Source organism: Lampris incognitus, chromosome 12 (assembly GCF_029633865.1).
Source record: "Lampris incognitus isolate fLamInc1 chromosome 12, fLamInc1.hap2, whole genome shotgun sequence".
NCBI classification, from domain to species: domain Eukaryota; kingdom Metazoa; phylum Chordata; class Actinopteri; order Lampriformes; family Lampridae; genus Lampris; species Lampris incognitus.
The window spans coordinates 15,426,671-15,567,856 of record NC_079222.1 but is presented as its reverse complement, the minus strand read 5'-3'; the positions used below and the strand labels follow the sequence as shown (position 1 = coordinate 15,567,856).

The 141,186-nt window shown below is 43.4% G+C and overlaps 7 protein-coding genes and 3 non-coding genes across 10 annotated transcripts; 3 read left to right on the top strand and 7 right to left on the bottom strand.

Moving 5' to 3' along the window:
* Positions 1–3,863: 3,863 nt before the first annotated feature.
* Positions 3,864–24,184, bottom strand: miga2 (mitoguardin 2). The gene is made up of 16 exons (XM_056291113.1): positions 24,140–24,184; positions 22,950–23,302; positions 22,527–22,743; positions 22,294–22,406; positions 22,050–22,170; positions 20,622–20,749; positions 19,210–19,327; positions 12,962–13,071; positions 12,727–12,839; positions 12,549–12,621; positions 5,612–5,698; positions 5,410–5,508; positions 4,898–5,032; positions 4,737–4,790; positions 4,495–4,611; positions 3,864–4,203 (listed from the first exon to the last, which is right to left on the bottom strand). Exons 2-16 carry the CDS (start codon positions 23,043–23,045, stop codon positions 4,003–4,005), a joined length of 1,782 nt encoding a protein of 593 aa, XP_056147088.1. The 5' UTR covers positions 23,046–23,302; positions 24,140–24,184; the 3' UTR covers positions 3,864–4,002.
* Positions 24,185–33,011: 8,827 nt separating this feature from the next.
* On the top strand, positions 33,012–40,813 carry st6galnac6 (ST6 (alpha-N-acetyl-neuraminyl-2,3-beta-galactosyl-1,3)-N-acetylgalactosaminide alpha-2,6-sialyltransferase 6). Its single transcript, XM_056290678.1, has 5 exons — positions 33,012–33,068; positions 33,779–33,979; positions 36,129–36,541; positions 36,666–36,773; positions 38,653–40,813. The coding sequence occupies exons 1-5, from the start codon at positions 33,066–33,068 to the stop codon at positions 38,837–38,839; spliced, it is 912 nt and encodes a 303-aa protein (XP_056146653.1). The 5' UTR covers positions 33,012–33,065; the 3' UTR covers positions 38,840–40,813.
* A 427-nt stretch (positions 40,814–41,240) lies between these two features.
* On the bottom strand, positions 41,241–63,242 carry kyat1 (kynurenine aminotransferase 1). Its single transcript, XM_056291216.1, has 25 exons — positions 62,961–63,242; positions 62,803–62,861; positions 59,647–59,794; positions 59,236–59,385; positions 58,450–58,536; positions 58,199–58,324; positions 57,466–57,586; positions 57,302–57,378; positions 57,130–57,219; positions 55,874–56,060; positions 53,150–53,226; positions 52,833–52,919; positions 52,630–52,685; positions 47,879–47,978; positions 47,751–47,790; positions 44,581–44,697; positions 44,338–44,497; positions 44,123–44,212; positions 43,993–44,042; positions 43,751–43,881; positions 43,557–43,629; positions 43,311–43,409; positions 42,171–42,273; positions 41,896–42,043; positions 41,241–41,795 (listed from the first exon to the last, which is right to left on the bottom strand). Exons 1-25 carry the CDS (start codon positions 63,018–63,020, stop codon positions 41,706–41,708), a joined length of 2,526 nt encoding a protein of 841 aa, XP_056147191.1. The 5' UTR covers positions 63,021–63,242; the 3' UTR covers positions 41,241–41,705.
* A 404-nt stretch (positions 63,243–63,646) lies between these two features.
* Positions 63,647–67,265, bottom strand: surf6 (surfeit 6). The gene is made up of 4 exons (XM_056291055.1): positions 67,077–67,265; positions 66,261–66,482; positions 65,989–66,071; positions 63,647–64,723 (listed from the first exon to the last, which is right to left on the bottom strand). The coding sequence occupies exons 1-4, from the start codon at positions 67,153–67,155 to the stop codon at positions 64,025–64,027; spliced, it is 1,083 nt and encodes a 360-aa protein (XP_056147030.1). The 5' UTR covers positions 67,156–67,265; the 3' UTR covers positions 63,647–64,024.
* A 72-nt stretch (positions 67,266–67,337) lies between these two features.
* LOC130122037 (surfeit locus protein 1) lies at positions 67,338–69,923 on the top strand. Its single transcript, XM_056291056.1, has 9 exons — positions 67,338–67,471; positions 67,937–68,003; positions 68,109–68,236; positions 68,353–68,435; positions 68,526–68,717; positions 68,888–68,960; positions 69,151–69,313; positions 69,537–69,618; positions 69,817–69,923. Exons 1-9 carry the CDS (start codon positions 67,406–67,408, stop codon positions 69,881–69,883), a joined length of 921 nt encoding a protein of 306 aa, XP_056147031.1. The 5' UTR covers positions 67,338–67,405; the 3' UTR covers positions 69,884–69,923.
* Positions 69,924–70,575: 652 nt separating this feature from the next.
* rpl7a (ribosomal protein L7a) lies at positions 70,576–82,836 on the bottom strand. Its single transcript, XM_056291215.1, has 8 exons — positions 82,777–82,836; positions 74,866–74,986; positions 74,314–74,463; positions 73,365–73,505; positions 73,065–73,144; positions 72,653–72,783; positions 70,844–70,913; positions 70,576–70,712 (listed from the first exon to the last, which is right to left on the bottom strand). The coding sequence occupies exons 1-8, from the start codon at positions 82,834–82,836 to the stop codon at positions 70,608–70,610; spliced, it is 858 nt and encodes a 285-aa protein (XP_056147190.1). The 3' UTR covers positions 70,576–70,607.
* Positions 72,929–73,005, bottom strand: LOC130122284 (small nucleolar RNA SNORD36). The gene has a single exon (XR_008811196.1). It is a non-coding gene; the product is annotated as a small nucleolar RNA SNORD36 (small nucleolar RNA).
* On the bottom strand, positions 73,224–73,296 carry LOC130122283 (small nucleolar RNA SNORD36). The gene has a single exon (XR_008811195.1). It is a non-coding gene; the product is annotated as a small nucleolar RNA SNORD36 (small nucleolar RNA).
* LOC130122285 (small nucleolar RNA SNORD24) lies at positions 74,539–74,611 on the bottom strand. Its single transcript, XR_008811197.1, has one exon. It is a non-coding gene; the product is annotated as a small nucleolar RNA SNORD24 (small nucleolar RNA).
* Positions 82,419–133,242, top strand: usp20 (ubiquitin specific peptidase 20). Its single transcript, XM_056290248.1, has 25 exons — positions 82,419–82,519; positions 83,276–83,376; positions 83,748–83,801; positions 84,753–84,815; positions 85,023–85,163; positions 87,699–87,801; positions 94,758–94,827; positions 95,916–96,029; positions 96,207–96,285; positions 96,904–97,405; positions 104,325–104,474; positions 105,063–105,175; positions 107,753–107,925; positions 108,718–108,812; positions 112,775–112,808; positions 113,219–113,264; positions 113,372–113,552; positions 114,767–114,893; positions 115,019–115,188; positions 115,733–115,814; positions 117,961–118,069; positions 118,169–118,271; positions 118,754–118,822; positions 126,828–127,028; positions 128,699–133,242. Exons 2-24 carry the CDS (start codon positions 83,293–83,295, stop codon positions 126,983–126,985), a joined length of 2,820 nt encoding a protein of 939 aa, XP_056146223.1. The 5' UTR covers positions 82,419–82,519; positions 83,276–83,292; the 3' UTR covers positions 126,986–127,028; positions 128,699–133,242.
* Positions 133,243–141,186: the final 7,944 nt, after the last annotated feature.

The following is a 141,186-nucleotide window of genomic DNA, read 5'->3' as shown; positions in this document are numbered from 1 at the left end:
AACGTTTCATCACTCATCTTAGTGACCTTTTCAATCTAAACTGACTGCAGGTATCCCCACCACTTATAAACAATACAGTGGCATAACGACCGAAACCAAAGATCAGTTTCATATGCAAATAAGCATGACGATTAAGTAGAGTTTCAATGGCAATGTGTACTATTCACTGAGGATTTGGGAATGGTTGCAATCACAGCATTTTGAGATTGCGACAGATGTACTCTTGGGCCCCCATCGGTTCAGGGATGGCCGTTCCCTCTTCACATAGCTGGCCTTTTTCACTCCCCATTCATACCAGCCGTCCTCACTATCCAGGATGTGCAGATCCTCATCCTTGAAAGAGTGGCCACTGGTCTGTAGATGGGTGTAGACTGCGTTGTCCTGGTCTGACACATTAGCTCTTCTGTGTTGTGACATCTTCTTGGCCAGCGTCTGTTTGGTTTCCCCAATGTACAAGTCACAGCAATCCTCCTGGCACTTAAGAGCGTATACTATATTGCTCTGTTTGTGCCGGGGGACTGGATCCTTGGGGTGGACCAATATCTGGTGCAGTGTGTTTTAGGGTTTGAAAGCAACTGAGACACAGTGTCTGGAAAATACATGTCTCAACTTTTCCGACACTCCTGCCACATATGGAATCACCACTGGTTTATGCTTAGACAGCTGTTGTCCTTCTCCTCTCTTCCGATAGGCTGGTGCACTGCTTGGGCATCTTCCTGGCTTTGACAAACGCTCAGTTAGGATAACCACACTTAACCAGGACCTGTTTAATGTGGGATTTCTCCCCTTCCCCGGCCACTGTGTCGCTAGGGACATTGTCAGCTTGGTGGTATGAGAGTCAAACCTTATGTATTAATCAGTATGTGTTGGTTTACAGCACATATCAACAATCAAATGTCACCCATCGCCAATTCCAATTTCACAGTCTAAGAATGCTAAACTGTCATTTTTCACGTCCTCCCCGGTGAACTTGATGTGGTTTTCCATAGAGTTAATGTGGTCGATGAAATGTGGTACATCCTGAGATATAGTTATAACCCAGGCGTCATCCACAAATCTGAACCAATGGCTAGGTGGTGCCCCAGGATAGGACATCAGAGCCCTCTTTTCCACTTCCTCCATATACAAGTTGGCCACTATAGGTGAGACTGGGGAAACCCATAGCACACCCACGCTTCTGCTTATAGTACTGCCCCCCGTATGTTAAATATGTACTGTGAAGTAAGTGCTGTATTGTTTATATGGGTGGGGACACCTGCAGTCAGTTTAGACTGAAGAGGTAATGAAACATTTCTGTCAATAAACATGTCCAGATGAACAGATTCAACTTTCTTTGATTTTCTTACCTAGATTATTAAGCATGCATAAAGATGTGTCCAGATTAACTGATTCATCTTTCTGTGATGTGTCATGGATGTTGCTATTTGAGATCACTTTTCCATATTATTTGATGTGTCTGCTTTTCATGTATAACAGAAGAGTACTTGAACAATCCAAAAATGTATCATTGACAACGATACAATTGAAACCTTTGAAGAAAACTGTAAATCAGTTACCGTCATTCGTGCCATTACTGACTGAGGATCTTATTAACAACGTCAACTCAAAAATACAAAACACCATTGACAACACTGCACCTGTTAAAACTAAAAACATTAAAAAAAAAAAAAAACAAGAAAGATGTTCATGCTGTCATCTCAAAACCTGGGCGAGCAACCTCACACTACTCTTGAGTTGAGCAGCCAAGACTGGGCAAAGTTCAGAAATGTTTGCATTTAACACCACGTGCCCCACTTTCACGCAGACATTCCAAATACCCATCAGCAGCATGATGATTGTCAATTTTAATGACATGTTTGTTCACAAGGCCACGAATGTGCGCTTCACTTAAAACTGTGATTAGGCATGATTACATGATTAGATAATACATGGTTCTGATCAAAGTGATTTGATAATCAAAATTGATTTATTCCCTTGTCAAGTTAAATTAAATGTTTATTCAAAACCAATAAAATCTGTTTTTTTTCCCCCCCAAACTACTAGCAGTAGTAGTAGTTTGGGGGGGAAAAAACATTTTATTTTTAGATCAAATCACCCAGCCCTACTCATAAATATGAAGTCCAAGTTTGAGGCCCCATAACAGCCAATATTTCGTCATCAACCATCCAAGTCCACGTGTCTTGTCAAAGTGTACTTTAGCAAAAGAATGAACCCAAACCAGTCAGTAAAGTCTCTCTGGATAACAGCCACTAAATGCCTATACTGTAAATTGCAGTGATGAAATCATATTTATTCTCCAACTTGTCTCTCATTCATCCAAGTTCCAGTGAAAGTTGGGGTTGATGAAAAGATTTCTTCTTACAGCAGGTTTATTTGATGAACACATATGAACAAGGTGCAAGATGACCTCACGAACTACTGGCCGAGCTCCAACCTTCCATTTCTCAGTAAAATCCTGGAAAGAACAGTTGCTGCCCAACTCCATCAGCACATGTCCAACCATGAGCTCTATGAACCCCTCCAATCTGGCTTCAGAGCACACCACAGCACTGAGACTGACCTTATCAAAATCACTAATGACCGCCTCATTGCTGCAGATTCCGGCCACATTGGTATTCTCATTCTGCTGGACCTCTCTGCAGCCTTTGACACTGTTTCCCACACCATTCTCCTCAACCGCTTATCTGAATACCTAGGCCTCATTGGTGCAGCTCTCTCCTAGTCCCAGTCATATCTTGCCAACAGGAAACAGTTTGTCACCATCAGAGACTCCAGTTCCACCCTAGCCCCAGTCAACCAAGGCATGCCACAAGGCTCCATTCTTGGATCTCTCCTCTTTACCATTTACATGCTCTCCCTTGGTCAGATCATCCACCACCACGGTTTAAGTTTCCATTGCTATGCTAATGACACACAGCTTTATCTCAGCAACAGACCAACCTCTCAGCTACCCCCGCAATCCTTTGTCAACTGCCTCCACCAAATAAAAATCTGGATGTCATCAAATCTACTCAAGCTAAATAGCAATAAGACTGAGCTCATGGTTGTGGCTCCCAAGGCACTGCTCCGGAAGGCTGGAGATCTTCTCCTTGACGTGGATAGCTGCTCCATCTGCCAATCCCCAGAAGTTCGCAACCTTGGTGTCATTCTGGACTCCACCCTCTCATTCCAGTCACACATCAAATCTGTCACCAAATCTGCTTTCTTCCACCTCAAAAACATCTCCAGACTCTGGCCACTACTCTCAGACTCCGTGGCAGAGACCCTCATCCATGCCTTCATCACCTCCCGTCTGGATTATTGCAATGGAGTCCTGTCTGGGGTACCTAGCAAAGTCCTAGACAGGCTTCAGTATGTGCAGATTTCAGCTGCCAGGGTGCTCACCCACATCAAGCCCTGGCAACACATCATTCCCACCCTTGTCCACCTTCACTGGCTCCCGGTCAAATCCTGCATTTCTTATAAAATCCTCCTCCTTACCTATAAATCCCTCGATGCCCTATCAGACCTCTTCAACCCCTATATTCCATCCCGGAATCTGCGGTCTGCAGACACAAGCTTGCTTTCCATCCCCCACACCAGCCTGCGGACTTTTGGGGATAGATCCTTTAGTGTGGCAGCCCCCAACCTTTGGAACTCTATTCCAGTAGAGATCCGCAATGCTTCTTCTTTGGACAATTTTAAAAGACTACTGAAAACCTACCTTTTTACTAAGGCCTATGGTCTGTAGTCTTTTGATCTTTGTTTTAATCTTTTTTTTAATCTAGTGTAAAGCGTCCTTGGGTTCCTTGAAAGGCGCTATACAAAACTAAGTTTTTGTTGTTGTTGTTGTTGTTGTTGTTGTTGTTGTAATAATGCTGGTCTTCATCTTAGAACAAAAGCTTGTTCCAGTCTTAAGCTATAGAACAAAAGTCAGCTCCAAGTGCTTGTCTGTCTCTAACAGCCAGTCCAATTGGATTTGATCTGGCCGGTAAGCCAATAAAACTCACAGAGAATCTGCTTTCAGTTGGGCCCCACAGGGTCTCCTGTGTCTCTCGGCAAGCTTCCATTAAGCTCAAGAAGGCTATCGATTCCCAAATAGCCCAGCAAAATCTCACTACGGCGGTGGGAGAGATTTGAGATGTCCTCAGCCAAGCAGTGGGCAGAGGTGAAGCGCACCTTCTCGTGGTCAAACATATCCTTCAGGTACTGCATTATTTGTTGCTGTGAAGGAAAGAAGAGGAGGTTGGTGCTATGTCTTTTGGTCATTACATTGACTGGTTTGTAATCCTGAACATTGGTTTTGGAAAATTGAGAATTTAGGGACTAGAATTCATTGCCAGGCAAGTTTCAGGCATTACAGACTTCTAAATAATAACAAAACATAATCTGTTCCAAAACTGTAGTCAGAGCAAAACACTTTAGGAGAACCATTATGGGGCACACTAATGCAATTACTCATGCTCTGTCACATGTTAACAAGTATAACAAAATAAATGTCCTAAAACCTCTCACCTTAAAGAAACTACACACTTCATTTAGTTGTTGTCTTGGTCCCAAGAACCCAAAAGCTAAAACTGGGCTCACATGTTCTGATATTGAGTAGAAGTGGGAGATAAAACCATCTTGAACCTGTAGACAGCAGAGAAGCAACAAGAAAAATATCTTTAGTAATGGAAAGATAGTCAAAAGGAACTTTTTTGAGAAGCAAGAAGGCATCAAAATCAGACTCATTGCTGAAACTTGTTAAGACCCACCATAAGGAGACGTCTTTTGGCTTTCAGAACAGACCAGCAAGCAGTACTCAGGGCCTAATAACACACAAAGAGGAGTCCGTTACTAAATTATTAATTTTCCCCATTTACTAATATATTTACTGGAATCAAAAGAGTTTGCATGTGTGTTTTTGTAAGCTGACCGTCTCTTTAAAGCTGTCTGACAGCCAGCGGTTTCCTAACACAGCCATCACAGATGGGGGAGGGCTCTCTAGGTCTTCAAATGCATCCATCAGAATGAAGTCCAACACAATGTCAAAAAAGTTCATACATACCACCTGTGGGTATAGGGATAGGGACATGTTAAACAAAACACAAATAAGCCTTTAGATTCCCTTACACTTCCATTTGTGTTAGCATGCCTCTGGTAAGACGAGGGTTCAGTGCATGACTTAGGTAAAGAGGTTCAGACATGAAAATAATTTTGTGTGTGGTATTTTGTGTGTGTGTGTGATTCAGATATGTGTGTGATTCAGATAACAAAGTCATAAACTGATCAATCACCATAGTGTGAATGTATAAAATCTCTTCATATATAATAAAAATACAAATGCAAATGTAAAATAAATTTGTATTTGACAGTATTAGCAGCAAACACAACCAGCAGGTCAACTAATTGTCAATGTGTATGCTTATAATAATCATAATTTCTCACCCCTCGGTTCTTTAGCTCCATCTCGATGATGGGCCATGAGTCCTCTCTCTGGGTAAAATGCATCATGTCCTCATAACTCTCCAGGAAGGCCTTGGGACTCTGAGATAGACGGGAAAATCCATCAATAATTGCCCACAATAAAGAGTGCCAATTTATCTACAATGGAATAAGTTATTGAGGAACCAATTAAAATGGGTTCTACCTTGTTAGATTTAACCATTAACCCTGTGATAATTTGCTTCCCTGTCTCCATAAAAAATGTGCGGTGAGTCTCATCCAACAACAGAACCTGGAACATATAAAGAGCCATTCAACCACTGTCATGTTTATTCCATATCCATTGCACAGCCTATTATCCAAAACCTATTGCCCAGAGACAGTCTCTGAGCAGTTACTTATTTGTGTGTTCAAGGAATTAACGAACTTGATAAGCTAACATTGATAATTTTTGAAAATGCCACAGCTGTACACTGGCCCATGCATGTACTATATAATGGACATATCTCTGTGGAATTATTCCAATGGATATAGACCCTGGTGAAGCGCATTGTCTGTGGCTTGAGAGAATAAATCAAAAACGTCCCAATTTAAGACAGAGAGTAAGAATCAGAATCATATTTATTGGCCATGTAGGTTTGCACATACATGGAATCTGACTCCGGTTTCGTTGCTCTCTCAGTGTACTTAACATAGGATAACAACACTACTACGACAACAATCTTCAGATATATACACAAGGATTGACTATATACAGGCGAAATAAGAGGTGCTAAAGTGCAATGGTGCAGAGACTATATCAGAGATGCTGAAATAGATGTTAGCAGGTTACTTACATACATGCCTGAGGTAGATGGACATGACAGAACATACCAGTATATGTACAATGTACAGTACAGTATATACAAAATGGTTGGATTTATTTGACAGTGTTAAGTGTTCCTCTGAATGAAAGCCCATGGAAAGAAACTTTTTATATCTGGTTGTTTTGGGGTACAGTGACTACCAGAGGGTGTGTGATGGGTCTGCAGTGATGTTGCCTGTCCGTTTCCTGAGTCTGGAGGTGTATAAGTCCTGAATGGAGGGCAGGTTGGCACCAATGATTTTCCCTGCAGACCTAACTGTCCATTGTAGTCTGTTCCTGTCCTGTTTAGTGGCCGAACCAAACCAAACAGTGATGGATGTGCAGAGGACAGACTGCATTATTGCCGTGTAGAACTGAATCAACAGTTCCTGAGACAGGTTGAATTTCTTGAGCTGGCAAAGAAAGTACATCCTCTGCTGGGCCTTTTTGATGATTGTGTCTATGTTGGATGCCCACCTTAGGTTCCAGGAGATTGTGGAACCCAGAAATCTGTAGATTTTCACTGTAGACATCGTGCTGTTGAGTATGGTGAGGGGAGCTGTGTTGGGGGACTCCTCCTGAAGTCCACTGTCATCTCCACTGTTTTGAGTGTGTTCAGCTCCAGGTTGTTATGGCTGCACCAGAGAGCCAGCTGATCAACCTCCTATCTATAGAAACTCATCACCATCCCAATTAAGGCCAATGATGGTTGTGTCCTCTGTAAACTTCAAGAGTTTAAAAGACAGGTCACCTGAGGTGCAGTCATTTGTGTAGAGGGAGAAGAGTACAGGGGAGAGCACACATTCCTGGGGGGTGCCTGTGCTGATTATCCGGGTGCTGGATGTGATTTTCATCGGCTGCCTCCTGTGAGCCAGGAAGTTTTTAATACACTGGCAGTTGGGGGCTGCTACAGTGAGCCGGGTGAGTTTGGAGTGGAGGATATCTGGGACGATAGTGTTGAACACTGAGCTGAAGTCCACAAACAGGACCTTTGCGTATGTCCCTGGGGAGTCGAGGTGTTGGAAGATGTCACGCAATCCCATGTTGACTGCATCACCCACTGACTTGTTTGCTCGGTAGGCAAACTGCAGGGGGTCGAGCAGGGGGCCTGTGATTTCCGTCAGGTGGGCCAACACCAGTCTCTCAAAGGAATTTATCACCACAGACGTTAGTTCAATGTGCCTGTAGTCATTTAATCTTGTGATACGGGGTTTCTTGGGGACCGGGCTGATAGTGGAGCTCTTGAAGCAGGAGGGGACTTCACACAGCTCCACTGATCTGCTGAACATCAGTGTGAAAATGGGAGCTAGCTAGTCAGCACAGACTTTAAGACAGGAGGGTGACAAGCCATCCGGGCCCACTGTCTTACTCGTCTTCTGTCTCTAGAAGAGCTGGCGCATGTCCTCAGCACAGATCCTGAGAGTGGGGGGGGGGGGTTTGGTGGGGAGGGGAGAGTGGCTGGCAGGGAGTGCAGTTGGTTGTGTATTGTGGCTGGAGAGGGTGCGGGGTGTGAAAGTTTGCTTTTCAAACCTGCAGTCAAACCCATTTAGGTTGTCAGCCAGTTGATCATTCCCTGCAGTGTGGGGGGATTGTCTCCTGTAGTTGGTAATGTCTTTCAAACCACTCCAGACTGATCATGGGTCGTTGGCAGAAAACCTGTTTTTCAACTTTTCAGAGTGGCACCGTTTTGCCTTTCTGATCTCCTTTGTGGGTGTATTTCTGGCTTTGTTATACCAAATCCTATCTCCACCCCTGTAGGCTTCCTCTTTGGCCTGATGAAGCCGCCTGAGTTTAGCTGTGAACCAGGGCTTATTGTTATTAAAGGTACAGAAGGTTTTGGTGGGCACACACATCCTCACAAAAGCTGATGTAAGATGTTAGTGTCAGTAAGTTCATCCAGGTCTGTAGCTGCAGTGCAGTAGAGGCAGGCCTGGAGCTCCAGTTTTAACTTATTGGTCCATTTCCTCACAGTTTTAAACACAGGCTTTGCAGATTTTGTCTTGATGCATGCTCAATAATCCAGGTAAGAGAATCAAAGAAGGCTGAATCAGTTAATCTTGATACAACGTTTATTGACAGATAGGTTTCATCACTCAACTAAGTAACCTCTTCAGTCTTGACTTTGCAGATTTTAGTTTCTGCCTGTAAGTTGGGGTAAGATGACTCAAGACAGTGATCAGAGGCCCAGGGCTGCACGGGGGGCCAGAGCAATAGGTGTCCTTTAATATGGTGTAATGTGGAAGTTGGGAGAAAACAGAGACGAACAACTTCTGTCTTTGACCACAACTACACGTGTGTCGTTTATTTCCTTATATCACCCCCTGCCTTCCACAAACATGGCGCTGCATAACCATGACTACCCACTGAACTCTTTAAGTGAGCACGTCAACTTAATACGATAATAAGCTATGGTGAGCAATGTCCGTAAGTCCATTAAGTGTCCACTAAATACTTTCCCCATAACAGGAAGAGTTAACGTGGCGGAGTCCGGATGACCCAACCAGAACAGCTCCGCCGAATGGAAGCGGGGGCTGGGGCTCCCGCGGGAGGGGCCTTAAGGACCCTGCAGCAGCATGGGGGTAGGGTGGGGACAGGGTAGGAGTGTGCCCCCGCTACGGGGGCTGAGCCCATCCAACAGGTTGGTCCAAGTCCAGGTGAGCCGGTTTGAGATGATCCATGGAAATGTGCTCCGGTTTGCAACAAACGTCCATGATAAAGTGCTTGTTCCCGGTCTCCAAGATGTGGAACGGGCCATCGTAGGGATGCTGCAGGGGTCCACAGCAGGCGTTGTAGCAGATGAAAACTTATTCTGCCAACTGCAGACTAGCAGGGATCATAAACTGTGGGAGGCCGTGTTGCAAAGTAGGAACCGGTGTGAAAACCTTGGCATTATCCAGAAGCATGGTCCGTTGGTGGGCTGCAGAACAGGGCGCCGTGGTGTTGGGAATGAACTTCCCTGTGATCTGCAGTGGCTGGCCGTAAACCATTTCAGCGGATGAGGGCTGGAGGTCCTCCTAAGGGGCGGTCCTGAGGCCCAGCATGACCCACGGGAGCCTTTCGACTCAGCTGCTGTCCTGAGGCTGGCCCGAAGAGCATTCTTAATAGAGCAATGAAACGGTGTGGGATATAGACACCAACCAGAATAAATTATGAAAATTCCTGTGATGAATAGAATGGTTTACAGTCAATGAAAAAGGTCTATAAGTGAGGGCTGCGTGATTTCATCAACACTGTGACATCCATACACCAACCTTTGTTTATGTAGAAGCATATACCAACATGATAGCTCCGTTTCACGGTCTGCCCAAAGGAGTTGGAACTGTGGCAGATGAAGTGTACTGTCCATGATATGCTCACTAAGCCAGGTTTCAGAGACACAGGGTGCCAGATCTGGAAAAGTCCGAGTTTTTTCCGTTTAGGAGTAGCAGTTCGTCTATCTTGTTGGCCAGAGAGTGGAAATTTGCTGGGTGGATTGACGGGAGCGTGGTTCTAAATCCCCGCTGTCACAGTTTAACGAACACTCCGGCTCGCTTACCCCTTCAGCGTCTTTGGCATAGTCCGCACAGGGCTGTGCTGATCAAGACCTTGGCAAGACTTTCATTAAAATGTTCAATTAAAGTTGGTAAAAAAGTCTGTTTAGTTTGTCCAGTGGACAGCTGGAGACTTAAAAGTTCTTCCCTGCTATATGTGATCAGTGAGTGGGCGCTGGAAACTAAACAAATAAACAAAAACAGAAAAAGTACAAGAGAACGCAAAACTGAGGCTACCGTCCACAGCACCATCTTGATTAACAAAGATTATTAAGATAGTAAAGAGTCAGAAGATAATCCCCCATTAAGTGTGAACCAAGGAGCTTGTCTTCAGATACCTCTCTGCAGTGCTGTGAAGATTCTGACACTGGCAAGGGCAAAAATCTCTAAAAGGACACTTCAACAAGAAATGATAGTGTCCAGGGTCAAACTCCCATAGGGATGCAACATTTTGCAAATATCATTTCAACCACTAATTTCTGTTGAGTCTGTCAGTGGTATGAACATACACTTTTCAAAGACAAGTAAATACAAAATGTGTGATGTTTAACTTCTAACTGGGATTAGAGAACATTACACAATATCAATATGTTTTTAACTGTTTATTGGGCAGTGTAGCAGCATTAATTCTAGAGTTGTGGAGTAATGGTGTTAAACAAATGTAACCTTAGGTATGAAATTGCGATTATAAGACAGCCCAAAAGGTTGCTTCTCAGGGCAACATGGCATTTCTCTGACTATGGCAATATTTGCATCTGCTGATGTAATATATTTCTCTTTACACAATGGATGGGTTCATCGAGGATACAGAAAAAAAAATCCTTAAAACACAAAAAACCCACATCCTTAAATGCTCATTACTGACCAATGTAAGGTGTTGACGAGCAGTAGGGGCGGACCTCTTTGAAATGCATGATTTCTGATGTAGATTGAAATGATTTTGCTTGAGGTCTATATAATAGTGTGACAGCAACATTGTTGTTTTTCAAGTTTTATTGATGTTAAGGGGGAAAACTTTGGGGTGCTGTCAGGGTTGAGTAACCTGCTGTTGGAAGAGCCATTTTCTAAAACAGGCTTATCTTCCCTCAATCATTTTGGTTATGTGAAAAATAATTAATCACATCCTACAGACCCCATCATATAGTTTCATTAGATACTATCAGACTACATGCTCTCAATTAGGGGCCTGAGGTGGCTGTCACTCAAGACAGTCTTCCTGTTGAAAGTCTCACTAGCAAAGGAAAGAGGAAATAATGGTGGGTTTGCCCCCCCCCAAAAAAAACCCTCACAAGATGGCCCTGCATTTACACAATTTTTCACCCTAAAATGCTTAGTTTAATTTCCTATGCTATTTTAAGACTGATGACTGATGTAGATTTAATTTAAGTGTCTGGCTGGGCCTGCAAAGACTAGGCTTATGTGCATATAGCATTCGAAGAGTAGAGAGTCATCAAATGACAAAAACGGAGGGTTAGTGATCAACTTTTGTTACAGCAGAACAAGGTCACTCTGACATACCTATATTCATTACATTACATTACATTACAGTCGTTTAGCCGACGCTTTTATCCAAAGCGACTTACAATAATTGCATTTCATGTAGGAAATCAGGAGAACTACTAGTCATCAGAGGTCATAAGTTATCTTCTCTCTAAACAAGCATCTAAGAGCAAAACCAGTGCTAAAGTAAAAGTGTAAGAAAGAGATGAATACAATAAGTGCTAAGAGCAAGTAACAGGGTAGTAGTTCTTGAAGAGGTGAATTTTCAACCTGCGCCGAAAGATGGGCAGCGACTCCGCTGTCCTGACATCAGTGGGGAGTTCATTCCACCACTGTGGGGCCAGGACAGAAAAGAGCCGTGACCGGGTCAATCGGCAGCAAGGGCCTCTGAGCGACGGGGCAACCAGGCGTTCCGAGGCAGCAGAGTGAAGTGGTTGGGCGGGGATGTAGGGCTTGACCATGGCCTGGAGATAGGAAGGAGCTGTTCCTTTCACTGCCCTGTAGGCTAGCACCAGTGTCTTAAACTGGATGCGAGATGCTACTGGGACCCAGTGTACGGACATATTCCAATCAAATTAATGATTCCACACCAGCAAACAATCAGAATCAGAATACTTTATTAATCCCCGAGGGGAAATTGGGAACAAGTGGTGTGTTGTGAAAAATTATCCATGTCATAGCCAGGTGGGTCAATCCATATTTTTTTTTCTTTACATTTTTCCCCTTTTTCTCCCCAGTTGTACCTGGCCAATCCCACGCTCTCCAAGCCGTCCCAGTCGCTGCTCCACCCCCTCTGCCGATCCGGGGAGGGCTGCAGACTAGCACATGCCTCCTTCAATACATGTGGAGTCACAAGCCGCTTCTTTTTACCTGACAGTGAGGTGTTTTGCCAGGGGGACATAGTGCGTGGGAGGATCACGCTATTCCCCCCCAGTTCCCCCTCCCCCCTGAACAGGTGCCCCCGACCAACCAGAGTAGGCACTAGTGCAGCGACAAGGACACATACCCACATCCGGCTTCCCACCCACAGACACGGCCAATTGTGTCTGTAGGGATGCCCAACCAAGCCGGAGGTAACACGGGGATTCGACGTCCAGGTAGTGTAGCGGCATAGACCGCTACACTACCCGGACGTGGAAACCCACATTGTTTTAAGTGAAGAGACTTGCTAGCCCTCCAACCCCAATGAATGCATTATAGGTTTTTGTGCAACAGCCAATGTCTCCATGAATCTCTATATACTGTGAGAAGCAGATAGTACAACAAACCTGGAATGCTTGTCTCACACAATGAAGTTTGGCAACGAAGTCTTGGTCACCATAACATTCTAGTAATTCAGTCCTGGAGATGAGAGAGGGAATTAGAGTTAGAATAACTAGATGAGCATTTATGTCTTCTGTCAAATTCTGTTAATTAGAAAATTAGCTACAACTTTGAATTCTTCACCTGAGGGACCGATAGATCACTTTTTCTTCCTGGACTAGACTGAGGGCTTCTACATATAAAGCAGCTGGATTAAGGGGCTGGTACAGTTCCTCTTGAGGAGTGGCATCCAACAGCTGCACAGAGAAGATACACAAAGAAGCAGTTGTGAATGAGTCTGTCAGCTAGTATGTGAACAAAATTAAGACTAGATCGGTGACTGTCATAAGCATGTGTCTTTCAGTGAGAAGGAACCAACCTCTGCAGCTGAGAAGAAGGAGTCCTCAGAGGTAATAGTTGTTGCATCATCATCGTGCGCTCTGTGCAAGCTTATGCTCTCCACTTGGTGCAAGATTGTTCCTTCACTCTCTGTCAGAGGGAGAGCACAAACTCTTAAGCCTTGTTTCCTTAAAAGTACTACTTGTGAAAACTATTGACATTATAGATTAAAAAAAATTCTAGAAGCCATCATTTTAATCACAGAAACAGAATGGATATAAGGGGGTCTCCATGGTGGTTATCTCCTTTCTATCCAATGACTCAAGTGTTTTGGTCATAATGTCACAAATATTAGCACTGTTCAGTGAGGATCAGCATGTTTTTTCAGTGCTATCAAATGATTCAAGTGATACCACTGGAGGTACCAAAGCCGAGACATGGCAACCTGTCATGTCAACCTAATTGATGCAGCCACCATATTGGATTTTATCGAAATCTACTACTACTACTACTTTCGGCTGCTCCTGTTAAGGGTCGCCACAGCGGATCATCCGTTTCCATCTCTTCCAGTCCTCTGCATCTTCCTTTGTCACACCAGCCACCTGCATGTCATCCCTCACCATATCCATAAACCTCCTCTTTGGCCCAACTCTGCCTCTTGCCTGGCAGCTCGATATTCAGCATCCCTTTCACAGTATACCCAGCATCTCTCACCCGCACATGTCCAGACCATCTCAATCTTGCCTCTCTTGCTTTGTCTCCAAACCGTCCGACCTGAGCTGTCCCTGAAATATACTCGTTCCTAATCCAGTCCTTCTTTGTCACTCTCAATGAAAATCTTAGCATCTCCAACTCTGCCACCTCCACCTCCTGTCTGTGTCTGTGCCACCATCTCCAAACCATACAACATAGCTGGTCTCACTACCATCTTGTAAACCTTCCCTTTCACTCTTGCTGGTACCCTTCTGTCACAAATCACTCCTGACACTCTTCTCCACCCACTCCACCCTGCCTGCACTTCACCTCTCTTCTGCACTCCCCATTACTTTGGACAGTTGACCCCAAGTATTTAAACTCTTACGCCTTCGTCACCTCTACTCCTTGCATCCTCACCATTCCACTGTCCTCCCGCTCATTCACGTATATGTATTCCATCTTGCTCCTACTGACTTTCATTTCTCTTCTCTCCAGTGCTTACCTCCACCTCTCCTCAATCTGCTCCCTACTCTCATTACAGATAACAATGTCATCCACAAAACATCATAGTCCACAGGAACTCCTGCCTGATCTCATCCGTCAACCTGTCTATCACCATTGCAAACAAGGGCTCAGAGCTGATCCTAAATAATCGCACCTCCACCTTAAACCCATCCATCAGTCCTACCGCATACCTCACCACTGTCATGCTGCCCTCATTTTTTTTTAAAAACTACTTTATTAATCCCTGTTGGGGGAAATTCTTTCTCTGCATTTAACCCATCCTACACTGAAAAAAGGGGAGAGGTAGGGTTGTACAATTTACAAAAATGCATTTCGTTTAAATGACATGATTCATAAGTAAACATAAATAAATTCATTCATAAACATAAACAAATTATTTTTAGAAAATATAACTTTAATATGTGCAACCGATTTACATCATTTTTTTATGTACATCCAACAGACTTTTTTTTCAGTGTCGCTGTATAGCTAGGAGCAGTGGATAGCCGCCATGCAGTTCGTCTTGCCATGCCTTGGTCAGGGGCACAGACAATTAACCCTAACATGCATGTTTTTTTTGCACCAATTTTATATACTTCTCTGCCACTCCAGACTTCCTCATCCAGTACCACACCTCCTCTCTCAGCACCCTGTCATATGCTTTCTCAGAGATTTCTCTTTAAACACTGTAGCTAAATTACTAAAAATAGCCATGTTCTGTCCTTGTCAAAGAATCCCCTTCCTTAACTAGATGGACAGATAATTCCTTCAACACACTGTAGTCAATGGGTTTATTGCGCACCACCACTTCGTTTTGAAAGAAAGAGCAAAACAATGGAGCAAAACTAAAATTATGAAATAAAGAAACCAGTATAATAAGCCTCATTAATATGCATTTCCATCATGTATTACAGGGCTCATAAGCCTATCACACACACACACACACACACACACACACACACACGCACATATACATACAGTGCATCCGGAAAGTATTCACACCCCTTCACTTTCCCCACATTTTGTTATGTTACAGCCTTATTCCCAAATGGATTAAATTCCCTTTTTTCTCATCAATCTACACACAATACCCCATAATGACAAAGTGAAAAAGGTTTTGTAGAAATTTTTGCAAATTTATTAAAAATAAAAAAACTGAAACATTGCATGTACATAAGTATTCACACCCTTTGCTATGACACTCAAAATTGAGCTCAGGTTCATCCTGTTTCCACTGATCATCCTTGATTGGAGTCCACCTGTAGTAAATTCAATTGATTGGACATGATTTGGAAAGACACACACCTGTCTATATAAGGTCCCACTGTTGACAGTGCATGTCAAAGCAAAAACTGAGCCATGAAGTCAAAAGAATTGTCTGTGGACCTCCGAGACAGGATTGTATTGAGGCACAGATCTGAGAAGGGTACAAAAACATTTCTACAGCTTTGAAGGTCCCGAAGAGCACAGTGGTCTCCATCATTCGTAAATGGAAGAAGTTTGGATCCACCAGGACTCTTCCTAGAGCTGGCCGCCCGGACAAACTGAGCAATCGGGGGAGAAGGGCCCTAGTCAGGGGGGTGACCAAGAACCCGATGGTCACTCTGACAGAGCTCCAGCATTCCTCTGTGGAGATGGGAGAACCTTCCAGAAGGACAACCATCTCTGCAGCACTCCACCAGTCAGGCCTTTATGGTAGAGTGGCCAGACGGAAGCCTCTGCTCAGTAAAAGGCACATGACAGCCCGCTTGGAGTTTACCAGAAAGTACCTAAAGGACTCTCAGACCATGAGAAATAAGATTCTCTGGTCTGATGAAACCAAGATTGAACTCTTTGGCCTGAATGCCAAACGTCACGTCTGGAGGAAACCAGGCACCTCTCATCACCTTGCTAATACCATCCATACAGTGAAGCATGGTGGTGGCAGCATCATACTGTGGGGATGTTTTTTAGCGGCAGGAACTGGGAGACTAGTCAGGATCGAGGGAAAGATGAATGGAATGAAGTACAGAGAGATCCTTGATGAAAACCTGCTCCAGAGTGCTCAGGACCTCAGACTGGGGCGAAGGTTTACCTTTCAACACGACAACAACCCCAAGCACACAGCCAAGACAATGAAGGAGTGGCTTCGGGACAAGTCTGTGAATGTCCTTGAGTGGCCCGGCCAGAGCCCAGACTTGAACCCCATTGAACATCTCTGGAAAGACCTGGAAATAGCTGTGCAGCGACGCTCCCCATCTAACCTTACAGAGCTCGAGAGGATCTGCAGAGAAGAATGGGAGAAATACCCCAAATATAGGTGTGCCAAGCTTGTAGCTTCATACCCAAGAAGACTTTAGGCTGTAATCGCTGCCAAGGGTGCCTCAACCAAGTACTGAGTAAAGGGTGTGAATACTTATGTACATGCAATATTTCAGTTTTTTATTTTTAAGAAATTTGCAAAAAATTCTACAAAACCTTTTTCACTTTGTCATTATGGGGTATTGTATGTAGATTGATGAGGAAAAAAAAGGAATTTAATCCATTTGGGAATAAGGCTGTAACATAACAAAATGTGGGGAAAGTGAAGGGGTGTGACTACTTTCCGGATGCACTGTATATCCATCCATTATCCAAACCTCTTATCCTGCTTAAATAAGCACAGAAAATAGTGATATCAGTAGGACAAATGAAGATTATAGTAGAATATAGAGAAGAGAGCATAAGAGAATAAACAGCAGTTATCGATCTCATGAAGCTTAATCTCATGAAGGCAGAAGCCTGAAGGTGGAAGCCGGAAGCGGAGTTGTTGTGATCTGCTATAAAGCACAGCAGTCTTTTAAGTTTTTAGTTAATAGGCTGGCGATATGTAAATCACTAAGCAATTTTAAACTGAAACCATTCAAACTACACATTTCATAATAGGTGGCATTCCCCCAAGACTCCCCTCTTTTTTTCTCCCCAGTAATATCCAGCCAATTACCCCACTCTTCCGAGTCTTCCCGGTTACCGCTCCACCCCCTCTGCCCATCCAGGGAGGGCTGCAGACTACCACATGCTTCCTCCGATTCATGTAGAGCCGCCATTTGCTTCTTTTCACCTGACAGTGAGGAGTTTTGCCAGGGGGACGTAGCACGTGGTAGGATCACGCTATTCCCCTCAGTTCCCCCTCCCCCTTGAACAGGCGCCCAGACCGATCAGAAGAGGCACTAGTGTAGCGACCAGGACACATACCCACATCCGGCTTCCAACCTGCAGACACGGCCAATTGTGTCTGTAGGGATGCTCGACCAAGCCGGAGGCAACACGGGGATTCGAACCGAGATCCCCATGTTGGTAGGCAACGGAATAGACCACTACGCTACCCCCCCCAAGACATTTTTGACCCACTGTTCAACCCAATGGGCTTTTTTTTTTAAGTCAAAGATATATGTTTAGCAGAAGATCTCAATATATTACTTTTTTTTTCTGATTTTCCCCCCTTTTCTCCCCAATTGTATTTGGCCAATTATGCCATTCTTCCGAGCCATCTTGGTCGCTGCTCCACCCCCTCTGCCGATCCGAGGGGGACTGTAGACTACCACATGCTTCCTCCGATACATGTGGAGTCCCCAGCCGCTTCTTTTCACCTGACAGTGAAGAGTTTGGCCGGGGGGACATGGCGCATGGGAGGATCACACTATTCCCCCCAGTTCCCCCCCCCCCGAACAGGCGCCCAGACCGATCAGAGGAGGCGTTAGTGTAGCGATCAGGACACATACCTAATCCAACTTCCCACCCACAGACATGGCCAATTGTGTCTGTAGCGACGCTCGATCAAGCCGGAGGCAACACGGGGATTCGAACCGCGATCCCTATGTTGGTAGGTAATGGAATAGACGGCTACACTACCACCCCCCCAAGACATTTTTTGACCCACTGTTCAACCCAATGTTTTTTTTAAGTCCAAGATATATGTTTAGCAGAAGATCTGAATATATTACTTTTAATGCTTGAGGTGTCACACTGGTTAGACATGAGAAAAAAAATGATATCACTTGTTTCAAATATTTCTTTTTTTACTCTAGCTTTGTTCCTGGTGCATACAAAGTTTCAGCTATCAAGCCATGACAGAAACCAAACCTCAACCCTGGAATTATGAAAAATTACTATCTGATTTAAAAGCACTTGGGAAACTTAAAGCCCAACAGCTCACTCACTTTGCTAAAAAAATAAACAATTATGACTTCCTTCAGTCCAACCCCCTCAGACGTACATCTCTGAGCCTTTGACCATTTTGACAGTCATTCTCTTGTTGTGCCTATCTCACTGTTGTGCACCAACCTTTTTTCCTTCAAACAGTAACACCGACACCTTCAAGAACATCTCCTACCTAAACAAGAATGCCCAATGAGGATGTTCTTTGTGTAGATGATGTGGAAGCTGTCTAGCATTGTATCAGCTCTAATTCTAGAGATCAATAATCAAAAATCAGCACATGTATCAAGGGTCAAGTCATGCTTGAAGCACTGTTAAGGTTAGTAAATACCTGCCAGCTGTTCTCTATAGGAACTGCATCAAGAAAGTGGACAGCATCAAGTTGCATCAAGCAAGTGGAAAAAAATAGATGGGAGTGCGACCAACCCTGCCAAAACGTCCCAAAGTTTGCTCTAAAGACATACTCATTTGTCAGATTACTTAGCTCGCCAAAGACTCACAACCTGCAAAGGACCACAGTTGTTTTCTGTAGCTCACTACTGCCCCCTTTCATCACTGCTTTGAAATATTACCCTAGCAGTCATAGCAATACCTGCACAACCACATACATGTCACTACATCAAATCTCATTTTAATCAGTATCACTTGTATAAATATAATGCAGCTGTTTGTCAACTGAAATAATGTGACAGAAGTCATGTTACTCATACACACACAGAATGTTGCATGTACTGTACAACCTGTACAAACAGGTCTCTTATCCTTTTGTCATGTCAGAAATCACAAAACACCCATAAGAAGTTGTATTCTGTGCCAGTGTCACCGAGACAAAACCCAACACTTTTATTTACTTAATGAGAGAGCTTATCCTGGTCTGAAAATTGATCTGAATAGGAATGCCATCTCTCTCACCAAAGTCTGCCAGCAGGCTATCTGGTGGGATAGTGCTGCCGAAGTCCTCCTGGAGGTGGTAAGCTCGGTGTAGTAGGGACTCCAACTTCTCAGCAAATGCTTTGTTGTGGGTTTCAATCTACATCCAAGCGGAAAGTAAACATCAGTGATTAAAATCAGTGCAATTTTCTATAGAAACAAGTTTAGATTGTACAGTCAAATGTAATTTTTCGTGTTTTTACTGTGATTACTACTGGAGCACTCAACATAAATGAATAGTTGGTAGACAATTGCTGAGTATCACTGGGTAGTCTTACTGATCCACACACAAGCAATATACTATGCTTAATATGAAAATCCCAAATGCTTTGCACCTAAATGCCCAGTGACAGATGACCAACTTAGCCCCAACTTTAGACCCAGACGTACACTCCCATTGGTATAGAATAGAAAAACAGGTGGTGAACTACATATAACTACCTAAATCATACATCCCATATTAAAACCCAATGCACTTAAAGTGATACCCTTGTTCTGGCAATTACCTTCACCTTATGTTATCGTACTAAGCTTTGCTTCTCATTAGGTTTAACATTCCCTGTTAATGCTACCTCTTAAAGTCTTGTTCACCATGTGCTCCATTTCCAAAATTAAAGTCACAAACATCAACCATCCAAATTTCATCATTGGTGATTTTAAATCTCTTAAAGCCTTTTTGCTTGATCACCATTCACCTTTTTTTCTTTCTTTTTTTTTTTTGGGGGGGGGGGGCTTTCTCCCCAGTTGTACTTGGCCAATTACCCCCTTCTGAGCCATTCTGGTCACTGCTCGATCCCCTCTGCCGAGCCGGGGAGGGCTGCAGACTATCACATGCCTCCTCCAATACATGAGGAGTCGCCAGCCACTTCTTTTCACCCGACAGTGAGGAGTTTTGCCACGGGGACATAGCACCTGGGAGGATCACACTATTCCCCGCAGTTCCCCCTCCTCCCTGAACAGGCGCCCCGAACGACCACAGGAGGCGCTAGTGCAGCGACCAGGACACATACCCACATCCGGCTTCCCACCCGCAGACATGGCCAATTGTGTCTGTAGGGACGCCCGACCAAGCCAGAGGTAACACTGGGATTCGAACCGGCGATCCCAGTGTTGGTAGGCAACAGAATAGACCGCTACGCTACCCCAATGCCCTCACCATTCACTTTTATCACTGAAAGCAAAATCGTAGTAAAGGAAGGACATACAATGAAAGCTGTGCACTGGACTCGAACCACCATCATTCCAAGTACACAGTATGCCCAAAGCTAATCTATTGCATTAAACCAAAACATAATTAAAACTAGATTCTAAAAAGGTATTTCAACAATGCGCAAAACTGGACAAGACTTGCTTAAAATATGTTTCTATTTTACTAAGCAGTTATTGATATGTACAATAGGAACTTCTCTATATGCTGCCCCCTGAAGAGCAATGCTGTTATTGCTGGAGGTGGAAGGGGCATGATGGCGAATGTTCAGAGCCTGTTCCCACTTCTCCAAAGCTTCCTCAAACAGCTCCATCCCTAGTGGGAAGAGTAACAGAAAAGCGAGATGCAGACAGAATGTCAGGGATATTAAAAATGCCCCAATTTGGTAGCTGTCTTCCATGAAAAAAGAGGAAAATCACTTTCTTAAGGAGAACCAATTTTTACATCACATTACACCCTAAGAATTATTTGCATTCTAATCCTATGATGAAGGATGGCTTATAGGATCAACATACTGTTTTAACATGCAAGGTTAAACATTTGTAAATCAAAATAACTGATGGATGGGGAGACCTACCAGGGAAAATTTTAAATTGAATGAGCATTAATTTTCTACTATTTCAACAAATGAGAAATGATTAACAAAGATACTACACACATGCCGATGTTCAGAATTGTATGAATCCTCATTGTTAGTTGGATACTGGGCACCCCCCACCCCCCAGCTAAAGAACTTGCATCTTTAACCTAGGCACTAAAGACTAACCCTGTAGTGTTTCCCCTACCACGGGACCCCCTGCCCCCCCCACCCCCGAAAGAAACAAAATATTTTATTTATGTTATTTACTAATTATGTACACTCATTTTATTTCAGCTCAGTGTGAGAGTCTCTACTGTGTTTTGCTGTCATTTACAGTTGCACTAATTTCTCTCCTCTCCTGTGTTTCACCGAGGGCGGGTCTTAGCCCCTCCACACACACGGAGCAGAGCAGAGGTGAGACAGGTGAAGATAACGTTACTCGAGTTGGCGAAAACTCGTTACATTACTGTAAGTTTAATAAAAGCTTCCCAACAACAGTAATTTATTAATGTAAGCCATCTAAAACCAAAGATGGGCGAGATGTCAACCCCAAACGTCTGAAAATCAGGTCAAAATATCTGTGTTTTTTTTTAAACGTATCCAACCTGAATCTGACAGCAGTTGCAAAGTTGCTAGAAATTCTGCTGTTGATGGGAGGGAAGCTAGTCCTGGACATAGCATTAGCAGCTCTCCTGCTGATACAGCTGCCCCCCTCCCCCTCCCAACAAGTACAGAAGGGCAGGCTTGGCTCCATCTTGGCTTTGTTTATAAAAAAAAAATGTTCTGAGTGGATCACTGGGAAATAATGGGAAGACTTGTAAAACATGACTCCTTTAACTGTTTGTTTGTTCAGGTCCAAATGTTCTGTAATATTGTTATAATTGGGTTAGCATCACCCCACACACAAAAAAGGCAGTCAACCTAGGGGAAACACTGCTTTAATTCAACTATTGTGGAGTAAGATGGACTTTCCATAATATGCTTGACCCATGTCTTTATACATGATCTTTTTTATGAGTCACATGCATTACCTACCCATTATGTAGAGATTTTCTACATTTGCATCCTCTGCACTAGCTGGCTCTTCCACTACAGGTTCTGCCTCCCGTCGTATGGACGAATGGGCTGACTGGTTTGGCGAAACTGGGACCCGCACCTGACACACACACACACACACACACACACACACTTTATATTACAAAAAAGTCAAGACAAGTAGGAATAGTGGCAGAGAGATGACAAAGTAACAAAAATAAATATTGTCAAAGATGTAGAGTACCGATGTGAGGCTGTGTGAGGAACTTGAATGTTTACTAGGGGTTAGAGAGGAAATCCCACTCATGGTGTCGTTACTCCGTAATGGACTCATCATCTGTCGGCCAGGTAAAGAACCTGCAACAGAAGTATTCTCTCATTTGCAAATTTCTCAGTAGAATTCTGAAACATTCAACAGTTTCAGCAAACCAAGAATTAAACTCTATATCCTCTTTTAAGCCTGACTGAGACGCTCACCTCTCTTCAGAAATAAAGGTCTATCCATTCTCATCAACACCTCAGGTGTTCCCATTGTCTTCTGGCTATCTTTCCCCTGTGTTACCTGCTTCTTCATCCTCTTCCTCCCCCTCCTTTTCAGTTGATGGGCAGTGAGAGCAAGCGCTACAGTACCAAGTGCTGTGGCAAATAGCACCTTCTTCAGGCTTGGTGTCAGTTTTAGCTGAGAGAATATAGACTGAAAGGAGGGGAGACAGTGATGACACAAGACTACCTAACAAAGCAAAGTCATTGACAATATTTAGCAGCATAAAGGTCCCTCTAAAATAATTTTACATGTGGTAGAGCACAATTACAGTTTTACTTCATATTTTTTGTACTGTGCGTTGTGTTCTAGAGTCACAAACATGGGCAAAACTTAATTGTGTGTGTTCTGTATTTTACCTGCCCAAATGTAGAATAAAGAAACATTGGTATCTCAGCTACGGTCATGGCCAAAGCCTGTGCAATGGACATCCCGTCTGCTCGTGTGACTGACATATCAGTGAGGTAAATGCCCGCAGGCCACAGCTCTTCTAGGCGCTTTCACATTCACTTTCAAGAGGGCTTCCTCTCTGTTCTGGGATCAGCCAGCAGTCTACTGTAAAGCTGTGTGTTGTCATCAACTTCTGAACAGGTATCCCACACTGGTCCAGTTTCTGCTACTTTATATCCCACAGAACTGTGTCTGGGAAATTGGAAATAAACCTTGCAAGGTTTGAAAGTGTCCTTTAATGATGCATCATTTTTCGCAATTCCTGTAAACAAATGGAAAGGACATTAATAAACATGATTTTTAGGGGCATGTTAAAAAGTCATCTTGTTTACTACTCTTATCACTACTACAGTGACAAGCCTCTAGATAAGAAAAAATAATGAATTCACAACCAACGGTGGTTGAGTTATCATGCCTGCACACATTCTACCTATCACCAAAAAAGAAAGAAAAAAAAGTTTATTCACTCGTAGTTATGGCCACTCACCTTGTCACCCAGTCTGGTATGCAGATAAGAGTATCCGCCTGCGTGCCCCACGCCCACCACCCTGAGCAGGTGCGGGTGTTCCGCGTGCTGGGCTGGCTGATATCAGATATATGATCTGATTCTCATTTATGAAAATTGGTAATTTTTGTGACTAGGCAACCTCCATTTAGAAACTGTAATTTTTATGAGTTTTTATCATGACAGATTTCAAATACTGACGGCTAAGGGGACAGTGAAAGTAAAGTGATTAGGACACTCGCAAGTTCACGTTAGCTTGTCCACTCTGGCAGCTGCTGCCAAGTTGCAACGCTGCGTCCACTCTTGTAGGTCCTTGTCAACCAGAGGGAATACGGGTTTCGTCAAAGATTTAATTTTGTTTTGTTACGTTGAGCAACCTAAGGACCTCTCTGCAGAGGCTAAATAGTTAGCTAGCAAACTAGCTAACGTTAGCTCAGCCTGGTCAGGCATCACACTGCAGTCTAACATCAGCGTCCCACGGTCGACAAGACACCGGCCTAAATAGCTTTGAACTGACTGTATTTACATAAAAAGCGTTGAGTTTCTCTATGTTCTACCACGTTAGATACAACGAATAACACACAAAACACTTACCATCCAAAGTGAAAGAGAAGGACATTCTCCACAACCGAGAACCGCATCTCACTTCTTGTTGGTTTTTAGTGCGGTTTGAAAACAACGATACAGTGCATTACCGCCACCTACTGGATTGAAAATGGGACTAAATTCTTCTCCCGATTCAGGGTCTGCATCCCTTTGCAGGACAAGGTCAATAAAAGGCGTGTCCTCCCTAGACCGCGAAGGACGGAACCGAGCGTTGTTGCTTTTAACTTGTGTGTAACTTTTAATTTATCTATGTCTTTTAACATCTTTATGTAATGGGATATAACGTACCCCAAGCTCCTTTGTTATGTATGTTCGTTCTTTATACTGTCCTCTGTACGCTAAATCGTTGTATTAATAAAGATTTGTTAAAAAAAAGCCCGTCTGTCTATGGAGGATTTCCAGCTGCGTCACTACCTGTTCCCCCCTTTCCTCTGCGTCACGAAACGCCACTCCTGTCGCCTAGCAACCTTGACAGCTGCAGTTGACAAATAGTGGAAATCGAGCCGATTTTTTTAATTTTTTAATTTTTATTTTTTTATCATTTACTGGAGAAAATTGAGACGTTTCAACGCCGGTGCGTGATGTATCTCAGGCTGAGAGAGGACCATCCATCCATCCATTATCCAAGCCGCTTATCCCTATTGGGGTAGCAGGATGCTGGATCATTGGGCGGCAGGAGGGGACCATGTCCAGGTAAATTAAAATTGGTTAAACTGTTTACTTTTAGCCAAAAGTAATCTTAACATTAGTTAGTTAACAACCGTTAGTTAATGTAGTTTATAGTATATGATTTAACGTTGACATATAATTTCAGATTTAAAATGGCACTAAACTTACTTTAATAGCCTTTAAGCCTTATCTTAATATCTAGCTATTGTTTGTTTAACAGTTTTTCTTCTCCTTCTCTCCCTAAACCAGCCCAGACCCCTGTATTGCAGAATAAACCTAAATGTTCCTGTGCTGGACAGGTTTTTCAACAAGTAGGACACATGGCCTGATTTTTGACTGAGCAGGGAGGCCCTGGCAGTGCTGCTCGACCTTTTCAACCAGGAACAGCTACACGGATGGGGTGCCACAATCGAGACCCTGGTGCTTCTTTTCTGGCTGGCAAGTGCAGCATCATAAAGGGTGGTCTCCAGAGTGTTTGGGATGCCTCGTTCCATTGTCCACCGCATCGTCCAGAGTCACTGACGAGGTGGAGGCCATTCGCCACAAGGTCATCCAGATTGTGAAGTTGTATTTTGTGTGCACTGTCTTTTACTCTTGCTTCTTTCTAAAAACATCTTAGTGACATGGCAGCCACCGTGCAACACCCGGGGACCAGCTATAGTTATCTCGTCTTATGCCTTGGTCAGGGCACAGAGAGGAGTATTGACCCTAACATGTATGTATTTTTGATGGTGGGAGGAAACCGGAGTGCCTGGAGGAAACCCGTGCAGACAGGGGGAGAAAATGCAAACTCCACACAGAAAGGACCTGGGACGGCCTTGGGTTCGAACCCAGGACCTTCTTGCTGTGAGGCAACAGCGCTAACCACTGGGCCACTGTGCCGCCCTGGCTGGCTTTCCTCATCCTCCTCCTGGTCATCCACTGATGTACTTTGCCCTGGTGTGTCACCAGGGATGGAAGCAATTGAGACAAGGGGTATGGTGGAATGCCTCTGTCCCAGCACCTCATCCATGAAGACAAACCATGGCCAAGTAGCAGCAATGGGTTTCCCACTTACACCATCTCCTCTCCCTGGACACTTGCAACCTTAAGGCAGAGGAAATCAATCATGGCAGAAAAACAACAACAACAGAAGCAAAACAAATTTCAGCAAAAGTGTGTTTAACTTGCATGCTTAAAACAATATAATTTCAATTTAAGATCACATGTTCACATGTTTGTCTTTTTTTTTTTGCTTGCAGGGGAGTAACCTTGTGCAGCAGGCTCATTTTATCCAGAATTGTCCTAATCACAGAGACAAAAGAGCAAAGGGAAACACTTATCAATCATGTTAACACAGGGATGCAAACTTAGAAAGACTGGAAAAGGGGCCACAGCAAACAGACACAAAATCCCCCAGAAATCATTTACTCGGATGCCCTATTTTAGGTTAGGAAAAAAAGAAAAAGAAAAGGGTGACAGTCACAGCGTGCATCCCTGTGACAGTGTATACAGATAAGTATTCCTGTTAAACAGGATAAAATGAAATAATTAGGCAATGCAGTGTTTCCTGGTTCAGCGTTCCTCAGCTTTGTAAGGAAATCGCGAAGGTCCGTCAGTCCTTGGGGGGGGGGGGGACAAAAGCACCACACTGACACCTCCTGGCGAGGCTGAAACCTTACCAGTCCCTGTATCACAGCAAAGAGAGTATTATTGCCATAATGGCTCACAGTGGAATAAGAAGCATGTTATTAACATAATAATGATATAACCAAAAAAAATAAATAAACAACATAACAACATACATTACATGTGACCACACATAGTGTGGGCGTCACAACAGCACTACAAAACACAAAGAGAGGGTATTACCTCATCTACTGGTTGTCTTAATTATTATGGGCTTTGTATAGAATGAGGGCTAATGTAACTAACCTCAGTAGAAAATGGTAAAATGGGAACATTACAAACGGGCTATTTGTTGTCTTAACTCCAAACTACGCTAGCTGAATTTTCGGCCCCGGTGAAGAGAGGTGATCACCCCCCCCCCAGTTTAATAAACTGACCATTATGCTCCTTGCTCCCTAAAACAAAACAAACTGTAAGTAAGTTTTGCTATCAAAATAACTAACCTCGGGTTAGCTATGTAATCAATTCCAATGTTTGTACTGGACTTTGAACGTGATATCCAACTGTCCAAAAGCCAAGCAGGGTACACAACCTGTCTAAGCCGGAGGTAACACGGGGATTCGAACTAGTGACCCCCGTGTTGGTAGGCAACTGAACAGACTGCTACGCTACCCGGACGCCCGGTGCTGCTTTTTTTTTGCTTCCGTTTTTTGTATAGATTAGATGCTGATGCTGACGTCTACTTTGCAGCATTACCGTCATTAGGTACCCCCAGGTACCACTAACTTGGCCATCATGGCTGATAGATTGTGGATTTTTCCTGCAGAGTTCAATGTTTTACTTGCCAAATATTTTTTTCCAACAGGAAAAGACTCTATTTGATACTGTTTATATTTTCTGCAGACAAAGTTACCAGCCACAGTCAGCGAGTAATTTTCAAACCTCAGTGTTAATGTATATTTCTATTGTCACTGATGGTGTTCAATTCCCAAGTGTACTTTAATGAAGCAAAACATATTATCAATGTATACTGAATTGGAAATTTAAGTATACTTTGAAAAATTAATAATGGGGATTAAGAGTCATTGTTTTATTGGTATTAACAATGTGTATATTGTTGATCAGTCTATGACTGTAGCATATTGACTTGTATGCTGCTAAAATCAGATTACTTCCTTTAGTACTAAAGCTGCCAAAGCAATTTCAATTCATCATGGCTGTGCCTTCATTTTAATTCATTCTTTTCTTTTCCTTGCATTGTATTATTTATACAATCTTACTGCACAGTTTAAATGTGGAGCAAATGATGCAACTTTCCTTTCGTCAACCTGCTAAGACAGTCGGTGGCTTGAAGTAGCAGTAACTTTTGAAACTGAGAAGATCTGAAAATTCTTTGAGAACAAGGACATAACAAGGACAGTTCTAATAGAACTGAGTGTCCCTTCACCTTAGTTCTGATAGCAAATATTAGAAGGATGTTTTTCTTATGATGTGATACCTAATACAATGAACATCAGATTATCGCATCATCATCATCATCATCATCATCATCATTATTATTATTATGCTGGAAGCAGTCATGTGTGAAACACATTTTGCTAGATTTGAACATAATTTAGCTTAAAATTAAGCCATGTGTAACATTTCTAGTTTATCATGATAGTGTAGAGCCGAAGGAACGGAGAAGACCGTAGGTTCACACTTTAGCCGGGTAGGCAACTTTCTTTAATCCACGGTAAATCAGAGAGACAACAAAACCACAGCTCGACTGAGCGGAGGCGGCAAGAAGAACCAGAAAACTGGCTGGACAACCATAACTTAACCCTGCGTTAACCTGCCAGGGCAACCCTGACTTAACCCTTAGTTCCTGGGTTGAATTCTGTCCCCAATACGTGTCCACCACATGAGCCCCCCCAGAATTCGCCCTAGTAATCGAAGTCAGGCAGGCGCGGGGGTCGACGGGGGGAGGAGGCGGAGCCGGGGGACGACCGCGACGAGGAGGTTGGGCTAACTCCAACGGCTGCGTCAAGTCCAGGTGTGCGGGTTTAACTCGGTCCACTGAAACATGCTCGGCCGTGCCCCCAAAATCCACCACCAGGTGCTTAGTTCCCCGTTCCAGGACGCGGAAGGGGCCGTCATAAGGGGGTTGCAGAGGGGGGCGGTGTGCGTGGTGACGGATGAACACATAGTCCGCTGACTGCAGACCTGGGGGCACCTGGGACACCGGAGCGCCATGTTGGGCGGTAGGGACGGGTGTGAAAGCTCTGACCCCGTCCATCAAGGAGGCTCGTTGGTCCACAGCTGACCAGGGACGCATTGCGTTGGGCATGAAATCGCCTGGGACTCGCAGCGGCGTGCCGTACACCAGCTCCGCAGAGGAGGCTTGTAGGTCTTCCTTCGGGGCGGTCCGCAGGCCCAGCATGACCCATGGGAGCTTGTCGACCCAGTTGCAGTCCTTGAGAGTAGCCCGAAGCGCAGCCTTCATGGACTGGTGGAAGCGCTCACATAGGCCGTTCGCCTGAGGGTGGTAGGCGGTAGTGCGATGAAGCTTGACGCCCAGAGCCTCACCCACAGCACTCCATAGCTCTGAGGTAAACTGTGTCCCGCGGTCAGATGAAAGGTCAGAAGGCGTACCGAAACGTGAGACCCACGATCCAATAAAAGCCCGGGCCACATCAGCAGACGTCGTGGATGCCAGGGGAACAGCTTCAGGCCAGCGCGTAGTCCTGTCCACCACAGTGAAGAGGTAGGTGAACCCATGGGAGGGGGGTAAGGGACCAACCAGGTCGACGTGGACATGGTCAAATCGTCTCTCCGGCACTGCGAAGCGTTCCAGGGGCGCCTTAATGTGGCAGTGTATCTTAGCCCGCTGACAGGCAACACACGAGTCGGCCCACGCTTTCACGTCTCTCTTAAGTCCCTCCCACACAAACTTAGCAGAGGTCAGGCGGATGGATGGCTTACCGCCTGGATGAGAGAGGCCGTGCACAGCTTCAAATACAGGGCGTCTCCAGCTGTGCGGGACGATGGGCCTGGGCTGTCCTGTGGAGACGTCACACAGGAGGGTGACACCTGTGTCGCTGAAAGGAACGTCCTGCAGGCGGAGCCCCGTGTTGGAGGTCCGGAGACGGAGGATGCTCGGGTCCGTGGCCTGGTCAGCGGCCATCTGTGCACAGTCCAGGCCTAGGTGGACCGCTCCAATCACTGCCCTAGAGAGGCAGTCAGCTACCTGGTTAGACTTACCAGCGACGTGCTGGATGTCGGTAGTGAATTCCGAAATGTAGGAGAGTTGTCGCTGCTGGCGAGCGGACCATGGCTCGGCCGTGTTGGACATGGCAAACGTGAGGGGCTTGTGGTCCACGTACGCAGTAAACTCGCGGCCCTCTAGCAAGAAACGGAAATGCCGGACGGCGAGCCAGAGACCGAGGAGTTCCCTGTCAAAAGTACTATACTTGCGCTCTCGGGGTGTAAGCTGGCGACTGAAAAAGGCCAAAGGCTGCCAAGCCCCCCCCACCCACTGTTCGTGAACCGCACCAACAGCATAGTCCGATGCATCCGTGGTTATGGAAATAGGCGCTGTAGGTGAAGGATGCGCTAGCAGGGTAGCCTGGGAGAGCGCAGCTTTAGTCTCGGTGAACGCACGTTCCCGCTCTGCTGTCCAGTCGACCGCCTGGTTGGGGGACATGCCTTTCAGCGCCTCGTACAGTGGCCGGATGATAAAGGCGGCTCGGGGAATGAAGCAGTGGTAGAATGTCACCATCCCGATGAACTCCCTGAGCGCACGAGCTGTTTGGGGGCGGGAAAGGCCGCCACCGCTTCCACCTTTGAGGGCAGGGGGACTGCCCCGTCCCCAGTGATGCGGTGCCCGAGGAAATCAATGGCCGTCAGCCCGAACCGGCACTTCGCCGGGTTGACGATCAGCCCATGCTGGCTGAGGCGTGTGAAGAGGGCGTGAAGATGGGACAGGTGTTCTTCCTCGGAGGCACTGGCGATGAGTATGTCGTCCAAATAGACGAAGATGAAAGGAAGGCCACGGAGCACTGAATCCATCAGCCGCTGAAAGGACTGGGCCGCGTTTTTGAGTCCAAATGGCATTCGTAGGAATTCAAATAGGCCGAATGGGGTAGTCACCGCTGTCTTGGGGATGTCCGAGGGGTGCACGGGAACTTGATGATAACCACGGACCAGGTCGACTTTTGAGAAGACGCGTTTGCCAGACAGGTTTGCAGAAAAGTCCTGGATATGTGGGACAGGATAGCGGTCGGGCGTGGTGGCGTCATTTAGTCGGCGGTAGTCCCCGCATGAGCGCCAACCTCCATCAGGCTTAGTGACGATGTGGAGTGGGGACGCCCATGGGCTGTCAGAGCGGCGGATGATCCCCATGCGTTCCAGGTGCTCGAACTCAGACTTGGCAATGGCGAGTTTGGCGGGGTCGAGACGCCTGGCTCTGGCGTAGACCGGGGGCCCCTTCGTAGCAATGTGATGCTCCACCCCATGCTTAGCGGTGGGTGCAGAGAAGGTAGGCTGGGTGAGGTCAGGGAACTCAGCGAGGAGGCGGTTGAACTTGTCTGCCTCTGAGAGAGAGTTGGCTAGACCTGCATAGGCCGCTTCCCTCCGCGTACATGCAAAGGAGGAGAAGGTTAAGGCATCGACCAGACGGCTGTTCTGAATGTCCACTAGCAAACCGTAAGTGCACAAAAAATCAGCTCCGAGGAGGGGAAGCGTTACATTGGCCATGACGAACTCCCACGTGAAACGTTGTCCACCAAAACACAGTTCTACAGACCGCACGCCGTAGGTGTGGATAGGGCTGCCGTCAGCCGTCGCCAACTGGGGGCCCCGCTCCCCGCCCATGATGTCGACGTCAGTAGTAGGGAGCACGCTTCTCTGTGCGCCCGTGTCACAAAGAAATCGCCGACCGGAGATGGTGTCGAGGATGAAGAGTAGCCTGCTCGTATCGCCAACACTCATGGCCACTACTGAGTGTTGGCCCTCTCGTTTCCCGTCGGCCTGTAGTTGCAGGGGGAACGGCACCGTTTAGCTTTCGCACCAAATCGAGCGTGGTACATACAGAGTCCAGAGGGCTTGTAGCGGTCTGATGCTGTGGCGCCACCGTCGGGCCACGCCCGCGATGTCGGCGGGGGGCCAGTGAAGGTAGGAGCCAGCACCCCGGCATGGGAGGAACGTTGTGTAGAGACGAAGAATTGGTCAGCCTCCTTTGCCAGCTCACGGGGATCAGTGATGGTGGAGTTAGCGAGCGCAGTCTGGACGTGGGGCGGCATGTTGCGCAGAAACAGCTCCATAAACAGGAAACATGGCTTTTCTTGACCCAGTAGGTTTAACATTCTGCTCATTAGCTCCGATGGTTTGCCATCTCCCAAGCCCTGAACTGCGAAGAGGCGACGTGCTCTCTCCGTTGTTGACAGTTCAAAAGTATCAAGGAGGAGATGTTTAAGTGCGGCGTATTTACCATCGGCCGGTGGGTCGGTTATGAAACCGCTTATCCTGGAAGCCGTAGCGCACCCCAGCGCTGCCACTACGTAGTAGTACCTGGTCTCGTCTGCTGTTATGTCTCTGAGCACGAACTGTGCCTCGGCCTGTGTGAACCACTTAGCCGCGGAAGACTCCCAAAACTCCGGCAGTTTAACTGCAACGGCGTTCGTAGCCATAATGTGTGTGGTTTCAGAAAACTTATCCGAAAACCGACGTCGGGGTCACCAGTGTAGAGCCGAAGTAACGGAGAAGACCGTAGGTTCACACTTTAGCCGTGTAGGCAACTTTCTTTAATCCACGGTAAATCAGAGAGACAACAAAACCACAGCTCGACTGAGCGGAGGCGGCAAGAAGAACCAGAAAACTGGCTGGACAACCATAACTTAACCCTGCGTTAACCTGCCAGGGCAACCATGACTTAACCCTTAGTTCCTGGGTTGAATTCTGTCCCCAATACGTGTCCACCACAATAGTGTCCCCCAGAGAAATTTAATACAATTGATTTAAGGTAGTTCTGAGGTCTGTTTGTGTAAACTTGAGATTATTTTTGTTTCAAAAACTGTTTACTCGTATGCAAAGTATGGCTGCAGCCTGCATACTATGAATTATATAGCACTGCCGTTTGAATTGTTATGATATAATGTTTACCTTGTGACTAATTCTCAAGACTCAAACTATGTTTGCACTACACTGATCTTTTTTTCTTACATATTACTGCAAATATTACAAATATTTTACTGCAATTTTATTTTATATTCGAATTTTATTAACCATTTCCTGAAAATGTATTATCATAAAAAAAAATCAAACATGAGCACTTAACTGAATGTGTGTACTATACTTGACCTGTAAAACTCGAATATTTGAGCAACGGGATAATTTGGATACCCTGTCAAGGTGGTAGGTTTCCGAATGGGAATCCTTAAGCCAATATTTCTGTTTACTAATGTTAGATTTGGAGGGATATGCGCGCGGATTAATTATATATTGCGGATCAATTATAGACGCAGGACTTCTTTGGCAGCTGTGCTGCAGTGGGGGAGGGAGGGGGGCTGTGATGACGTAAGCACGTCCCCTCCTACAGCGGTGCGAGAAAATGGACGGGACCAAAAATAGCGGAAACATGATCAGCTAGGACGTTGAAATGGTAAGTCGTATTTGGATACGCAGTCATTAAATGAACCGTATTTGTCGCCGGGCAAAGCTTTCGTCGTTAAAGTTTGACGTTTACGTTATTATTCGAGACTAAAGCTGTGAGCAAGTGACCGAGGCTGCGCAGGAAAATACCGTTGTGTAGCGCTACCTCGCAAATGTGTCCGTGAGTCAAATGAAAGGGGGGGGGGCAAAGGGGGGGGGCAAAACAAATGAAATGTGAAAACTCATTTATTCATGTGTCACGACCCAGTAAAGTTTTCGATATCTGAAAGATGATTAATCCAGTAGAAATCTGTAGTACATGGAACACGTTCATACCCATCAAATAGACATTTTAGTGCATCGTTCATTAACGTTTATCTTAAAAAAAAAATCAAAAATAGGCAGCTACAAAAAAACTGAGAATGAGAATTAATTAGGTCTAATAACCTGAAAATAGGCTCACTCCGGCTGACCTCTCTTCCAAGCCTTGGAAGCCAAGGTATGATGACAGCACATATGCTGTCACGCAGCTTGATGAGAAAGCGTGGGGCTCAGGCTCGTTATCAAGGTAGGGGAGACAACCAATTGAGGGTGTGGTAATTGGCATAGACCTACAAATGTCACTGCTGCGTTCATAATGATTGTAAATGTATTCATGTGGTGGTTAAATTATGTGTTAAAACTTATTATTATGATTTTTTTTTAATTATTATTACGAAGCAGGGACAACGGAGCCAGAGGATAGTGATCTTCGGGTCCGTCTTCCTCCTAACAACACTCCTCATCCTCTACAGTTCCAACAGTGGAAATGATATGCTGTCAGGGTCATTCCGTATTGCCAACAGCCATCATAAGATCAAGGCCACTGACCTGAAGAAATGGGCTGGCAAAGAGGGTTATGTAACCGTCTATGGAAACAAGGTACTGGATGCACGCATGCACACACACAAATAATCCATTGTTATTTAAACTGTCTTTCAGACACACGTCCTTAATGCTGCTACGGGGAGATTCTCACTGATCATTATCACTCTCACTTTAATTCCGATGCCTCTGTATGTTTTCAGGTCTGCCACATGCTAGTGCTCAGAGTACGCAAAGTCTGCAGATGGTTCAAAATGCTGCAGCTAGAATCTTAACTAAAGCTAGAAAAATTTGACCGTATTACACCAATTCTTGCCTGCCTTCGTTAGCTTCCTATCCATGTTAGATCAGACTTCAGGGTGCTTCTGCTGACTTATAAAATCCTAAATGGGCTTGCCCCATCTTTACCTGTCTGATCTCCTTAAACCGTACATTCCATCTCGAGCTCTCAAAATATAGGACTCCTGTGTGTACCCAAAGTTAAAAAGAAGTCAGCTGGTGGCAGGGCCTTTTCCTATCAGGCTTGTGGTCTTGTGGAATAACTGCCTGCTGCCATCAGACAATCAGAGTCTGTTGCGTCCTTTAAATCCAAACTTAAAACTCTTCGCCACAGCCTACGATTAGTTGCCTTTAAGTTGAGCGCTTCACAACCTGTACTGCATGGCGGGTCGGTTTCTGTCTCAGTGAATTTACCAACCGCTGTTCTGCCGACAAGATTATGGCATATTGACTATTGCAAACTGTTCTCTCCTCTCACGTCTTTTCTCTCTCTCTGAATGATGTCTTCTCCTTTCTGTTCTTTTGTGTGTGTGACTGGTGTGACGTGAGTCTCCCCTGTGTGCATATGTAATCTGTCCTCCTCCCAGGTCTCGATGGTGACAGTGGTTCCGGCCTGGACACTGCTTGGTATCCCTCTCATCAGATTTGTTTTTATTATCTTATAAATCCATATAATTTTGTTATCCTGTTTCAATTTTATATCCTCTCACGTCGATGTGTGAGTAATGTTTTTTGTTGTCTCGTTTCTCACGTATGTGAATGATGTGATGTGGGTCTCCCCTGTGTGCATGTGTTGTCTGTACTCCTGTCAGGTTTACATGGTAATGGTGGTCATGTGGCTCAGGTCCTGGGCTGTTCCAGTGGCATCTGGTCACTGCTTGGCATCCTCCTCATCATATTCTTCATATATTTTATAATTCCATTGTAATTCTGTTATCATCTTTCACCGTTGTATTCTGTAAGTTGTGTAAACACAACATCCATTGCACGTCTATCCATCTTGGGAGCGATCCCTCCTCCGTTGCTGTTCTTGAGGTTTCTTCCTATTTTTTCTCCCTGTTAAAGGTTTTTTTTTAGGGAGTTGTTCCTTATCAGATGTGAGGGTCTGAGGACAGGATGTTGTGTTGCTGTAAAGCCTACTGAGGCAAATTTGTGATAATGGGCTATACAAATAAAATTGACTTGACTTATATGACCGACATAATCAAATGAGATCATCAGCTGACGGTCTCGTCTGATGAGATTAGACATTGCTATGCAATTATCTCAAATGCTTGTCTCCAGATATGATTCCCCACGAAATCTCATTTCACAGTAAGTTGTACCGTGGACAAAACCCTACTGCTCTTGTCCAAATTGACATGCACAGTTAACAAAAAAAAATCCCCTACTCCTCTTAGCAGCTTTATGTCAGAAGTCATCATTGTCACTTGATCCCTGTCATTCTGTTTTATTGAAAAAATGATTCAAAGTCTGCCTTTGTCTTGTGTGTTTTTAATCAGTATCTGTAGTGTAATCAGGGTAGATGGCAGGTCTTTCACCCAGTAGGGCAGATACAAGTTTGACATTTGAGGCGGTTTACTCGTTGCTGAACAGTGGGTTTTATTTCAGCAGGAATACTGTATTGTTGTTCCCCCCCCCCTTTTCTCCCCAGTTGTACTTGGCCAATTACCCCACTCTTCCGAGCCTTACTTATACTTGTGTGCTTTGTTCTATATAATGCTTATATATAATACTTATGACACTATTACTATTTATTATTATATACTTGTTTATTTTTATTATAATTGTTCTATTGTAGTTATTTTATTACTTTATTATTATTAATTACAATTTACTTTTATAATACTTATGTGTTTTGATTTGTCTATAGGTTATTGTACATATAATATGTGCTTTAAGATTTTATTATTCATTTCTTCTTCAGAGTATGACCTTGCATTGCCATAACTGTGCACTGGTGACAAGCTCCAGTCACGTCCTGGGCACCCAAGCAGGAGAGGAAATCGACCACACAGAGTGTGTTATCCGTATGAACGATGCTCCCACCTTGGGATACGATGCTGATGTGGGGAATAGGACCTCCTTGAGGGTGGTTGCCCACTCCAGTGTGTTCAGGGTGGTCCGGAGGCCAGCCGAGTTCCTGAACCGCACAGACAACAGCCCTGTCATCGTCTTCTGGGGGCCCCCAACCAAGATTGGAAAAGATGCCAAAGGGACCCTTTACAGATTGATCCATAGAGTCAGCATGACCTACAGTAACCTGTCCTATTTCACCATCTCACCCAACAAGATGCGCAAATTTGACAGTCTGTTTCAGAAGGAGACAGGGCGAGATAGGTAAGGATCTAAAGATGGAGAGAATAAGCAAATTGATGTGGACATCTTTTAACATGTTCAGTTTTTTCAGAATATAAAAGTACTTTGATTCTATAAATGTATTTCTCTTTTCATTCATTTTTAGGCAAAAATCTCAGTCCTGGTTGAGCACAGGCTGGTTCACCATGGTTATAGCTATTGAAATTTGTGATAATATTAAAGTTTATGGAATGGTTCCACCTAGTCATTGCGGGTAAGTATGGCTCATGGATAATGATATACAAGCACATACAACCTCTTTAAAACTCAGTGCATGCCACATAATTACAAAATAGTTGTCCCTCACATGTCATTATGAAATAAATAGCCACATTTTTTTAAAAGGGTTACACCCTCTCAGTCTCAACTGGTCTTCAGTAGAATATCGAGAGCATCTGTCATGTATTTAACATTGCTGTGAAATCATTTCGGTTTGCAACAAGTTTCAGAAAAAGTCCTCGATATTTTTTTTTCAAAATGAGGGACATGGGCGTCCAGGTTGCATAGCGGTCTATTCCGTTGCCTACCAACAAAGGGATCGCCGGTTCGAATCCCCGTGTTACCTTCGGCTTGGTCGGGCGTCCCTACAGACACAATCGGCCGTGTCTGCGGGTGGGAAGCCAGATGTGGGTATGTGTCCTGGTCGCTGCACTAGCGCCTCCTGTGGTCAGGGCCCCTGTTCGGGGGAGAACTTGGGGGAATAGCGTGAACCTCTCACGTGCTACGTCCCCCTGGCGAAACTCCTCACTGTCAGGTGAAAACAAGCGGCTGGCGACTCCACATGTATCGGAGGAGACATGTGGTAGTCTGCAGCCCTCCCCAGATCAGCAGAGGGGGTGGAGCAACGACCAGGATGGCTCAGAAGAGTGGGGTACTTAGACAGGTACAATTGGGGGGCAAAAGAGGGGGAAAATACAAAAAGTAAAATACAACTAGAAAAATGCTTTTCCACAGAAAAAGCGTGTGAATGCTGAGCTGCTGAAAGAAATCACGAAAGCATTGCTGAAAATGGATAAATAGGAAAAGTCAGAAAGTCACTAGCCCACCTGAAATACCTGGAAACTGAAATGTGAAATGGCTGAATATTTTAAACGTTTTAAAGGTATAAAAAACTGAAAAATTTGCCATAATGTGCTAAATACATAAATAGTTTGATTGTTGCATGGTTTCTGTAGTTTAAAGTATGAAAAAGTGGAAGTGGTGCCACTAATAAAGAACTGCAAAGCAATAGTGTGAATACACTAATTAGGTTGGCAGTTGAGTTTCAAATTGATATGTGATGTCACAATAGGACTGAACATTCTAACAGGCAAAGTGTATGGCAGAATTGCTAAACTTTAGAGCTGAATTGTTCAAAAACTATAAAATATTTTTAACATCTGAACAGGATTCTGAAAGAGCTAAATGTCCTGAACTGTTTAAGCTTTAAATGGGGTTTCTAGCTCAAAAATACAGTTCAAAGGTGATGAGGATTTCAACCTTTCCCCATAGACTTCCATTGTTTTGAAAAAGTAGAAAAAGCTTAATATGTCTAAAAGTATAAACGATTTCAAAAAACCGAAATGTGAGCCTTAATGGGCTTAAAGAGATGAACATTTTGATACCTGAATGGTTTCAGTGGCTGAAAGTATGAAGGAGTAAAAGAGGTTGAAAGTTTGCAATAGTCCCCCATTGACTCCCATTCAAAAATTGGCTGAAAAAAGTTGAATATTTCAAAAAGTATGAAAAATCTGAAAGGGGAGCAATAATGTCCTTAATGAGTTGAACATTTTGATAGTTGAATGGTTTCAGTAGCTAAAAGTATGAAGGAGCTACAAAGTGTCAAAAAATGGGCGGAAGAAAAATATATAAATAAAGAACTGCAAAGTATTAGTGTGAATGCTGGGCATTCACACTAATGAGGGACATAATGTAAAACTTGGCAAGCCTGGTTTGACCCTGTTGTGGAAGTAATTTATTGTTCTTAGTAAAAAAAAAGAAGCTCTTACCTCATTACATGACACATTCCGAGTAAATAATTGTTTTTGCTGCTTATCTTTTAGTGTGCTATCAATGTCAAAACATTTTTATTATTATTATTTATTTATTTTTAGAAAAAAATTAGGGCCTAAGAAGATGCCCTATCACTACTACAAGCCCAGAGGGCCTGATGAATGTGTCACATATCTGCAGAATGAAAGAGGACGGAGAGGAAACCACCATCGTTTTATTACCGAGAAGCAAGTATTTGCACGTTGGGCAAAGCAGTACAACATTACTTTCATTCATCCTACCTGGTGAAAAGACACTGAATACCAGAGGAAATCTTATCCACACTCGCACAAGTCCGAACAAGCACAATAGACTGGATTGCACTGATCCGCAGTTGACCTAGCCTCTCCACATGAGCACACACGGGAATTTTCCTACGACCTTTCTATATTTGGCACATTTGAATTGCCACACGGAGGAAAAGAGTTTGTAAAGCATGTATGACTTGGATAACCAACCAAGGACATCTCTCAGAATGTTGTGGGATGTTGAATCTCTCTTTTGCGAGGTTCTGAAAATACTCATGGAAATATGGCTACCATACAAGCATCAATGTAAATAGGGGAAAAAAACAAATATAAAGATGTATTTTTTCATGTTTATAAGGTTTTTTGTTAAAAAAAAAGTCCCTAAAATACACTTATCCATGTGTCCCATGTGGAAGTGATATTATCTGTTGGGATATTTCTGAATCTACAAGACCTGCATAAACTCCTATGCAGGTCTTGAATTGTGCCAATTCAACTGAAACACACCATCGAAAACGACAGTGTCGCTCCCCAAATATGTGAACCTTAAAAAAAAAGTGTTTGTTTTGGGTCTGTTGTCCTTCAGGTTTCACAGTAAGGGTATTTTACTCCACATTTGATGAACAGGTGTGAGAAAGATCATACGGTCTGTATGTGATCTACCCCCAACGTGCCCACAGTGTTGGGACACGTGAAGATCATTAATAATAATGGAGCCGCAAGACAAAATATTATTTTTAAGGCGCACAAAATTGCATCACATTGAACATTTCACAATCTAAATTAACACAGGGATACAGACTAACACCTGTTTCATCATGTACAGAAAAATACCCTGAAAATAATGATGCTGTTACGCATTTTAAAGCACAACGTGTTGAGTTTTTATTATTTTTGGTCACTACAGACCATGGATACTGAGCTGTTGCCTCGTGAACAACTGTCTTTTTACCTCAGCGCCATTCTGAGCACACGTGGCTCGAGTTAAAATACAGAGAATGTATCAAATTAATGTCGTATTATTATTGGAACGCATGATTAGCCAAATTTAAAGTGGAGTTACAATTTGAATGGGGGATTAAGTGGTATAAACCTGCAGGTTTACTTCTTTTTTTTGGATTCCCAAACTATTTTCCTTTTTACAAGCCACCGGTTGATCTTCAACAAATGTGAATCTGCCAAGGAGGCATGTGCACGCACACACACACACGTACACACACACACTGCATAAGTCAATCAGCATGGATGACTTCATTACCTTAAGTGTTTTTTTTTTACTCCGTGATCTTGAGTTTCCTGTTAACTTATTGAAACATGACTTCACAAAAATAAATTACTCACAAAAAATGTTTATATATACAGATCTGCCCAGGGGGTTTACCTCTATCTTGAAGAGGTTTACATACTGAACTTTAAAACAAGCACATTGAGAACACTTTGGGGTTGTCCAGTATGTATTCATCCGTCTTGCTGTTATTCATTATTGATGCAAACCTCAACTCAAAGTCAGTCAACAGGCAGCGGACAGTAATGCGAGTGAAACGGCCCAGGGCAGCTTGAACTGAGGGCCTAATGGGAGTCTGTGTAAAAGCATGTGTGAGTCCTCGACTTTTAAGTCTTTTACAAGTTGTTTCAGGGCAGGAAGCTTGACGCTCATTCCTTCATAATGAAATAAAACTACTTCTCAAAATCACTGCCGTCTCCGCTGCATGATCTTCTTACCTCAATGTCTTTTTTTTTCTTTAAAAAGGTATAAACTAGGGCGTCCGGGTGGCATGGAGATCTATTCCATTGCCTACCAACACAGGGGTCGCCAGTTCGAATCCCTGTGTTACCTCCGGCTTGATCGGGCGTCCCTACAGGCACAATTGGCTGTGTCTGCAGGCGGGAAGCCGGATGAGGGTATCTGTCCTGGTCACTGCACTAGCGCCTCCTCTAGTCGGTTGGGGCGCCTGTTCAGGGGGGAGGGGGAATAGCGTGCTCTTCCCACGTGCTACGCTCCCCTGACGAAACTCCTCACTGTCAGGTGAAAAGAAGTGACTGGTGACTCCACATGTATTGGAGGAGGCACGTGGTAGTCTGCAGCCCTCCCCGGATCGGCAGAGGGGGTGAAGCGGCGATTGGGACGGCTCGGAAGAATGGGGTAATTGGCCAAGTACAATTGGGGAGAAAAGGGGTGGCCAAAAAAAAAAAAAAAGTATAAACTTTTTTTTTTTTTTAACAAAAACACCCAAGCCAACCAGTGACCTATCTAAAATGAGGTTTAAGTTTTCGGCTGCGCCTCACTTTGAGATTGAATTTAGCACCATCTCCCCTCTTCAAAGGTATTGGTTCTTCACCACTAATCACCGAACACACTTTTGGCCTCGTCATTCAGCAATATGAGGTTGCAAGTTGATGTTCACACCACAATTCAGACTGCAAGTTTAACATAGTTTATTTTGTCCATGTTGTGCAACCTACGTTGCTGTTATGTTTCATAAAGAACCGTAATGTCTGTCTGTTTAAAAAAGAGTTTTTGAAAACAAATACAAGGAATTTTAAATATGTGGAAATATACAATAATATCTAGACCAGGAGAATCATTAGGAAATCAATGTATACTGCAGGAATATTAACAAAAATGATCCTTTTCATGAATCAGAAATCGCAAAACTTAGCATCTAACTGAATTGTCATCACAAATCCACATACTGCTTGTGAAATTCAGGGTTAAAAATGGTACTACAAAAGACAAGTGTAATACATTCAGGTAATGGAAATTAGCTGCCTGCTGTACACAGATTCCTCTCAAAGTGTTGATGGTTAACACATTGACTGTCCTTAGCCTAAAGACCACTGAAGACTTTAACGTGCGGTTTCTCTGATCATAAATTCTGCAAGGACGCATTAGATGCATTTGCAAAAGCATCAGCAATCTTCTGTCTCAGCCCTGACATGGAAATCAAAATGGCTTCCTGTGGACCAAAAGAATTGAATTACTGCACAAGTTCTCCAAACAGGAGATAAGTATCTTTTCCCATGCCATTTGGTTCAATGAGCATTTGCCCTCCTCACCTCTGTGCGTATGGTCCTGCTGCCTTGGCAAGGGCAGGTGTTGAGGTAATGGTCAAATAAAACACTGATGTCTGACACACTCAGGTTCTGGTCAGCATCGACACTAGCCTCCAATCCCTGCAGACCACCAAAAACTACCAAGAGGTGCCTTAAAAGTGAAAAAGGTAAGAGCTTAGGAGTTGGGGTTTTTTTTTACGATAACACCATTAAATTATCTTCAATGTACAAAAACTTGCTTTCTGTTCCACTCTCCCCCTTTCTTGCACTTAACCTACTTGAAAGGCGACAGTGTTGTTTGGTCGATGTTGCTGCCTCTCTCCGAGGTGCCAATCGTCACATCGTACCCTTCTTCAAAAGGACCTTCTGTGAACACATCACCTTAACCGACATAAGGAAAGCAAAGACGGTCAAGAAATTATTGCAGGTCGTCCAGGTCCTACCGCAGGCCTGTTTCATTTTTAAAGGACCATTCCGGTGAAAAACAATTTTCCAGCTATCTGGGTGGCAAAGATGTGTGTAACTTGATAGACTCAGAACTTGGGTTTTATTCTTTAAATGTTGTAGTTATAATATCTACCAAACAGAAGCAGATGTCTTCAAAAAAGGTTAAATTATAGTTGTTTTTTGTTTGTTTTTGTTTTTTTTACATCACAAACTTTAATCCTTCCATCCATCCATTATCCAAGCCGCTGATCCCAAACGGGGTTGTGGGATGTTGGAGCCTATCTCAGCAGTCACTGTGCGGCAGGCGGGGAGACACCCTGGACAGGCCACCAGTACATCACAGGGCTGACACCTCCACACCTAGGGACAATTTAGTATGGCCAATTCACCTGACCTACATGTCTCTGGACTTTGGGGGGGGGGGGGGGGCAGAGCACCCGGAGGAAACCCACGCAGACACGGGGAGAACATGCAATCTCCACACAGAGGACGCCCCAGGATGACCCCCAAGGTTGGACAGCCCCGGGGTTCGAACCCAGGACCTTCTTGCTGTGAGGCATCTACACTAACCACTGCGCCATCATGCTGCCCATACAAACTTTAATATAAATTATATATTTTTATGTCCCACCTGTCATTGTTCACCCCAGCTTGTACCCCTCCATGCTCTCAGGTTGTTCTACACTTGCAGTCTGATGTACTACGCTAGCAAGATACGGCAAAATCATTGATTCATAAAATCTATTCAATGAAAACACATGTAAAAGTGTGTCTTATACCGTGTGTTTTCCCAACAATGTTTGGATGCAAGTTACTAGAATGGGTGTTCAATATGTGACAAAGAAAACAGCTACTTCCCTCCAGTCTTTGATTAGGCACATTCCTAAAACTGTACAGGAGACTGTGTATATTGGGCGGACACTGAATTCAGAGCAGCACGATATTAGCATATTTGTATGCAGTCAACTTACTGAGACAGGATGCCAGGCGGACATTATAGCCCCAGTAAAGACCTCCTTCTGCCCTGGGTACATGAGGAGCCACCACCACACCTTTACATACTCTGCTCTCTGTGGACAAATACACAAACATACAGCACACATCACAGGCATGTTTGTCTTTGGTGCAAGGTGACCTGAACGCTAAGACAAAAACATAAAAACATTTATCCATGTCTGAAAACACTGAAAAGTTGAAGTTCTGCTCAACAGAAATACCTTTATTCTGAGTCTTATTCAAGCGTACTGTGACTCGCAGTCCAGGCTGCAGCTGTTTATCAATCTGAACTTCCTGGAACAATAAGCAGACATGGTTAGCTAGCTATTCAATCGAGAGATGCTAAAAATGCTTTTCTTGTGTTCAGCAGTCATGTTACATCAGTTGGGACTGCCTACAAACAACACACGTTTACCTTTCTCATTCCACAGTTGACAAACGAGCCTTTGCCTGGTTTGCAGGGCCTTTCAACAACTATCCCCTCCCGGTACACCGACTCCTCATCCATCCTCATATGGTGAGGACTGTCCAGTGGATTAAGCAAACCTGATAAAGAAAAGACTAATTAAGTTATGAGGGGAGGAATTCAAAGCAATGTCATTAGCCCTGACTGCCATTTTTCTTGAAAGAATCCGAGTCATGGAGACTTGACATTACCAGCATACTGTAGATCTTGATGCTTTGGAAAAAAACATTTGCGCAGATACCTGTTGGAGAGACAAAGTTAGAAGTGTGATATCATAATGGCTACAGTGGTTTGATATGTGAGTCAGAGGTTGCCACTTACTGTGGACATTCCAGGTACTGAAGAATTCTGGCCAGCTGAGTGCAAGCTTGTCCTTTCTTCCCAACACCTGTGTATTCCCCCTCAATACTTCTGTTAAAAAACAAAAAGCACAGTTTTTCCCGAGTTTTTTTTTTTTTTTTTTATGTCACTACCTTGAAGTTATAAACATCTCAAGGTACCCTGGAGCAATGAGTTGCAAGTCTGTGCGGACTTACTGAACATCTTCCCCCTCTTCATCAAATATGATGATCTCATCGACACAGAACACAACACAGGCCCTGGCAATTTGTCCAGCCAGGTATGTACGCAGTTCTGCAGACTGGGCATTATCCAAGACGGAGCCAGGCAAAGCAACGCTCACCGTGTAGGGCCGACCTAAAGCAAACAGAGTACACATAGTTGCATTATTCAGATTTGGCTGAGGGGTTATGTGAGGTGATAGTGCTCTGTTAGGTTACCTCTCTTGTTCTGTTCATGTTCAAGCACTGACTCCTTTGCATCTGCCTCTTGCTTCCTCTGCTTTTCCAACTTCTTTATAAGCTTGGCTTCTTTCCTCTGCTTAATAGCTCCTTTAACTGTCATTTAGGATAAATAGATGACATAAGTTGGAAACCCGGGAATAATGAGTACAGTGGTGTGCATATCACGATTAAAAAAGATTTTGCTCATAATGGCAAAAGTCTGTTGCATCCTCTACATCACTCCTTAAACACACTTTTATTGTAAAGCCTTTTTATGATTCTTGATTTTTAAGTATTAAGTAAGTAAGTATTAAGCCTATTATTCATGTTCAAACCATAATTTTCTGTACCTGAGATTTAATTGTTTCACCCAACCGATTTTCTATTTTATTGATATTTTTCAATTGTTTTATTTTCTTGGTTATCACTTACACCTTTGTTTTGAAAATACTATGTGAAAAACATACCCTTTTATTATTATTATTTCAATAATAATAATTATCATCATCATCATCATATTTATCATTATTGTTATTACCACATCATAATTACACTCATTATTGAGAACGAGGCGATTCTACGGCTGTAACCACTTACTTACAGATATACCTGAGCTTTAAAGCTGCATTAAGTAAACACAGAAAGTTGAATCAATGCATCTGGACACAACGTTTATTGAGACAGAAACGTTTCATCACTCAGCTAAGTGCCCTCTTCAGTCTCCACTGACTGCAGGTATCCCCACCCTTATAAACAATACAGTGGCATAATGACCCAAAACAACGATCGATTTCATATGCAAATTGCTGTGACTTTTCAATGGCAATGTGTACTATTCACAGAGGATTTGGGAATGGGGATGGGGGCAGTATTATAGGCAGAGGCATGGGTGTGCTATGGGTTCCCCAGTTTCACCTGTAGTGGCCGACTTATATATGGAGGAAGTGGAAAAGAGGGCTCTGATGTCCTATCCAGGGACAGCACCTGGCCATTGGTTCAGCTTTGTGGACAACACTTGGGTTAAATCTCAGGACGTACCACATTTCACTGACCACATTAACTTGGTGGACAACCACATCAAGTTCTCCAGGGAGGATGTGAAAAATGACAGGTTAGCCTTTTTAGACAGTGAAATTGCAATTAGTATGGGGGACATTTCATTGTTGATGTTTACTATAAACCAACACATACTGATCAGTACTTAAGGTTTGACTCTCATCATCCACTGGAGCACAAACTAAGCATCATCAGGATGCTGTACCACCGAGCTGACAATGTCCCCATTGACACAGCAGCCAGGGAAGGGGAGAAATCCCCCATTAAACAGGCCCTGGTTAAGTGTGGTTATCCTAACTGGGGATTTGTCAAAGCCAGGAAGACGCCAAAACAGTGCACCAGCCGATCAAAGAGAGGAGAAGGACAACAGCTGCCTACGCGTAAACCAGTGGTGATTCTGTATGTGGTGGGAGTTTCGAACAGTTGAGACATATTTTCCAAACATAAATCTCAGCTGCTTTCAAACACCAAAACAAGCTGTGCCAGAAATTGGTCCACCCCAAGGATCGGATCCCCCAGCACAAATAGAGCAATATAGAGTATGCGGTTAAGTGCTGGGAGGATTGCCATGATTTGTACATCAAGGAAACCAAACAGGCACCGGTGAACAGAATGGCAGAAAACTGGATGTGGAATTTGCCTGCTTCTTGAAACGTCTAGCTCGTATGTCTGTGCTACTAATCCCTTATTTCAAGCATAGGCTACTTCCAAAAATTTGAGTGAGTCTGATAAGTTTGGCACGATACAGAGTTGTTCTGCAATAAATTACATTAATAACATTTTCTGCATCAAAACATTACCTCTAAATACTTTATTTTTTTAACACTCGGTGAAATACAAGCCGTCGAGGGACCCAACCCCCAAGGATCAGGTCCCTCGACACAAACAGAGCAATATAGTGTAACCTGTTAAGTGCCGGGAGTATTGCCGTGACTTCTACATTGGGGAAACCAAACAGACGCTAGCCAAGAGGATGACACAACACAAAAGAGCTAATACTTCAGGCCAGGACTCCGCAGTCTACACCTATCTACAGGCCAGTGGCCACTCTTTCAAGGATGAGGGTGTGCACATCCTTGATAGGGAGGAACGCTGGTTTGAAAGGGGAGTCAAAAGAGACCATCTATATGAAGACTAATGATCATCCCTGAACCAGTTGGGAGGGGGAGATTAATGATCATACAATGCTGCAGTTGTAACCATTTTCAAATCCTCTGTGAATAGTACACATGGCCATTTAATGCTTACGCCAATTTGCTTATGAAACCAATCGTTTTCGGTCGTTATGCCACTGTATTGTTTATAAGGGTGGGGATACCTGCAGTCAGTTGAGATTGAAGAGGTTACTTGGATGAGGGATGAAAAGTTTCTCTCAAAAAACGTTTTGTCCCGATGAACTGATTCAACTCCCTGTGATAACAGAGATAAAACAAAATACAAGGGAGATGGAGAAGTACTACTCAGTTAAAAATGTCTCGCTTATGAACCATGGCGCATCCGCGCCACTTGGGTTTTCAGTAAACTCGTGCCTTGGTTTTTAATTTCATTCATAGACCTAAATATTTGTTTGTTATTTCTAATCCAATATCTGCGACTCGCATTTTTTGTATCCCCGTTATTGTTTTGTTTTTGTACTTCATTCAGTTTCAATTCGTTTAGCAGAAAGAGAAGACAGGTGAAAGACGCGACAGGTCAATAGGACCGGACTGGGACGCCACAAGTCACGAAACAACAGCGCCATCTTGAGTCAGTCCGTGGGTCTACCACGGCCCCTTTACTACCGCGAGACAAGTTTGATGAAGAGCTGTTGAAACACAACTAAGTGTGATAAACATCTTACACACACACACACACACAAAAAGACATTTTTCATTTGCTACTAGCACAAATCAAACACAGGTCGCTGCTGTGTGAAAAAGCGTAAGACCGCCCTTGGTCCTGGCGGATGAAGGCTTGCCTGCTTGACATTTCAAGCAAACTGTACGGGATACGTGTTGTGTGGTTGCTCTCGTTTGGTCGATTTGAATGATTAACAAAAGTCACGCAACGTCATATAAAGATGACAGCAGGTAACAAGTGAATGCCGAAAATCAAACGGCGCGTTTACTCACGTTCCGCTTTCCTTTTCTTCCAATCAATCGTCCCTTCTTCCTGAAATAAAGACATGATTGAGTGCGACCTTAAAATGTAACAACAAACAAAAAGTTCAATTTCTAGTTTTACAATAGCGTTACCGCACCTGAGAGGAGACAATTTTGAGTCTCTTCGCTGGGCTGTCCTGAGGCATGTTTAGATGGTGCTTCACGTGAATGTTATATACTTCCGGGTCGCAGGCCGTACTTAAAAATAAAAGCACAGATCCCGGTTTATTCCAGAGACATTTGTTTGAGGAGGGAACGACCATCAGTGAACCGGTAGGGGGGCTAAGAGTGCGCCTGTCGCCATCTAACAATGCTGTGATTGCAACCATTCCCCAAGCCTCTGTGAATAGCACACATGTCCGTTGTAACTGTAGTTTTTACGTTTGCTGAATACCTCCGGCTTGGTTGGGCGTCCCTATGGGTGGGAAGCCAGATGTGGGCATGTGTCCTGGTCGCTGCACTACCGCCTCCTCTGGTCGTTCGGGGCGGAGGGGCAACTGGGGGTAGCGTGATCCTCCCACGCGCTACGTCCCCCCGGCGAAATCCCGCACTGTCAGGTGAAAAGAAGCGGCTGGCGACTCCACATCTATCGGAGGAGGCATGTGGTAGTCTGCAGCCCTTCCCGGACCAGCGGAAGGGGGTGGAGCAAAGACCGTGACGGCTCGGAAGAGTAAATATGCCTTGGCTAATTTATGTAGCACCTTCCTGAACTAGGAAAAAAACTACAAATGAGAAAACACAAAAAATATATGTAAAAAAAAAAAATAAATGGGCATATAAAACGTGAAAATATTGTAGTCATGAATAAAAAAAAGTCATGTTACTGTTCATAATGTGCTCATTTTAATACGTAATTTCGGCAAAAATAAAATGGCTGCCCCCCCCCCCAATTTATTAAGATCGAGTCATCCAATACACGGGATGTAACATTTCCAGTTTTTCATTATAAAAGTTCGAGCCCCTTGTGGAAGCTAGGTGTGCCGCAGATGTATCTGTTTTATGTCCAAGTGATAGCCGGAGCAGGTTTAAGCAGGCTAGAGAAATGCCGTTTCACGGTTAGCTTCCTTTTTTCTTCGGCATGGTCATCAGCCATTACAAGCGATGCGCAAAATAGGTATTTTGGTTTTTTTTTGGACCAAGTATTTCTGTATTCATACTTAGATTACATTGTGTGCAAACATTAATTTTATAATTTAAGAGTCCAAAAGCATCTCAATACTACAATGCAATATTACAGTGCGCTTTTCAACGTATCGTACAAATGTAACCGGTTATTTTCTTGCCCGGTGTGGGATTCGATACGGAGTGTACTGCACCACAAGGCGACGTCACTAACCGCTCGGCTAAAGGGTCAGAATCGTTAGTTAGGGACTGACGTGTCTTATTAGTAGTTTACACAAATAACTGTCAAATACTATATCTGGGGATCCACACCAAGTGTGTGAATTTGGGGTAAGAATGAACAAATCCACAAAACAGACGCGGTGGAAAGGTTTTGACCATATTTCTTTAAAGTAAGGAAAGCAAAATGGTCCAAAAATGCAGGCTCTTCACACAGCAGAGTGTTTCCTCTCCAGTGCTTTATATCAGAATGGTATCTTCATTTGCTGCCGCTAAGCTGCTTGGCAATAAGTTCTTTCTCCTCCCGGATCTTCTTCTCTTCTTCCTCAACCCTTCTCTCTTCAGCAGCAAGTGGCTTGAGTTCATCATGTCTCCTTTTACCACAGGTAGTACCAGCAATTAAAGCGGAGTACCTTGCTGAGGGGAGACACTGCTACAGGAGGGGCCACTGTTTTACAGCTTTCAATGCACTGGCGTGCATCCAGATACAGCAGAGGTGACTTTGGGGTGTGGTTTGTGTCCACAAAAAAAAATGTTTAAGACGCGTAATGCGATAGGCTGTCTAACAATATGCCTAAACCCCGGCTGTTGTTTTTACATTTGAAAAAAAATGAAATAAAACGTAGACTATCCTATGATGAGGCAAACGTTTCACTGTTTGCTGTGCACAGTTGGCTGGGAGTGCTTCCACATATGCACCTGGATTTTTGTGTACGCATAAAGACAATTGTACTAAAACATCATCCCCCCCCCCATTTCAGCATTTGTAAAAAAAAAAAACAACAAAAAAAACTGTTCCTTCTAATTGTGCATTTTATTTTCTAGTGTTCACCATCAATCCAAAATATTTTTGCAGTGAAAAAACTAATTACCAATGATTTCCTTTTCTAATCCATCCAAATTACCTGCAGCACACCATGTAGGCCACTGGCATGACACAAGGCAGATATACAAACTCTTCGCAGGAGAAACGTGTGACCGGTACAGTGGTGGACACAAAATCACTCAAAAAATAATTTAATTTAATTTATGGTCATCCTCTAAGCCAAATTGGACCAAACTTCAATAGGCTTATATATGCCGTTGTTATCTGATACAAACCTTTATAGCGCACCAGTAGGATTATGTGACATCTAATTTTGTGGTGTTTTTTGAACCAGCTGAAGCTCTGAGGGGTTGTTTTATGAACAGAGAGCAGGAATATGTTCCTCCGAAAAGCACCCAGTTAAGGGTTTCCTCATTCTTCTGTTTGGACTCATCCAAAACGGTGCTGCTTACCCCCCCCCCCCCCCCAATACAACATAATAATTTCATCAAGTCCAATTTGCAGGTTTTTTTTCCTCAGTAAACATGTTGAACTAAGTGACATTCAAAAAGGAGAAAAATAAATCAACGCAATGAGATGGAAACACTATTTGCCATAAATTTAGGAAGACTAGGTGCAACCTGGAAGTTAGACTTTACGTCTAACTTAGCTTTCGTTAGCTATGGACAAAGAGAACATGAAATGTGTACAGGGAGAACACGAGGTACATTCGAGAAGTTGAGAGCAGCTCCATGGAGAAACTCATGTTCAAACTTAAGTGGAAAATGCAACGGATGTGTGGTGTTAAATGAGATATTAGCTGACTGAGATAGATACGTGTGGTGTGATTTGATCCATACATTTCCAATGTGACAAGACTATGAACACGGCAAATGAGCTGAAAATATGGCTCAGCAGTTTTGTCATCAGCTGTTCAGCCCATCCTGACCCTCCCAACCCATTATTCCCCTTTATGACCATCACAGCCTGTCAAAACTTGCCCCCACAACCCTGTTTCTGTGGTTCATTCACTCTCAATTGCCCCTCAAACACCTGACACCTTCGGTTGAACCAGTTACACAAGCCCTCACCTTTGGACCCTTCTTCGCTTTCACCTACCAACATCCAATCCTCTATTTCACAAGCCTCTAACGTTGTCAATGCTGTAAAATTACACTCTGGTCTTTACCTTTAATGTCAGCACATGGTTACAGTTCCATATTGGTATGTGGTAATATTTTAACTGGAGTTTGATGTTAGGCCAACCCAGCACTGGGGATGCATAAGCCAGTGAATTCTTAGTGCCATCCCAAGCCCGGATAAATGGGGAGGGTTGCATCACGAAGGGCATCTGGTGTAAAACCTTTGCCAAATCAAATATGCGGATCATAAATCCGATTTACATACCGGATCGGTCGAGGCCCAGGTTACCAATGTTCATCTGTCACCTGGGCAGAGGAAGGAAGATTAGGGAGACTTGGTTGGGGAATGAGGAAGCACAGGAAAGTGTACAGAGGAAGAGGTTGGCAAAGAAGAAGTGGGAAAGAGAGATGAGGAAAGTAGACAGGAGTCCAAGGAGAGGCAAAGAGAGATGTGGCGAAGGCAAGATGGAATACATACGCGGGAACGAGAGGGAGGACAGTGGAATGGTGAGGATGCAAGGAGTAGAGGTGACGAAGGCGTAAGAGTTTAAATACTTGGGGTCAACTGTCCAAAGTAACGGGGAGTGCAGGAGAGAGGTGAAGTGCAGGCAGGGTGGAGTGGGTGGAGAAGAGTGTCAGGAGTGATTTGCGACAGAAGGGTGCCAGCAAGAGTTAAAGGGAAGGTTTCCAAGATGGTTGTGAGACCAGCTATGTTACATGGTTTGGAGACAGTGGCTCTGACGAAAAGACAGGAGGCGGAGCTGGAGGTGGCAGAGATGAAGATGCTAAGATTTTCATTGGGAGTGACAAAGATGGACAGGATTAGAAATGAGTATACTATACAGCTCAGGTTGGACAGTTTGGAGACAAAGCAAGAGAGGCAAGATTGAGATGGATGTGTGGTGGAGAGATGCTGGGTAAATTGGGAGAAGGATGCTGAAGATTGAGCTGCCAGGGAAGAGGAAAAGAGGAAGGCCAAAGAGGAGGTTTGTTGATGTGGTGAGGGAGGACATGCAGGTGTTTGACAGAGGAAGGTGGAGAGGACAGGAAGAGATGGAAACAGATTATTCACTTCGATGACCCCTAAAGGGAGCAGCTGAAAGATGAAGTTTGACATTAAGTTGTATATACAAACACACTGATGCTTTTAGACCTGAGGAAGATCTAACTGATCAAAACATTGCCGAATAAAATGGTTTTTGGGAGCAGTTTAGTGTGCAGACCTTACTCTGTCATTCTAGTTATACTATGGAATATCCCACCACATTTTACCGCTGAAATGCCCTGGCGTGTACATTATTGTAAAGAATACCTTACAGGTTTATTCCAAAAATCCTGAGTGTGAGGACAAATTTTCATACAAACACATTTCAGGGGGCAAAGTCCAGATTTAAGCTCGGTGAGTTAGCTCTGAAAATACCTTAGTGTAGTGACACACACACACCACTGACAGTGATAATAGTTTAATTTAACTAAGCAGGCACAATATAAGACAGTTTAGATAGCTTGATCAAAGGTGGACGGAGGGGAGGCACAGCTGCTTGCTTGTCTGTCCTCTTACTTTCCATTGTTCCATTTTTTCAAAATGTCCTCGGCTGCTTGCAGTGTTGAATCCTCCTTTGAGGGAAAAAACAGAGAGAAGTGAATGAGGGCCTTGAACTGGCGAAGAGTGACTCAGGAGAACACATGGGCTGTATAAGAAGAGATTAATTAAATCTAACTGCCAAGAAATACAAAATCCAAGAATTGTTAGAATTACTGTACCTTGACAAAACAAAATCGAATGTAGTTCTCAAACTCTTTGCTGTGCTCTGGACTGAAGAATGCTGAAACTGGGATTGTTGCTAAGCCCTGCAGATAAAAGCAAAAATCAAACTTGCTGTAGGAAACCAACGGTCTGTTTAAAGTAGACGTTCATACACCCCCTTATAAGAAAACAAATGAGCACCAATCCAATTAGCTTTGCGCTTGTATACTGTATTCAATACATGAGAATAAAACACTCATTGGCTAATTTTTTGACACTTAAGCTGAATAAGCTGTATGAATAATAAAAAATAAAGTGCTTAATGTATCTGTACCTTTTCTCTGATTAGCCATTTCACAAATCTGTAGTCACAGGGCTCTTTCTCAGTGTTCAGGTCAATACAGTCAACTTCTGTTGATGAGAAAAGATAAAGAGCATGTTATTGGATTTTTATTCAATGCAGCAATTTAACAATGGATAAAATTACAATACAGTCACTGATATGGCTACATGTGTTCCCTTCTTCTACTTTCTATTTTTTTTTTTTTTTAAATTTGAGGTTTTTTTGAGAGCTAGCTGATCAACCTCCTGTCTATATGCAGACTCATCATCATCCCGGATAAGGCCAATGATGGTTGTGTCGTCCGCAAACTTCAAAAGTTTAACAGATGAGTCACTTGAGGAGCACTCATTTGTGCAGAGGGAGAAGAGTAGAGGGGAGCACACACATCCCTGGGGGGTGCCAGTGCTGATTGTCTGGGTGCTGGGTGTGATTTTCCCCAGCCTCACCAGCTGCCTCCTGTCTGTCAGGAAGTTTTTAATCCACTGGCAGATGGGGGCTGGTACAGTGAGTTGGGTGAGTTTGGAGTGTAGGATATCTGGGATGATGGTGTTGAACGCTGAGCTGAAGTCCACAAACAGGACTCTTGCATATGTCCCTGGGGAGTCGAGGTGTTGGAAGATGTAGTGCAAGCCCATACTGACTGCATCCTCCACTGACCTGTTTGCTCGGTAGGCAAACTGCAGGGGGTCGAGCAGGGGGCCTGTTATTTACTTCAGGTGGGCCAACACCAGTATCTCAAAGGATTTCATGACCACAGACATTAGGGAAATTGGCCTGTCATCATTTAATCCTGTGACACAGGGATTCTTGGGGACCAGGATGACAGTGGAGCTCTTGAAGCAGGAGGGGACCTCACACAGCTCCAGTGATCTGTTGAAGATCAGTGTGAAAACGGGGGCCAGCTGGTCAGCACAAACTTTCAGACAGTAGGGTGACACACCACCTTGGCCCAGTACCTTCCTGGTCTTCTGTCTCTGGAAGAGCTGGTGCAACCCTCAACACAGAGCCTGAGTGTGGGTGGGGGTTCGGTGGGGAGGGGAGAGTGGCTGGCAGGGAGTGCAGTTGGTTGTATGTTGTGGCCGGAGAGGGTGAGGAGTGTGAAACTTTGCTTTTCAAACCTGCAGTAAAACCCATTTAGATTGTCAGCCAGTTGATGGTTCCCTGCAGTGTGGGTGGATGGTCTCCTGTAGTTTTTTTTTTTTACCCCACTTACGTAACATAGCTAAAATTCGGTCTTTCCTGTCCATGGCTGACGCAGACTTTAATACATGCATTTGATTCATCCAGACTTACTGTAATGTTCTGTTTTCAGGTCTGCCACATGCCAGTACTGAAAGTCTTCAGATGGTCCAAAATGCTGCAGCTAGAATCCTAACTATATATCTTATAAATCCATACAATTCTGTTATCCTGTTTCAATGTTATATCCCTGGAAACTCCTTGGCATCCCCCTCATCACATTTTGTTTTTATCTACTGCTACTAATACTACTACTACTTTTGGCTGCTCCCATCAGGGGTCGCCACAGTGGATCATCCGTTTCCATCTCTTCCCATCCTCTGCATCTTTCTCTGTCACACCAGCCACCTGCATGTCCTCTCTCACCACATCCATAAACATTTTCTTTTATATATGTTATAAATCCATATAATTCTGTTTTCCTGTTTCAATGTTATATCCCTCTCTCACTCAGACGTGTGACTACTTTTCTTTTTTTTTGTCTGCATGGGGATGCTGGTCACGTGGCTCGGGTCCTGGGCTGTTCGGGTGGTGTTTGGACACTGCTTGGCATCCTCCTCATCACCTTCTTCATATATTCAATAATTCCATTATAATTCTGTTATCCTCTTTCAATGTTGTATTCTGTGAATTGTGTAAACACAACATCCATTGCATGTTGTCCGTCTTGGGAGAAAGACCCCTCCCCTGTTGCTCTCTCTGAGGTTTCTTCCTATTTTTTCTCCCTGTTAAAGGTTTTTTTTAGGCAGTTGTTCCTTATTCGACGTGAGGGTCTAAGGACAGGATGTTGTGTTGCTGTAAAGCCCCCTGAGGCAAATTTGTAATTTGTGATGTTGGGCTATACAAATAAAATTGACTTGACTAGTCGGTAATGGCGGCCTGTCCAGGATGTCTCCCCGCCTGCCGCCCAATGACTGCTGGAATAGGCTCCAGCATCCCCGCGACCCTGAGAGCAGGATAGGCGGTTTGGATAATGGATGGATGGTATCCAGATGGTATCCAGATACATGGATAGTCAGTAATGTCTTTCAAACCACTCCAGACTGCTGCTGGGTCTTGGGCAGAAAACCTGTTTTTTCAGCTTTCGGGACAGCACCTTTTTGCCGTAGTCTCTTGGTATTTCTAATACCAATTAGGCTATCCATCTCATAGTGAAAAAACAACCATGTAGCCTATCAAAATTTCAATAACTCCATTAACCATCGAAGTGAAGTCTAACTGTAGAACAGTCCTGAAACAAATCTGACTGAGAAAAAAAAAAAAAACAAGCTCACTTCAGTCACGAGGGGAACACTCATTTTACAGATTTTGGCGCTATCTGTTACTGTGATTGACATTTTAAAGTCTAGACCCCAAATATAAGATGACCCCACGGTTTCAGACGGATTCCCAGGGGGAAAAAAACGAACGTCTTGTATTCAGATCAACACGGCATTACAGTTTCAGGAGTCAAGTACTCAAGTCAGTGATACTTACTGACACAGGAAATGTCTGCTATCATAAAATAGCCCCCCTCTGGCATAACGGGCTGCAAACCCACACGCTCCAGACAAGAGGCCAGTTTATTTCTTTTGTGAAGCAGTGTCTCGGGCAGCTGCCGAAAGTAGCTGTCTGGAGTCCCAAAGTGCTCATATTCTGTTTCAAATCCCTGGGCTACTGCCTCCTGTTGGATGCAGAAACAGTTGAAGAAATAAAAATTGGCAAGGGAACTGAAACGATGGAAGTTTTAGGTGGCTAAATACCAAGCTCATGCTACTGACTACATAAAATCTAGCCTTAAACTCCAATACATTGTTGACTGCCAATAATATGCAGATTATTAAATGACGAAAACAGCAGTTTTCATGTGAATGGGTGTTGGGGTGCACAATAAATCAAATCAGTACATCTCAATTTTCCCACAAAGTTAAATCTGGACACAACGTTTAGTGGGCGAAACATTTCATCACTAATCTGAGTGAGTTCGTCAGTCTCAAGTGACTGCAGGTATCCCCCAAACTTATATAACCGAAACCAATGATCAGTTTCATAAGCAAACTGGCATGACCATTTACTAGTTACAACGGCCATGTGTACTATCCACAGACGATTAGGGAATAGTTGCAATCACAGCATCGTAAGATGGTGACAGATGTACTCTTAGGCCTCAGTTCAGGGATGGTCGTTCCCTCTTCACATAGATGGCCTCTTTGACTCCTCATTCAAACCAGTGTTCCCCCCTATCAACGATGTACACATCCTCACCCTTGAAAGAGTGGCCGGTGGCCTGGAGATGAGTGTAGACTGTGGAGTCCTGGCCTGACGAGGTAGCTCGTCTGTGTTGTGCCATCCTCTGTTGTACACCCTGCCATTGTAACTCTAGTTAATGGTCACGGCAATTTGCATACGAAACCAATCATTGGTTTCGGTTGTTATGCAACTGTACTGTTTATGACCAGCAGTCAGCTGAGACTGACGAGTTACTTAGATAAGTGATAAAAAGTTTCTCCCACTAAACGTTGTGTCCAGAGGAACTGATTCAACTTTCTGGGATTTCCTTACCTGGATTATTGAGCATGCATCAAGACATACTTAAATTGAGTGTATCTTTAACAATGCTAAAGGGAATTGAAATTACAAAATTTTGCACTAGGGAACCCACTGTCAAGTTAACAAATAAATTAATTTCAATTTTTTTTAAAAAAGCATAAAAACTCATTGATGTTTAAATATTCAAGAAATGATTCGTTGACCTGAGCAGCAGTTGCACAGTGGTAAACAGAGTTCTGATGGACAACCTTCAGATGTTTTATGATGCTCCCAGAGCCCATAGCCCAGCCAACCTGGGAACAAAAAAAACAACATCAGGATCCAGGGGGAATACTTTACATTTGAATCCTGCTGCTTAAAACACTCATGTTGTACCTTCCAGCCTGTAGCACTAAAGCTCTTCCCAGCACTGCCAATAGTGATGGTCCGTTCCCACATACCAGGAAGGCTGGCTATGAATAACAGAAAACAGGTTAATTAGACAACATTCTATGCAGTGTATTCGTGCACATTCATGTTGTGTTTGAAATGTATGTTACCTAGCTTTACATGCTTGACGCCATCATAAGTCAACCACTCATACACCTCATCACTGACACACACAAGATCATTCTTGATACACAGGTCAGCAATCATTTGGAGCTCTTCTCTCGTGTACACCTGTGTGTGACATGGTTAGGAGAAAGGTGTTTCAAAGACTACAGACGTTGGGGTGTCCTGGTAGCTCAACCAGACAGGCATGTGCAGTACCGGGCTGGATCTCAGGATCCTGGTTCGATATATGGCTTGGGACCTGTGCTGCACATCTTACCCTCATTTCCTCCACTCTACATTTTCTTTCTATTTCTGCCCTGTCAGCAAATGCTATAAAATGCCCCCCCCCCTTCAAATAAAATAAAAAACACATGATGTTTTGAGACCCTGGGTTGAATCAGACAAAACAAGAGGTTCAGGGTTTGGCGTCTTGAAGACTTTCGTAACAAGGCCAACATAATAAAATTCACTAACTAATCAATTAGATATGTCGGAAAACTTCCGTCAAACAGACATGGACAGAAAATGCTGTGAGCCATTATAATTGGCCAGAAGGGGGAAAAAAGCCCAAATATAACGGTATTAAAAATTCATTTTAGAAAATAACTATTATTATTGTTGTTAAATGTACTAGTTTTATATCAATTGCTATATTTTCACAAAATATAAAATCAAATCTGAGCACTCTGGTGCCACTTATAGCCAAAATATAAAATACTAAACTGGTAGATGTCTTACCTTGCCCAACGGGTTGTTGGGATTGTTGATAACAATGGCTTTTGTATTAGGAGAAACTTTACTGGCCAGCTCTTCAACAGAAAGCACCCAGTCCCGACTCGATAAGGCCTTGCCGTCTTCTGCTCTCTGGGGTTAATTATTAAAAACATAGTTGATCAAATATGGTTTTGGAAATTACTCATGAAAAATCTTGGACCAAGGTGATCTAAATCTTTTGATAATGCATTTGAATAGGAACATATACTACTTACTGGCCTCAGAGGTATGTAAACAGGCTTTCCTCCAGCCATCTTTACCATTGGCTGATAGCAGTCAAAGAATGGCTCAATAATTATGACCTGAAATACAGATTTCTACATAAATTCCATGCATACTGCACTGTGCAGTCTAGTAACTTGTGCAGAGAAGATACTTACATTTGCAAAAAACTTTATTGTACAGGTCTAGTAATGGGGTAGTTTGACGCAACAGGTAAATTGGAAACTTGTAGATGTATGAAAGGCAGCATTATTGTTTAGTTTCTGTCATCATTATTATCATTATACTGATTTTCATGGTGTTTCCATTGTTGAGTAAAAACAAAAAAAAAATCACACCCATTTTCTATTTCTAAAGCATGTACACACAGTCAGACACACACACCCTAACCTAAAAGTTTCGACGTGTTAATCTGCATTTGCTCCCCCCCGCACAAAAACTTTTTTTCGACAGCTGATCCCAGATCCTTTCTGTGTGGAGCTTGCATGTTCTCCCCGTGTCTGTGTGGGTCTTCTCCGGGTGCTCCGGTTTCCCCCACCATAAAAAAAAAGACATGCATGTTAGGGTTAATACTCCTGTCTGTGCCCCTGAGCAAGGCATGGCAAGACGAACTGGAGTTGGTCCCCGGGCGCTGCACGCCGGCTGCCCACTGCTCCTAGCTACACAGCTAGGAAGGGTTAAATGCAGAGGAAGAATTTCCCCACGGGGATTAATAAAATAATAAAATAAATAAACAAATAAAATATTTTGCCCCTTTTAACTTGAACTGACTTTCTTACCTCATCCCCTTCGTCAACCAGTGCTTGAATGGTACAGGAGAGCGCTTGATAGGCTCCAACTGTGACGAGGATATCGTCAAGTGGATCAATCTGACGCCCAACAATCCAACTGAAAAATTTGGCCAGAGCTTTCACAAGAGGGGGATGGCCCTGAGGAAAATGAACAAATGGATGAGACAAGGCAATTCTTATCACTTTTGATATACAGGCATGCATACACATGTGTACACAGTTACTTAAATTCCCTTGCTATTTCAGATCATATCAGGCTAAACACCTGAAATATGAACAAGACCCAAGGGAAAAAAAGTAATTGGTAAGTTTTTTGAAAGGAAAACACAGACAGACAGACAGAAATATAGACTTTTGAAGCCCAGTTTCAAACGTTCTCGAATTATTATTTCGACTTACAAAAGCACGGGTGTACTGGTGCATTGGGCTGCCCCCACTCACTGCTTTACAGAATGCTTCCTGGATGAATTTGGGAGGGGAGAAGTCTGGGAAGCCCTGCCCAAGGTTCACTGCTTTGTAATCAGCAGCCAGTTGTGTGAACTCAACCCTGTTGACACACACCAGTTGATCAAATACAATAAAATTACTCATCTTTAATAACAAATAGAAAAAACAACAACCTTGGGATGCAGTCACATGAGTAATGTTTGTGATATAATAATAATATTAATAATAATAATAAAACATTTTATTTAAAGTGCCTTTCATGACACTCAACATCACCTTACATCAAATACAATAAAACAAAGCAGTAAAAACATTAGTGCAGTCAACAATAAAACACACAATAAGGAATAGAGCATACATCAACAGGAGTAAAAAAAGGATTTGATGCTATCAATGCTGTTATAGTGAGTATGCTAGTTTAAAAAGGTGAGCTTTAGTAGCAGTTTTGAATTCTGTAATGGAGTCGAGTAAGCGTATGTGACGGGGAATGGAGTTCCAGAGTTTGGGCATCCGGGTAGCGTAGTGGTCTATTCTGTTGCCTACCAACACAGGGATCACCGGTTTTAATCTCCTTTAACCCCCAGCTTGGTCGGACATCCCTGCAGACGCAATTGGCCGTGTTTGCAGGTGGGAAGCTGGATGTAGGTATGTGTCCTGGTTGCTGCACTAGCACCTCCTATATATATATATCCACTTGGTGTCATATAAAGTTGGTCGGGGCGCCTGTTCGGGGGGGAGGGGGAACAGGGGGAATAGCGTGATCCTCCCAGGCGCTACGTCCCTCTGGCGAAACTCCTCACTGTCTGGTGAACAGAAGCGGCTGGCGATGCCGCATGTATCGAAGGAGGCATGTGGTAGTCTGCAGCCCTCCCTGGATCAGCAGAGAGGGTGGAGCAGTGGCCGGGAAGGCTCAGAAGAGTTGGGTAATTGGCCGGGTACAACTGGGGAGAAAAAAAGGGGGTAAAAATACAAAAAGGAAAAAAAAGAGATTGCTGGGATCTCCGGGATGTCAATGAGTATGTTGTATGCTTGGAGGATGTGGGGCCTGTCAGTCATTTTGAGTTGCCTATGGCAGTGGTTTGGGTGAGATGACGTTCCTGTGATTGACAGAGAATTAGAGAGGATGTTTGTGTTGTTGTTCCTGTTACTTCTGGGGGGTGGAGTTGGATAATAAGCGGAAACCAAGAGAGTTGGGAGCACAGAGAACAACCAGTGAAGCGGAAAGGTTTTGTTGTTTTGGCGTTGGCTACGGCCCACAGTCGCCTGTACTGTCACTAATAATGTACTATCGAAACTAGCTGATGTCTCATACCCTTCTCATTGAGGGATGCAACAATATGAAAGTGACCCATTTCTGATACCAAACGATCAGATTTTTTGGGGTGTTAACACAGTTCAGAAAAAAAATCTGATTTATGTTACATTTGGGCAAAAAGATTGGATTTGGGTTGAATGAATGTATGAATGATAATCTATTTCGAACATGTAAACAAGCAGGATATAACATACAGATCATTCTTTGCCAATAATCTGAAGTGCTCAACAAATCCACACATCAATCTCAGCAAACAAATCTCTATATACATCAGATTGTTACCTGTTTGAAGAGGAGTAGGAAGAAGTATACACTTATTTTTTCCTACCCCTTCTCACCTACTCTTAAGTTAATTCAGCTACTATAAATTACAAAAAGGAAGGAATAGGAAAAAAATATATGAAAAAAAAACAATTATATAAAACAACCCAGATATCCACTTGGTGTCATATAAAGGAAAACCTAATTTAGAATTGTTTGGAGATAAGTGAAACTTTAACAGTTAACACAACTCTTCATTGTCCCTATAGCTCTTGAAAACCAGACCTTTGTACTTCTTCTTGAACTGCGTAATGTTTGTACTTTGTTTGAGCTGCATGCTCAAACTGTTCCACAGTTTCACCCCACAGATTGGAATACCCACGGTCTTCCAAAGTTTGTTCTTAACACATCATTTCTTTAAGTTTAATTTCCCTCTCAAATTATGTTTCCCTTCTCTATCTGAGAATAGTTTTTTGTTGCTTTGAACATGATTTGTGCTGTGTTAAATTCTATTAAATCGCTGAACTTCAAGGCCATTGACTTTGAAAATAGCTTGTTGGTGTGTTAACGATATTCTACATTATTAATCATCCTTATGGCTCTTTTCTTGTAGTATACATAATGGTTGTCAGTTGGCTTTGTAGGCTTTACCCCATGCCTCCACACAGTAGATCATATGGTAAAATAAATGAACAGTACAGAGTGTGCAGTGATTTATGATCCACAATGTGACTTGCTTTTCTTATGACTGCAATGCTCCTGGCCAATTGTGCTCACACACATGGGAGTTAGGTTGCCTCCACTTGCGATGTGGTAGTAGATTGTTTCTTGCCTTGAACATTATTTGTGCTGTGTTAAATTCTATCAAATCCCTGAAGTTCAAGGCCATTGCCTTTCAAAATAGCTTGTTGGTGTGTTAACGATATTCTACATTATCAATTATATAAAATAAAGCGCTATATAAAATCCAACTTGATTGCTTAATTGACGTGAATGCAGCCCTAAAATCACCGTGGACATTCTCTCACAAACCACGTGATCATCGATCCTAACATGTCGTGCGATATTTCTATACACAAACGCCGATTTTCACATATACGCTGGTTAAGTTCGGACTCGCGGTTAGGTTTTGGTCAAGTTTGCGGTTAAGGACGAGCAGGGGGTGAGTTTAGGGTTTAGGGTTTAGTTTAGGTAGACGCTGCCGTAGCCCCGTACTCTAATAACACGGTTTCCGAGAAAATACGTACGGAGACTTGAGACAGCGAGGGGGAAGACGATTAAGAAGCGCACAAACAATACGTCACATCCGACTCAACCTTGGGATAACTGAGCAACGAAAAATGATTTTTTTCCCTCCCGATTTACAAACTTTTTTTTTTATTTTATCTGTCGCTAGACGGGGATAGCCTCGAAAGTCCGGCAACAAACTTGCGACCTTCTCAAATGAGGCACACCGTCTGCCGAGGGTCACAAGACTTAACACAAGACTGTAAAGGTGTTAGGGTTACTTACTACTTGGTTTGTCGACTTACCATATGTTTTTATCGACACCCTCTAATCGGCGTGAATGAAGTCTACGTGACATGATTACCTGGAGGGAGGGAGGGAGTGATCGATTAGAAATACATTTTCTGGTAAAGTTTGCACACACGTTCGGGACAAAGCGATACATAATGACAGCTGCACTCACCGTACGGTCCAGGTGCTTCTGATACACTGCAGCGGCGCTTTCCGTTACTATTCTCAACATCACAAAACGAGCAGTTTTGGGGAATCAGTGTTTCTTCGTCATCTTCCGGAGCTGTTCGCTTTTATTCCGCGTCTACATTTCACTTAACTTTTTCCACAAACGAAGACCGTTTCGGTTAAATTTACTAATTTAACAAAATAATAATTAATAATAATAATAACAACGGTGCCCTCTTTGGTTTAGTTGGTAAGGAAGACAAGTCCTGAAGAAGACGTCAAGAGCCCTTCCTTTTAACCTGTTTATTTTGCTGCTGCGCCTCCAGTGGTCGAAGGCGGTATCGTTTACTTAGAGATGAGGATTCAAGGGGAAAAAAATGGCTTTGAAAGACATATCACAGTGCTTTCCAGGCCACCAACTCCATTAATACAACAGACTGTTGAGCCCATACTAAATTCATATGACTGAAATCTTACCAATTGTAGTGTGTGCCATGACTGTCTGATCCTTTACTTTGGACCTTGCACTGTTGTTTTTACTTTAAATTCTTGTATGGGCGAGGACATTTAAGTTTCATGAGCATCTCCCCGCCTGCCGCCCAATGACTTCTGGAGTAGGCTCCAGCATCCCTGCGACCCTGAGAGCAGGATAAGTGGTTCGGATAACGGATGGATGGATGAGTGTTACAATAAGACAAACTGCAAAGCTCAATAGCAGCATAAGACAAATTCACTAACAAATCTGACAACTGATGTAGAAATTTAATACATTAGGCATCACAGTGAAATTCAGAAGTTCCAGGCGGTTAACATAATCAAACTAGTGGAAAATCCTCAATGAAAATTATCAATATATTTTAGAATTAGTTACCGTTTTACTGACCAGAACACTGATATTTTTTAACTCTGTCTTAGATTAACGAGTCAAAAACAAGACAGCCATATCATTTTCAGATATTTTTCACCCTGCCCAAGACTCAAGTCAAAGGGCAAAGGTCAAAATTGCTCATATCTTGCCAGGTTGGCCACAGTAAAAAAAAAAAAACACCGCCCCCTTTCTCTCCTAGTCTACCCTGCTGCCTTCTCCAAGTCCCCAGGCAGAACTCTGCCCTTCTTCCGCGCCCTGTCCTTCTTCTTTTCAATTTTGCCCCTATTGCTTTTCTGGATATTCCTTCGCCGCTTGTCTTGTCGTTTCTGCATCTTCTCGACAACTTTCTGGCTTCGGTTTTCCCAGGCCTTTTTTTTCTGAGAATGCATCTTCTCCTTCTTCTTTAGTGAGGCACGCAGCATGTCCTCATTATCTTTGATCTTAAGGCCCTCAGCTTTGTATAGGACATTGGTCCACTTCATTTTCTCCTCCATCTCCTGAGCTTTGCCCTCATCTGTCTCCCTCAGCTTTTCCAACTTAGCTTTGCGTGCCTCCACACGACTAAGCAACTGCTTGTAGTTCTTGCCCGTCAGTGGTGTTAAATTGCCCTTCACAGTCTTTTTCTTGTTCTTTTTTTTCTCCTTTTTGTCTACATAGCGCTCCTCCACCATCTCCAGCTTGTTGAAAATGATGGCTACCTCATTTCTCTTGCCTGCACCTGCAACTGCAGAATGAACAGGCTCTTCTTGTTTGATCTCCGGCATTTCTTCTTTGCCAGCTTTCTCTGCCAGCTTTTTCATCAATAATTCTTTCCTCTTCCTCTTTTTGCGCTCCCTTTCAAGCTTTCGTTTTGCCCGCTTTGCCTGAACAGCCTCCGATGATGGGTCCTTCAGGGTTCCCTGATACAAGAGCAAAAATTGTGATTCGGTTAGTGTGTCGATTGCATCGTCATCGGTGGCAGCGTACGACATACATTAAAGAAATGCTTATCTGACCCAAAGTATCAGATTCAAGTTTATATGTAGGTTTGCACATACATGGAATTTGACTCGTTTCATGGCTCTCAATGTACTTAACATAGAATAACAACACAACAATCTTCAGCTATATACATAAGGATTGACTAAATACAGGCGAAATAAGAGGTGATAAGGTGCAATGGTGCAGAGAAAATATACCAGAGATCCTGAAATAAATGTTAGCAGGTTACTTAGATACATGCTTGAGGTAGATGGACATGACAGAGTGTACCAGTATACATTGAATGTACAGTACGGTATATACAAAATAGTTGGATTTATTCTAGAATATTAAGCATTCATTTGAATATATGAATATATGGCATATGAGTTTAAATACTTGGGGTCAACTGTCTAAAGTAACGGGAAGTGCAGAAGAGAGGTGAAGAGGAGAGTGCAGGCAGGGTGGAGTGGGCGGAGAAGAGTGTCAGGAGTAATTTGTGACAGAAGGATACCAGCAAGAGTTAAAGGGAAGGTTTACAAGATGGTTGTGAGACCAGCTATGTTATATGGTTCAGAGACAGTGGCACCGACGAAAAGACAGGAGGTGGAGCTGGATGTGGCAGAGTTGAAGATGCTAAGATTTTCATTGGGAGTGATGAAGAAGGACAGGATTAGGAACGAGTATATTAGAGGGACAGCTCAGGTTGGACAGTTTGGAGACAAAGCAAAAGAGGCAAGATTGAGATGGCCTGGACATGTGTGGAGGAGAGATGCTGGGTATACTGGGAGAAGGATGCTGAATATGCAGCTGCCAGGGAAGAGGAAAAGAGGAAGGCCAAAGAGGAAGTTTATGGATGTGGTGAGAGAGGAAATGCAGGTGGCTGGTGTGACAGAGGAGGAGGCAAAGGACAGGAAGAAATAGAAACAGAGGATCTGCTGTGGCGACCCCTAATGGGAGCAGCCGAAAATGGTAGTAGTAGTAGTAAGCATTCGTTTGAATGACAGACCCGCAGAAAGAAATTGTTTTTATATCTGGTTGTTTTGGGGTACAGTGCTTTGGATGCTGGTACAAGTTGTGTTTTATTCATCTTTACACCTCACAGCATGACTTGGTGAACTTGAAACAGATTGTAAATTCTGATTAAACTAATATCTGTGTAATTTCCAGTAATTGTCCATAAACATTTTGAAATGTTGCATACCTGCCCTCTAGATGCCTCAATCTTTTCATGAAGTCTGTTGCGTAGAACATTTATTGTGGAAAAGCTGGAGTCAACATTTCCACCTTGAAAATAAATAAATACAGGTTAATGTTGGACACGTGGAATAAATGTCTTTCAACAAATTGAGTCTAACGACGTTAAAAAAAACTGCTATATTGAGAATGAAAAACATTCAACTGATTGTTATCTTGTGAAAGTAGTGGATGTGCTGACATATTGGAGAAGTATTCATCTTTGCTCAGTATCTGTACCTTTGGGTCGTTTTCCTTTTGCTGCTGATGCTCCATTAAGGATCTTAGGTTTAGGCCCACCTGGTTCTGATGCACCTGTACCTTTCAGTGCTGTCGAACGGGGCGGGGGCTTCTGGTTGGGTTTAGGGGTATGCACCTTGTCATTATTGCCCTTTCCTCTTAGCTTTTTGTTTTGTTTGTTTTTCTTGGGAGGACCAGCGTCACCTCCATCTTTATAACGAGCTACATACAGAGACACAAAGGCATGCAAATTAAACAAAGCATTTAGAAAGGTGATAAAACTATGTACCTCGAAATGTCCTGATCCTGCACTTGTCTGCAGTATACAGATGACAGTTATTTGGTCTTCTAAAGTTAATGCAACTGCAACATTATATTGGTTATGATATACTAACTGATTCCAACAACGTGTAAGGTTACATATGGCATAGCTGGGGTCAACACTTGTTGGTGCCAGCTTGAATTTGAATGTAGGATAAACGCCTTATATTTTTTGATAGAAAATCCAGTCATCAGTAGGGTAGAATGATCAAGGTGAAATCATGTTTTGACCGGTACACTTGATTATACATTTAATGATACATTTATGCGCAATGCGGATAAGGAGAATAAACGACCATAATTGATGATCCAACAAGGTAAACATGTACTAATGTACATTTTATATCGGTTGCAACACGTTAAGAGAAATGCTGACAGTCATGCCATAGTGCCCCTCCATAACATCCTGACAGTTATATCGTTTCCTTTTTAAAGCTCAGACATCTTCAGATTGTCCAAAACAACGCTTAAAACATTTGCAAAATGGTCTCTTACTTGGTTCTTGATTTGGTCGAGAACAGATTTTACTAGTAAGTTGTTGAATGTAGGCATCCCTGGAAGCAAGATCATTCATTATTAGAGCAAAACTGAGCTGTAACTTTAGGTAAAAAAACAAATCAAATAAAAAGAAAACATTAAGACGGTAAAGCTGGAGAGGGGGAGGAAATGTAACGCTAAGAATACACGTGGGGTAAAAAAAGAGGTGTGGCTTAATCTAACACTTGATCCGGAAGTAGTAACGCGAAAAACATTCCCCCTTCATTCGTAACAAACAGTTATGTAGTCGGTTGCCTCGTTAACTCGTCTAGTTTTTCCTGTTTTGAATGGCCATGGCCAGTCTGAAATATATGTTGTTGTACTCCACCAACGCGCTGAAGATCATTCAAAAGGTGAGTTGTATTGGCTTACTGACGGCGAGAAGAACGGTGTTTTTGAACAGACAGTGCTCCGGCTGATGTCGGTGGCTGTAATAGACTGCGTTTATATAGCGCTTTTCTAGTCTACCGAGCGCTCAAAGCGCTTTACAGTGTATGTCTGATATTCTTACACTGATGGCAGAACCTGCCATTGCAAAGTGCTTTCTAAGCTGCTCATCAGGAGCAGTTGGGGGGGTTCAGTGTCTTGCTCAAGGACACTTCGACATGCTCTGGGAAGGAGCCGGGGATTGAACCAGGAACCTTCGGATTACCGGACGACTCGCTCTACCTCCCGAGCCATCCCGCCTCACTCTAAAATTCAAAATGACGCCCAAGTGTTTCAATGATGTCTGGCTTCAACACAAGTTAACCTGCGTAGACGTGATCAGGAGTATTAACGTTATAACGTTTACTCACATTTTTTCCCTTTCTTTACAGACACACGTCATTTACACCAAGAGGGCGCTGTTCTTGCCCAGGCTGTCTCGCTTCAAACCTGCAGATGGTAAACATTGTACAATGCCATACTCGAGTTGTATCACAGTCAACACATTGTATCCACTGTGCTGCCCCCAAGTTAAATGTTTTTGCCCCCCCCCTCACTATTCAGGCAGGTTCATAAACTTTGGCCGACAGTCAAGTTCTGCAGCTGCCAGAGCAGAGAAAGAGGGAGAATCTTTTCTCAAATGGTTCCTGCTTCTGATTCCTGCCACAACGTTTGGCCTTGGGACATGGCAGGTATGATCTCACCACTGCTGTTGTCATTGTAGTTTCTAAGTACAGGGTCCTTGTTGTATATTAGAAGGAGCATTTTCAAATATCAGTCGAAACGGCTCCTATCTTATGCCTCCAAGGTAAAACGACGAGAGTGGAAACTGCAGCTGATTAATGATCTGAGAAGGCTTACCACAGCTGAGCCTATTCCTCTGCCTACTGAGTAAGCGTTTGTGTGTGAGACACATTCTAATGAGATCATCCTTAGCCATGCTGGTACATGTCCTCATCAAGTTTCTCTTTTGTATTCTAGTCCTTTTGAACTGAATGGCCTAGAATACAGAAGGGTTAAAGTGCGTGGGCACTATGACCACTCAAAGGAGCTGTATATTTTGCCACGCTCACCAGTCGACCCAGAGAAAGAGGCCAGAGAGGCAGGCAGGCTGTCTTCCAGTGGAGAAGTAGGCGCAAATGTCATTACCCCGTTCCACTGTACTAGCCTTGGGTGAGGCCCAAAATATTTAATATCCATAACGAGTAACATTTAATTGTAATTTTAAAGTAGGTTGGTCATTGTGAGACAAATATGTGAGCCAAAGAAAATATACACCATTTGTCAAGAATCTGGAAACGTCCGTCAGTTGTGGCTTAACTTTTTAAATACTTGTATTGCAGCATCACAATTCTGGTGAATAGAGGATACGTCCCAAAACTCAAGACAAGACCAGAGACGCGGATGAAAGGACAGGTAAACAACTGAGCAAGATCTTTTTTCCAACAGTTTTTAAACTCTGAGCTCCATCATGCAATAGCAGCATTGATTTGCTAAGAATCATATGATTTCTGAATCTACTAAGCGGGCCTTCACTAGATATTTCCCTAGTGACAAGGTGATTTATACTGTAATTGTATAGATTATTAATATTGTCACCCTGTAGGTTGAAGGAGATGTGGACGTTGTGGGAGTGGTAAGGCTGACAGAGACCCGCAAACCCTTTGTACCACATAACGATGTGGAGAGAAACCGCTGGCACTACCGAGACCTAGAGGCCATGGCCAGTGTCACTGGAGCTCTGCCCGTCTTCATTGATGCAGACTTTGGTAGGGCCTCAGGGATAAAGATGTTAATTTGTCATTATGCTACATGCATTATACAACTGACTCTAGTGCTAAATTCCTGTAATGCTTTGGCAGAAGAGACACATTTTATTGGAATACACCCCCACATAGCAAACTCATAAGAAATTACACCTTGGTATATTCGAGCTGGTAATGAATTGTGTGCTGAGAGTGAGATGAATGCAACCATGTTCTTGCTATACAGCCAGCACCATTCCTGGTGGACCAATAGGAGGACAGACCAGAGTCACACTGAGGAATGAACACATGCAGTATATAATAACATGGTAAGTCAGAACTTTCGGGTTTTCAAACTTAAACAGCACTGAAAAATATATCTTTGAAATATTCTCGTATGTGGCGCTTTAGTCTGGCAAGTTGCCAGAAATGATAAATTAAAATGGTACTCTCACTTTTCCTATTCTTAATGTTTCTAATAACTAGTTTGCTGGATGGACAACTACTCACTGATTTTCTCTTTGTAGGTATGGACTGTGTGCTGCAACATCTTACATGTGGTATGCAAAGTTCATAAAAAAGTTAAAATTGTGAAAGTTTTGTGTATAAAAAATAAAATTATTCTGTTCAGTCATGAAGTTAGCCTGATTTAATTCTTCGGTTATAAATATGCAATATTTGTTACTCACTGTTCTCCAGGTCTTAACACAGGATTCATTGTTCTCCATAAAGATGCTTTTAAGAGTCCCTAGAGGAGCACCGAGATTGGAGGAAACATTTTCTTTGTGTATATAAAGGATCTTTATTCTCTTCTATTATTGTCTTAAAAAAGGCAGATTAAGGGGTGCCAAAAGAAACCAGTCATTGCAACAAAATCTCACCTTACATTTACTGACATCAGTTCAGCTGATGGTTCTAATTAATTGCGCTTAAAGTCAGATTGAAAACAAAGCAAAAATCCTAAATTTTAAATTAAAAGAAAAAACTTTGCCATAATGAATACAATTCTTCTACTCTTACCAAGAAACCGTTTGATACCAAATAAATCTAAACGGTAATTTTTTCAAGTATTTCACCTATACACCACCTTTCTTGGAAATAAAAAGGTCCCATCACACAGTCACTTCAAGTATGGTTACCACAACCTGAACGTACATTTATTATTCTGCTACACTGCTTTTAGGTACAAACTAAGAACAATACTGGGGACCAAACCTTAGTTTACAAATAAATGTATTACAGCTCACCTTTTACTAGTATAAAAAAAGCAGAATACAAGGAAACAATTATTGTTATTGGGCTTTTATTCAAGATCATTTCAACCAAGCTTGGTTGCCAATTCCTTGGCCTTTGCCTTCTCCAATTTATTGATACGAGCTGAGGATTTGGGGCCCATGATACCACCTCCCCAGTGACGACGAATCTGGGAAAACAAACAGATGGAGAAAGTTGGAATGGTGGTAGTGCAACTTTTCTGTTGACAAGCTGAGAACTACTACATTTTCTAAAATGACTTAACCAATTATCTTCACGGTGCACTTAATCACTGCTTACCTCCTCATATCTGTCATTGTAGTTGGTTTTGATGGCCTCAACAAGCTTGCCCAGTGCACCTTTATCCTCACTAGGAGAAAGGGGAAAAAATTTAAAGCAACATTGTGTAATTTTATTAATCTATTAATACCTGGAGTGTGTACACAACAAATTCAGACCTCTGGTGCTTCAATAAAACACTTTCTTCAAATGGTCTGGTGCAACAAAAGTATGCATAGTATTGTCACAATACCACCAATCGAGATATGGTCCTTTATTCGGGCACAGGAAATAATGCTCACTACCAGGCATGATAAAAATGAATGCAGGATTTTTGATGCCCCCCCCCCCTTCAGCAATGGCTTGGTGGTGGAGGTTGCAGTAAAATACATGTGGTCCATTGCTGGGGAAAAAAATCCATCCTGTCGTTTTTATAACTCGTAGCAAGTGTTATTTTTCCTGTGCACGAAGAAACGATAACTCTTTGGCCAAATTGATAGAAAAATAACACAATGTCACTTTAAACAAGGCAACATATCCCCACAAGAAAATTAAGCTCGCTGTTGTTCCTGGGTTATCATCAGTATTACACTGATGAGCAACCAATGAGGATGCAGTATGCAGCTCATTTGTTTATTCATTCACTGTGTCCATGACCGCAGCAGTTATGTGCAAACTTCAATTAAACCAAGCTGAGCAAACTGTTCACTAGAGAGTAGGGATGGGTACCAAAAACCGGTATTAAGCGGCACCAGTGCCGAATTATTAAAGACCGTAGTATTGATAAGCTCCGACATTAATGGTTCTGCTATCGGTATTGGAGAAATTAAGAGAATAAAACGTCCTATTTGGGCTACATAAACGTTATCTTGCAGCTTTTATCTCATCAACTCTGTGTCTAATTTGCAATACAATTAAGACAGTCTATGATGCATTTTCGCTATTCCCAATCCAGAAAGAGAGATCTCTATCTCGGAGCCTGTCATATGTGCGAGCCGAGGAGCGGGACCAGCTCTCTGCCTCTCTAGACGTGCGTGCACACACACACACACACACACACACACACACACACACACTGCTCTTAGTAACAAGGGCGAAGAGTGAACTACACAGTTAAAAAAGTCTGGTTATACTTCAATGCTGACAATGCTTGTTGCCACAAGTGCAACAAGTCTTTTGCACGAAAGGGCAGAAACAAGCAATCTTTCAAAACATCTAGCGAAAGTGCATCAAATACAGGTGGAGAAATGCAGTTTTCAACTGCCTAGCTCGTAGTTTATCACTCGCTGCCCCAGCCACCTTAGGTATGTTATGTATACCAGCAGTGTAGAGCCCACTCGGTGTTAAACAAATTATCCAAACATGGTTTAGTGATTAAAAGTAACACTCTGTCCAGACACGAGAAAATAGAGCAATGTTAATTCTTTTATTAGTTTGTTTCATTTTTTCTCTTAAAAAATAACAAGAACCAATAAGAGTACCATCAACGTACTGGATCGATAAGTAGTACCGGTAAGCGTAGTAGTACCATTAAAAATCTTAACGATACCCATCCCTACTAGAGACTGTTGGTTCATTCAGTGCCATGTAGTTCAAGGACAACCCTGGTGGTAAACCCCACACTGACAAATGCAATCATATTGAAATTATAAAATGATGAGGTCCATTTATTTCTCCAGCATAAAGACCGGGCCTAGGTTTAGACAAAATAAATAAATAAAACCCAATTCAACATGCAAACAAGATTCTGCTTTCTGGTATTCAGTAACGTAACCTTGGGTACTCACAATTACAAGCAACAATATACACAAACGCCAAGATTGTACTTACGGGTTTATCTGAGTGAAGGCCACTGTCGTGCAGGTTTTTCTGTGCACCAGTCTACCCAACCTGGCCTTGCCCTTGACAATGCAGTATGGAACACCCATCTTGCGGCACAGGGCTGGAAGGAACACAACCAGCTAGAGGCGAGGAAACAAAGCAAGAAATACCAATTTTACGGTTCAGCATTAAGTTTGAAATGCTAGCCTTCTTCAAGGCGAACACCTATTTCAATGTACTATGAAAAACAAAATATCCTAAATAATCTTTCTTTAGATTGTGGTCTCTGCTCAGGGTTAAAAAGCTCGTGTGTTTTGATCCACAGAAATGATTCAGCTGAAGAAATTCAGACATCACTGCAAATGACCACCTATACAACAGGTTGAGTGCCGTCTGTGAAAGGCAGAAACTAATGACTTACCTCAATAGGGTCCACATCATGGGCAATGACCACAAGCTGGGCCTTCTTACTCTCTACAAGGGTAGCAATGGCGTTCACACCTGAAAAGCAGAGCAATGGACACCTTTAGGCCACTACCAAAAAATTAATCTAGCAGAAATTCTCATATTTCTCATTGCCAATGCTCAGGGTTAAAAAGCTCTTTAAACTTCATTTTTAGTTTCAGGTGAAGAAATTCAAAACATCATTGCATTAAGGCCATGTAAATCAACACATGTCAATCTTCAAGCATTTTTCACATTTTAAAATTCTTACGCTTACCGGCACGGAGAACGGGAGGCCTCTTGGTGGGGACATCTCCTTTTCCAGCAGCTTTCTGCTCAGCACGGGCCAACAGCCTTTGCTTCTTTTCCTGCTTGGTCTCTGGTCTGTACTTATGGGCCAGTTTGAACAGCTGTGTGGCTGAGAAGGAAATTGTATAAGCATAATACAAGTTCCTGAACTTCAATTACAATCTCGACCTACAAGTTTATTGCAAATTAAGTGACAGCTGACAAGTACCAGCCAATTGCATTAGTGATTGTTATAATGACCATTTCTTAGTATTTACTCATCTCATATGGTTAATTGCACACTGCTTTCTTCTCATGTGTACCCCATGCCCTCTGAAGGCATCTTACGTAAATCAGCATTGCATTGTTTTTTTTCTTTCTAGACGCATAGGCTAAAGAATGTTTATGTGACTTTTGAAAGAATAGCATGCAACCTTGATATTGTGTTTCAGTGGGAGTCAGGTACGGCTCTGTGTCCTGTCTTCAAGATAAAGGGCGCACAGCTGTACCATAAGAAGTGATCAAACATTCCTTTACCCAAGGGAGGGGTAAACCTCTGATAAAAGAGTAACAAGGGCTCTGTCCAGGGTCAGACTCTGACTGCTCTCTGCATACTCTTGTATGTGTGTGGAAGTGATAGGGTCTGTCCTTTTTCAGCTGAAAAACTTAAATTATAAAATAAACTCACAAAGACCATTTTTGCTGTTCTCACTCTTCATTAAAGTATTTTTGCCGCAACAGTGATCATGATGAAAAGGTCAATGTTGCTGTCAAGATAGCAAATACTCTTAGGAGTAATTTACAAAGCACCTATTAGCTGATTTAAGTATACAATTAAGACTTTTCCCTGTGATCTACAGATCCGTGACTCACAGATAAGATGTCTCCTTCAAGTTGAAGAAATTTTGTCAAGATCACAACTATTCCATATGGCCTACCGGTCTGGCGGTCTAGAGCCTGAGTGAACTGGTTGATCGCGGGGGGAACCTTCAGACGCTTGTAGAGGATGGAACGTTGCCTCTGCAGGCGAACGTAACGGGGCCATTTGACAAATCTTGTCAAATCACGCTTGGGTTGGATGTCCTGACCTATGGGACAAAAAAGCAAAGCTTGAGTACCTTGTATCCAATTAGCATTAAGCAGTCCCCCCGCCCCTCCTTAGGTGCATCAGAGATCTTGGCGGAAATTGTCAACATTGCTGATTTAGATAGCAAATATTCTTTCACATCATCTGCACTTTATTCGACATTATAGTCCCCATTCCTCTAAAACAGGCATAGGCGATCATGTGCCACAAGTATACAAGTTTTCCATCCAAACAATCACTATGCCAAATGATTTCACTGATTAGCACACCTTCAGCTAAAGAAAACTAACTAATCAGTGAAATCACTCGATATAGTGACAGGATGGAAGGATAAACTGCATATTCACAGCACTCTGGCACATGGCTACCTCTGCTGGCTCTAAAACACAATCTAGATACTTACCAATGCCAAAGTTCTTCGGCCTCTTCTCAAACAAGGGGTTTACGACTTTCTTGGCCTCATGCTTCTTAGCCACGGAAGGGGCTGGGGCTACCTTCTTCCCTTTGGCTTTCTTTCCCTTGGGCTAAAAAGCAAAATAACATTAGTTACATGGGGCCGAGACTATTGTCCTACCATGCAAGACCTTCACAAAAATGATGGAGGAAGTGAAAGCATCATTGAATACGCCAAGTTATCCAAGCTGATGGCCAAGTAGACCAGGGATTGGCAACGTGATCCAGAATGGGCCGGTGTGGGTGCAGGCCTTTGTTCCAACCAAGCAGTTACACACCTGAGTCTACTAATCAAGGTCCTTAGCAAAGACCATTGGTTGACTAACAGAATCAGGTGTGTTAGCTGCTTGGTTGGACCAAAGACCCACACTGGCCCTTTTCTGGATCACGTTGCCTAGCCCTTAAGTAGACTCAGGACATCATTAGACACACTCAAGACAATGTTGCTGAGGTTAACGCTTCCAAACAGTACTTCACAGTCTCATAAGTCAAATTAAATCAACGATGGCAGTTGAACGTATGACTTAGATGCAATTAGGTATAGGCTAAAAAAATAGCGTCAAATTTGCTGGTACTCCAAAATTCACCAGACTGCCGGTAAATAAGTACATGGGTCAACCAAAAGGACTCCAGTCTGTACGAAGCCTCCAGCCTTTCCAATGCAAGTCTATACGCAAGTCTTTTCTTCTCTCACGTTACTTCCCGTCACATCACGGCTGTACTTTGCAAAACCACGCCGATAACATCGATCACCCAACTCGAACTGAGACCACAAACTGGAAAGTTAAAATTAAACTCCCTGGCTGCAGCGTTTACGTTAATTAATACAACACACAAGCTAGGTACACTGCCTGGGCCCATTAACCCGGCCGGCTAACTCGTCGACGAAGCGCCCACATTCAAATGGTTGCTCAAGCGCCACCGGTAACGTCAGCATTACCAAAAGCACAAAATGTCTGAAATACCTTAAAGTACACACAACCCTTAACAACGATAGTTAATTGCTGAAAATGTCATCAAAACTGAGCAGCGCACTCTTAACGCTAAGTCCTCACGTTAAGCAGTCACTCGGCCTCTTACCGGCTACACCTAGCTCGCTTCCGAGATTCAAACGGAAAAAAAAGAAAAAGGCATCCCCAAGCAAAAACATCTTCATGAAGAAAGGTTAGCTTCAAAGAACTGATGAGTGCGTTTAATATGGTTAAATAACGCGTTCAGGCAAAGATGCAGATGGATGTAAATCTGAAAAACATTTTCTCCCGAGAGGTAACAGCGTACTCACCATGATGTTACGTACAAAAAGAAAGAGCGATGGATTGTGGGTACGTTAAGTACCGCGATGCTTCGCACATCACGCAGGGCGATAAGCACCGATCTGGAGTCAGTTTTCACTCCTTTACACCGCCATTCCGGCAATTCCCTCAAAAATCTCACCTGACCCAAGATCCGTACACTAAACCTCACAAGAAAACTTTGATACATCATTGATACGTCAATCGTATTTTCAGTGCAGTTAATTTAATCAGTTCTCTCGCTGTGTAAAATCAGAATCATAAGCAGAATTAATTTATTTGGCCATTATGTGTAGGCCTACGCACAAAGGGAATTTGACTCCAGTTCCTCCATTGCTCCCCATGTACTTACACAGAATAGACATAGATAAAACAAAGTCAACAAGGTAAACATAAAACATTTAGCAACAATGTACAGATATGGATTATACAAAAGTATATATTACAAAAAAATGACGTTACAACAAGAAGACGATAGTGCAACGGCGCAGAGTGCAAAGATACTGTAATAAATGTTTTGGTTATGCTTGAATCACTGGATTATTTTGCTCCTTATTTGTTGAGCAATTTTCTCACCGTTGAGTGTTTCTTTTAACAAAGTTTATTGCCTCATAAAGAATTTAATCGACTCGCTGAATTTATATATATATATATATATATATATATATACACTCACTGGCCACTTTATTAGGTACACCTTGCTACTACCGGGTTGGACCCCCTTTTGACTTCAGAACTGCCTTAATCCTTCGTGGCATAGATTCAACAAGGTACTGGAAACATTCCTAAAAGAGTTTGGTCCATATTGACATGATAGCATCACGCAGTTGCTGCAGATTTGTCGGCTGCACATCCATGATGCGAATCTCCCGGTCCACCACATCCCAAAGGTGCTCTATTGGATTGAGATCTGGTGACTGTGGAGGCCATTTGAGTACAGTGAACTCATTGTCATGTTCAAGAAACCAGTCTGAGATGATTCGAGCTTTATGACATGGCGCGTCATCCTGCTGGAAGTAGCCATCAGAAGATGGGAACACTGTGGTCATAAAGGGATGGACATGGTCAGCAACAATACTCAGGTAGGCTGTGGCGTTGACACGATGCTCAATTGGTACTAAGGGGCCCAAAGTGTGCCAAGAAAATATCCCCCACACCATTACACCACCACCAGCAGCCTGAACCGTTGATACAAGGCAGGATGGATCCATGCTTTCATGTTGGTGACGCCAAATTCTGATCCCACCATCCGAATGTCGCAGCAGAAATCGAGACTCATCAGACCAGGCAACGTTTTTCCAATCTTCTATTGTCCAATTTTGGTGAGCCTGTGCGAATTATAGCCTCAGTTTCCTGTTCTTAGCTGACAGGAGTGGCACCCGGTGTGGTCTTCTGCTGCTGTAGCCCATCTGCCTCAAGGTTCGACGTGTTGTGCGTTCAGAGATGCTCTTCTGCATACCTCGGTTGTAATGAGTGGTTATTTGAGTTACTGTTGCCTTTCTGTCAGCTCGAACCAGTCTGGCCATTCTCCTCTGACCTCTGGCATCAACAAGGCATTTTCGCCCACAGAACTGCCGCTCACTGGATATTTTCTCTTTTTCGGACCATTCTCTGTAAACCCTAGAGATGGTTGTGCGTGAAAATCCCAGTAGATCAGCAGTTTCTGAAATACTCAGACCAGCCCATCTGGCACCAACAAACCATGCCACGTTCAAAGTCACTTAAATCACCTTTCTTCCCCATTCTGATGCTCGGTTTGAACTGCAGCAGATCGTCTTGACCATGTCTACATGCCTAAATGCATTGAGTGGCTGCCATGTGATTGGCTGATTAGAAATTTGCGTTAACGAGCAGTTGGACAGGTGTGCCTAATAAAGTGGCCGGTGAGCGTATATATATATATATATATATATATATATGTATATATATACACATATATATATTTTATGTAGGAAAAAAACTTTTAATACATAGCAGTACAGGCTTGTACTGCTATGTATTAAAGGTGTGCCCCCCCCCTCCCTACATCTATATTGATGGTCCGCTCCTCATTAGTTGAGCACTTCTATCAACACCATTGACGGTTTCCGGAAAAAAAACAATATATATATATATATATATATATATATATATATATATATATATATATATATATATATATATATATATATACACACACACACATTATCTGAACCGCTTATCCTGCTCTCAGGGTCGCGGGGATGCTGGAGCCTATTCCAGCAGCCATTGGGCGGCAGGTGGGGAGACACCCTGGATAGGCCGCTAACCAATCACAGGGCCGACACACACGCAGACACACACGCAGACACACACGCAGACACACACGCAGACACACACGCAGACACACACGCAGACACACACACACACACACACACACACACATTCATACCTAGGGACAATTTAGTACGGCCAATTCACCTGACTTACATGTCTTTGGACTGCGGGAGGAAACCGGAGCCCCCGCAGGAAAGCCACGCAGACACGGGGAGAACATGCAAACGACCTCCTTGCTGTGAGGCGACCGCGCTAACCACTGTGCCATGTATATATACGTCATGTATGTATGTATGTATGTATGTATGTATGTATGTATGTATGTATGTATGTATGTATGTATGTATGTATGTATGTATGTATGTGTGTGTGTATGTGTATGTGTATGTGTATGTGTATGTGTATGTGTATGTGTATATATATGTATATATATATACACATATATATACATATATATATATATATACATACATACATACATGTATATGTACATGTGTGTATATACATATATAGTATATAGTATATAGTATATAGTGTATATATATATATGCATACACACACACACATATATATATATACATACACACACATACGTGTATATATATATATACACACACACACACACACACACACACACACACACACACACACACACTTGTTAGGGGTCGCCACGGCAGATCATCCATTTCCATCTCTTCCTGTGCCCTGCATCTTCCTCTGTTACACCAGCCACCTGCATGTCCTCTCTCACCACATCCATAAATCTCCTCTGGCCTTCCTCTTTTCCTCTTCCCTGGCAGCTCCATATTCAGCATCTTTCTTCCAATATACTCAGCATCTCTTCTCACACATGTCCACGCCATCTCAGTCTTGCCTCGCTTGCTCTGTCTCCAAACCATCCAACCTAAGCTGTCCCTCTAATATACTAATATATATACTATATATACTAATATTCCTAATCCTGTCCTTCTTCGTCACTCCCACTGAAAATCTTAGCATATTCAACTCTGCCCCCTCCAGCTCCGCCTCCTGTCTTTTCGTCAGTGCCACTGTCTCCAAACCATATAACATAGCTGGTCTCACAACCATCTTGTAAACCTTCCCTTTAACTCTTGCTGGTACCCTTCTGTCGCAAATCACTCCTGATACTCCTCTCCACCCACTCCACCCTGCCTGCACTCTCTTCTTCACCTCTTTTCTGCACTCACCATTACTTTGGACAGTTGACCCCAAGTATTTCAACTTATACGCCGTCGTCACCTCTACTCCTTGCATCCTCAGCATTCCACTGTCCTCCCTCTCATTCACACACATGTATTCTGTCTTGCTCCTACTGACTTTCATTCCTCTTCTCTCCAGTGTATACCTCCACCTCTCCAGGCTTTCCTCAACCTGCACCCTACTCTCGCTACAGATCACAATGTCATCCGCAAACATCATAGTCCACAGAGACTCCTGCCTGATCTCATCTATCAAGCTTCCCATCACCATTGCAAAGAAGAAATGGCTACGAGCCGATCTTTGATGTAATCATATACCTTCACCTTGAACCATCTGTCATTCCTACTGCACAGTTCACCACTGTCAAACTGCCCTCATACATAGCCTGCACTCTAACATACTTCTCTGCCACTGCTGACTTCCTCATACAATACCAAACTTGCTCTCTTGGCACCCAGTCGTATGTTTTCTCTAAATCCTCAAAGACATAATGTAACTCCTTCTGGGGTTTTCCATACTTCTCAATCAACTTTGCAAAGCAAACATCACATCTGTGGTGCTCTTTCATGGCATGAAACCATACTGCTGCTGGCTAAACGTCACCTCTCCTCTTAATCTAGCTTCTACGTATTACTCTTTCCCATATCTTCATGCTGTGGCTGATCAACTTTATACCTCTGTAGTTGCTACAGTTCTGCACATCGCTCTTATTCTTGAAAATCGGTACCAGTATACTTCTTCTCCACTCCTCAGACATCCTCTCACTTTCCAAGATTGTGTTAAACAATCTAGTCACCACCATGCAGTCTCCAATCCCTTTCAGATCACGCCTCCACTCGTATATGTATGTCACCCTGTGTTCCTCCTGCTTCTTGAAATATGTATTCATCACAGCCATTTCCATCCTTTTCACAAAATCCACCACTATATGATAATAATAATAATAATTTTTTTTTACATTTATATAGCACCTTTCTAAAACAATGTTACAAAGCGCTTCACAAAAAACAAAAACAAAACAAAAAACAGATAAAACCAGACAAGGCAGGAATAAGAGTAAGATCAAATAAGAGGGAAAATAAAAACAGTAAAAATAAAGACAAATATCAAACATTTGTAAAAGCTTTCATAAAAAAGAAAAGTCCTTCCACATTTCTCTCCTTGACACCATACCTGCCCATCACCTCCTCATCATCACTGTTCCCTTCATCAACATGCCCATTAAAGTCCGCTCCAATCACCACTCTTTCCCCCTTGGGTACCCTCTCCACCACGTCATCCAGCTCACTCCAGAAATCTTCTTTCTCTTCCATCTCACACCCAACTTGCAGGGCATATGCACTGATAACATTCATCAATACACCTTCGAGTTCCAGCTTCACACTCATCACTCTGTCTGACACTCTCTTCATCTCCAGCACACTCTTGACATACTCTTCCTTCAGAATTACCCCTACCCCATTTCTCCTCCCATCCATACCATGGTAGAAGAGTTTGAATCCACCTCCGATGCTCCTGGCCTTACTCCCCATCCACCTGGTCTCTTGCACACACAGTATACCTACCTTTTTTCTTTTCATCATATCAGCCAGCTCTCTCCCTTTACCAGTCATAGTGCCAACATTCAAAATTCCAACTCTCACCTCCACATTCCTACCCTTCCCCCTCTCCTCCTTTGCCCAACAGTAGCATAGTTTCCACTGTCACACTGCCATAAGCAATCATCAGCTGTCCATTGATTGTTTGTCATGAAACAGGCTTGTACAGTCTCATAAAGAATTTACTTGACTCACTGGATCACACACACACACACACACACACACACACACACACACACACACACACACACACACACACACACACACACACACACACACACACACACATTTACATATATATATATATATATATATATATATATAAACTTTATATATAAACTTTGTTAAAAGAAACTCTCAACAGTAGGGAAAGTGCTCAACAAATAAGAAGCAAAATGATCCAGTGAGTCAAGTAAATTCTTTATGAGACAGTTTATGCCTGTTTCATGACATTGCTTAGAGATTGTGGAAAATTTACGATAAAAATTCTCTCATCCACATTCCGGCTGTAACTATACCTTTATCCGGGAGTAACGAGGTAATGACAACAATTTCAGTACCTGCTAGAAGTTCTTCAAACCCCGAAAGGAATACATATCAAGGACGCCCCTCTCGGCTGTCTTTTCATTTCTTCACTAGAAGACCTACACACTTTTAAAGTGCCTGCAGGGAGTTTTAAAAATCCCAGGCGGAATATAGATCAGGGTCATAACCCTTGGCTGTCTTTTAATTGAACCACTTCAGTATTCAGGGAGCAAAGTCTACCAAAAGGTATTACCCCCTCCAGCGCCCATGCTATCGCATATCTGGAAACGTATGGAATCTGGACATTTCTGATCCGACGCTACAAGGTCTACGACTTCTTCATGTTTCTGATGATCTCAAGATGTTAAATGCAGCCACGTAACACTTTGAAAAAGATTTATTTTCCCATTCGACACCAGGCACTTCTGCAGCCAGTGGATGCACTTGCACGCACCCTAGGCCAGTTAGCGTTACACGATCTACTGTCACTTTACGTCATACACTTTAGTGGAAGGGGGCAGATTTAAGTGACGTACAATATTCCGTCACTTCCGTAAACAAGAACATAAGGCTTTTTTCAATGCATCGCTTTCTTTCGTTCGTGGAGGGAAGGCTGTCCTGTCCAAAGAGAGAATGCCAGCTGTCGCTCGTTGACCTGACGTAGACATCCAAGGTAACTTAACCCCACGTATTTGTACGAGCATCAGTCCCCCCCCCTTACAGGTAGCTTTAGTTTGCTATTTACTGGCACGAACCGTTGCAGTTGGGATTTCCCCTCTAAACCCGGCTGGATCGGGTTGCGAAGAGTCGGGACAATAAGAGTCTCTATTAAAATGCCCTAAGCAAAATGCAAGTTCAGTTGTAGCTTAATTGGCAACAAGACGAAGAGAGAAAGCAGCTGGCTGGTTACAACTTGGCTGAGTCACTGACGTTGCACTTTGCTATGGACTGGATGGGAGGGGGAGCCTGGTGTAGGCTGGGTTGGGGCATCGCGTCGGTCCGGTTGTCTGCATGTGAAGTCGGCAGCGGAGCCCATTGTATCACGATCTGTCTGCAGAAACAAAATAATGAAAAACGCCCAATATCGACGAGACAGCCGTTTCTATTGGTAAATATATAGCCTCCCGTCTAATTTTGTCATCCCCGCTGCTAGCAAACGATTCCCGAGCGTTCGCCGAGAAAACGAGGCCTCGTAATCTGCAGGCAGAAATTGCGGGTGGACGGGTTGATCTTATTATCGACACATCACTAAGGGTTTTCCGTTTGCCAAGACGCTCAAAGCGACGATCTTGATTGCGCTTTTAGCCAGAAGGACGCGTTGGATGTCGTATCATTCCTGTTGTTTCGCCTGAGTTAGCGTTAGCCTACAGCGACTGTCCCCTGTTTCGCTAGGTGTTGGCTGTAATTGCTCCCCCTTTAATTTTGTTAGACCCCCAGCAGAGAATTATGAGAATGGCCGAACAAGACGTTTGTCCGCATCTGGTTTCCATTGGAGAGGTAACCAAAGAGGAGCTACTCAAAAAATCCGAGGTTGGTCTTTTACTGTCTTAACAAGTCCGACAAGATGTTAGTTAACCGAGTATTTTCCCCACGTCTATTAGTGGAAGTACCTTGAAAGAGTTGTCAAGTCAAGAAGTGTATCGCTGACCTAGTGAACATTATGACGCTGATAGCAGTGAACTGGAATATGTACTACTAGAGGCTCCGTTACGTTGTTCATGCTGTGTTTCACTAGTTGTTTACTCTGTTCCTGCTTTTAATTTGACATAACAGTAGGATAAGCGGTTTGGATAGTGGCTGAATGGATGGATGGATGGATAACATAAATTTCCACATGCATGGCTTATACAGTTTATTCTATTCTATTCTATTCTATTCTTGTTCTCTGCCTCCCTCTGCAGGGAACCTGCCAGGCATGTGTGGTTGGTGGTCCCAACTTGTGGGCCTGTCTGCAGGTAAGGGGAGACAGATGTTTGTTTGTAACCTTTCAGTGGAAAGGGATTCTTTAGCCTTAGAATTTATCCTATCAGTTTCTATTCATCAATGCATAAAATATACAAGATAGATAGATAGATAGATAGATAGATAGATAGATAGATAGATAGATAGCTTTTGCTGGAAGTGAGCACTAAGACCATTTGTTGTTCCCAACATAACACCTTGAAGTTCAGTAAGCATTGGCATTGTATTGAAAGATACAAGGAATCAAGGCACATTTTTAGGTTCAGTAGTTTGTGAGATTAGGCACACACACACACACACACACACACACACGACCAAATGCATAATCCCCTCCAGGCTACCGCCTGGCAGAGATAATGATATCGGAATATTTCAATGAGTGTTTAATGGAGTACAAACTGGCAGAATAACTTGAAATAGCTAAGTACTTTAACAACACCGAGATAAATAAACTAGAATGCTTAGAAAATTAGAATGCTCCACAGTCTGGTGTTAGTATTAGACAGAAACTAATTTTTGCAAATTGGATGGTGAGCAGTTGGTTAAATCATTGAATCAGAGCTCAAGTGAATTTTAACAGACTATCTTTCAAAGTGTTCATTTAATTGACATTGATTAAGAAACGTGGCTTAGAGAATGTAAAATGGATTGGTGCAGTTAAAAGTACTTTAAACTGATTTTAACCACCATCTCTTCATATCGCGATATTATATGATTAATTCTGTCAACAGTATAGTAACAAATGCAGTGTAAAATTGGTCTGTTTGCCAGTGGTTTATGGATTTGTATGTAAGGTAAATTTGTGCAATGGGATAGTAATCAGTCATGTATGCTTGCCTGTGTATCCAGGTTTACATGTTTCTGTGCGCATGTCTGTCTGCATACTCCTCTTTATATGTGTTTATGCAAGGGAACTTACCTAAAAAATTGTTCCTGTAATGCAGAATGACTGCCCATATGTTGGTTGTGGAGAATCCTATTCGGATCACAGCACCCTGCATGCACAGGTAAATTTTTTCCTTTCTAAAAAATAACCATGCGAGTCTCTGCTCAACTGCTGTCAAATCCCTGGCTCACTGGTTGACAGTGGCAAAGTGTTCCATTGATTATTTTATTTAAGTATTGATTTATTATTTTGTGTATATATATATTTATTATTTTGTGTGCTTATGTATGTGTGTATGCATGTGTGTACATGTGTGTTCTCTCTTTAGACTAATAAGCACAACCTGACTGTGAACCTGACAACATTCAGGATCTGGTGTTATGTGTGTGAGAGAGAGGTGTTTCTGGATCAGAGGCCTTCATTGGTGCCTGTGGCTCCGAGACCCCACCACTGTAAAACCATGGAGCAGGTATGGTTTTACTCAGAAAAAGTCAACCAGCTCACAATGCTCACAATTTTTTGTATCCATTTTCATCCCATGGTGTCATATATTTAGCCAAAATGTCAAAGTATGATGCACAAGGTACCCTTTCAAATCTGTAAAGAGAGGTGGCAGATATATTATGACTCCCACGTCGGCATAGAGACAAGCTGGGTCAACTACTACTTTACCTTAATCCTAAACCTAACCACCACCTAACCTTTACACTGATCAGCCAAAACATTAAAACCACCTGACTAATATTGTGTAGGTCCCCCTCGTGCTGCCAAAACAGCTCTGACCTGTTGAGGCATGGACTCCACAAGACCTCTGAACTTGTCCTCTAGTATCTGGCACCAAGATTTTAGCAGCAGAGCCTTTGAGTCCTGCAAGTTGTGAGGTACGGCCTCCATGGATCAGACTTGAATTTCCAGCACATCCTACAGAAGCTTAATCGGCTTGAGATCTGAGGAATTTGGAGGCCAAGGCAGCACCTTGAACTCTTTGTCATGTTCCTCCAACCGTCCCTGAGCAATTTTTGCAGTGTGGCAGGGCACATTAGCCTGCTGAAAGAAGCCACTGCCATCAGGGAATACCATTACCATGAAGGGGTGTACCTGGTTAGCAACAATGTTTAGGTAAGTGGTACGTGTCAAAGTAACAGCCACATGGCTGCCAGGACCCAAGGTTTCCCAGCCGAGCATTGTCCAGAGCATCACACTGCCTCCACCGGCTTGCCTTCTTCCCATTGTGCATCCTGGTGCCATCTCTTCCCCAGGTAAATGATGCACACGAACCCAGCCGTCTACATGATGTAAAAGAAAAAGTGATTCTTCAGATGAGGCCACCTTCTTACGCTGCTCCATGGTCCAGTTCTGGCGCTCGCATGCCCATTGTAGGTGCTTTTTTGGACAGTGGTCATCATGAGAACCCTGATCGGTCTGTGGCTATGCAGCCCCATATGCAGTGATATTCATGGACAGGATCTCAAGGCGCAGCCAAGGTGAGAAGTGTGGCCATTTTGGGAATCTCAGAATTGCATCTCTGTTATTCGCAGATGATGTGGTTTTGTTGGCTTCATCAGAACACAACCTCCAGCACACACTGGGGCAATTTGCAGCTGAGTGTGAAATGGCCGGAATGAGAGCCAGCACATCCAAGTCTGAGGCCATGGTTCTGTACCAGAAAATGGTAGATTGCTCCCTCCGGGTTGGGGATGAGTTGTTGCCTCAAGTGAAGGAGTTCACGTATCTCAGGGTCTTGTTCACGAGTGAGGGTAGGATGGAGCTGGAGACTGACAGGTGGATTGGTGCAGCATCAGCAGTAATGTGGACATTTTACCTGACCGTTGTGGTGAAGAGGGAGCTGAGCCGGAAGGTAAAGCTCTCAATTTACCCGTCAGTCTTCATTCCAACCCTCACCTATGGTCATGAGCTTTGGGTAGTGACTGAAAGGGTGAGATTGCGGATACAGGCAGCAGAAATGAGTTTACTCCGTAGAGTGTCTGGGCTCAGCCTTAGCGATAGGGTGAGGAGCTCAGATATCCAGAGGGAACTCGGAGTAGAGCCGCTGCTCCTTCGCGTCGAAAGGAGCCAGTTGAAGTGGTTTGGGCATCTGATTAGGATGCCTCCTGGGCGCCTTCCTTCGGAGATTTTCCGAGCACGTCCAACTGGGAGGAGACCCCGGGGTAGACCCAGAACTTGCTGAAGGGATTACATGTCCAATCTGGCCTGGGAACGCCTTGGGATCCCCCAGGAGTCGCTGGAAGGCATTGCTGGGGAGAGGGGGCGTCTGGAGTGCCCTACTTAGCTTGATGCCACCACGACCCGACCCCAGAGAAGTGGCTGATGATGAGATGAGATGAGATGAGATGTTGTTTATCTACCTTAAAGGAGCTATAGGCAGCCGCTGATTTTTGGCAAAAATTTAAATGTCTTATTATATCTCGACAGTAATCGATAATACTCAAAAAAATAAGATGTTTGACCCTGAAATGAAAAAAATCCGTCGTTCCTGTAAGGGGCAGGAGCTAAAACAACGACATCCAATCAAACGAACAACCAAGTCAAATGATTGGAACGAGCAAGCTGTCTATCAAACCCTCAGTGACACACGCGTTTGTTATGCGCATAACAGCTGCGCGTACACAAAGGCTGGTTGCTAACACATAGCTGCCTGCTAGCTAAGTGTGAGTGCTAACGATCGACATGTTAGTTGTTTATGTTCATTATAATAATAAAGTTAGTTTTCTCCTATGTGTGTGACATCCATTCGGCACAGCTAATTCGGCTCCGCTCAGAATGATGCTTGTCTCAGGTGAAATGCTTGACTTCAATCAGCTGGTGTGTTCGACGCGTGCATGTGTTTTCTGGGCGTGGCTTTGGAGGCATCCTGGTGCTTTCTGATTGGGAAGGGCGGTGTCAAATTCGGTTTAAGGATTTGAAAATATTTCTAAGTTCTACCCAAAATCTACGGCCGCCTATTGCTCCTCTAATGTTTGTGTATTTCAACTCATTTTCCTAGGATGCAACGCCTCATCCAACAGGTCACCCATTAAAAGCAGTGCCCATTGCTGTTGCAGAAGATGATGGCTCGGAGTCAGAGGAGGATGAGCTTAAACCCAGAGGTATAACTCTTGTCATAATTTCTGTTGCAATTTAGCAGCATACTTGCAGCTCCTTAAGTTATCAAGGCTCAGTAGTTGTCCTCTACTAATGTAGATTACTTTTTATGTTGTTAAATTAAATTATTCCTGAAATGATGTGCTCTAATTATCACAGAGGTAGGTCGACATTTTATATGAATCATTGAGGTAAACAAATAACATTGGAAAGCCTCTTTTCAAACATATTGAACAGGAGCTCCATGAATCAAATTTGTCATTATTAAATTAAGGATTATTGAAGGTTAAACCAATTGCTCAAGTCAACACATCATAGATGCCATAAATAAGAAATATGATAAGATACACTACCGTTCAAAAGTTTGGGATCACCCAAACAATTTCGTGTTTTCCATGAAAAGTCACACTTATACTCCCTTCAGAGGACAGCACAAACAGGCTCTAACAGGTACTATTTAATGAAGATGCCAGTTGGGGACCTGTGAGGCGTCTGTTTCTCAAACTAGAGACTCTAATGTACTTATCTTCTTGCTCAGTTGTGCAACGCGGCCTCCCACTTCTTTTTCTACTCTGGTTAGAGCCTGTTTGTGCTGTCCTCTGAAGGGAGTAGTACACACCGGTGTAGGAAATCTTGAATTTCTTAGCAATTTCTCGCATGGAATAGCCTTCATTTCTAAGAACAAGAATAGACTGTCGAGTTTCAGATGAAAGTTCTCTTTTTCTGGCCATTTTGAGCGTTTAATTGACCCCACAAATGTGATGCTCCAGAAACTCAATCTGCTCAAAGAAGTGCCCATCCAACCAATCCAACTTGTGGGAGCTGCTTCTGGAAGCGTGGGGTGCAATTTCTCCAGATTACCTCAACAAATTAACAGCTAGAATGCCAAAGGTCTGCAATGCTGTAATTGCTGCAAATGGAGGATTCTTTGACGAAAGCAAAGTTTGATGTAAAAAAAATCTTATTTCAAATACAAATCATTATTTCTAACCTTGTCAATGTCTTGACTCTATTTTCTATTCATTTCACAACATATGGTGGTGAATAAGTGTGACTTTTCATGGAAAACACAAAATTGTTTGGGTGATCCCAAACTTTTGAACGGTAGTGTATATGATCAAGTTCTAAGAGTAGCTGTCAGCCCAATTGCATTAGTGCTTTTATTTTGATATTGTGATACATCCAGGAAGGGATTAGGAATGATTATATTAGAGGGACAGCTCAGGTTGGACGGTTTGGGGACAAAGCAAGAGAGGCAAGATTGAGATGGCTTGGACATGTGTGGAGGAGAGATGCTGGGTATATTGGGAGAAGGATGCTGAATATGGAGCTGCCAGGGAAGAGGAAAAGAGGAAGGACAAAGAGGAGGTTCATGGATGTGGTGATGGAGGACATGCAGGTGGCTGGTGTGACAGAGGAAGATGCAGAGGACAGGAAGAAATAGAATTGGAATGATCCGCTGTGGCGACCCCTAACAGGAGCAGCCGAAAGTAGTAGTAGTAGTGGTAGTAGTAGTATTAGTAGTAGCAGTAGTGGATACAATCCAATGTCTGGCCAGTGTTCAGCTGTATCTTAAGTCTGTTAGTATAACTTAATTGTAGTTAATGTTGATTCTAATTGTGATTTAGCCAACTAGAAGAAGAAGAAGTCAACTAGAAGATACTTTTATTGCCACTGTACATGCATACAATGAAATCTTTTTTCTGTATTTAACCCATCCTTTATATACACACTGGCAGCCGATACACTAGGAGCAGTGGGCAACCATAGTGTGGCGCCCATGTACTGTTGCAGCAATTATTTAATTGCACTCTGACATTAAATTAGGAGCGAGACAAAAATCTCTTACAATATTGTTACACTTTAGCCTAGATACTTAAGTGCTTGCAGACACAGGGAGAATATGTAAACTCCACGCAGAGGATAACCCAGGACGACCCCAAGTCTGGACTACCCCGGGGCTCGAACCCAGGAACTTCTCGCTGTGAGGCGACTGTACGAACCACTATGCCACCGTGCTGCCCCCAAACGTTAGGTTTTACAAGCAAATTCTATCCAAAGGCCAGAACTGTTCAGTGCTCATGACTTATGAGCATATTTTGAATACTGCAGGGAAATAAGTAGGCTACTTTAACTAAACTGGTGATCAGCTAACAGCATTCCACTTCTGTACAGGTTATGAGGGGCTAGTGCAGCGGTCGGGAACCTATGGCTCGCGAGCCATATATGGCTCTTACGGTGACGGCATATGGCTCCCAGACAATTTTGAGTCGAAAAAAAAAATCAGTTTGGAACTGATTTTAAAATACTTGTGATATTTCTTAATAATACTGTGTCATTTTAATGTAAACAGAAATTAGTTTTGAAGATAAATTTCACGGGTCACCCGTGGGTCGGGTCGGGAACCAATGGCTCGCGAGCATGTCCGGGTCATTGTAAAGGTGACGAAATCAATTTGATCAGATAGCCAACTATAGTTTATCCGCTTCAACCCTTGTAACGGAAAAGATGGCGAAAAGACAAAAATACGATGGTTACCGTGCATTGCAGGCTGCGTGAGGAAAGCTTGGCTGTTTTGCCAATGAAAGGGACAACAAGAGGAGAGGATTTATTCACGTCTTTCATGGAGTTTGCTAAAGAAAAAAAACTACCGATGGATAAACTTATTTCTGTCTGTACTGATGGTGCACCCTGTATGTTGGGGAAGAACAAAGGATTTGTAGCGCTTCTCCGTGAACATGAAAAGAGCGCCATCCTAGGTTTTCATTGCATCCTGCACCAGGAGGCGCTTTACGCTCAGACGTGTGGCCAGGAGCTTGGCGAGGTGATGTAGCTGGTCATTCGAGTGGTCAACTTTATTGTTGCCCGAGCTTTAAATGATCGCCAGTTTAAAGCTCTGTTAGAAGAAGTTGGGAATCATTATCCCGGTCTGCTTTTACACAGCAACGTGCGTTGGTTGTCAAGGGGGAAGGTGCTCAGCCGTTTTGCAGCTTGCCTGAGTGAAATCCGGACTTTTCTTGAAATGAAAGGCGTCAAGCATCCTGAGCTAGACAACACTGACTGGCTCCTGCAGTTTCACTATCTCGTGGACATAACTGGCCATCTGAACCAGCTCAATGTGAAAATGCAAGGTATTGGAAATACAATCTCATCCCTTCAACAAGCAGTGTTTGCATTTGAAAGCAAGCTGGAAGTCTTTCTTGGGACATTGAACCAGGTCGTCTTCTGCACTTTGAAAGACTGCAACAATTTAGAGATGCATGTTTAGCAAGTGACTCCACTCAACATCTGGATCTCCAGCAGCTAGCTGGTTTTACGTCCAATCTCCTGCAGTCATTCAAAGCACGTTTTGGAGAATTTCGTGCGCGCACTGGTCTTTTCAAGTTCATCACTCATCCACATGAGTGTGCAGTGGACAAAATCGACCTGACATGCATCCCCGGGGTCTCTATCGGAGACTTTGAGCTGGAAGTTGCTGACCTGAAGGCATCAGACACGTGGATGAGTAAGTTCAAGTCACTTAATGGAGAGTTGGAAAGTCTTGCGCGACAGCGAGCAGAGCTGGCGAGGGAACACAAGTGGACAGAAATGAAAAATCTTCAACCTGAAGACCAGCTGATTCTTAAAACTTGGAACGAGCTTCCTGTGACATACCACACAATGCAGCGTGTGAGTATTGCCGTATTGACCATGTTTGGCTCTACATATGCATGTGAGCAGTCATTCTCGCATATGAGGAACATTAAGACCAACCTACGCTCACATTTAACTGATGGAAGCCTCAACGCCTGCATGAAGCTCAACCTCACCACGTATGAACCAGACTACAAGGCCATCAGCAAAACCATGCAGCACCAGAAGTCGCATTAAAAGTAAGACATATTGAATTTATTATACGTTAAAAATACTATATGGCTCTCAATGAAATATATTTAGAAATATTTGGCTTTTATGGCTCTCCCAGTCAAAAAGGTTCCTGACCCCTGGGCTAGTGTCACTAATGCCGTTTTTCTAGACATAGCAAAAAAAAAACATGCATAACAGACACGCAGCCATCAGCGGGTGGAGGCACAAGTGAAAAAATACATCCACGCCGGATTCAAGCTCCCAAGACTTTGGTTCGGTGTTTAGAGCAGTGGCCATGTCATTGAAGGCCATGACTCTGCAGACAAATACAAATATGCAAATCAGTACAGTCTCTCTTATAGGGCAGTTGTCTGTTCTTTCCCTCCTTATCTCATGTCTTCCACCTCACATCCCATCAAGGCCATTTCTCCAACTACTGTGTACAGACTTTGTTATGCTCGGTGAGTTTCCCACACATTCCTCTGCTATCAACCAACAGTCACTCACAGGCCCTCACTAGTTCACACAGGAGAAGGCATTCTGTGGTACCACCTTGGATCTGTTTACACATGAGCCCCAAGCATCCATCCAAGCAATGTGAATATAGTATAGCTGATACATGGCCAAAGATTAAAAGTAAGCAAAAATCATATATGACTTGCCCTCACAGGATCAACTCCAGTTCTTTGTCACCGCCGTGATCAGGGGCGCAGGCAGGGGTATTAAGTTTGATACTTAATCTGGTTACGGATTAGCTGAACAGGCCATTTTGTGCAAGCAATCAACTGTTCCTTTAACATATTGCTGTTGAGACTAGGAAGTAGACTATGTAAGCACAACATGTGCTAGCTGTCAGCTCAAGTGCATGACAAGGTAGTGTTGTGAGGTATGTCCTGTGGGTGGCATGGTGGCCTAGTGGTTAGCACTGTTGCTTCACAGCAAGAAGGTCCTGGGTTCGAACCCCAAACTGTCCCAGGTCTTTTCTGTGTGGCGTTTGCATATTCTCCCTGTGTCTGCGTGGGTTTCCACGGGGTGCTCCAGTTTCCTCCCAACATCAAAAAGACATGCATGTTAGGGTTAATACTCCTGTCTGTGCCCCTGACCAAGGCAATAGGAAGAAATAACAGGAGTTGGTCCCTGAATGCTGCACAGCAGCTGCCCACTGCTTCTTGGTACACAGCTAGGATTTGTTAAATGCAGAGAGGGAATTTCACTGTATGCATGTACAAATGATAAAGTGTATTTTGTTCTGTTCTGTTCAGACCTTAGATAACGCAGGCATAGCTTTGTTGAGTCTACTAAAAGTGGGCATAGATGGGGGTGGTTTAGAACACTGGATCACATTGTTGAATGTTCCTGAGATGTCCTTGGTGTAATTTAACAAAATATCAGCAGAGGAAGGTGGCCACTTAATAACCCCAATGACACACAAACACACACACACACACACACACACACACACACACACATAGATTGAACCCTGTAATAGCAGGTTTAGGTGGATTAGTAAGTGGTGTAACTTGAGAGATGGTCCTCTAGATCCATGATGGTATAGCCTGATGTCCTCTATAGTACCACAGTGACAGTACCTGATTTAATACACCAGTCAATTGTGCAAACTGATATTCGAAGTGAATGCTCACTCTGGACTATGTCAAAAGGAGTGTAAAATATCTTGTTTTCTGGTAAAATCATTGAATATATGAATAGCAGTACAGTGTTACTTGGTCCTGTAAAGTCTGCTTGTGACTTGTTCTATAATTGTTAAATTAACATTTTAATCCATAATACATAATTTTAACCTATTTAATCCATTAAGTTTTGCTTTGAGAATGTTGATTGAGAAGTATAGAGAAGGCCAGAAAGAGTTGCATTGTGTCTTTGTAGATTTAGAGAAAGCTTATGACAGAGTGCCAAGAGAGGAGGTGTGGTATTGTATGAGGAAGTCAGGAGTTGCAGAGAAGTATGTAGGAGTGGTGGAGGATACGTATGAGGGAAGTCTGACAATGGTGAGGTGTGCGGTTGGAATGACAGATGGGTTCAAGGTGGAGGTGGGATTACATCAAGGATCGGCTCTTAGCCCTTTCTTGTTTGCAATGGTGATGGACAGGTTGACGGACAAGATCAGGCAGGAGTCTCCATGGATGATGATGTTCGCGGATGACATTGTGATCTGTAGCGAGAGTAGGGTGCAGGTTGAGGAGAGCCTGGAGAGGTGGAGGTATGCACTGGAGAGAAGAGGAATGAAAGTCAGTAGGAGCAAGACGGAATACCTATGCATGAATGAGAGAGAGGACAGTGGAATGGTCAGGATGCAAGGAGTGGAGGTGACAAAGGCATTTGAGTTTAAATACTTGGGGTCAACTGTCCAAAGTAACGGGGAGTGCAGTAGAGAGGTGAAAAAGAGAGTGCAGGCAGGTTGGAGTGGGTGGAGAAGTGTGTCAGGAGTGATTTGCGACAGAAGGGTATCAGCAAGAGTTAAAGGGAAAGTTTACAAGATGGTTGTGAGACCAGCTATGTTATATGGTTTGGAGACAGTGGCACTGACGAAAACACAGGAGGCGGAGCTGGAGGTGGCAGAGTTGAAGATGCTAAGATTTTCACTGGGAGTAACGAAGAAGGACAGGATTAGGAATGATTATATTAGAGGGACAGCTCAGGTTGGACGGTTTGGAGACAAAGCAAGAGAGGCAAGATTGAGATGGTTTGGACATGTGTGGAGGAGAGATGCTGAGTATATTGGGAGAAGGATGCTGAATATGGAGCTGCCAGGGAAGAGGAGAAGAGGAAGGCCAAAGAGGAGGTTTATGGATGTGGTGAGGGAAGACATGCAGGTGGCTGGTGTGACAGAGGAAGACGCAGAAGACAGGAAGAAATGGAAACGGATGATCCGTTGTGGCGACCCCTAACGGGAGCAGCCGAAAGTAGTAGTAGTAGAAATCCATTAAGTTTAAATTTACATTTAAATTAAATGAAATGAAATTAATTTAAATTCTAAATTTTTAAATTTAATTTTAAATTTAATTTTAATTAATAATCCATAGTCCATAAATTCAATCCATTTTAATCCATCATCAAATTTAATCCATTGCTCTGGTCGCTACATTTTTTTCAGGCCTTACAGGAATGAAAAATATTGGAAATTCCTGTTACATGAATGCAGCTCTTCAAGCCTTGTCAAACTGGTGAGGTCATCTCCTCTCTTTGTTTCAGTACATAATGTTCAGAAACGGGGGATGTGTGTGCTTTCTCTCCTGTCAGTGTGTATGTTTGTACATGTTTTCTTATTAGACAAAACCCTCATAAATTTGGTGTTGTGGCGGACACTAGGGGCTATGCCTCTCACCCTGCAGGGCTGTGAGGCATAGCCCCTAGTGTCCGCCACACAGCCTCCCCCATTACGTCGGGGTCACCAATGTGGCAGGATGAGGAAAAACACAGGAGACGAAGGCGAGTTTGAACTTTATTCCTCAGCTCCAAAACCAAACTGAAACAGGAGCAACCTTGCACCAGAAAGCCCGGGAACGTAAACCACGCCCCCAGCTCACAGCCCTGCTGGGTGAGAGGCATAGCCCCTAGTGTCCGCCACAGTGTACATCTTTTTTGGAAGTTTGCATAGGATTTATAGATCTCTGCAATTGTGAATTTTTAATTTCTGCAATGTTCTGCAGCCATTAAGAAAAGTTAACATGTTTGAGTTGCTTTTGATTAAAACAAAAAACAAGGCTGAATGTCTTTGGGAAAACAGCCTCTATTCATTTAATTGTCTTAATCAGCTTTTTAAGTCTTAAAGTAAAAAATGCTTTCAACAATTCATTAGTTAGTGCAAACTGCTCTCCATTGCAAAACAGGAATGTAAACAAGAATAGAAAGGGCTGAATTTCTGTTTGTTTCAGGTTGAAACATGAAAGGTGGAATTCAATAGAATCATTAAGGCAAAAATATGTTTTGTTGCAGTAATGTTACATATAACATTCAAGCTGAAACTTGACAGAGCGTAACCCCCCTCCCCCATAGTTTTTTGGCTACAGTTTAAATCAGTGGTTGTGTTATCAATATGGAAAGCACTGAGGCGCAAAACTAAGATATGCCTGGCTTTGCAGTACTTTTACTTTTCTGCATGATCGTGTGGCCTCTCTAATTTTCTGTGATTGGGTCCATTTTCCACAAAAAAACCCCAAACTATTATCATGGAATCACACATTTCTACGTTGTCTAATTTGAGTATAAATTGTTTTACTGACTGAAATACTCTCCTTTCTTTCCCTGCCAGTCCTCCCCTCACTCAGTTCTTCCTGGATTGCAGTGGTTTGGTTCGTACCGATAAGAAGCCAGCCCTGTGTAAGAGCTACCAGAAACTCATCTCTGAGCTTTGGCATAAAAACAGGTAAAATACCCATAGTAATAACAAATAAATCACTGAAGACCATATCCTATATAAGAGAACAATATCCTTAAAAGTTCTTTCAAAAAAGTATGCATCACTTAAAAATCAGTCTTTTACATCATATTAACCTTCATTCTGGCCTGCCTCTCATGCCTTCTCAAACTGCCTCCCCCCCAGGCCCAGCTATGTGGTCCCTACCAGTCTGTCCCATGGTATCAAACTGGTCAACCCCATGTTTCGTGGCTATGCCCAGCAGGTAGGGGCAGGTTTCTAGCAGGGAGGGTCCTAACAACACTCAGCAGCAATCCAGTTTCACACCCATCTGACCTGTCTGATCTATCTGACCTACCGCGCTGCAAAAAATGTAAAATTTGTCCCATGTTTTTATAAGTGACCTGGTTTTAGCTGTTGCTATTATCATCTTGTTCCAGGGTCTGTCAAAACGATGACTTAACCCTCTTACTGACATCAATTAGCCTTGGTGTGGACAAGATTGGATGTCTCAGGCTTTGTTTTATGAGAAATGCAATGGAGTATTTTATAGTTTTTTTTTTTAATATATTGATGACATGTGCTCACTATTAATTTGCATGCTCAGCGTATTGATTCTGCCTAAGGTTTTCTGTAGGACGGACACCCACGTTTCTCCTTTGGTTTTCGCAGTTTGAGATAACCAGTAATTCACACTTGTTTGTTCATAGATTCACACATTTAACCCCTTTTTTCATACATTCAATCCATTTAACTCAAATTTAAATTTTTGTCTAGCTCATACATTATTTCAAAAACTCACTCATTATCTACCCGTCCTTCATCTTAACTCTGATAGTGTGCCTTACGGGACACTTTTTCTTCTGTTTGTGTTTTGACATAGGACACCCAGGAGTTTCTGCGCTGTTTGATGGACCAGCTACATGAGGAATTGAAAGAGCCTCTGGCAGAGGGTGGTATGAGTGGTGAGGGAAGTGATGGGGATGAGAGGATTGACGGGGACCGCTCCCCATCTGAAGATGAGTTCCTGTCCTGCGATTCTGGTTCTAGCAGTGACCGGGGGGAGGGAGGTGGCTCAGGGGAGGCTGAGCTTCTCATGCAGGATGAGTGCGAAAGAATCCGAGCACCAACTAGCGGAATGGCCAGTGTGGGGCCTGGGGGACTGATCTCAGAGAAAGAAAGGCTAAAAGAGAGACGGGTGTCAGGCTCACCTCTGCGTGGAGGCTCCCAAGAAATGGATGAGGATGCAGATGTGGACACAGCAGTCGATGAAGTGACACCTGTGACTGGGGCACGGGAGGTGTCGACGTCAACCCCAAACACTGAGGTCCAAGGGAATAACCAGACACAGAATGCAGGGCAAGGGCAGAGCAACAACACTCCAGGTATGACACTGACAAGATAACAATGATAATAATAATAACAATAATACTAAGAATTAATAAATAGATATAGCTGCAAGCGGCAATTGGTGGAATCCAAGCTCCTGATGATCAGTGAGGCATATGTGTGATGTGGCCCTATGTGCAAGTATGATCCCTGAGGCATTTTTGGTCTCTGAGATCCTGATACTTAATACTTCCTTAAGTCAAGTCAATTCAATTTTACTTGTATAGCCCAATATCACAAATTATAAATTTGTCTCAAGGGGCTTTACAGCAACACAACATCCTGTCTTTAGACCCTCACATCGGATAAGGAACAACTCCCTAAAAAAAAAAACCTTTAACAGGGAGAAATAATAGGAATAAACCTCAGGGAGAGCAACAGAGGAGGGATCTTTCTCCCAAGATGGACAACGTGCAATGGATATTGTGCGTTAAGTGTTAATATAACTAGCTCGGCCATGTTTTTCCATCAATCAAGCCGACTTTGCAAACTCTGGTGCAACATTTGTCCAAGACACAACATACCAGATTTGCCTATGGTCTGTCAAATGTTTGAGTTATAAGCATTTTTCTACTCTAGCACCCCCTATTGGTCAAAATAGCCCGCATAAGCAAAAACACAAAGTTGTTTATTATAGCGCCATCATCTGGCTTGATTGGGGGATTTTTTTTTTTTTTGCCAGAGTAATAATAATAACTTTATTTATATAGCACTTTTCTAAAACAATGTTACAAAGTGCTTTGCAAAGAAATATAACCAAGTGAGCGTAAGATATTTCCATGTAAGTGACTGGTGATTTAGTATGAAAAGAATAGCAATGCCCATCATACAATTTGAGAGCCTACCTGCCAAGCTTGGTGACCGTAGGACTTACTGTTTCTGAAATCCAGACACCTTTAGGGGAAAAAAGATACAAATAACCTGCATAATAACAACAGCGCTCTAGCACTACATACTTGGACCCTGAACAATGTTGTTGAACAACAACAATAATAATAATTTGATTTATTTAGCACCTTTCATACATGAATGCAGCTCAAAGTGCTTTACATTAGAAAGAAGCAGAAAAATTAAAACAATCAAAAGCAGAAAAATGCAATAAAAAGTGTTAAGCAAAAAACAACTGAGTGAAAATAAGAGCATATCCATTATCCAAACCGCTCATCCTGCTCTCAGGGTCGTAGGGATGCTGGAGCCTATCCCATCAGTCATAGGGGGGCAGGTGGGGAGACACCCTGGACAGTTTGCCAGGCCAAATAAGAGCGTATGAAATAATATATAATATGTAATATAATAATATATAGTACAATTATATATGATTAAATAATGATATTATATACACTACCGTTCAAAAGTTTGGGATCACCCAAACAATTTCGTGTTTTCCATGAAAAGTCACACTTATTCACCACCATATGTTGTGAAATGAATAGAAAATAGAGTCAAGACATTGACAAGGTTAGAAATAATGATTTGTATTTGAAATAAGATTTTTTTTACATCAAACTTCGCTTTCGTCAAAGAATCCTCCATTTGCAGCAATTACAGCATTGCAGACCTTTGGCATTCTAGCTGTTAATTTGTTGAGGTAATCTGGAGAAATTGCACCCCACGCTTCCAGAAGCAGCTCCCACAAGTTGGATTGGTTGGATGGGCACTTCTTTGAGCAGATTGAGTTTCTGGAGCATCACATTTGTGGGGTCAATTAAACGCTCAAAATGGCCAGAAAAAGAGAACTTTCATCTGAAACTCGACAGTCTATTCTTGTTCTTAGAAATGAAGGCTATTCCATGCGAGAAATTGCTAAGAAATTGAAGATTTCCTACACCGGTGTGTACTACTCCCTTCAGAGGACAGCACAAACAGGCTCTAACAGGTACTATTTAATGAAGATGCCAGTTGGGGACCTGTGAGGCGTCTGTTTCTCAAACTAGAGACTCTAATGTACTTATCTTCTTGCTCAGTTGTGCAACGCGGCCTCCCACTTCTTTTTCTACTCTGGTTAGAGCCTGTTTGTGCTGTCCTCTGAAGGGAGTAGTACACACCGGTGTAGGAAATCTTGAATTTCTTAGCAATTTCTCGCATGGAATAGCCTTCATTTCTAAGAACAAGAATAGACTGTCGAGTTTCAGATGAAAGTTCTCTTTTTCTGGCCATTTTGAGCGTTTAATTGACCCCACAAATGTGATGCTCCAGAAACTCAATCTGCTCAAAGAAGTGCCCATCCAACCAATCCAACTTGTGGGAGCTGCTTCTGGAAGCGTGGGGTGCAATTTCTCCAGATTACCTCAACAAATTAACAGCTAGAATGCCAAAGGTCTGCAATGCTGTAATTGCTGCAAATGGAGGATTCTTTGACGAAAGCAAAGTTTGATGTAAAAAAAATCTTATTTCAAATACAAATCATTATTTCTAACCTTGTCAATGTCTTGACTCTATTTTCTATTCATTTCACAACATATGGTGGTGAATAAGTGTGACTTTTCATGGAAAACACAAAATTGTTTGGGTGATCCCAAACTTTTGAACGGTAGTGTATATACGACATATATTTAATCTAATTATATATATATAATTATATGATATAATTATAATGTATTATAATAATATATAATATATAAAAACGATTTAAGCGCATATGGAATAATAACACTGGTCTACAAAAATATAGTTTTTTTTTCTTGCATGGACTTTGGAAACTGTTTTTGGCTAATTTTGGGCTGCTGAATCCAAATCTGAGCTGAGATTTGCTCTATCACATCAAGTTTTTGTGCTATCTGTATGCTCCTTATTCAGGATTTTATAAAAGTTGACCATCTAGTCTGGCAATCTTGAAGGGGATATAAATGACCCCTATTCATTTCCTAAGCAATTTCATGCTAGGCTGAGTGTTTATTTGTTCATTGTAATCATTTTTGCATCTATCGATCTTCCAATGCAACGGTATTTTTTTTAACTTCGAGTGTAAAATTGCTGTTTTCTCAAAAATAATGATTTTTCATAGTTCAAAAACCTGATGCAATAGGCAAAAACTAATGCCAGATTTGGATTCAGCACCCAAAAGTTAGCTAGAATCCGTTAAAAAACCCCATGCAAGAAAAATTGTGTTGACCAGTGTAATATATGATATAATATGAAATATAAGATGAAATATGGCAACACAGAGATCAACATAAAAAGAAATACAATAATGAGTAAGAACGATTAAGTAAACGGTAATGCAAATCAATGAATAAAAGACACTTTAAATGAAAAGCTAGATTAAAAAGGTATCTTTTAAGCTGTAGTTTGAATATGGCCACTGAACTCTCCTTTCTGATATCTTTAAGCAGCATATTCCACAGATAATTCAGAGTTGAATCAGCTGTAACCTTTGTGGGAGAGCACTGCCATAATCCAACCTAACCGAAATAATTGCATGCAGTTTTTCAGCATTCTGCTGTGTTGGGAATGGCGGAACCTTGACAATAATTCAAAGATAACAACAAAAAAAAAGCTTTCTTCGTTAACTTGTTATGTTGGGCTTGGAACTTAGATCAAAGTCTAAAATAACTCCCAGGCTTCATACTTTTAATTTTATCTGTTGAGTCAAATTCCCCAGTCTTTCAACAAGAATGTCTGCCTTGGCTTTGGGGCCAAGTAAGAGAATTGTGGACTTCCAGGAAGTTATTACTTTTTGACTGCAGACAGACAGGAGGTCAGGGAGCTTAAGGCATTGACGTCAACTGGCTCAAAGGAAATATATAATTGTGTATCATAGGTGTAAGCTATGGATGCTAACATTATGTTCTCTGATGACATCACCTAAGGCAGTGTTTCTCAACCCAGTCCTTAAGGACCCCCTATCCTGCAGATTTTCTTTGCAACCCTGAATAGGTACCCGTTTGTAGTTATTCAACCAATCAGCAATGAATGTCAGAGTTTGCACACCTTGCATAATGAAGTGCTATGAGATGACTGGTTGAGTAAGTACAAGCAGGGCAACCTATGCAGGGTTACAATGAAAATCTGCAGGATAGGGGGTCCTTGAGGACTGGTTTGAGAAACACTGACCTAAGGGACGCATGTACAATGAGAAAAGCAGGGGACCAATACAGTTTTTTTGTGGAACAACAGAAGATGTCATGTTTCTTTGACACACCATCCCTAAGATGAATATAGAAATTCCACCTTGTAATGTATGTGCCGAATCAGCTAGAACACATTCAGAGAGACCAACCCAGTTGTAAAGAAAATTTAAGAGAATATTGTGATTGTTTGTGTCAAATGCTGCACTTAAATCTAAAAGAACCAGGACTGAGAATTTATTTATATCAGTACTAAATCTCAGATTTGACTGTATTTGTAAGCAGTCTCTATGCTATGATTGGTTCTAAAAGCTGATCAAAACTACTCCTATATTATTAAGTTATTATTATTAAGTTTCCTTTATTAATCCCCGTGGGGAAATTCAGTTACTGCAAATTAACCCGTCCTTGCTGTGATCTGTGTAGCTAGGAGGAGTGGGCTGCTACCTCGATGCTGCACCCGGGGACCAACCCCAGTTCTTTTTCCATTGCCTTGGTCAGGGGCACAGACATGGGGTATTAACCCTAACATGCATGTCTTTTTGATGGTGGGGGAAACCGGAGCACCCGCTAACCACTGCACCACTGTGCCACTCAATATGTTGTTTTCATTTAGAGAGATGTTAGTTTGATTAAAACCAACTTTTGCAAGTAGCTTACTTGTAAAAGGAAGGTTGTGGACCTGTTCTTACTTAGGACCCCAGTGTCTAGATTATGATTTTTTTTTGTCAATAGAGGCTTCACTATAGCAGTTTTTAAGGCAACGTGGAAGATCCAATTTTCAAGAGATGCATTAATAATTTTCATGAAAGAGTAGGGGACACTACCAAAAACACTCTTTCAAATGCAGTAGGGACAGGATCAGAATGGCAGGTGGCGGGAGTACACACTCTCAGCTACAGTCTCACCAATTTCTGCTTGTGAATTTTCTCATGGTCACCTGTCTTTTGCAAGATTGACAGTGCAGGTCACGAGTGTCTGAAACAATACTAGCTCTGATGGCTTAAATTTCATTGTTCAAATATTTTGCAAATTCCTTCCATTTTGCAGTAGACATTTTGCTGAAAAGGTCAGGGGCACGATCTAACAGTCACTCAAAAGATGACAGCAAAATTCTAGAGTAGCTGCTATATATATATATATATATATATATATATATATATATATATATTGGTGGTCTTTTATTACAGAAAACACTCAAAATGAAGCGGTTTTCAAGACAACGAGAATGTCAGGTTTTAAAGACTTTAATGCAAGTACAAGAAAGCTTGAGTTGTCCTGCAGTGCAACTGCCCAACTCAGGCTCAGTCATTCATATTTAAACACATTTACCAGTACATGCCTTCCTTGTGTAACCAATATCTGACCACCAATATTTCTATGCTACATGTCGTTTCTTCCACAAAGTGGGAAAAACAACCCTCATTATTTTTACACTTCTTCATCTATGTTTGAGCTGTCATCAGATACTTTGGTTTTAATGGTCACTGCAACATTTTATTGCTCCTATGGACTTTCTGGTACTTTCCAAATTATTCATAACTCTTTTTAAGTTAGGTGTTTTTTTTGTTACACAAAGATGTGTATCTTTCAATTACATGTTATTACAGTAAACATAACCCAGGTTTCTTTCCAGTGCCTAATACAATTTCACATATGAATTAATCCTTTACCCGTAATAAGATACCACAGTAATCAAACATAAGAAAGAGCAGATGTTTCCTTTCTCAGAACAAGATGAGGTCAATCCTCCATTTTACCCTAACCTTCTAATGGTCATGTCAATAATAGGGGTTGCCCTGACACCCTACCTCTATCTCTGTTAGTTTTTGGGAAATCATCTACACATATACCAAGTCCAGTTGCACTTGACTCAATTCCTTTGAATAACCATGGCCTGGATGAATGAGAACATTCACAGTCATCTACACATAATTTTAATCCTTCTTACAATTATTTTATTCCCCCAGATTCTAACAATTATGCTCTGCTCTGGTTCTAGCCAACCAGAGCAGAGCTAAACTAATTTGACCAGAAAATGGCTATCCCACCCCCTCTTCTACCTTGCATGATTATATAGTTTGGGCGACTTGCCTCAATACGTGTAGGCAAACCGTCATTATGTAAAACCAAGTACAATTCTTTTTCAGATATGGCATCATAGATAAGAAACTCGTATTTGCAAGTGATATTGCATCGATGCTGCATTAAGAAATATTTTTGATTTTAACAGTGAATCAAATGACTCCTTGTAATGTGATAAGATGGGTGGTACCGCTGATCCCACAGAAAATCTTCACTCCAGTCTACAGTTCATCACTTGGTTGGTTTTGCCAGTTTGGTAAAGGGCACTTTCTTCTCTGGTTGGGTTCCTCCTTCACTCACCAGATAGCCCCCCCATATGACATTAGCAAGTTCATAGGCCAACACGTTAGCAAACAACCATGTACTTACACAGAAGAAAGACGGAAGAGTAACATCGTCATCACTTTTGAATCGTCTGCAAGCACTAGTCTGCAAGCACTATCCAGCTGAAAATATGGAAAGTGGGCATGCTGTGTTACACTTAGGCCACTGTTTCAAAAAAAATCTGTGCAAAGGGGGGTCATAGACTGAGGAAATGTCAATTTGAAATGTTTACAGAATGTGTGATCAAAAAAATCTTGTAATCCCAAAAATGTTGAATGTTATCTACCAGTAAGGATAGTTTCTGACAGTAAAGCCAATATTTATTGGATATGTTGGACATTTTGGAGCCTTTAGCACATTTATTGCTTACTTTGCATATTCTTAAAACATTAGTCATTCATGTTGCTAAATTGTCATTAAACGTGTTTCTTTATTTAAGAGCCAGATAATGAAGCATCGTTGGCACAGTCTCAGTCCCATCCTTGCAGTCCTGTGCGCACCCTCCAGGAGTTGCACCCCAAGCTGGCCTCCAGCCCCCCTCGTTCCAGCCCCCTGCGCTCCACAGGTCCTGCATACTCCTTCAAGAAAGGTGGAATTGACAAATAGACACTCACTCACTCACTCACTCAGTGGCTTTTTACACAACCTTTTTTCAAGGTGGGAACTTCCCGCCATTAAGCTGCCTCGCTGTTCTGTGTAAAAGGACCCCCCATTCTGAAGACTTAATAGGGGGGTTATTGTTGTTCGGCGTTACGCCGGCAGCAGAGGTAGTCACAAAGCTGGATCGACGTCCGTGTAAAAGGGACAGCTGGCAGGACAGGGCAGCTGACGCTGTTAATGTTAAACGTTGTGACGCCTCTGCTTCAGGAATGCCAGCATGCAATGTAAAATCACACACTGGGGCACGATTATATGCCACCTTTATTTGGATCAGTGTAAAAAAACAAAGCCGGCGTAAAGACGAGTCTTCATTATGCCAATATTGCACGACACAATATTGTAAAAGCACCTAGTCATTCAGTGACGCTAGCTGTCACGGTCACTCTTATTTACTTACTCTCACTAACTACTCACAGAGTGTCAGAATATTTAAATGTGTGGAATTAAAATCAAATGCTATTAGCCCTAACTGATTTTCTCTTACTTAGTGTGCTTTTCTTGTATGCCAACCCTCCAGCTCAGCTGCTTTTGAGTGCCAGGAAGAAGAAACTGTCCCGTTACCGCAGTGTGATCTCTGACATCTTCGATGGCTCCATCCTCAGTCTGGTCCAGTGTCTGACCTGTGACAGGGTGAGCTGTGCATCACACATTTTGAACACTGGGGGGAGCCATTTCTCAGGATGTTTAATTGCTACTGTGATTAAAATGCCTTAGAAGTATAATTTGATTTCATAACTGCCCAAAAAAAGAAAAAAAAACATTTTCAATGGCTTACATGTTTATTTTATATTTATAGTTATTTCTTGCTAACCATTCAGATCAATGACTTCTAATACAGATATAAGTTCATAAAATGTCATATTTGTGACTCACTATAAAAATATGACTTGTTTGAAGTGAAACAATCTCAGTTTTCAACATTGTCTCAACATGTATGTTGTAAGGATAACACTCAGCAGCCATACCTCTGAGCAGTCTTCTGTGTGTCTCTGGAATGCCATAAAAATTGTGCAGAAAAGGGCATCCGGGTAGCATAGTGGTTTATTCCATTGCCTACCAACACAGGGATTGCCGGTTTGAATCCCCGTGTTACCTCTGGCTTGGTCGGGCGTCCCTACGGACACAATTGGCCATGTCTGCGGATATGTTTCCTGGTCGCTGCACTAGTGCCTCCTCTGGTCGGTCGGGGCGCCTGTTAAGGGAGGAGGGGGAACTGGGGGGAATAGCGTGATCCTCCCACGCGCTACGTCCCCCTGGCGAAACTCCTCACTTCAGGTGGAAAGAAGCGGCTGGTGACTCCACATGAATCGGAGGAGTCATGTGGTAGTCTGCAAACATCCCTGGATCGGCAGAGGGGGTGGAACAAAGAGTGGGGTAATTGGCCGGATACAATTGGGAAATTGGGAAAGGGGGGAAAAATATCCATCCATTATCCAAACCGCTTATCCTGCTCTCAGGGTCGCGGGTATGCTGGAGCCTATCCCAGCAGTCATAGGGCGGCAGGCGTTGAGACACCCTGGACAGGCCGCCAGGCCATCACAGGACCTACTTAACCCCCCCCCCCCCAAAAAAAATGCAGAAAAGTGTCTATCACTAAAGCTGTGATTTGTCATCTTTATATGACATTTGGTGTCATTTAATACAGCTGTATGTAGTTTTGTTATTTTTATTTTCTTATATTATATATATATATAAGCACCTCCCACCCCCTTCCCAATGAGCTTACAAGATTTCCATTTTCGTTTACAAATTTAACTTTAGAATGCAATTCACTTATTATATATCTGTTTAAATAAGTACACATATATAATGAAATATATAGACACGTTTATACAGTTAAAGCATTTTTAATCATGAAAAAACTGGTTTAAGCAGGTGGTTTTAACGTTGTGGCTGATCAGTGTAAATACTGATCTAATGTCATCTAATAGTCTATCAGGAATTCACTATGTTAAAGTGATGGTTAACCCACCCTAAAAAAAAATTAGCTCTTCTTTTACCTTGGAAAATTGTCTAATGGCATCCAATTTAAAGGAACAGTGCTGTGCTTTTCAAAGCCTTGTAGTGGAGCAAATATACAGTAATTTAACATACAGTACTTGATGTAGTAGTTCTAGCTTAATTCACTGACTGTTGTTTGACCCTTTCAAATACACATGTGAAATGAATAACGATAACAATAAATCAACGACAATACATTTAGAGTGGTCTGAGGTACTTTTGAGTTCACTTTGCTACCGATGACCATGTTCTGGTTTTTATGGGCAAATTCTGGTTTTTCACCCTTGCTGTTCTCGTTTTCAACTTTTCAATGTTGGCACCTCTGAAAATTTTTGACACAGTTAATACCTTGTTGCCCTTGCGACTGGAGCTAAACTCCCGTTATGCTCTCCCCGTTTGTCCTTTTTACACCATGCTTATCTCTGTGTTTTTCTCCCGTGTTGACATTAACTTTCTACACTGTTTTTCCGTCGATTTACTTCCGTGTCTACTCTTTTCAAAATAAAGGTACTTTCGTGTTCACAGGAAACAACAAAATAAAAGCAATATAACAAGTACATTACAAATGCAAACTTTTTACACATGAACCACACTGTGCATTGGGGTCATTTACATTGATATTTGTTTTTATTTATACTGTATTTTTACTCTTGCTTATTTAATCTTATTCTTATTTTTGCCTTGTGTGATGGCCTGTCGGCCTGTCCAGGGTGTCTCTCCGCCTGCCGCCCAATGACTGCTGGGATAGGCTCCAGCATTCCCGCGACCCTGAGAGCAGGATAAGTGGTTTGGATAATGGATGGATATATAATATAGTATATTTGGATGGAGCCCCCTGAAGATAGCGGTAAACCAGGAAGCAAGGGATGTAGTAGGGATTGTCTGCCAGTGACATCACGGGTGGACAGTTTTCTGCACAGTTTTGGTTACGTCTCAGAGAAACACAGAAGGCTACTCAGTATTATGGCTACTAATTCTATCCCTACTATATGTGTATATAGAGACACTATTGAACATCTTGGTTGTTTCCCTTTAACCTATGAGTTTAATATGGTAGTTTGCTCTTTAATTAAGTAACATGCTCATTCCACCTTTGATGAAAAAATACAGAAAAGTATGCACTGACAATATTTGTGTAAAACACGTTTTTACTAGCTAAATGTACTGGTATATATTAATTTTAAGAAATTCTGTTTTTTTCTGTAGGTTTCTACCACAGTGGAAACCTTCCAAGACCTCTCTTTACCTATCCCTGGTAAAGAGGACCTGGCCAAGCTGCACTCCTCCATCCATCAGAATTTGCCTGCCAAAACAGGTGTGTGTCCAGATACTTACGGCTCCCAAGGTTGGATCTCCTACATCATGGACTCTATACGAAGGTAGGTGGATCAGTGTGTAAATGTCAAGGAAAGTTGAGAGCCTATTTAAGGATATTCTGTTGAGGCAATTGAGAAATTTGTATCACTCAATATGTATGATTAAAGGTTCAAGTTTGAGTTTATGGTTTGGTATAAGTCAAGTTTAGTGTTGGGGAGTCCGGGTAGCGTAGCGGACTATTCTATTACCTGCCAACACGGGGATCACTGGTTCGAATCCCTGTACTGCCTCCAGCTTGGTTGGGCGTCCCTACCGACACAATTGGCTGTGTCTGCGGGTGGGAAGCTGGATATGGGTATGTGTCTTGGTCGCTGCACTAACGCCTCCTCTGGTCGGTCGGGGCGCCTGTTCAGGGGGAAGGGGGAACTGGGGGGAATAGCGTGATCCTCCCACGCGCTACATCCCCCTGGCAAAACTCTGTACTGTCAGGTGAAAAGACGCAGCTGGTGTATCAGAGGAGGCATGTGGTAGTCTGCAGCCCTCCCGGATCGGCAGAGGGGGTGGAGCAGCAACTGGGATGGCTCGGAAAATAGAGTAATTGGCCAAGTACAACTGGGGAGAAAAGGTGGAAAACTCCAACAACAAAGAAAAAACAGTGTTGGGAAATATGTTAGAATATGGTAGAATGTATTGAGAAAAACGAAAGACATAGTGGTTAGCTTATTTTGTTAATTTCTTTAAAGTCATGTTGAACACTGAAGGGATGACTTTGAGGATACTGATAAAGAAGTCTAATTTTGCAATGCATTTATTTGTAACAATCCTTTTTGTCTTTGCGTTATATGTGTGAACAGGTTTGTGGTCTCCTGTATCCCCAGCTGGTTTTGGGGACCTATGGTAACCCTAGAGGACTGCCTAGCTGCCTTTTTTGCTGCTGATGAGCTGAAAGGTAAAAAAAAATACTGAAAAGATTCCGCAAAGGCTAGTGATTATTTTGTGTACTAAGTCTCGTGGCAACTGTTTAGTTCCACTCTGACAATAAATGAGGAGCGAGCAAGACAGTATTGTCACACTTTAATATTGCTTAGGCATGGCCCACACGAAGTCCACCGTACGAGTTCGTGCCCTCCCCTGTGCCCTCCCCCTTTATAACTTTCTATTGTTATGCAGCAGAACTTCTGAGTCAGGTCTGAGTTATTTGATGTGCTACCCAGTACCTGTCTCCCTGATTGATAACATAGCGTCTGCTCTCAAGAGCGTATTGTTCAAGGAATTCAAAGGGCAGTTGTCCTCCTTATCTTTCAGTGTATAATTCACCAGGGCCGTTTCTCCAATTACTGTGTACAGGCTTTGCTACACTCAGTTAGTTTCTCATACATTTGTCTGCTATCAGCTAACAGTTAACAATAGGCCTTTATTTGTTCATATGGAGAAGACACTGTGTAACACTACCTTTGTTATGTTACATTTGAATTTTAACCATCTATCTAAGCAATATAGACTAAAGTCATATGTGGATAAAGATTAAAACTAAGCAAACTTCATATATGGTTATATGGCGGATGAATTGCCTTCACAATCCCCCCCTTTTGATTACTTTTAATCAACAAAACTTGACAGTGGATGTACATTCTGGGGAACATCTTACCTCACACAAAATAACTGAGTCCTGTCCGTCAGTTGTAAGCCAAATGAAATGCATAAGATTTACATCAGCATACTCCATACAAACTCACCAGTCAGAGAGATGCCCTCTCGGGCCAAAAATCTCACCCCACTCTTGACTTAAAGCGACTAAAAGACACGAGAGGTTATCTACACTGTCCAAGCAAACACCAAAGTCACCCAGAGGTGACTTTTGGGAAAAACCTATGTGAATGCTCAAAATTCATTTAAAAATACAACATAATTCCTAGCAGTCTTAATCAATGATTAAATGGTAAAACAGTAAATGGGCGATATGGCCATAACACACATATGTAGATTGATTATATGATTAACTAAATAGTACTACTACTACAACTACTTTCGGCTGCTCCTGTTAGGGGTGGCCACAGCGGATCATCCGTTTCCATCTCTTCCTGTTTTCTGCATCTTTCTCTGTCATGCCAGCCACCTGCATGTCCTCCCTCACAACATACATAAACCTCCTCTTTGGCCTTCCTCTTTACCTCTTGCCTGGCAGCATCCTTCCCCCAATATACCCAGCATCTCTCCTCTGCACATGTCCAAACCATCTCAATCTTGCCTCTCTTGCTTTGTGTCCAAACTGCCCAACATGAGCTGTCTCTGTAATATACTCGTTCCTAATCCTGTCCTTCTTCGTCACTCCCAACGAGAATCTTCACATCTTCAACACTGCCACCTCCAGCTCTGCCTCCTGTCTTTTGCCACCATCTCCAAACCATACAATATAGCTGGTCTCACTACCATTTTCCACTTCTGGAAGATGGTGACGCGAATTCACGTTTGCCGCAGCCTCACCCAGTACCGGTGTGGGAAGATGGCAGCGCAAATTCACGTTTGCGGTGGCCTCACCCATTACTGTCCATGCAGTGTCTTTGTCCACGTCTGCATCTAAGTTCGTCTTCGTTTGATGGCTGGGAGCTGGATTGGCTGGGAGAGCTTGGTCTGCTGCGTCCTGTGGGCCCAGCGACCACGGCTCTACCCGGAGCTAAGTATGAAGAGGAAGCACTGAGGGTGGTCTGACAGGACGCAGAAGCGGGGCAGGCTAAGTTAGCTGCTAGCCCATGCAGACTGGCAGTTCCAATAACACCAAAGGCGGTCTGGTGGTGGCCTAGCCTGGTGTTGACTGTGTTTTTGGTGTTGTCGTGGGGAGGTATGTCGAAGATGTCTGGCTGGGAGAGCTGGCGCTGGGTCAGCTGGGGGAGCCTGGTCTACTGCGTCCGGTGGGTGCAAGGACCACAGTCCTGCCCAGAGCTGCGCCCAAAGAGGACGCACCGAGGGGCGGTCTGACAGGACGCAGAAGAGGGGCAGGCTACTGTTAGCCCATGCAGACCGGCAGTTCTGACAGTCATCCTGGCTGGCGTTCGCTCTCTTGGACGGTGAAATTTTTTTTGGCTATGTTGGATATATGTGTTTTTGTAGTTTTGTAGTTTTGAATTTTTTTTTGTAGTTTGGATATATATGTTCTTGTAGTTTGGATGTGTGTTTTTGTCTTTGTGTTGCACTGCTGTGGGCTGGGAGAAATGGTATTTCGTTTCATTTCATTTCATACACTTGCGTGCATGACAAATAAATGTTCCTGATTCCTGATCTTGTAAAACTTCCCTTTAACTCTTGCTGGTACCCTTCTGTCGCAAATCACTCCTGACACTCTTCTCCACCCACTGCACCATTCTTCACCTTGCTTCCGCACTCCCCATTACTTGGAACAATTGACCCCAAGTATTTAAAGTCATCCACCTTCACCACCTCTACTCCTTGCATCCTCACCATTCTGCCGACCCCCCTCATTCACCTATATGTATACTCCTTCCATCTTCTCAACACATTCTCCTCGTTTGTCAGCACATTTCCATCTCTATCCTTCAAAGCCTTAATGTGCCGCACATCCTTCTCAGCTCGGTCCCTCTTTCTAGCCAATTGGTAGAAGTTCTTTTCTTCCTTAGAGCTTAGTTCTTAGTTCTTCCTTAGTGTCTAACCTCTCATACCACTCAGCATACACCTTTTTCTTTGCCTTCGCTACCTCTCTCTTCACTTTACGCCACATCTTCTTGTACTCCTGTCTACTTTCTTCATCTCTCTCACTATCCCACTTCTTCGCCAATATCTTCCTCTGTATACTTTGCTGTACTTCCTTATTCCACCACCAAGTCTCCTTTTCTTCTTTCCTCTGTCCAGATGATACACCAAGTATCTTACTAGCTGTCTCCCTCACTATTTCTGCATTGGTTGCCCAGCCATCCAGAAACTCTTTACTACCACCTGCCTGTCTTAACTCCTCCCTGAACTCCACACAACAGTCTTCCTTCTTCAACTTCCACCATTTGATCCTTGGCTCTGTCTTCACTCTCTTCCTCTTCATGGTGTCCAAAGTCATCCTACAGACCATAATATGATGCTGCCTAGCTACGTTCTCCCCTGTCACCACCTTGCAGTCTCCAATCTTTTTCAGATCGCGCCTCCTGGATAAGATATAGTCCTCATTCACTCTTATACGTCACCCTGTGCTCCTCCTTCTTCTTGAAATATGTATTCACCACAGCCATTTCCATCCTTCAGTCTCAACTGATTGCAGGTATCCCCACCCTTATAAACAATACAGTGGCATAATGACCGAAAACAACAATCGGTTTCCTATACAAATTACCATGACTATTAACTATAGTTACAATGGTACTACTCACAGAGGATTGAGGAATAGTTGCAATCACAGCATTGTTAGATGGCGACGGTTGTACTCTTAGCCCCCCCCCCCCCGGCTCAGGGATGGTCATTCTCTCTTCACATAGATGGCCTCTTTGACTCCCTGTTCAGGGTGGGGATGCCTGCAGTCAGTTGAGACTGAAGAGGTCACTTAGACGAGTGATGAAACATTTCTCTCTCAATAAACATGTCCAGATGAACTGATTCAACTTTCTGTGATTCCCTTACCTGGATTGTTGAACATGCATAAATACTACACTTAGTTTATCATACATTCGTCTGCCATTGGCTAACAGTTAACAATAGACCTTTAACTGTTCATAGGGAGAAGACGCTACCTTTGTTCTGTTACACATGATCTTTAACTATCTAATTAAGCAATATAGACTAAAGTCATATATGGTTAAAGATTAAAAGTAAGCATACATCATATATGGTTATGTGGCAGACAAATTGCCTTCACACTAAGTTAACCATAAGGAATGTATGACTAAATTTAGGAATGTGTGTGTTCTTTGGCAGGGGACAACATGTATAGCTGTGAAAGATGCAAGAAGTGAGTATGTTGGGGAAACCCATCACTTGGTACCTTGATCTCCCATTCAAATTGTTTACCAGTCTATAGTAATTGTACACCAACAAATTGTACACTAAAGAAAATGTTAGTGCATAGGGGAGACAGAGCTAATGACACTCAATTTTTGAGTAGTTGCCATGTATCAGTCCCATCAAATTACCTCATGGTTTCCTCAACAAATATAATTTTTAAAGAAGAAACAGCACACTTTATTTACCTCTGTATTTTAATTACACGGCAACAGGGAATTTAGATTTAATGATGTCAGCTGATAGAAAGTCACATGTGTCTACTTATAGCAGAATCTCCCGACAGGCAATATATTGGACATTGTTGTGTATTGACAGAGCAGAGATTTGCACAGTATTCATTTCTCTTTTCCTTTACAGGCTGAGGAATGGTGTTAAATATTGCAAAGTCCTGAGACTACCAGAGGTACATGACATTTGTTTTTCATTTTGTATTTGTTACAGATAATTTTTCTTCTGGTTAATCTATATAAACCATCTTAACATGCCTTTGCATTCAATTTTGTCAACTAGATTCTGTGCATTCACCTGAAGCGCTTTCGGCACGAGGTCATGTACTCCTTCAAAATTAGCAGCCATGTGTCCTTTCCTTTGGAGGGCCTGGACCTGCGACCTTTCCTGGCCAAAGAAAGTCCCTCCCAAATCACCACTTATGACCTGCTGTCAGTCATCTGTCACCACGGCACTGCAGGAAGTACGAGAATATGTTATTTCTTACGGATAAAATGCCAAGAATATTATTACCGCCACTGAATATGACACTGAAGCACGGACAGTTGAATCAGTTCATCTGGACACAACGTTTATTGACAGAAAAGTTTCAGCACTCATCTAAGTGACATCTTCAGTCTAAAGTGACTGCAGGTATCTCCACCCTTATAAACAATACAGTTGTATAACGACTGAAATCAACGATCATATGCAAATGGGTGTGACCATTAACTGGAGTCACAATGGCCATGTGTACTAGTCTCAGAGGATTTGGGACTGTTTGCAATCGGTAGAGGCTAGTTCCCATCGATGCAGAGAACGGAAATGGAGTAGAGAATGGTCAACTGAGCATGCGCGACATGCCTCTATCATGCCTCCACACGCCCCACGTAGCATCCAGGCGCTAGGATTCTAGGAAGACCCACCCCTACTCTGCGTCTGATTAGCTAACTTTAACCCTAACCCCGCCCTAACCCTAACCTTAACCTACCCAAACAACAGAGGCAACGAGTACTTGCGCATGCTCAGTTGACCATTCTCTGCATCGATGGGAACTAGCCTCTACCGTTTGCAATCACAGTATTGTAAGATGGCAACAGATGTGCCATTGAAACTCTAGTTAATGCTCACGCCCATATTTGCATATGAAACTGATCGTTGTTTTCGGCCATTATGCTACTGTATTGTTTATTCGGATGGGGATACCTGCAGTCACTTCAGACTGAAGAGGTCACTTAGATGGGTGATGAAATGTATCTGTCAATAAGTGTCGTGTCCAGATGAACTGATTCAACTTTCTTTCGTTTTCCTACCTGGATTATTGAACGTGCATAAAGACATATAACACTGAAATTTGTCTTTTTTTTTGTTTTTTATTTACCAGCACGTATTTATTATGTGGTAACTGTAGAGGTGCCTTAGCGCTCGCTTAACTCCAGAGATCCATTCGAAATGAAAGGGAGTCACTAGTGTTGTTGCATAACACTGCAAAAAAATAAAATATGGTGGAACTTGGTCACCATGTTGGTCACACACACAAACATACACACACACCATATGAAACATGGTCTGTAGCTGTCTTATACTCTTACATTTTCCATGCCTCATCAATCTTTTCTGTTTTTTCTTCTTGTTATGTTGTCTGTTTTTCATTATCTCTTATTTTCTTCTTATCTCTTATCCTCCTCGGTGTTCCAGGTGGGCACTACATAGCGTACTGCCAGAACGTGATTAACGGACAGTGGTATGAGTTTGATGACCAGTATGTGACAGAGGTCCATGAAACAGTGGTGCAGAATGCAGAGGCCTATGTATTGTTCTACAGGTCAGCTACGAAACAGTTATTAAAATGTTAACCATCCAAATCAAATCTGTGTTCATGGATAGAAAAAAAATGATGGATTTTGTTTCATTCCTAGTTATCTGAGTGCTTCTCTTGGTTATGAACAGGAAAAGCAATGAGGAGGCAGTAAGAGAAAGGCAGAAGGTGGTGGCTCTAGCCAACATGAAGGAGCCCAGCCTGCTTCAGTTTTACATTTCCAGAGAATGGCTTAATAAGTTCAACACGTTCACAGAACCAGGTCCCATCAGCAATCACACATTTCTATGTCATCATGGAGGTGAGCAAGTATACATAATGTGTTTATCTGTTAAACTATTATTAAACTGTGGCACGGCGGCGCAGCGGTTAGCGTGGTCGCCTCACAGCAGTAAGGTTCTGGGTTCGAGCCCCGGGGTAGTCCAACCTTGGGGGTCGTCCCGGGTTGTCCTCTGTGTGGAGTTTGCATGTTCTCCCCATGTCTGCGTGGGTTTCCTCTGGGGGCTCTGGTTCCTCCCACAGTCCAAAGACATGCAGGTCAGGTGAATCGGCCGTACTAAATTGTCCTTAGGTATGAATGTGTGTGTGTGTTGGCCCTGTGATGGTCTGGTGGCCTGTTCAGGGTGTCTCCCCGCCTGCCGCCCAATGACTGCTGGGATAGGCTCCAGCATCCCCCGTGTCCCTGAGTAAGGGTAAGCGGTTTGGATAATGAATGAATCTGTTAAATTAAACTGCAGTTTAAAATTCACCAATAACGCACCAGAAAAAAAACAAACATGGATTTTCTTGACAAACAAGTGCACTCATGCTAATTAACCTCTTAATGACTTTATATCTTTGTCCAGGGATACCACCTAATAAATACCACTATATAGATGATCTGGTTGTGATTCTGCCTCAGAATGTGTGGGAGTACCTTTACAACAGGTGACAAACTGGCAAAAAGCCACATAATGTTGTGAGAGGAAAAAATGACATTCTGTTCACATCATACTTACGTTCTTTTCTTTGAACTGCTCTTCATCATTCACTGGCCATGTACACTCACTGGCCACTTTATTAGGTACACCTTGCTAGTACCGGGTTGGACCCCTTTTTGCCTTCAGAACTGCCTTAATCCTTTGTGGCATAGATTCAATAAGGTACTGGAAACATTCCTCAGAGAGTTTGGTCCATATTGACATGATAGCATCACGCAGTTGCTGCAGATTTGTCGGCTGCACATCCATGATGCGAATCTCCCGGTCCACCACATCCCAAAGGTGCTCTATTGGATTGAGATCTGGTGACTGTGGAGGCCATTTGAGTACAGTGAACTCATTGTCATGTTCAAGAAACCAGTCTGAGATGATTTGAGCTTTATGACATGGCGCGTTATCCTGCTGGGAGTAGCCATCAGAAGATGGGAACACTGTGGTCATAAAGGGATGGACATGGTCAGCAACAATACTCAGGTAGGCTGTGGCGTTGACACGATGCTCAATTGGTACTAAGGGGCCCAAAGTGTGCCAAGAAAATATCCCCCACACCATTACACCACCACCACCGGCCTGAACCGTTGATACAAGGCAGGATGGATCCATGCTTTCATGTTGCTGATGCCAAATTCTGACCCTACCATGCGAATGTTGCAGCGGAAATCGAGACTCATCAGACCAGGCAACGTTTTTCCAATCTTCTATTGTCCAATTTTGGTGAGCCTGTGCGAATTGTGGTCTTCTGCTGCTGTAGCCCATCTGCCTCAAGGTTCGACGTGTTGTGCGTTCAGAGATGCTCTTCTGCATACCTCGGTTGTAATGAGTGGTTATTTGAGTTACTGTTGCCTTTCTGTCAGCTCGAACCAGTCTGGACATTCTCCTCTGACCTCTGGCATCAACAAGGCATTTTCGCCCACAGAACTGCCGCTCACTGGATATTTTCTCTTTTTCGGACCATTCTCTGAAACCCCTATAGAGATGGTTGTGCGTGAAAATCCCAGTAGATCAGCAGTTTCTGAAATACTCAGACCACCCCGTCTGGCACCAACAACCATGCCACGTTCAAAGTCACTTAAATCACCTTTCTTCCCCATTCTGATGCTCGGTTTGAACTGCAGCAGATCGTCTTGACCATGTCTACATGCCTAAATGCATTGAGTTGCTGCCATGTGATTGGCTGATTAGAAATTTGCGTTAACGAGCAGTTGGACAGGTGTGCCTAATAAAGTGGCCGGTGAGTGTATATTTCTGTTCATCTATCTAGCCATCAGTCATCTGTCCATCATTCTGTCTATCCTTCTCTTTTTCTGTTGTTCTGTCTATTGTTCTGTCACTTGTTTACCATTTTTTATTGGTTATATCTATTGTTTTTTTTTTAATCTTGGATTTTCTCCCCAACTGTATCCGGCCAATTACCCCACTCTACCGAGCCGTCCCAGTCGCTGCTCCACCCTCTCTGCCGATCAGGGGAGGGCTGCAGACTACCACATGCCTCCTCCGATACATGTAGAGTCGCCAGCTGCTTCTTTTCACCTGACAGTGAGGATGAGGAGTTTCACTAGGGGGACGTAGCACGTGGGAGGACCACACTGCCCCCCCCCCAGTTCCCCCTCCCGCCCTAAACAGGTACCCCGGCTGACCAGAGGAGGAGCTAGTGCAGCGACCAGGACACATACCCACATCCGGCTTCCCACCCACAGACACAGCCAGCTGTGTCTGTAGGATGCCCAACCAAGCCGGAGGTAACACGGGGATTTGAACTGGCGATCCCCGTGTTGGTAGGCAACGGAATAGACCCACCAGATGCCCCATATCTACTGTATTGTTATATTGATAATTCTATTTTTTCTTTGGCTATGTCAGTATATCATTCTATCTATTGTAGTATCCATAATTTTGTCTGTTCTTAATTTCCTCTATTCTAACATTGTCATTGTCTTTATCTGTCTTTGTGTCTTTCTGCCTATTCTATTGTTCTTACGTTCTGTCTATGTTCTGTCCATCGTTACATCTATAATTCTAAATATGTTTGTCTGCCTTTCTGTTTCTATGCACTTTTCCTCTTGTCATCAATCTGTTTGCATCGCTCTCCCCAGTTTTGGAGGTGGCCCAGCAGTCAACCATCTTTACATGTGTGCAATCTGCCAGGTAGAGATTGAAGCCCTGGCAAAACGCAGAAAAGTGGAAATAGACACCTTCATCAAGGTGAGGGCCTGTGTGCTGACTGGAGTTACATGTGTGTATGTAACCTCAGTATTGTAAATGGAATTAACGTTCTTTTTAAAAAATATTTTTTGGTTATAGCTAAATAAAGAGTTCCAGGCTGAAGAGGCTCCCACAGTCATCTTGTGTATCAGCATGCAGTGGTTCAGAGAGTGGGAGAGCTTTGTAAAAGGCAAAGACAATGGTATGACACAGCAGCTCTATGAAGGAAGTTTTGCATAAAAGATGTTTTCACACCCTTTTAACATAGCTAGCGTTGGATCGGCTGAGGGAGCTGGGTCTGCTGCATCCTGTGGGTCCAAGGACCATGGCCCTGACCGTGGCTGCGGCCAAAGAGGAAACACCGAGGGCTGTCTTGACAGGATGCAGACATGGGGCAGACTAAGCTATCTGCTAGCCCATGCAGACTTGCAGTCCTGACAGTCATCCTGGCTGGCGTTTGTTCTCCTGGACAGTGAATTTTTTTTGTGGTTTCGCTATGTGTTAGTTTAGATATATGTGTTCTTGTAGTTCTTGTAGTTTTCGGATATGTGTTTTTGTCTTTGTGTTGCACTGCTCTGGGCTGGGGGAAATGATATTTTGTTTCATTTTATGTGCACACGTGCATGAAATGAAAAGACAAATAAAGTGTTTCTGATTCTGATTTCCCTGCTTCTGTTTTCTCAGAGCCTCCGGGCCCCATTGACAACAGTAAGATTGGTGTAATGAAAGGAGGACACATACAACTCAAACAAGGTAGGCCATGGTCATGGTTAATGTCGAAAAGTTGAAGTCAATATTTTTGAAGTTGTTAGCCAAGTAAGTTAGCACATCCCAAAATTTTGATCCGGTTGCAGGCTTGACATAAAAACCAAAACCAAATCAAAACTCTTACGAGCTTTTATCGCAGTATCACCGAGAGTGTCTTGACAGGCTGTATCACAGTGTGGTTTCGCAACCTGACTGCTCAGGGCTGTAGACTGCTTCAAAGGACTGTAAAGACTGCAGCAAAGATTAATGGCATGGAACTACCACAACTTCATAATATTTACACCAGTTGCTGCAAAAGGAAAGCCAAAAACGTCATTAAGGACATCAGCCAGCCTGCTCGTGTTCTGTTCCCGCTCCTTCCATTGAAAGAACGTTACTGGAGCATCAAATCCCCACCACCCTTCGCAGTAATAGTTTCTTTCCACAGACAGTCAGGTTGCTGAACAGCTGACACACCCATATGCACCTTACTTTGTTGTGTTATGTGTACTTTTCTATACTTTTCTATATTCTAAACCTAGCACAGAAAGTAAGGAAATTTGTGTTTGGCAGATTATTTCTTTGTTGTAACAATGCTTCTTGGCAATAAATCTTATATCAGGCACCTGATTGTCAGCACCTGCGGTACCAGAAGCTCAAAACAAGAGTCAATAGCAACAGCAAAATAAGCTGTTTGGCATTGGCAGAGAAGATTTGGCAAATTTTTCATGGGCGCAACCCACATACTCAGCTCTGCTGCTCATCCCACAAAGGCATGTTCCTTACAAATGTGGCACCATTTAAAAGGGAAATAAACAGGCTTTCCAACGGTATAAGATTTATTGCTAAGAAGCATTGTTACAACAAAGAAATAATCTACCAAACATACATTTCCTTACTTTTTGTGCTAAGTATATATTCTATGCTACAGTTTGTTTGTTTGTGGCGCTGCAGCTTTTAACAACTCCTAGAGACTTTCTTATTGATTTCATGGTTTGCCTGTTTTATGGGCTCTTAACCCGATCATCGATTGCTGTACTGACTCCTTGCACTCTTGGTGAAAGCCGTGTGGAGTCATCCCTCAGCTGACTGAGTTAACGGCTAACATCCACTTTCTTTTCTGTGAACATTGATCAACTGGTTTAGTATCACTACTCACCTCAAAATGATATTCGACAGCTTTCAGATGAACTCCAAAAAAAGGACTCTCGTTTATCTGAGTTTATTGACACCGCAGCCACACAGTCCAAAACGATCTCAGTTATGAACTCAGCCATCTTGGACACCATCCTCTGGGACCCATCATCTCATTGCCAGCCCTCCTCCTGCTCCACCTGGTCGGAGGTGGTAGTCAGATGTGGCAAGATAAATAGACCCCGAGCTACCTCGCCTCTGCCCATAAACCTCGCACGTCGGTTTACCATGCTATCGGCTGGTGCCATGGTTCACCCTGTTGATGCCGCCGTGGCCGTTGCTGTTCACATGGCCGATGTTGCTCCTTCCAACATGGAACGTTTCCCTGCTCCAGCTGGGACTACTCCTGCTGTAACAGCTGCTCCAGCTGCTGTGGTGGCTGACCCACCGCTGCCACCATGGGTCCTTCTGCACAGGTCCCCCTGCACTGCTTCCTGGCGTTCGGGCAGGTTGGTCACTCCCAGTCCCAATGACACTACCTCAGGCCAACAACATTTATCCCCCCCAAGACTGTCCCTGACAGCCCTGTCAATCAGTCACCCACTCCTCTCTTTCCCCACACTACCTTGATCATCAGGGATTCCATAGTCCAAAACAACCGTTTCATAACTGCGGTCACGCGCTGTTAACCTGGAGCTACTGTCCCTGACATCCTGGAGAATCTCCCAGGATTCCTTGATCCATTTCCCACAATTATGAAAGTAATAGTCCACGCTGGCTCCAATGACACTGCCCATTAGCAGTCCGGGCGGACAAAAGGTGACTTTATCCGTCTTTTTAATCTCCTCAACAGTCATGGAAAAACTGCATTTATTTCTGGCTCAATTCCCTCACTGGGTTGTGGTGTGGGGCATTTTAGAAGGATTCTCAGCCTTCATACCTGGCTCCAGTCTGTGAGTATAGCGCACAATATTGGTTTTATTCATAACTTTAACTTGTTCTGGGAGCACTCTTCTCTATATAAAAGAGATGGTCTTCACCTGAACATGCTAGGTAGTCGCATGCTTGCTGCTAATTTGCAGCATATTGTTCTGCCCTCCACACGTGATTGACTATTTACATCACACGCACCTTCCTGAACCCTCTTCTTCCCCTTTGCCCAAAACAATGACTGTCATGTCCGTTGCTCACACCAGCTCCCCCTTGTAGCATGATCATACTGCTGTTCCACCTCTTCCCATTCATGACCGTATTACCAACAGACATCATTACCCTCACCATTACCACAACGAACAAAACGTGAATCAGTCCAATCTCCATCACCTTCCTCAATCCTCACAATCTGTCACAAAGCAACGTCCTCTGAAACTGGTTTTGCTCAACACATGTTCACTCAATAACAAAAGCATCATTCTGAATGAATTTATAACTGACAGTAACCTTAATATCCTCTGCCTCACTGGAACCTGGCGTATTTCCCACTAAACCAGACCACACCCACATAATTCACATACATTGATAAACCTCGTCTTGAGGGGCGGGGAGCTGGTGTTGCTGCTGTTTACAGTAAGGACATTAAAACAACCACCATTTCCATTCCTGCTGCTCATTCTTTTGTGCACCTTGCCTTCAAACTCTTTGGTCCCACTTCCTTGGTCACTGCCGTTATCTACCGAACCCCTACGCCTAACCCATCCTTTCTCTCTGACTTTACTGATTTTCTGACCCAGTTATTTGCCATCTCACCTTCCATTCTTTAATATTCACATTGACTACTACTACTACTACTACTACTACTACTTTCGGCTGCTCCCATTAGGGGTCGCCACAGCGGATCGTCCGTTTCCATTTCTTCCAGTCCTCTGCATCTTCCTCTGTGACACCAGCCACCTGCATGTCCTCCCTCACCACATATATAAACCTCCTCTTCGGCCTTCCTCTTTCCTGGAAGCTCCATATTCAGCATCCATCCACATTTCCATCTCTATCCTTGATCGCCCTAACCTACTGCACATCCTTCCCAGCTCGGTCCCTCTGTCTAGCCAATCGGTACAAGTCCTTTTCTCCTTCATTCGTGTCTAACCTCTCATACAACTCACCATGTGCCTTTTCCTTTACCTTTGCCATCTCTCTCTTTGCTTTACACTGCATCTCCTTGTACTCCTGTCTACTTTCTTTATCTCTCTGACTATCCCACTTCTTCTGTGCCAGCCTCTTCCTCAGTATACTTTGCTGTACTTCCTTATTCCACCACCAAGTCTCCTTGTCTTCTTTCCTCTGTCCTGATAACACAACAAGTACCTTCCTAGTTGTCTCCCTCACCAGTTTTGCAGTAGTTGACCAGCCATCCAGCAACTCTTAACTACTGTCTTAACTCCTCCCTTAACTCCACACAACAGTCTTCTTTATTCTACTTCCACCATTTGATCCTTGGCTCTGCCCTCATTAACTTCCTCTTGGTCTCCTAAGTCAGCCTACAGACCACCATCCGATGCTGCCTAGCTATGTTCTCCCCTGTCACCACCTTGCAGTCTCCAATCCCTTTCAGGTCACGCCTTCTACATAAGATATAGTCCACCTGTGTGCACTTTCCTCCACTCTTGTACATCACCCTGAGCTCCTCCCTCTTCTTGAAATATGTATTCACCACAGCCATTTCCATCCATTTCACAGAATCCACCACCATCTGTCCTTCCACATTTCTCTCCTTGATACCCATCACCTCCTCATCACCTCTGTTCCCTTCACGAACATGCCCATTGAAGTCAACTCACTCCAGAAATCTTCTTTCTCTTCCATCTCACACCCAACTTGTGGGGCATATGCGCTGATAACATTCATCATTACTCCTTTGATTTCCAGCTTCATAATCACTCTGTCTGCCACTGTCTTCACCTCCAGCACACTCTTGACATACTCTTCCTTCAAGAATGACCCCTACCCCATTTCTCCTCCTATTCGCACCATGGTAGAGGAGTTTGAACCCACCTCCGATGCTCCTGGCCTTACTCCCCTTCCACCTGGCCTCTTGCACACACAGTATACCTACCTTTCTTCTTTCCATCATATGAACCAGCTCTCTCTCTTTACCAGTCATAGTGCCAACATTCTAAGTTCTGACTCTCACCTCCACACTCCTACCCTTCCTCCTCTCCCGCTGCCTCTGGACATGCCTTCCCCCTCTCCTCCTTCACCTAACAGTAGCATAGTTTCCACCGGCACCCTGCTGGCCAACAGTACCAGTGGTGGTCCTTGGTAACCTGGTCCTCATCTGATCCGGTATGGAAATCCAATTTATGAGCCACATATTTGATTTGGCAAAGATTTTACTCCAGAGGCCCTTCCTGATGCACCCCCCCCCCCCATTTATCCAGGCTTGGGACCGGCACTAAGAATGCACTGGCTTTTGCATCCTTAGTGGCTGGGTTATATTCACATATTCACATTGATGACACTGACTGTAAATCTGCCATAGAATTCCTGGAACTGCTACAATGCTTCAACTTCACACAACATATCAACTTGCCCACTCAGAGTCATGGTCACATCCTGGATTTGATCTGCTCCACTGGTCTCACAATACATCAACTCTCCAGCCTCAACCACAATATCTCTGACCACCTGGCAATCATCATGGACATTAATGTCCCTATCCCCATCCCAATAGTCAAACACATAATATCCTTCAGAAATCTCGAATCTGTTTCCCCCTCAGCCTCTTGCCAGTAAAATGTCTGCCTCCTGTCACCCGCTGTCTGATAATCCCGCCAAACTTGTCAATTATAATAGTAACTCATTCTCCTCCTGTCTTGATCAGCTGGCCCCAGTTAAAACTAAAATAGTCTCATTCAAACACCCAGCTCTCTGATATACTCCTGAACTCCATCAAATGAAATGCTGTAAGCGCCACCTCGAAAGACTTTGCAAGATAACTGGTTTAACAGTGCATCTCCAAGCCTACACAGACTACCTTCAACGATACCAAGACATTCTCATCACTGCCCGGTCCACCTACTTTCACACCTCATACACTCTGGCTCCAGCAACCTTAAGGCTCTCTTTTCCACAATAAACTTCTCAAACCCAGTGACAATACCTCCAGTTCCTTCACAGTAAACAAGTGCAGCTCTTTCTTTTCATTTTTCCAATCTAAAATTGACACTATCTACAACAACCTGACCACCTCCCCCGCCCTCTCCACCTCCCTTCCCGTTTACCCCCCCCCTTACCACTCAGCCCCTGTCAAAGTTCTCCCATGTGTCCCCAATACAGCTGTCTAACTTTATGGTAGGAATGAGAAACTCCACTTGTGTTCTGGATCCCATCTCATCCAATCTTGTTAATCTTGTTAAGGACTGTTTCCCAGTTATCTCCTCACTCATCACAGAAATCATTAACTCCTCCTTCAGCTCTGGTTCAGTCTCCCATAAGCTCAAACTGGAGTTTGTCCCCGGGTGGCTGACCACGGCTCCTAGCTACATGGCTGCCCAGTGTTTCCAGTGTGTGTGCTGGGATGGGTTAAATGCAAGGGGGGGGGATTTCCCCACGGGGATTAATCAAATACATCTTCTCTTTCTTTTTTTTGGATTTCCCCCCTATTTCCCCTCAATTGTACTTGGCCAATTGCCCTGTTTTCCTAGTCGTTCCGGTCGCTGCTGCACCACCTCTGCCGATCCAGGGAGGGCTGCAGACTACTACATGCCTCCTCCGATACATGTGGAGTCACCAGCCGCTTCTTTTCACCTGACATTGAGGAGTTTCACCAGGGGGACATAGTGCTTGGGAGGATCACACTATTCCTATTTCCCCCAGAACAGGCGCCCCGACCAACCAGAGAAGGTGCAAGTGCAGCATCCAGGACACATACCCATATCCGGCTTCCCACCCACAGACATGCTCATTTGTGTCTGTAGGGATGCTCGACCAAGCTGGAGGTAACACGGGGATTTGAACTGGAGAGCCCCATGTTGGTAGGCAACAGAATAGACCGCCATGCCATCCGGACACCCTAAAGTACATCTTATCTTAAACTGGCTGCTGTCACTCCCACCTTCCAAAAACCTGGACTCAACCCTGATGTCATGAACAATTTCCAGCCTATCTCCAATCTCCCCTTTCTGTCAAAAATACTGGAACGTGTTGTCACCTCCCAACTCAAAGCTCACCTCATCTCCAACGACCTGCTCAAACTATTTCAGTCTGGTTTCTGCTCACAGCACAGCACAGAAATAGCCCTCCTTAAAGTCACTAATGACCTCCTCCTCTCCACAGACTCTGGCTACCTCAGCATTCTCATCCTCCTCGACCTCACTGCAGCTTTTGGCACCATCAACCACACCATTCTTCTCTCCTGCCTTGAATCCTCCCTCAACATCACCGGTCCTGCCCTCTCCTGGCTAAAGTCATATCTGACAAACAGACAACAGTTCATCAACAGGAACAATTGCACCTCCTTCACCATGCCTCTGTTCCAAGGTGTCCCCCAGAGTTTGGTGCTCAGTCCTCTCCTGTTCATCCTTTACATGCTCCCCCTCGGTAACATCATATGACATCATGGTCTCCACATCCATTGTTATGCTGATGATGTCCAGCTCTACATCTCCACTAAATCCATGGCCCCTACAATGTATTCCAGTCTGACCAAGTGCCTCACTGAAATCAAATCATGGATGCAAGCCAACTTCCTCAAATAAATTGTAATAAATCTGATATGATCATCATTGGGTCCAAATCGCTTACCAAATTCACTCACAACTTCTGCCTTACCGATACTTCCACTGTGTCCCCCTCCCCACACATCCGCAACCTTGGAATAATTTTTGACAGCAACCTGTCCTTTGAACACCACATTAATGAAATCACCAGAAGTGCCTTTTTCCAGCTAAAAAACATAGCTCATCTCTGTCCATCAGTTTCCTTTTCTTCTGCTGAAACCTTGATCCATGCCTTCATTACATCCAGCATTGACTACTGCAACAGCATTTCCTACGGCTCGTCATCCAAAGTCCTAAACAAACTCCAGTACATCTAGAACTCTGCTTCCGCTTGCTCATCCAATCCCGCTCCAGTGACCATATCATCCCGTCCTCCAGAAATACACATGACAATAAAGTTGAACTTGAACTCGAAAAAAAAAAAGATGACAAGCTGGCAGCCATACCAACATGTACCCTGGCTCTGCCAAATGACGTAAGCGAAGCAGGTATGGGCTTGACTAGTATTTGGATGGTAGACCTCCTTGGAAAACTGAGTTGCTGCCGGAAGTAGTGTTGGTGGGCCAGTAGGGGGCAGTCTTCCCTCTTGTCCTAATAAAAAACAACAAATATATCAAATCCCAAATTCCCCAGTCTAGTGACGAGGACACTGTGCTGTAGGAGATGCTGTCCTTCGGATGAGACATTAAACTGAGGTCCCGACTCACTGTGCTCATTAAAGATCCCATGGCACTTATCACAAAGAGTAGGAGGTTCCCCAGTGTCCTGGCAAAATTCCCAACCTGGCTCTCTCCATCTGGCCACCTAATCATCCCCCCATGTAATTTGCTCAATGATTACTCCCTCTGCACCGCAAGCTGATGTGTGGTGAGCGTTCTGGTGCAAAATGACATCACCCAGGTGGTTGCTACACATTAGTGGTGGTTGAAGTGAGTTACCCCCTTCAATGTGAAGTGCTTTGGTTGTCTAGAAATGTAATGAAGAAGAAGATGATGATGACGATGATGATTATTATTATTAAGAACTCTGAAGTAGAAAAATTAAGTTTCTCAGATTCTTTACAAAAGAGTGTCTATGTTGGCAAGTAAGAGCAGGGAAGTACAATTATCTTCCCATCAATGACTGGATTGTCTAAAATTGTTTATGTGTATGTTTACCTTTAGGTGCCGACTATGGTCAAATCTCAGAGGAGACATGGCAGTACCTGTTGGGCATCTATGGAGGAGGTCCTGAGATTTCAGTGAGGCAGACGGTGGCTATAGCTGATCCTGACAGTCTACATGGAGAAAGAAAGATTGAGGCAGAGACCAGAGCACTTTGAGAAAGGAAGAGAGGCAAGACTCTGGTATCACTGTTGACCATTGGTAAGAGGGATGAAGGAAAACTAATTTTAGAGCACAGATATAGTAGATACCCACTGCTCAAATCACTGTCATTTGATCAAACCTTTTGTAATTCTGTCATTTTCCCCCCACTCTTAAAAACATCAAAGAAGGTTGAATCAGTTCATCTGGATACAACGTTTATTGACAGATACTTCATCACTCAGCTAAGTGACCTCTTCAGTCTAAACCGACTGTGGAAACGGGTCCGCAGTGGTGTAGTGGTCTAAGCATCGGCTTTGTGTTGATGCAGTTGCCCACTGGGGACCGGGGTTCACGCCCCGGTCTCGTCAGATCCAACTATGGCCGGACTCGATTAAGCAGCAATAATTGGCAGCGCTGTCTTCGGGAGGGGGGCGGAGTCTGCTTGTGTTCGTCACATGAATGTGTCTCTGGGTGTGTCGGAAAAAACAGTGGTTCGGCCTGGATTCACCTCGCCACTTCCGTGACAAGGCGTCTCCTTTGAGACTGCCGGCCAGAGAGATGCAGTTGCCGAACGCATGCAGTACGAGGGTGGGTGTTTGAATTAGAATAGGGAGCGAAAGGCCACTAAATTGGGAGAAAAAGGGAAAAATCAGAAATAAATTTAGAAAAAGGAAAAAAAAACTGACTGTGGGTGTTCCCACCCCTTATAAACAATACAGTTCAATACAGTTGCATAACGGCCAAAACCAACGATCAGTTTCATATGCAAATATGGGTGTGACCACTAACTACAGTTTCAATGGCCATGTGCACTACTCACAGAGGATTAGGGAAGGTTGCAATTACAGCAGCTGTGATTGCAACATTCTCCAATCCTTCGTGAACAGCACACATGGCCACCGAAACCCCAGCCAATGGTCACACACACACTTGCATACGAAACTGGTCGTTGGTTTCAGTCGCAATGCAACTGCATTGCAACTGTGAAAGGCACCCACAAATAAAATGCATTATTGAACTGTACTGTTTATAAGGGGTGGGGACACCCCACTGTCAGTTTAGATTGAAGATGTCACTTATGCCCCTTTTCCACTACATGGTACCGACTCGATTCGACTCGACTTGACTCGACTCGACTCGACTTGCAGAGTGTTGTTTTCCATTACTGTAACAGTACCCCCTCAGTGTAGCTGGTCTCCATTGATTTTGGTACCTGCTCCAGTTTTTTTTTTTGGAACCTCGACAAAGGTGGTACCAGAAAAGTGATAACAGTTACCAAAATGCCTGCACTTTCCAGTAATGGAAAACGAAAAAGTTGAGTCGAGTCGAGCCGGTACCATGTAGTGGAAAAGGGGCATTAGTTGACTGATGAAACGTATCTGTCAAGAAACGTATCCAGATGAATTGATTCAACCTTGTTTGATTTTCTTACCTGGATTATTGAACGTGCAGCAAGACACTCTCAAAAACACTAACTGGAACATTTGGCTCATGTTTCTTGTCTTGGAACATTCATCTTTTACCCTCACCTAGCTGACGTCAGTCCCATGAGGTAACGCGTTCCTGCTGGCCAGCAGAGAAGGAAAAAAGTCATGCATGTGGGCAAGAATAATGGAGGCACCGTCTCCCGTCAATGAACAGCTTGTAAATCTGATCTACGTTGTTTTGATTGGCTTTTGTTTTTGGCTTATTTCTGAATTTAGTTTTTTTTCTTTTCTCACCCTCAGGTCATCTGACTTGCTCTACACTCCTGCCCTCACAGGAAAATGAGGAATTTGCACCTTGGTGAAGAAGCCTTGTCATGAGCACTTTGTAAATGTAGCAACGCATTATTCTGTCGTCCCATCGCAAGAAGGCAATATGGTACCCAATTGTCATATATTGTAGTGGAAAAAGGTATTTATTTATTTATTGATTCTGATCTTTGATGTTACAGTATAGAGTAACACACCATGCCACATATCTGGCGCTGTTTTCAACTGCTATTATGTTTCAGTGGCTGCTACAGTAGTTAAGTGTCAACCTGTTAGCTGTATTTGGCTCAGACAAGCAGACATTTGGTGTCATAGACTGTGACACCGAGGTAGACTGAGTTATGGTGCTTTGCCTGATGACTGTCTTGCTTGGATATCTTCATGGAGGCTCCAACCAAGAGACATTTGACAACATGCTTTGGAAGACAGTTGCACCAACAATTTACCATTACTTTAGCAAAAAGTTGCCTCTGCTCATTGTAATGGATCTTAATGCAGTGAGAAAATCAACAAACCCAACTCTTCCACCTACCACCTTAAATAAACAGTGTAACCTTAATAATCTGAGCCCCTAAGGAATGGAATTTGGTTTAGGCAGTGAAATGTTATGATGACTGAACTGTACCAAAATATGTCTTTTTTGCATGCTCAATAATCCAAGTAAGAAAATCACAGAAAGATGAATCAGTTCATCTGGACACATGTCCAGATAAGCTGGGTTAAAATTAAATCTCAGGCTGTAGCACATTTCACCGACCACATTAACTTAGTGGACAACCACATCAAGTTCACCAGGGAGGTTGTGAAAAATGACAGGTTAGCCTTCTTAGACTGAAATTGCAATTGGTGATGGGGGACATTTGATTGTTGATGTTTACCATAAACCAACACATACTTATCAGTACTTAAGGTTTGACTCTCATCATCCACTGGAGTACAAACTAAGAGTCATGAGGATGCTGTACCACCAAACTGGCAATGTCCCCACCGACACAGCGGCCGGGGAAGGTGGAGAAATCCCACATTAAACAGGCCCTGGTTAAGTGTGGTTATCCTAACTGGGTGTTTGTCAAAGCCAGGAAGATGCCCAAACAGTGCACCAGCATATCGAAGAGAGGAGAAGGACAACAGCTGCCTAAGCATAAACCAATGGTGATTCTGTATGTGGCGGGAGTGTCAGAACAGTTGAGATGCGTATTTTCCAAACATCGCATCTCAGTTGCTTTCAAACCCCAAAACAAGCTGCACCAGAAATTGGTCCACCCAAGGATCGAGTCCCCTGGCACAGACAATATAGTGTACACTGTTAAGTGCCAGGAAGATGGTCTGATTTGTACACTGAGGAAACCAAACAGACGCTGGCCAAGAGGATGGCACAACACAGAAGAGCTAACACGTCAGGCCAGGACTCTGCAGTCTACACCCATCTACAGGCCAGTGGCCACTCTGTCAAGGATGGGGATGTGCACATCCTTGATAGGGAGGAACGCTGGTTTGAACAGGGAGTCAAAGAGGCCATCTGTGTGACGAGGGGATGACCGTCACTGATCCGAGGGGGGTGAGGGGGGCTAAGAGTACATCTGTCGCCACCTTACAATGCTGTGATTGCAACCATTCCCAAATCCTCAGTGAATAGTACACATGGCCATTTTAACTCTAGTTAATGGTCACTAAATTTGCATATGAAGCCGATCATTGGTGTCGGTCGTTATGCCACTGTATTGTTTATAAGGGTGGGGATACCTTCAGTCAGTTGAGCCTGAAGAGGTCAGTTAGATGAGTGACGAAACGTATCTCTCAATAATCTTGTGTCCAGATGAACTAATTCAACTTTCTGTGTACCAAAATATCTGTGCAACTGCATTCATGCTATGAAACACGCATGCACACATACTCCAAAAGATCATTTTCATTCTAATTGCATGTAACTGTCACACATTCTTTCTTGACTGGTAGGGACAAATAACAAACAGGATGCTGTTACCTTTCAGGTATCTGTTTCACTTGGATATTTTGATAATAATGTTGATGGAAAAATATGGAAGTATGCTTGGATTTCATCCATTGAGAACAGGGATACATACACACAGTTGGATGATTTTATTGATATGCAGAAGTGCAAACAGAATACATTTCAAAATAAACCATTTCCTCTATAAAAAGATGAGAAAAATGGCCAGTTACAACTGTTCTCTCTATTCAAAATCCAGTGCTACCAATAAAACATCAGGTGAATAGGGTGTAAATGTGGAGTTTTTAGCTCTCTACATGAGGATAATCAAGAATACACTTCTGTCAGAAATGGTTTGCTCTAATTTTGAAGTGGGCTAGTCGAAGAGTTTTTGGGAGCAAAGATTTGTCCAGACCACTGGCTTGTTGGCTTTTTTTAAGTACTAAAGATCTTTTGTTATTGTTTACAAATGTTATGACGTTGTACTTTTTGGAGCGATTACCGCGCAACCAAATGGAAAGCAGTGAAAATATCATCAACTTTTACACCAAGGCCATTCGAAAGAGAAATTTTGTTTAGATGAGACTTGGCACAAACTGTACATGACCACTAATACACTGCCAACTCAAGATGGGAGGGGGGGGGTACAAGACTAATGAGCATAATGCATTTGACAGGGAGTGGAATATGAATATTTTGATTTTGATCAAAAATCACAATTATTTTAAATGACAATTGGGAAATTTCATCTATGTTCATATACTTGGGTTTATTTTAGTATCCCTAAATATTTTGTTCATCATGCTTGTGCGGTGAAGTGGTTGGCCAGAAGTTGTGATGAATAAGGTTTGATTATATTAAGGACAATAGGCTGAGGCACTCGTTAAAAAGTGACGGACAACATGATGGCTAAGAGATTTATTTGTGCAGTCTATTCTTACTTGAAAAAAAAGAAAACATGCAGACTTAAGAGTGTACACTAGCTCTGTAGTGGCTGCTTATCAGAGTTAAAAAGACAGTGCTGGGCATCCGGGTAGCGTAGCGGTCTATTCCGTTGCCTGCCAACACGGGGATCGGCGGTTCAAATCCCCGTGTTACCTCTGGCTTGGCCACAGACACAATTGGCAGTGTCTGCGGGTGGGAAGCCGGATGTGGGTATGTGTCCTAGTCACTGCACTAGCACCTCCTCTGGTCGGTCGGGAGCATGTTCAAGGGGGAGGGCGGACTGGGGGGGCATAGTGTGATCCTCCCATGCGCTACACCCCCCTGGCGAAACTCCTCATTGTCAGGCGAAAAGTAGCGGCTGGTGACTCCACATGTATTGGAGGAGGCATGTGGTAGTCTGCAGCCCTCCCCGGATCGACAGAGGGGGTTGGAGCAGCGACTGGGAAGGCTTGGAAGAGTGGGGCAATTGGCCAGATACAGTTGGGGAGAAAAGGGGGAGAAAAAAGACCGTGCTAACCTGTTCTAATTTTAAAGGAAGAAGGCATTTTTTTGCTCTGCTCATTGCTTACTTTATGCAAGACAACACCTATTTAGCAAGCAAACCTTTAGCAATAGCTTGGCAACCACTCATCGTTTGACCTGTCAACTGATGCTTGCATGTGTGGTGTATTAAATAGTGTGGGTATTCCAAATTGAATAAATTCTGTACCCTTAAACACAAAATAGTTTTAGTAATAGTTTCTATCTTGCTATAACTTCACTAGCTGCACAACAGAATAAGTTCAGCATCAGCTGCTTGCTCCGGAGTCCCTAAATGTAAAATTTCATTTTATTTTATTCCATTTTATCTTTTGGCAAGCTCACAACAAAAGCGTGTCAAGGTAGAACTGTAGGTTTTATCTTCAAACAAATTTCAACTCGGGCTGAAATTGCTTTTTAATTTTTTTTCTATTATATATTGTTGTGCTGTACTGTTCAAATTCCTGTATAAAGTTGAGGAAAAATAGATTTGAAGTCAAAACTATTTCTTTTTATAAATATGGAATTTTCCAATAACTATCAACCTCATATTTGAATAAAAAAAATGGCCCTTTCTGTCTCATTTATGAAATATTGTAATGTCTTTGCCACACAAACATGTTACCATTTTTATGAATTTGGATATTGTTTCTTACTCTATCTTGAATGATTTTAAATGAAGCGGTTCTGGCAGAGTGCCAGCCTCACATGCCAGACTAATCTCACTGTTTGTCCACATGTCTTCTGAGAATATTCTGTGTAATTACATCAAAAGATTGGTGTGGCTCATACTGCTAATACCTTTATTTATTTAATTTTTTAAAGTTCTGCTTTCTGCAGAAAGTCGAAGAGGAATTGAAGAAGCCAGATGATGATGGCGTCATTGAAACAGTCATGGACCCATGGCGAAGGGCCTGTGACTGTTTCAATGACATCTCCATCTTCTAGCTCTTTTAAGTCCTCTTCGACTTTCTGTTGCAAAAGTTGTGTAGCGACGTTATGTCGGCACAATTGCATGGCAATACAATAGAGGTGCAGTTAACCGAGTACTCTTGAGAAGTGCTTGTATTGCTTGTGATAGTGTAATGTAACACCGGTTGTAGCACTGGCAGGTAGTTTAAATTTTAATAAAAGAAACAGAGGGGCATCCGAGTAGTGTAGCTGTTCGGTTCTGGGTCCTCTCCTTTTCTCCCTGTGCACGACATCCCTGGGTTCTGTTACTCGCTCGCATGGCTTCTCTTACCATTGTTATGCCGATGACACCCAGCTGATCTTTTCCTTTCCTTCCTCTGACACACAAGTAGAGACACGCATTGCTGCGTGCTTGACTCACATCTCGGAGTGGATGGCGACACACCACCTGAAGCTCAGTGTGGACAAGACAGAGCTGATGTTCCTCCCGGGGAAAGGTTGCCTGCACTGAGACCTGACCATCACCATTGACAACACCGTGGTGACGCCAACTCGGGACTGTGAGGAATCTGGGTGTGATCCTGGACGACCAACTGTTGTTGGCTGAAAACGTTGCATCAGTTGCTCGCTCCTGCAGATTTCTCCTGTATAACATCAGGAGGATTCGCCCATTCCTGACCGACGAGATGGCACAGGTGCTCATCCAGGCTCTGGTCATCTCCTGGCTGGACTACGGCAACACCCTCCTTGCCGGTGCCTCGGCGTCGGCCATCAGACCTCTGGAGCTTGTTCAGAAAGCCGCAGCTCGTCTGGTGTTCAACTATCCTAAGTTCTCCCACACAACTCCCCTTCTCATGTCCCTACACTGGCTCCCAGTAGCTGCTCGCATCCAGTTTAACACTCTGGTGCTAGCCTACAGGGCAGTGAAAGGAACAGCTCCTTCCTATCTCCAGGCCATGGTCAAGCCCTACATCCCCGCCCAACCACTTCGCTCTGCTGCCTCAAGACGCCTGGTTGCCCCGTCGCTCAGAGGCCCCTGCTGCCGATCGACCCGGTCACGGCTCGTTTCTGTCCTGGCCCCACAGTGGTGGAATGAACTCCCCACTGAGGTCAGGACAGCGGAGTCGCTGCCCATCTTTCGGCATAGGTTGAAAACTCACCTCTTCAAGAACTACTACCCTGTTACTTGCTCTTAGCACTTATTGCATTCACTCATTAAAAAAAAAAGTCTTTCTTGCGCTTTTACTTTAGCACTGGTTTTGTTCTTAGATGCTTGTTTAGATGCACTTATGACCTCTGATGACTAGTAGTTCTCCTGATTTCCTACGTTAAATGCACTTATGTAAGTCGCTTTGGATAAAAGCGTCGGCTAAATGACTGTAATGTAATGTAATGTAGCGGTCTATTCCATTGCCCAACATGAGGATCGGCGGGTCGAATCCCCATGTTACCCCCAGCTTGGTCAGGCGTCCCTACAGACACAATTGGCCGTGTCTGTGGGTGGTAAGCCAGATGTGGATATGTGTCCTGGTCGCTGCACTAGCGCCTCCTCTGGTCGGTCGGGGCGCCTGTTCAGGGGGGAGGGGGAACTGGGGGGAATAGCGTGATCCTCACGCGCCACGTTCCCCTGGCGAAACTCTTCACTGTCAGGTGAAAAGAAGCGGCTGGCGACTCCACGTGTATCGGGGGAGGCATGTAGTCGTCTGCAGCCCTCCCCGGATCGGCAGAGGGGGTGGAACAGCGACCGGGATGGCTCGGAGAGTGGGGTAATTGGCCGGATGCAATTGGGGAGAATGGGGGAACCCCCCCCCAAAAAAACAAAACGGTATTGTGTATACAGTAAAACACATTAAGTTGTGCAGAGAAGCCTTCATGTTCAATTTTTGTTCAGGTGTTTTTTTAGATATGTTGTCATACTGTCACACTGTTGATTAACTGCGAACTTTAAGCCCCTTTGGGCATTGTAAGTGTAGCTTTTGTAGGACTAGAAATTCCTTTTGGCTGTATTACCTCACCATTTTGTCCAGCTGCACAGAGTGGTGGAACAACAAACCACTATGTTGGACATCACGTGTCAGCTGTGCAAGGCTATCTGATCATTACAGGATTAGAATGATTATGCTCCAGGTTATCTCAAAATGTTGATGTTTGTGTGTGTGTGTGTGTGTGTGTGTGTGTGTCTGAGAGAGAGAGAGAGAGTCCGTACAAATTTACATCTTGTGTTTAGATACAGTCGCTTTAATATTCGGGCTGAAGTCATTTCATTGTGAATGAACGAGGCTTTCTATGGATGAGCCCTATAGCTCCGGGTTCTCTCCCTCCCACACAAGCTCCACCTGCTGTTCTGCCGAGGTAGTTACACTCTGGGTTCAGATAACCAGTTTCTGTTGTTTAAACTTTGTTCATGGGTTTAAAAAAATGCGTCAACAGAACATTCATAAAAGTAGAAAGGTAGGGACATCTGGGTGGCGCAGCGGTCTATTCCGTTGCCTACCAACACGGGGCACCGCCGGTTCGGATCCCCGTGTTGCCTCCGGCTTGGTCGGGCGTCCCTACAGACACAATTGGCCGTGTCTGTGGGTGGGAAGCCGGATGTGGGTATGTGTCCTGGTCGCTGTACTAGCACCTCCTCTGGTCGGTCGGGGTGCTTGTTCGGGGGAGAGGGGGAACTGGGAGGGAATAGCGTGATCCTCCCACGTGCTACTACGTCCCCCTGGTGAAACTCATCGCTGTCAGGTGAAAAGAAGCGCCTGGAGACTCCACATGTATCGGAGGAGGCACGTGGTAGTCTGCAACCCTCCCCGGATCGGCAGAGGGGGTGGAGCAGCGACCGGGACGGCTCGGGAGAGTGGCGTTATTGGCCGGGAGAAACAAGGGGGAAAATGCCCAAAAAAATAATATTTATATTGAAAAGATAGTCATTCCCTTAATGAAAAGACACAAAATATAAAAAGTAATATTTTGCAAAACAGTAGTTAGAAAAATAAAACGACACAAAAAAGAACACAACAAAACCTAAAACATTTGTCTGTTTAAGGTAAACAGCAATATAGCATCGTGCTACAGTAAGCACAGTAGCGTTACCTTTCTGAACTCTAAGAGGTTTCACAGTCAGGCACATGTTGGACATTTATCTTACATACTGAAAGAATGGACCCCCTATTTTGCAAAAATTATTTAGGGGAGCTTCATTTAAAAAAATCTATTTTCTTCTAATTCAAGGTAATGAAAGGGAGATACTGTTGATTTCCAGTTGACTAATATTAGTTGTCTAGCCGGAGGGTTGGGGAAAGCTATGACATTTTTTAGACATAGAAAGGGAAGGTAATGAGCGGAAGATCCTAAACACTGTGCACCAGTTGCATTCAGCTCAATTTCTTTGGTAATAATCTCTGATTGAGGAACAAAATCTCTGTGGAGTAGTTACAGTGCCTTGCAAAAGTATTCAACCCCTTGACAGTCATCGCTAATTTCTGCATTATAAAAGATACTCTCACATCTGTTGTTCCTGAACAATATTATTTTTTGTGAACCCATTAAGCTCTAACAGCATGTTCCTAAAGCCAAAATAAATTGTGTTTTGCTGACTTTTAAAAAAAATAAATAAATCAAAACTACAATATAGTGCTTACATAAGTATTCAACCCCCACATATCAGTACTTTGTAGAGTACCCTTTTGCTGCAATAACAGCCATGATTCTCTTGGGGTAAGTATCTACAAGCTTTGCACATTCTTCTGGAGTAATTTTTGCTCGTTCTTCTTGGCAGAATTTGTACAGGTCTTGCAGATTGGTGGGATGGCACCGCTGGACTGCGATTTTCAGTCTATGCCACAGATTTTCAACGGGGTTGAGGTCCGGACTTTGACTTGGTTACTCCAAAACGTTCACCTTTTTCTTGCTTAGCCATGCCATTGTTGCTTTAGCCCTGTGCTTAGGATCATTGTCCTGCTGGAAGGTGAACCTTCTCCCAAACTTCAGTTTTATGGCAGACTGCAACAGGTTTTCTTCCAATATTTCCCTGTATTTAGCTCCACCCATTCTTCCCTCAATTTGAACAAGGTTCCCAGTGCCTGCAGATGATAAGCAACCCCATAGCATTATGCTGCCGCCGCCATGCTTCCCTGTAGGGAGGGTGTTTTTTTTAGGGCAAGAGCAGTGTTAGGTTTGCACCACACATGACGGTTTGAGTTTTGGCTCTCATGATTAGTAGCAGACTCCAAGCGTGCTTTTATATGCATAGTTTTGAGCAACGGCTTCTTTCTTGCCACCCTCCCATGCAGGCCAGAGTTATGGAGAGCCTGTGATATGGTTGACTCATGCTCCTTCAAAGTGATTGCAGGATCATCTGTGGCTTTCCTCACCAGCCCACGCCTTGTTCTGTCAATTAGATTTGAGGGACGGCCTGTCCTACAAAGCGTCTGGGTGGTGTGATACAGCTTCCACTTTCTGACAGTGGATCCAACAGTGTTCCGTGGGACATCCAAACACTTGGATATTGTTTTCTGTCCCTTTCCCGCCTTCTGCATTTTAATCACTTTGTCTCTCACTTCAGTATTATGCCACTTTGTCTTCATTTCCTGATGGAGTTCCTGCCCGGCTAAGGAACTTAACACAGAGTGCTTTTTATACCCATAAACGAGACCGTTACTTTAATATCTTACAGGTGCACGCTAATTATGTGCAATTGTGTTAACCTGTGTTGGTTTTAGGAATAATTTGTCATTTGTGTAAACTTGGAGCTTTCAGAGCACAAGGGGTCTTCTTGATCTCCAAAGTCATCCTACAGACCATGATCCGATGCTGCCTAGCTACATTCTCCCCTGTCACCACCTTGTAGTCTCCAATCCCTTTCAGATCGCGCCTCCTGTGTAAGATATAGTCCACCTGTGTGCACTTTCATCCACTCTTACACGTCACCTTGTGTTCCTCCCTCTTCTTGAAATATGTATTCACCACAGCCATTTCCATCCTTTTCACAAAATCCACCATACCATCTGTCTCCCACACTCCCCTCCTTGGTACCATACTTGCCCATCATCTCCTCGTCACCTCTGTTCCCTTCACCAACATGCCCATTGAAGTCCACTCCAATTAGCACCCTCTCCTCCTTGGGTACCCTCTCCACCACTTCTTCCAATTCACTCCAGAATTCTTTTTTCTCTTCCATCTCACACCCAACTTGCGGGGCATATGTGCTGATAACATTCATCATCACACCTTCGATTTCCAGCTTCATACTCATCACTCTGTCCAACACTCTCTTCATCTCCAACACGCTCTTGGCATACTCTTCCTTCAGAATTACCCCTACCCCATTTCTCCTCCCATCCGCACCATAGTAGAAGAGTTTGAACCCACCTCCGATGCTCTTGGCCTTACTCCCCTTCCACCTGGTCTCTGGCACACACAGTTGATCTACCTTCCTTCTCTCCATCTTATCAGCCAGCTCTCTCCCTTTACCAGGTACCGGGCCAACATTCAAAGTTCCGACTCTCACCTCCACACTCCTACCCTTCCTCCTCTATTGCTGCCTCTGGACATGCCTTCCCCCGCTCCTTCTCCTTTGCCCAACAGGAGCATAGTTTCCACTTGCACCCTGCTGGCCAACAGTACCAGTGGTGGTTGTTGGTAACCCGGGCCTAGACCGATCCGGTATAGAAATCTGATTTATGATCCGCACATTTGATTATGCAAAGGTTTTACGCCGGATGGCCTTCCTGACGCAACCCTCTCCATTTATCCTGGCTTGGGACAGGCACTAAGAATGCACTGGCTTTGGCATCCTCAGTGGCAAGGTTTCATTTGAGACTGAAGAAGTCACTTAGATAGTGATGAAACATTTCTCTCAATAAGACCTGTGTCCAAATGAACTAATTCACCTTTTTGTAAAATCCAAAATATTGGTCAGGCGTCCTACAGACACAATTGGCCGTGCATGCGGGTGGGAAGCCAGATGTGGATATGCGTCATGGTCGCTGCACTAGCACCTCCTCGGGGGGGGGGGGGGGGGGGTAGCGTGATCCTCACTGTCAGGCGAAAAGAAGCGGCCGGCGACTCCACATGTATCGGAGGAGGCATGTGGTAGTCTGCAGGCCTCCCTGGATCGGCAGAGGGGGTGGAGCAGCGACCGGGACGGCTCGGAAGAGTGGGGTAATTGGCCAAGTATAATTGGGTAGAAAAAGGGAGAAAAACAAAATAATCCGAAATATTTAAAAGCTTACAATCCATGTCAAAATGTTTTGTTGTTGCGTAATTCATTGAGTTTAATCATTACAAGGATTTGTCATGTTGCAATTTTGTACTCTTTTGTTTCCAAATATTTGAGACGTGTCCACAAGTTAGATCTCTATGACCATTTTTCTTAGTTGTTGTTTTTTTTTCCTGAGTAAGTGCAGTGAATGAACTATGTCCTCCGTTATCAGAGAGATGTTGGAAGGCTCTTGCGCAGAAGAATTTGGGCAGCTGATTGCAGAGACTTGTGCAGTGCAGCATTATGTTGCAATGTTATGAAATATTGCTTTAAAACGCATTTCATTATCCTTATCTCACTTATCCATATCCAGAAATAACTGTGACTTTTAAAAAAATATGAATTATTATCTTTAGTTATATCCAGAAATGGTTGTGTTACTGTTAGGATCAACGATTATCTTCAGTTATTCACTAGAATAACAATAGACTATCACTAGAACTCACCAGGATGTGTTTGAAATTGTGTAATTCATATGTTACAACTTAAAACTGGCTACATGATCAGAAAAAAACTTGGTTTTCATTTGCACTCCTTTTGGACGGTTCTATTCCCCCCTCCCCCTATTTTCTCCCCAATTGTATCCGTCCAATTACCCCACTCTTCCGAGCCGACCCAGTCGCTGCCCCACCCCCTCTGCCGATCCGGGGAGGGCTGCAGACTACCACGTGCCTCCTCCGATACACGTGGAGTCGCCAGCCGCTTGTTTTCACCTGACAGTGAGGAGTTTCGCCAGGGGGATGTAGCGCGTGGGAGGATCACACTACCCCCCCCAAGTTCCCCTTCCTCCCTGAACAGGCGCCCCGACCGACCAGAGGAGGCGCTAGTGCATTGACCAGGACACATACCCACATCCGGCTTCCCACCCGCATACACGGCCAATGGTGTCTGGAGGGACGCCCGACCAAGACGGAGGTAACACGGGGATTCAAACCGGCGATCCCAGTGTTGGTAGGCAATGGAATAGACCGCTATGCTACCGGGACGCCCCCATTAGGACGTCTCATTATAACGAGTGGTTTTGATGGCAAACATGTTGGCAAGATAATAGCAGATATCTGTTTCAAACATTACCACACATACAAATATCAAAATCCATTAACGACTGTTGGTCCCATTCCCACTGCTCCCAATGGCAAAAAAAAAAAAATGTTGGTGGAAAGCAAGTGTTATTTGCAGAAACACATAATACCACAACACTAGAGGACCATAATTGTGCCCCATACTTAAGTAATTAAGTGACAATTTTGTTATTTGTTTTTTTATGATTCAAGTTCCCATTCCCTCTGTTTCTGTTTCTGAAATATGTATAATTAATTAGGACACTATTGTCAAGGTTATTGCACTGTCAATACACTCACATCAATAGGCAATATTAGAAGCGATGCTTCAGATGCTTCACTTAAATTACGCTCTGAGGGGCACTGACCCATAATGCACATTGAATAACATGATCTAAGTGGACTCATCATTTCATTGTTGTTGTGTCCTTTCGTTTATTAATAAAACATGGTTGTTGAAGGTTTGTATGGGTATCAGCTCCTGTGTTTGCATGAGAGAGAGACAGATGGAGGGACAGGAGGGGGGGAGAGAGAGAGAGAGAGAGAGAGAGAGAGAGAGAGAGAGAGAGAGAGAGAGAGAGAGAGAGTCAAACAGAGGCACAGCTCTTTATATGTTTCTTAGCAGGAGAAAGGGGAGACAGAAACTGGGAAGCTATGATGTCATCTCTCGTCCCCTAATGCTGTGCTGTATCTAGCTAGCCCAGGGAGAGGCAGGCACACGGGGGGGGGGGGGGGGGGAGAAGACGCTGATGGAGGGATATTACGCTCGCCCTCAGCATCCTCGAAGACAGGATCAGCACATTCAACACACTGCGGGAGG

Bases quoted from the DNA above. Each gene is read 5' to 3' on its own strand.
- kyat1 (XM_056291216.1), bottom strand. From the start codon at position 63,020: ATGTTGAGAATAGTAACGGAAAGCGCCGCTGCAGTGTATCAGAAGCAC. The intron at 62,862-62,960 runs GTGAGTGCAGCT...CCCTCCCTCCAG, and splicing joins AGAAGCACCTGGACCGTACG to GTAATCATGTCACGTAGACT. The intron at 42,274-43,310 runs GTAAGTTGACTG...ATGTCGGTTAAG, and splicing joins CCGCCTGGCATCCTGTCTCA to GTGATGTGTTCACAGAAGGT.
- usp20 (XM_056290248.1), top strand. From the start codon at position 83,293: ATGAGAATGGCCGAACAAGACGTTTGTCCGCATCTGGTTTCCATTGGA. The intron at 84,816-85,022 runs GTAAATTTTTTC...TTCTCTCTTTAG, and splicing joins ACAGCACCCTGCATGCACAG to ACTAATAAGCACAACCTGAC. The intron at 112,809-113,218 runs GTGAGTATGTTG...TTTCCTTTACAG, and splicing joins AGCTGTGAAAGATGCAAGAA to GCTGAGGAATGGTGTTAAAT.
- miga2 (XM_056291113.1), bottom strand. From the start codon at position 23,045: ATGTCAGTCACACGAGCAGACGGGATGTCCATTGCACAGGCTTTGGCC. The intron at 22,744-22,949 runs GTAAAATACAGA...CCCTCCTTTCAG, and splicing joins TTTATTCTACATTTGGGCAG to TCTATATTCTCTCAGCTAAA. The intron at 22,171-22,293 runs GTACTCTACATC...TGTGTGTGTCAG, and splicing joins CCTCACACAGCCTCACATCG to GTGCGGGTCCCAGTTTCGCC.
- st6galnac6 (XM_056290678.1), top strand. The intron at 33,980-36,128 runs GTACTGGATGCA...TTTCTTCTTCAG, and splicing joins TAACCGTCTATGGAAACAAG to AGTATGACCTTGCATTGCCA. The intron at 36,542-36,665 runs GTAAGGATCTAA...ATTCATTTTTAG, and splicing joins AAGGAGACAGGGCGAGATAG to GCAAAAATCTCAGTCCTGGT.
- LOC130122037 (XM_056291056.1), top strand. From the start codon at position 67,406: ATGGCCATGGCCAGTCTGAAATATATGTTGTTGTACTCCACCAACGCG. The intron at 68,237-68,352 runs GTATGATCTCAC...TATGCCTCCAAG, and splicing joins TTGGCCTTGGGACATGGCAG to GTAAAACGACGAGAGTGGAA. The intron at 68,718-68,887 runs GTGAGGCCCAAA...CTTGTATTGCAG, and splicing joins TTCCACTGTACTAGCCTTGG to CATCACAATTCTGGTGAATA.
- surf6 (XM_056291055.1), bottom strand. From the start codon at position 67,155: ATGAATGATCTTGCTTCCAGGGATGCCTACATTCAACAACTTACTAGT. The intron at 66,483-67,076 runs GTAAGAGACCAT...CTCTGTATGTAG, and splicing joins TCGACCAAATCAAGAACCAA to CTCGTTATAAAGATGGAGGT. The intron at 64,724-65,988 runs GTATGCAACATT...CTCTTGTATCAG, and splicing joins TTGAGGCATCTAGAGGGCAG to GGAACCCTGAAGGACCCATC.
- rpl7a (XM_056291215.1), bottom strand. From the start codon at position 82,836: ATGCCCCAACCCAGCCTACACCAGGCTCCCCCTCCCATCCAGTCCATA. The intron at 73,506-74,313 runs GTAGGCCATATG...TTTCCTTCTCAG, and splicing joins GGCTCTAGACCGCCAGACCG to CCACACAGCTGTTCAAACTG. The intron at 73,145-73,364 runs GTAAGCGTAAGA...TCTGCTTTTCAG, and splicing joins GCCTCCCGTTCTCCGTGCCG to GTGTGAACGCCATTGCTACC.